The 121,896-nt window shown below is 45.3% G+C and overlaps 3 protein-coding genes across 3 annotated transcripts in view; 1 reads left to right on the forward strand and 2 right to left on the reverse strand.

The window, feature by feature from the left end:
* Positions 1–876, reverse strand: part of KCNJ5 (potassium inwardly rectifying channel subfamily J member 5) — a gene marked incomplete at its 3' end in the record, with an annotated part of 10,484 nt that extends 9,608 nt beyond the window's left edge. Inside the window, exon 1 of the mRNA XM_079545844.1 lies at positions 1–876. This exon is cut by the window's left edge and continues 67 nt beyond it. Within this exon, the coding sequence (XP_079401970.1) occupies positions 1–873 (873 nt within the window). The 5' untranslated portion in view covers positions 874–876.
* A 32,433-nt stretch (positions 877–33,309) lies between these two features.
* Positions 33,310–34,425, forward strand: KCNJ1 (potassium inwardly rectifying channel subfamily J member 1; the record flags this gene model as incomplete). Its single annotated transcript, XM_079545760.1, has 1 exon — positions 33,310–34,425. One exon carries the CDS (start codon positions 33,310–33,312, stop codon positions 34,423–34,425), a length of 1,116 nt encoding a protein of 371 aa, XP_079401886.1.
* Positions 34,426–44,055: 9,630 nt separating this feature from the next.
* On the reverse strand, positions 44,056–121,573 carry FLI1 (Fli-1 proto-oncogene, ETS transcription factor; the record flags this gene model as incomplete). Its single annotated transcript, XM_079545726.1, has 9 exons — positions 44,056–44,585; positions 45,342–45,389; positions 46,646–46,708; positions 47,822–47,887; positions 59,750–59,818; positions 65,741–65,944; positions 68,630–68,784; positions 76,634–76,845; positions 121,508–121,573. The coding sequence occupies 9 exons, from the start codon at positions 121,571–121,573 to the stop codon at positions 44,056–44,058; spliced, it is 1,413 nt and encodes a 470-aa protein (XP_079401852.1).
* Between the last annotated feature and the right edge of the window lie 323 nt (positions 121,574–121,896).

Consider the following 121,896-nt stretch of genomic DNA (forward strand, 5'->3'; position numbering starts at 1 on the left):
GGACATCTCCCAGAAGGGGCTTTTCTCATTGATTTCATGTGAGATGATAAGAGGTGACACCAGGAACAATCTGTCATCTCCAGTGTCAAATCCCACATTGATATCTGTTTGGTTCAAGGGGATGAACTCTCCCTCTTTGGTCTGTTTGGACTTAATCAGTTTGGCTCTGATGGAAGCCTCGACAATGTGGGAATTGCGGAGGTCTCCAACACGGAACATGAGACAGAGCTTCTCATCCCTCATGGAAATCACTGCATTGTTAGAAAACATGAGGGTTTCAGCTCTCTTCTTTGGTTGGCTGATCTTGACAAACATGCATCCCACCATGAACGCGTTGACTATGGAACCCAGAATAGCCTGGATCAGGAGCAGCACAATGCCCTCCGGGCACTTCTCCGTTATAACCCTGTAGCCATACCCAATTGTTGTCTCAGTTTCAATAGAAAAGAGAAACGCAGAAACAAATCCACTGAGATTTTCAACGCAAGGGATCCAGTTTTCATCTTCAAGATGGTCCAGGTCTCCCCGGATATAGGCAATGAGCCACCATATGAACCCAAAAAACAACCAAGTGATGGTATAGACCATAGTGAAGACAAGAAGATTAAAACGCCATTTGAGGTCCACCAGAGTAGTGAAGAGGTCGCTCAGGTATCGGTAGGTTTCTTGGACGTTCCCATGGTGCACATTGCACTTGCCACTTTTCTCCATGTATCGCTGCCGTGGCTTCTTACCTTCTGCTGTTATGAGCCGGGTTCTGTCAGTGGCGATGGGGACGTCATCCCGAGCCTGCTTGGGAATCTTCTTAGGCTCTCTGGATGCAACTCCGATGTCCATGTCCTGGTTCATGAAGATCCTAGAATCTCTGGCCATGGCTGGGCTGGGGGAGAATAAAGAAATGAAGTTTAAGATCAGAGGGAGAGAATCGAGACAACCACCAAATCATCAGACTGTGTGAACCACTACAGACAGAGCAGGACCACAGGGAGTGCAAACATTAAGACTGCCTTGACAAAGCATGCTGACACAGGGCTGGATACAGGCTAACTTTGCACTGGGAAAGATTTTTGCTCGAGCCACACCTTTCCTCCTAGTACTGCTCTGCACAGCACTCTGAAGGGCTTCTCTGCCAACACCCCCTTGCTAAATACAGCACTGTGCTGAACGGGGTGTTAAAAACTGATCCATAGCACACAGTCCCTATGAGGCTGCCTGCCACCTCGCTTATTGCATCACTGGACCTCTGAAACATGCAAACGAGAATGGACTGGGTGATGTTTTCCTTGATGAAACTTTTTGGTTTTCCTTTACTTTTCTTACATGGTGCTCACTTGTTTCTTTGTTTTAGATCCAAAATTTCCCAGAGATCACAACCAGAAGCAAAGTACAGCTGTAAGGATGTAAGCTCTCAAAAGGGATTGGATTTTCCTGGTGCCTCAGGTCTGGGGTACCAAGAGAAGCCTTAGAAATGCACAGAAATTCTCTGCACTACTGCCTACCTAAATCTCACACAAGTCTAAATTATTCATCAAGGTTTCCCTTACAGTCAGCAGAGTAAAGAACCTCCAGGGATAATGCAGGTTTCAGATGTACTGATTCACCTTCTGGGTATATTCACTGCTTTCCACAAATTATTCTGGGATCCTGAATTCCAGAGGTGAAATAGGCTTTTATTTCAGCATCTTCAACTGTGTGTCCATGGGTCTGATGGATCCATGCCTACTGGTAACCAAATAGATGAGAACTCTTCTACCTCATTTGATGCCAGACAAACAGCAGACACTTTCAGAAATGTAACAGCTATTAAAAACCCACGGTCTACATGCAAAACTGTGCTTGATCAGATACAAACAAGACAAAATGATGTCTGAAATGATTTTTTGCTGGTTATCATGTAGCATCCTGTTTACTCAGATGATTCAATATACCTCTAAAAAAACCCCCACACATGCTCCACAGAAAAATGAGAATCTCCACTCTAAATGCAGGGCACAGATAAAATCTCTGTGAAAGACTACCTGAGAAGCCTTAGGAATATCAAAGATAGGGTAGCAATATTCTCTATGATGTTCATTCTCTGCATTGCCCTCAGCAAATCCTATTAAAATCCAACTAAATCTATTACTGCTCCCTCTATCTTTAATCTTCTTATGAGCCTGTGAATAAGAAGAGGTGTAGAGATACAATTAAGAGTATCTTGGGAAAGGTAATTTTAAGGACGAGGAATGTAGCTTCATCTTTTCAGAATTAAAAAGCGCGAAGGGTGGGCAGGAAGGAAGCAGAGGCAGGATGAATACACGAAGTAACAAATCTCCACTTCTGTGCTGCTGTAGCCAAGTCTGGTTAACAGCAAAGAACTGCTCTACTCCCTTGTTACAAGTCACCATCAATCATTACCCCACTGAAACAGCCAGAGCCTGTTGTTGGAACCATCCCTGCTGGCTCCATCCACCAGGGAGCCCGGCCATCTGTCCGCAGCGCAGCCCCAGCGCTTCCTTCTGCTGGCAAAGCTGCCTGCTTGGAAGGGTCTGAGCCAGGGCTGGGGCAGTGCAGTCACAGGAAGGGGAAGCAGAAGGGATTCGTGTATCTGGGATGGGAAGCTCAGGGAATCGGTTTGCTGTGCCCACTGCCTGACATCATAGACACGGTTAGGTAACCCCAGCACTGTGCTGCTCCCTTTCTCTAACAGCATCACCAAGAATTTGGGCAGGATATTAATCCCTACCTCTGCCCTCACATTCCTTCTCTGCAGAGGACTCGCAGGGCTGGCTAGCAGCAGATTTAGACATTTCCTCGAGTCATTTTCTAGCAGTTTTTACAAATTCAAATCCCCACAGACATTGGTGTGGCTCTTTGCTGCCTTTTGGTGTACATCTGTTTACATGCTGTGTGAGAGGCTGCTTGAGCTGTGAGAACATAAGGGTGCACACCGACACCTCACAGCGTGCAGTGCCCTATGCCAAGTGCAGCTCAGAACAACCAGAAACTTTCATTTTGCTTTTTAATAGGAGAGAAAGCATCCCATCACTGATCTCAAAAGAATTTGATACAGAGAGCCTCTTTGCTTCCTCTTCAGCAATATCACTTTTGCTCCCTGTATTGTTTGATCGATCCATTACTCCGTTTGGACTCAAGATTTGGATCCATCTATATATGTGTAGAAGTGTGAAAGCAGGCAAATGTTGCAAGTTTTCAATCTCAAAAAGAATTTCGTTATTTTAAAAAATTTTATAGAAGTTAAAATTAAAACTGAATTTCACTTACACTAAAACTACAAAGGAGAGAACAACTGATTTCAAGACATTCATCTATAGTGTAAGGTTCCATATTTCAGATTCATACTCAAGAGACCAAAAGGATCTGGAAACATATTAAAAAGATCAGAGTAGAATAAAAATAATCATAAGGACTAAATCCCTAGAAATATCACTGTGGTGAAACCAGCTACAAGGACTGCCCATTAATGAAAATACAGGGAAACTTGCTTACACTAAAACACTCCGGGGACCGGCAACGCCACTTTTCTAATGCTACTGATCTTTAGCAATAGGTCAAGAGAAATCTGCCTGGAAATCTTTAGGAGCACCTCACAAGTGCTCCATTAAAGCAACGAAATTCCTGTTGTAAATGAACTTTACTGACAGCTGCAGCAGCCTTACAACTTCTGCTAATATTTGATTTAATGCTCTCCCGTCGCAGTGGGAACTCAGTATGTGGTTACTGAAAATAATTAAGCACATGAATCTCTGAGCACAGGTTTGGGGGCCTGAAGACTATCCAGCTTTCTGTTACAAATGCCTGCAGTATTTATTCTCTAATTCTGAGCAAATCACTGCCTCTCCCTCTTCCTTAATTTCCCAACTGCAAAATCTGTGATACAAATACAGTCTGCGAGACCTGAGGCAGAAAAATCTAATAGGAAATTCACTATTATTCCCTTGTTAGTTCAACTGCACTGGGGAGTTTTATGATGGATGGCAAGACACCAAAGAGGACCACTGTCCCTATGTAAGGAGTTGGTTTACTTCTCTACTGCATGATATACTGCCATCAAGCATACACATCTTTTCCAGGAGCTGGTAATTACATGTAAGCATCTTACAGAGATTTAGACTTCAGTTTGTAAACCATTCCTCCATCCAGCAAAGAGATCTGTGACACAGAATTGCCTCTTACCATCACGCACGCCATCGTGCTTCACTGGCATTTACCATCTTTGGTTAAATGGGGCTAGGATAATAAAAATGTCACATTCGTACAAAGCTGCTTTCCTTTTGGACAGATAGCTGCAAAAGATGTGAGTCACTGCATTATCAACCTTGCAAAGAGGCTTTTTATCAGACTGGCTGTTGCTCAGCTTTAGCCAGACAGACTTGGGGGCAGGCAGCGACATTTGGGATCTTGGCTCTGCAGAAGCAGGGTCACACTGGAGTTAGTCCATATCTTCCCAAGGCATTGTTGTGCAGAGCTCTCTACAAGCCCATCCTACAGTGCTGATGTACCTCCTGATAGTCCCAAGAGCTCGTGATTAAAATTTGCTGAAGACGTTGCAGGAGGCAAACCTAACAAAGCCTGCAAGAGGTTTTTCCCCTGCTGGCCGTGGTGACTTTTTCCATTTAGATAATTGCTGATCTCACTTGGGTAAGCGCAGGTCTCAGCATGGATAGGATTTGCCTTTGGAGAGGTCTAACCTTGCAGGCAATAGGAGTTTGGATATAGGAATTTGTCACTAAGTCTGGGTAGAAAATCACTTCCTACTCTGCTTCAAACCCATTGCCTGTGTCACCTTATGTCATGGGAATAAATGAGCAGCTGTTCTTTAGCAACCCTCCCATTTCCCCAAGCCAGCATTTTACTTCACTCTATCACCTGCTTCCCAAGATGAAGAGCCCTGCACTGCTAAAGAAGCAACCAATACAGCAGTACACACGGAACAGATCACCAATAGCATCTTGTGCAATTCATACCATCTTCCTTAGATATAGACAAATAAATAGAGGATATAAAGACTCTTTACAAAGTGCTTGGGGATCTAGAGGTGAAGGAATGCTACCCAAAACCAAGGTAGGACACTTTAGGAAACTGCACAAGAGAGATCTGTGACACTTCACTAATAAGAGCGTGGTCCCAATGCTCCTCAGCCCAATAACTGCTTTTTGGGGTGCGTTCTCACTCAGCTCCAATGCTGACCTGTCTGCCTGGGGTTCATTAGGCTCAGAAATACGGCTGCAGAAGGTGTTCGTTCTTTCAAAACAAAATCTCTTGCAAGGAAATCTCTCTGGGTTGGAAGTTACTATGGCACAAAGACTGAGCTTATGGGCATTTGTGCCTCATCTTCATCTGCTCATTACCTCCCAGCCTATTTTTCTCCCCTGCAATAATCACAGTTCTAATATCCCTCAGCCCTTTTGTTGTCATTTGTGAGGCAGTGATGTGCCCTCAGAGCATCCAAATGTTTCAGTGCTCAATACAAGTAACATGCTTAATTTTTATTGTTGTTATTAGGATTATTATTTAATATCTGTGCAATAAGGAAGTGCTCTGGTTGTCATTTATCAGGATGGGGAAGCAAAACAGAGATGCTTGCTTCTTGCAATGGGAGATCTGTGGCAGGAATGGCAGCTACAGATCCCCAAATCCCCAACATGTGCCTGAAGTCACCTCACCTCCCAGCAGAGCAGCAGCAGTTCCTGCATTTTGGTGCAGCCAGTGATTACTTGGAAAAGCCTACAGAGCCTTATCTACCAGCATGGATAACCTGGCCTGGTTATTCCTAATGGCAAAAAAAAATAATAATGCTGCTGTCTTTACTCTGAACTTTTTCAAAACTGGAAAAGTGAGTTCCAGAAAAAGAAAACACCTTTTCTTTCTCCGGATTTGCTACAGTTTTCAGATATTTCCTCTCAATAGGTATAAACAAATCCCACACAGTATATCAGCTTCAGACCAATGCAGAAAAGGATGGAAAAACTGAAACTGTAATGAAAATGAAGGCTGTGTTGTTTTTGAGGCTTCCAGGACAGGTCGTAATGACAGCAGTGTGGAGGCTGCAGCAATTTGTTACAGAACAGGGAGTTCCCACAGCACCAGGGCTGCCCACTCCCCAATGTAACACAGAGGGAGGAGGGGAGGTCAGCAGTCAATTATACCTCTTGGAGTTATACAAGTTGAGCACGAAAAGTCTGCGTGCAAAAGATGGATTCATAATATTATACTGTTGGGTGTTCTGAACCCATTTTGAATAGCCAAACGGTACATTCTTTATCAACAAATAAATGCAGAAAACAAACCAATTTGATCTCTGCATCTCCAAGGGAGCTGCTGTGCCTGAGGCACTCTGCAGCCTCTCTGTCCTTTCACCCCAGACTATTTTTAGGGAGACCTTAAGGTGTCATTGCAAAAGTGATTGTTACCTTTCAACAAACACAAGTGAACACAGACAGACAGTCCTGTTCTGATGAGACACTGCTGTTCCTGGCTGTCTACCCATGGCACACTGTGTGTGTACTGGGGTATGTAGAGCCTCAATTCTCTGAGAAAATACTGCTCCAAAAGCACCAACATTCCTGTTCTCCATTGTTCATATATTGCACCGTTATTACAACTGACATTTACTGTGCAATCCTGCAGCTGGCTTAAAAAGGAAACAAAACTGAAGGATGCTAACACCACCTCACACCCCTACAGCAACCTGCAGCCAAACAGCTACAAGATGAACTGGCCAAATATCAGCTCCTTCCACCCAAAGAGGTCTAACAGTGCCGCTGAACTGCAGACAAGAGAAAATGAGTCACTGAGGGACAAAGTGATCTACCTCAGACCGAACGGCTGGTTAAGTGCCAGCATCATCCCAAGCACCAAGTGTTTCTCCCAACCTCCATGTGAATAGGAAGTGGGTGACTCATAAAGGTCCTCAGATATGTCTCAGAACATGAATCTGAAAGTCTGTTTGCCTGTTTCAGAGCCTGTAACTAACAAGGCTGGAACTTTCCAGAGGTGGACAACTTTCTCTGATGGAAACCAAAAATGATCCGGATTCCTTATCTCCACCTGATGAGGAACAATAGGAGAAAGAATTGGACCCCAAAAACGAAGCAACTCCCCCAACACAGTTCCCACAGATGATGTTTGCTTGGACTGCTCAGAGAACTGCTGAGAGGAGCCAGCTTTGTTTCCCTCCAAACCACTCATCTGTAACTATAAGGCAGTTTCTTTCTCTAAAGGAAAGGGGTGCACTGATGACCTGCTTGATTACCAAACCTCAGAAAGCCACGTAGCTTCAAGCTTCTGGAAACAGGGACAACTTCTGGCAATTCTTGATTGGTTTCTGAAACTCTCAGGTCAAAAACAAATGGGAGAGATGTTGTATAAAAGTTAGCGTGTTACTCCCAGCAGCATGAATTAACGCAACAGCACGGGCTCCGGGCACTATTTGCTCAGTGTCAGTACATAACGAGTCGGGGTTTTAGTTCACGGGGCAATTAACACCTCTCGAGATTCCCGATGCATTAAATGGTCTGCCTCCCTTTAGGGCTGATCATGCCAATTCATTGCCTGAGTATTACACTGTAAGGGTTCTTTGAACTCAATCTGGCTACTGAGAGTCCTAAATCTAAAAGAATTTAATCCTTAACTCCAGGTTAGGATTACTGTCACTCCACGCCTCTCAGGGTTGTTCAACGACAGGTCTGCTCCAACCTGCTGTATTCCAGCGACTTCCACTAATCTGGTTTCGGGGCACTCCATCATTTATGATGCCTTTTCCTACATAACACCTCTGCTACATCTGACAGTGCCTTTGCACAAAATCCACATCTAATCCCCGGCTTCCCACGGTCTCCCAGCAGCCAACAAGTAAGACAGCAGCACGTCTCCAGCTGTGACCCGGCAGGGCTGGGCACAGAGACTTCACACTCAGCTCCTTCTCCTCCTGCCTCCTGGACTACTGATTGTCAGCAGCCAGAGAGGAAAGCAAGGAAGCCGACGAAGCAAACACAATGAGGCAACTTACTTGCTGAGAGCAGCTCTGCATCAGTCTCGTGCCGCGGCACTTCGGGGATGCCGGGCGGTGACCGCACCGAGAGGCGTGGAGCGCAGCTGCCGGAGGAGCGGCCGATCCATGCCATCACCAGCAAGCTGCGGGGCTCTTCCGATCTCGGAGCCGTCTCCTCCTTCCCTCCCTCGGCCCGGCATCGCAAAACATTTATGTGGCACCGTACGGCTACAATCACACACCCCCGTCGCTGGGCGCCGGGCTCTCTCGCTGTCGGGCTGACACGGGGAGCTCCTCGCCCGCCCGCCCCGCTCCTCCTCCCGGCCGGAATGACGTCCTGGCGGCACGCAGCTCCCCCGGGGCAGGGAGAGGAGCAGCATCCCTCGCAACGAGCAGGAAAGGGGAAGGGAGAGGCGGCGGGAGGGGACGCGGAGGGAGGGGTTTAGTGCTGCCTTGAAACGGGGGGAAGGGGCGGATTCGGTGCCTGAGAAAAGGCGAGGCGCTGCGCTGCCCATCACCGCGTGCTCGTCGCCCTCCTCGCCAATTCCCCGAGCGCTGGGCTTACTTTTCCACCCAGCCGCCTGCTTCTCCGCTCTCTCAATGCCTGGCTTCTTTTTTCCTGCATTACTGAGCGAGTTTTCTTTTCTTTCCCCTTTTCCAGTGGGTAGGGAAAAGAAGAAAACCCGTTGTTTGAAATCACACAGACAGAAGGTGGTCCCGTGCAAGCTGCTGCAGGGAACCTGCTTTAGCAGCGGCTGGGCTGCATGATCCCCAGAGTCCTGAGATTCAGTGATTGCTGTAAAACAGAACGGGAAGGATGCAGAAGCCGCACATTTAGCAGGGAGCACACGTGCTTTTTTCTTTCTTTTTTATCATTGATAATACCACACTGTCTCCCTAGCTTCACAAATATTTCCCCTTCTGAAAAGCAAATGTCAGGCCAGCAGCGTATGTAAGATCCGCCTCGCGAGTGCAGGTTGCCTTCAGGCTTTGTTGCTCTGTTCCTTACTTCTCATCCTCCACTCCTCCCTAATTCCCTCTCTCAGGAGCCACTTGCATTACAGCCCATCAGAAATGCTTCTTCAGAAGATTTTCTGGGCCAGAAAGGAGCTCGTCAAAATCACATCATGACACAGGGATGTGTCAGTAGCACTGGAAACTGACAGCATTTGTTTCCATTTTCTGCTGTGACACAATACTCAGTGTCTTCAAAGTTACATATCATCTATGAAATAAATTTCTGTTTTGATCCTACTGTACGGGGATGAAGTCTCCCTGCGTTAGATCTTCTGCCTGCTCACAATCATTAGGAACACTTTGTTCTCCCATTGGTTTGTATTTTACCTTTCAGGACTATGCCTATGATACATGAAGGATCCTCATTAAACTTTGGCTTGAGGTGAACAGTTGTGGCTGTTGGTGATCATTTGTTTTAAATAAACAGCTAAACCAACCAAACATTAACTCACAGAGCATGGGAGTCAGTCCCCATGAGAATTACAACGTTCCCTTTCAGGAGTTGCTTCATACTGCTTCCCTACAGCAATAAAGACATGCTTCACAGGAGCACTAACTGCCTATTTCACCTCTTTTAATAAGATATAGAATGAATCTTGGTGCTGCAAAGGACAGTTCTGCCAGCAGCCATAGAGGAACAGAGCTGATATGATGTGGGCAACATCAGGAGAAGCCTTTCTTGTCACATCCCCCCATACTTATCCAATGCAGCTTACCTACCCACCCAGAGGAAGGGTCTTCCAGAGTGGTCATTATATGGTGATAATTTTCCCACCTTGAGCTGCACCACTGCCTCACCCACACGTTGGAATTAGCACAGTTCCAGGCAATGCAAATAAAAACTTTTGCGTTTTGAGTAAAATCCTGCTTCTCTTGCCACGAGTGAAACTGCTAACAGGCACTGCCATCTGCTGGCACCGTGTCCTGTCACTGATTTCTCTACAAATAGAGGAAGGGTTTAAAGTGGATTCTCTCAGCTCCCGCTGGTGTGTGAGCTTGCAGAAAGCTGTATTTCCCAACACTCCACCTGCATTATTCAGCTGGAAATGAGACCTCTCCTCTCTTGAGGCATCAGCTCATGAGCAGCTGCACCATCCTGGTGCTTCTCTTTGCAATCACACCGTGCTGTGCTCAGATGGCAGAGCAGGGCGTGCTGTGAGGCTGCTGCTGTTCCAGGTTGTGATGCACCAGGGGCATTAATAAGCACAGCAAAGACAGAGCAGCAGTGCTTGATGTACTTCAGAGGTCCACCAGGAGCCTCCTAGCAAGCACTGTTTACCTTCTGCATGGTCCTTGTGTGTGCATCTTGGTGGAGTTCTGTCACTTGATTTTTCTTTCCTTATTCTTACACTCTAAATCTCTGCACTGTTTGCCCTATTTCAACATCTTCCAGTTTGCACTGACTGAAGATCAGGCAGATCTGAAAACTACACTTTGTGACTCACTGGCATCAACGTGCCCTTGCTAATGTGGTTTAAAAGCTGCTAAGAGCCTCACGAGCTTGGAACATAATGAATTATTCTGGGTATCAGATTGCTGCAGGACAGCTTTCACATGTGATGGTAGTACAGTTTGGGATTATTCTCAGAATAATGTTTTCAGCATGGAAACAGGGAAATGCAGAGGGAATGCTTCTGAGTCAAGGAGGCAAACTTCTTTGCCCACTGTTTGGGATGAAATTCACCTCAGAAAGCATCGCTTAGGATACAGTGGTCCAAGTCTAAATAGCCATGCTCTCTCTTCTCTAACTGCAAAAGACAGCAGTACCAGATCGCATCTAAATCAGAGCCTTGCAATAGAATGGGATGGATTACCTGGAGTGCGTGGACACAGATTTCACTTTGGTGCAACATTCTGGTTTTGCTGGGGGTGATCTCCAGCTCCAGCAGCTGTGCTTCACTGCTCCGAGGGCCCATAGGGCCACTGACAGAGATGAAATCATGGCAGAGCAGAATGCTCAGTTCCTGGAATTGAAAACAGAACAGGATTGAAAGAGCAAACTTTACTCTCGTTTAGGTGTAACAAAATAGCTCCCTGAGGCCACTATGTATATAGAAAGCTGTCATAAAGCAAACCTTAGTTTGGATTTGTGTTGGATTAAGCTCCACTTCCTTAAGGTTTCATTGCACATAAATGAGCCATCCACCACAGTGGGCACAGACCAGCCCACAGCATTTACTACCCAAAGGGGCAGATTTAAGTCTGAGCAGCAGTGACAGAATCTGTATTTTGCCCTGAAATGAGTGGTGGCTCTCAATGGCTTCACGTGTGCTGAAAGGAGAGGGCTCAGCAACTCCAGAGAACGTTTCAATTTGCTGTGCAGTTTGATCTCTGGAACAAGGCAGTCTCCTCCTGTTTGTCAACCATCAGCCCACCATCCCACCAGGAGGAAACAGAGTCGTAAGAGCCAATGCTGGAAGATCATCTCTAAAATCATCTCATCCACCTCCACTCTTCCCCGATGCTCTCAGCTGAACGGGAGCAGCTTTCAAGGAGATCCAAATTCAGTGACCATCACCCCTCTGCCTCGAGGTCTGTTGTGCTCCGGGGCTCGTTCAAACCCCAAACTCAAAGTGAAATTTGGGAAGTAGGAAAGAACGGGAAGAAAAAGCCAGCAATAAACCCGAATTCCTGCACCTCAGTTAAGCGTGTGCGGAGGAGTCTGCTTGCCTTTTCCTTTGATATGATAATGAGAGCTAATGCTAACCTGGGGAAGGAGACAGCGCTTCCTACAGCTGTCTGGGGCTCCTGCAGAACGCGATCCACACCAGCCAACACACACTTGATGTCTTTTAACTTCTGGATTACCCGCAAGTGTGTTAGTCCAGTTCCATTACAATTAACAGTAATTAAGCCCTTGTTATGCAGGTGCAGCAGAACCTAAGGCTGAAGGGCACCCAGAGACAAGACTTCTCACTCGGGCCGTGAAGCTGCAGGGCCAGAAAGCTCCGGTGAGGGGCTCTGCTTGGGGGTGTGTGTGTGCTGACACACTCATGGCACATCCCTGCTGTGAACAAATCACCACCCCAGGGCTCCTGGCTGCACGCTGCCTGCGAGCTCAGAAACAAATGAGAAACTGCAGCAGTTGCAATGCACTGCTGGCAGCTCTTCCATTTAACTGCAAGGAATCTACCAGGGATTGCAGGGAAGTCCACAAATGTTTTTGCATGGGACTGTAATAGGCTAAATTTTGCTTTATGGCACAGCTAGGAGCCCCAACAAGAGGCGTGCACCTGTCATCCAGGAATGCAACTTTATGAAACAATGATGGCCTGAGCATCTCAGATCAGTGCAGCACTGTTTCCTTATTCTTGCACTCTAAATCTCTGCACCTTTTTCGTTATTTCAACAGACACCTTCCAGTTTGCACTGACTGAAGATCAGGCAGATCTCCAGATAAAACACTGCCAGCATATCTCATGGTTACTCAGAAGACAAAATCTCAGGTGCAAAGATAATATTCTGAAGATAAATTCTAGGCAGTGAATATCATTGCAGTTTATTTAGCTGGCATACTTTAATGCCATTTGTAAGGCACTCTTAGGAGTTAAAAGCAACTCAGCATTTCTTACAGCAGGTTCCAGATGTCGTCACCTGAGTTCACTTCTGGATTCTTTTCATCCCCACTCTGGCTGCAGGAATGGTGACCCTCACTGACTCCAGTGAAGTCACTTTATTACTGTTTAATCTCACGTGTGCACACCTGGCACCACAAAAAACCAGCAGCCCAGCAGCCCTGGGGACAAAAGGCCTCTATTTAGCCACCAAATGGGTGTGCAGACAGCATCTCCCAGTGCTGCCCTCTCCTTGCACCCCAGGTGCATTCAGGTGATGAGGCAGAGCAGTGCTGGAGCTGCTGGGCTGTGAGCTCCTCCCAGTTTGTTCCCTTACAACACAAGCTCAAGGCGATTTCTTTGCCTTGCTACAACGACTACAAGAGAGCCTTTAAGAACAAAACCATTTGTTCAATCCTAACGTGTCCATATCCAGGAAGCAGTCTGCAAGGATCTATTACACTCAAAAGCTGTGAGTGTTTATTAGAAAATCCCATTAGTATCAGCTAACTCCTGATCTCCTGGATTTACACCTCATTTGCAAACATCAGGAAGATTTTTCAGCAGTTTTTCAGCCATTTTGGAGCTTAAGAGAAACATTTCCAGAACTTTTTTTTTCCCCAGACCTTGCAGCAGCATTCATTATTTATAAGGAATTCCCTGCCTTGGTAGCAACAACTGACAGTTATAAAAAATAACTACTCTATAAAATGCATTAATATTTGAAATCTGCCAAAGACTGCTCGACAAAGATATTTCCAGCTTTTGCCTGACTGGTTGTTATGTAGTTCAAGCAAATAACTGACAAAAGGAAACATATATGGGAGGAAAATGAGAGCATGTATGGGAACTTGCAATAGCTACAATGAAAGGTCTTTATCTACACAATAAATCAGCAGCACAATGGAGAAAAGAACCAATATTCTGATTTCTGCTCCAGTCAGTTATTCAGGGAACCACGATGTCAATTACGTGCTCAGATACTGCTGTAGGGTTCTGTAGTACACGAATGAAACCCTTCTGTTTTGCAAATGAAATGAAGACACTGTGCAGAATGCAGGCTTTTCCACACGCACACACAAATAACAAATAACATTGTAACATTTAATGTTACAATGGAGAGAAAAGATAAATCTTGATATCGCTGCAGTGAAGTGCCTTTCTTTACCAACACTCCTGTGTGCCCATGGCCTGATGATGCTGGACACGCTCCAGCTCTGTCTGCAGAGCCATTCTGTGTCCCTGACTCCTGGCACATTGGCACATTTTGTTCTTGGCATATTTGTATCTATGGAGCCAGCTGACCTTGAAACTCACAACATGCACACACACACACACACAAAAAAAAAGAATAAAAAAGTATTGGCAGGCAGAAAACCGACTGCCCCCCCTCCCTATGGTTGTGATCAGAGTGCTTTTCCTCTCTTTGGTTTGCACAGAGATGCTGCTCAGTAACTCTGAAAATGTTCCTACTGCCCCCAGAGAGGCCTGTTCAGAGCAAAAAACAAAGGAAATTAAAGACCTATCAACAATCCCTTGGTACAGGTTCATAAATATAAAAGTGCATGCAGCGGCTGGCTAAAACACTGAGGACAAAGTGTGCTGAAGTGCTTTGACATGAGCCCCTCTGTTCCTGTCTCTCCCATGTTCCCTGCTCTGTGGGGAGACGGGGAAAGATGTTCCCTCCTGCTCATTATCACTGCATATTCATATGAAACAGAGGATGATGCATTTGCTGTTTGGATTAACTTGCCAGCGAGCACTGCTGCTCTGACAGCAAGGCGTTGCAGCAGTCTCTAAAAATACACTCCTCTTCCTCTACCACTATGAGTGCAGCTCATTTCAAGACAGCTCCTTTCCTCCCTGGCGCCTGATGGGATGCACTGAGGCGCAGCTCATCCCAATGATGCTACAGACCTACAGACCGTGGCATCTGAAGTCCCAAACAGCTCCAGACCTGCCCCTCACACAGGCTGTGAGCAGCCTGCTGCTCCTGGGACACAAACTGCACAGCTTCTGAGCAATCCTTTATGTGGGGATCCTCCTTCCTTAAAGCCTTTCCCATCCTCCTGAAGAACCAGCAGGTGAGTTTTGCTGTGCCCTGCTTTACACCTCTGTGATGCACATCAGTGACAAGGGTTTTTTCTGGCAGCCCTGAAAAAGAGACTCAGGGGGTGCTCAGAAGCAAACCAGGTCCTCCACGGTTTTCAGAGCCAAACTGCTCTGCACATATGCTGACTTCAGTTGCCATGCTCACTGGAGCACTCCCTTATTCACTGTAATTCGTGCAATAGCAGCTCGCTAAAGTTGTGGCAAATCTGTTGGATTTACCCCGCAGTTACTCAGCCAAGCTTTCCCTTCCGGATTGGATTTGCCTGAGGCTTATTCCTTTTCCATGCAATGCACCAACTCTGCGTTTCAGATCTGACTAGTTCTAAAATTGTACAAGAGGCTTCATGCAAATGGATGAAGTCTCCTTTTCTGTTCGTGGTGAAATTCATCCGCTGTTAGATACATCTGAGTCTGAAATTCAGGGATTGGTGACATCTCAGGTCATTATAAAGCCATCTCAGAGTGCAGAACAACCACAGAAATAACTGATGACTCCACAAGTCATGCTGTGCTCTGCTCTCAGAGCAGACATAAGGAATTATTGACTAGATTTCCCAGAATGTACCAGTGCAAATGAGGCATAACGACAGAACTGTAGACACGTCAAAAGAAATAGAAAGAAGTTTTTCCCAGGAAAAGACGATGCCATATGGACACGGCAAATCCTAAAGCTTTGGTCTGCTGAAGTTTCTTTCAGCTCCCCAGGCTTTTCAATGTCACAACGTTCTCTAGGAAGACAGTCATCTCAGCACTCACATTGCCTTGGGCTGTAGTGTTTCCATGCTGGCGATACCTCTGGAGCTCACAGGCTCAGTAGTATCCCGTTTGCACAGAATTGATTCATTTGTGCTGACAGCTTGCATACACCTCGTCATACAACAACCTCATTGAAGCTGAATTGCCAGAAAGGCTACAGTCATTGCTTCGGGTAATTTATCAGGGACTTACACTGCATTGAGCCCACGCCAAGAAAATTCCCTCATGAACCAAGACCAGATGTCGTTCTCATCTAACTACATTAAATCTGAGACAAAACCACTAAAGCCAACAGACCTGTAGTACTTCTATCACTCTTACATCCACGTAGAACTGCTCTCCCCTCTGTGCCCCCACACACAGCCCACCCCAACTCGACAAAACTGCTGTTGCACAGAATGATCCCACTCGTTTGTTGTGCGAAACGATTCTGCCATATAACAGAAGGCTTCTTCCACTTTCTTAAGAGATTTTCCCATCATCACCGGAGCGGTCACCCCGCAGTCCCCGCACAGGCCAGCAGAGGGTGACGGGCAGCCGCGTTGTTTCTGTACTATCCTGACTAATTCTCGGGGTAAAGCCTCACGTCCATCTGAAGCAGTATTTAAGCAGGCATCCTACCCGCGTGAAGGTACAGAATTTTCAGTGCAAAGCAGAAGATTTGCTGAAATAAGGCCTTTCCCCATAGCTTTATCATGGAAATGATCCACGCCAATTTTAACCACGTTGTCCATATAGAGGAGGTCTGTGCATGGCTGTACCACCTTAGAAAGTTCTGACAGTACTTATGAGCTACACTGCAGGACAAGAATATTTTAGCACATCTTGCACAGATGATCTATGCATCCCCGAGGTTTATCTCAGGGTGGATGATATAATAGAGACCTACAGAAAGCCTTGCTGCAAGGGGTGAAGGTGCCTGGGCATGAGCCAGGCTCCTCTCCAGGAAGCACCTCCCAGTTCTGCAGAACTACACGTGGAAAAGAAAAACCACACTGCAAAGGGAAGACTTCAGCATGGGGAATTTCAGCTCCCTAACCCAGGCCAGCTCCAAGGCAGAGACTCTGAAGTTCAGCTGCCTCTTGAAGCAAGCTGTGTATCACCCAGAACAATTGCACAAAACCTAACTGGACGCAGTCCAAGCAGAGCTGTGCTGACTGCACATTGCTGCCACTCAGACAGCATGCTTTTCCAGCCTGAATTTGAAGCCTTGCATAGATGAGGACACATCACTGAGCACTTTCCATCACTTGTGGAAAACGAGCAGGCTACAGCTGATACCTCAGCCTGCTGTCTATTACCAGAAGTGGTAACTGCTCTCTGCTATCAAGCCTGTTCTTACTGCCCTCCCAAGCAGCCCATTCTGATGGGTTCACTCATCTATAAAGCAGTCATGCTTCACATGGCTATTTCTCACATCCTGACCTTCAACAGCCAGGCCCAGGGTTTTTGTGTGATCATCCAGTAAATGTACTTCTGAAAAGAGAGCGTGCAGGAGAGGCACCTGCTGTTGTTGGTGGGGAACTTTCATGGGTACAATGCAAGACTACCAGCCTATTCCACTGCTTTTGAAAATTAAGACAAAATTAGCACGCAGTTCTGTCATTGCTATCAGTAATGCAGATTTACCAAAGGAGAGCAGGAGCTGTAGGGGCTGTGAGTTCCATAGCACTGCCTACTGTCTATCTGCTCATGCACACCCCAGTCATGCCTGTAAGAAGGGTGTGCTGATCTCTTTACCACCGGTCCTATGCCTATGGTGCCTCTGGGGCTGTACTCTTGCTCTTGGGGAATAACTGAAAAAAATCACTCTGCACAACTTGTTCATTTTCTGACACTGCCTGTCACTGCAGGCTCCATCCAACCCATTAGCTGCAAAGGGAATTCAGCAGAGGCCTTTCTTTGAAGTGATATGCTCTCAGCTTTCCTCGCGGCTCCCATGGGAGATCAATGCCTGACTTCAGCAGGTCAGAATATCACACCATGCTTTCTGCCGTTGTTTTGCCTTTCTGCCTTGGTTATTATCAGAGAAAAATAGAGCGATGACTGCTTCCTTTATTCCTCTCTTTCCCCTGCATTCCAAAAGAGGGCAAATTTCATTTATTAATGCTGATAGGGTCCATGGAGACTTACAGATAAAAGACACCATTTGAAGCAGAATGTAATGTTCTGTCTTGCAGGAAGCTTGTGCTTTACTGTTTATTTTCAGAGCACCTGCTGACATTGCTAGGCAACTGCGACAATGTCCAAAATAAAAACACTAATAGCAATGAAACAAAGAGGTTCTGAGCCTGACAGTCACAGCTGAGGTCTGTCAGAAGAGCAGAAAATGGATGGAATCGATTCCTAAATTGGAAAGAAAGTGAAGGCCAAGATGATCAGTTGTAGGTTGACCTCAAAAAGGTAAACTCTGACCCCAAGAGGGACACAACCCTGGATGCCCTGCCCAAAAGGACACCCGGAGGGGTGGCAAAGTTTGGGAACTTCTGAGCAGCAGGATCAGCTCATTGGACATTCAAGTGCCCTTAAAGAATGGCAGCACAAAGGATGGTCACTGCTGCACAATATTGCAGCATTATCTTTCTTTCTTTGTTCACAAAGAGCAATGGGTAGAAAACACAGACAATAGGCTTACCTAAATTTCACATTCTGTTCTTCAAAACATGAGTTTTGCTGGTGATGCTTAACGCAGCACAGAAAGGCAACTGCAGATAATAATAATAACATACCTTTATCTGCTTATTCCTATTCATATAGTTGCCTTCCAGCAGATGCCCATGCAGGTACGCCTGATTGTGCACTGTGTGCCACCTCACTCCTTATCAAGCTATTAGGTTTGCTCAAGCAAGCAGGGCATCACATGTTTCAGAGCCTATCTAGCCTTTGGCTAAACACATCTGTGCTCCCATCAAAGCAGGGCCTGGGCTCCCAGAGGCTGACGTAGGGACTAGCTCCTTGGAACCAGCACTACAGAAACACCTCATGCCCTCAAATCAGACTTCTACAAATGGCTTTTTGGAGATCTTCCTTCAGAACCTTATCTGTTTGGAAAACAGAAAAAAGACAGAAGGCGAACCAAAGCATGCTCTCATTTTAATGCTTCATAGCATCTGATCAAGCAGGAAGGAAAGAAGTGCCTTTGTTGCAGTCCAGCCATGCCCTACATTTTCAGAGGAAGTAAGGACTTCTCTGGCATTAATGAACTCTGCCAAGTAGCTGAATTACACGTAAATGCAAGTAATGAGCTTTATTACTTCCAGTGAGAAGCCAGCACAATTTTCTCAATGAATACGGTTGCATAAAGCAGACTTCCCCCATGTGGCACTCAGTAAAGCTGTTCTACCTCGCAGACTTGCCTGACACAAATGAGGCCCTTGCTGCTGTGCAACCCTTAGGACATCAAGGAGTTAAATAATACAGGGCTCTGCCTTTTTGGATTCCCACATGCATTCCCACAGCCAGCTTCGTTCCTGAAATAAAGGAGCCTTTAATTATGCCTATGCATTTAAATTTTGCCATTACAGTTAGCAGAGGAGACGAAGGGCTTCAACTCCCTGCTGTCTAAGAATGAGGAAAGGAGAAGGGATTCTAAACCTTGCTTTCATTAGAAACAATGTCAGAATCACAGCTGTGTGTACAAATACAGAACAGGCTCCTGTTACTTCTCTCTTCTTTGCTACACTATCAGCTCAGTATTTAACAGATAGAAAATGAGATGTAATGGGAAGGATGGAATCACCTCTCTTGGGACTCGGCATGAAACTGCAATGGATTTTAAATCCCTCCCCATGGTAAACACCAAGTAAATCAGTACTGGAAGGCTGCCAGCCTAGCTGCACTGAGGTTAATGAACAAACAACTGCTTGCAGTACTGACTTCTCTACCATGCTTATAAAGTATGCATCTTTGGTTACATCTAGAGAGACTGCATCTTCTATAAATAATCGTTCCTAAAGATAAGGGCATGACATCTTTCTTTTCATTTGGCAAAGCAGATAGAGATGATCAATATTTATGTAGAGAAACTGCTGCAGGCAAGCAGACTTCACAGAACGCTCTTAATCAAAAGCGTTGACTTAATGTGAAAAACACTGGAAAAAAAAATATTTACAAATACAGCAGGGGATGTTCTGCCATCAGCTCAGTTACACCTCATTTCCCATTTCTTCTTTACAGGACAGGTTCCCAGAGAATACATTTCTGATAAAACAGTGAAGCCAAACTGATGAGAATGGAGGAGGGCTGTTGGCAAACCCACACCACTGCTGAAAGTGCTGTGCTGCTCCTTGGATATGGATGCAACTTTGGAAATGTTGCCTTAGGAAAACAACACAACCAGTTGAACACAATACCCTACATTTCCAAGAATGTCTTCGGTGATGCTTCTGTCCAACATGAGAAACAAACTACAGAATGACTCCTCTTTATGTTATGAGAATCGCCATCACCTAAGTGGTCTCAGAGCACCTAGAAGTCATTTGTCACTCATTAAAACCCAAATGCTTTATTATTCTCCTCCTGCCCTGCCTTCCTTGTATCAAACACAGAAAGAGTGTTCTGGTCTCAGACCGAATGAAGAAGTTAATTACAATCTGTCCTAAAAACCTGCAATTGAAATTCACTCTGGGAGCTTCTGAAAGCCAGGAGAACCTATTCATTTTTCTAACGTTCTTTTGACATGTCATAGTGAAAGAATGAAGAAAACCCATTCACTTTTCATTTCCTGGTGTTGAGGATAATATTTAACAGAAGTAAAACCCTTTAAGGGCTCAACACATTCTTTGAAACTAATGGGAAAAAAATCCCATTGCAGGAGTTTCATCGCAGGAGAGCAGCTTTTTTCTTTGAAAAATTATGTTAAGCAATGTGCAATATGCTAATTGGTGAAATTTAATTTGTAACATCACAAACTGCCAACAGGTGAGCAGTGCAGGGCTCCTGTGTGCATTGAGTACAGCATAACGATAAGCAGACTGATTATTTCTGAGTACATCACATCAGTGACTCCTGGTTGTTACCTGCAGCCATTCCAACATCGCATTTCTGTGCTGTGTTGGCACTGCTAACAGCAGACCTGCATCCCAGCAGCGTGAGGAGATACAACAGATGGATTAATGTGCTTGGAGGTGAAAAGCACTACTTAAATTATCGCACTGATCATCAATGACTGAGCTATTTGAACAATGGAATGGCTAATACCTGAGCTCGATTCCTTGTATCAGTGCTTTCTGTCTTCACAATGCTGCAGGGCAAGCAGCTCGGATGCTGAATCATTGATCTCCTGTTGCTTTCAACTGTGTGAGCAGATCTGGCTTTGCCCAAATGTCAAATAAGGTTTTGATTAACAAATTGTATCCCCCACCTCTTCCAAGACTCTGGGAGACAAAGAAGGTCCTGCCTGCACCATGGCCTCCAGCTGCCTGTAGTCAGTGGAGGAAACGCGGGGCTCCTGTTGCTGCATAACCCAGGGAAGATCAATCTCCCATCTGGGGATTTTAATGTTGAGGGTAGAACTCATTTATTTACAGTAGGCATTGAAAAGGTAAGGATATAAACTGCTTCAGCCTCTCATGTCCTCTGTCTGTAAAGGCAGATGGATGAGCATCTCTGGAAGGCAGTGCATTCTTAGACACTTGTCTTAGAGTGAGAAGAAATGCCTTCCTAATTTGATCAAACCAGAAGTATTAACTTAATGACGTGCATATAGGTAAATTAATTTCAGGTTTAAATCACGCAATCCCTTACCATTGAGATGCAAAGACACTGCTGAAGGATTGAGAAGTACAAGAGACGTTCACTTCTTCAGACTCCAAGATCACAGCTGTGAATTGACTCCTGCAGTCCCTCTGCAAAGGTTTTGGATGGAATTAGGCTTTCAGCTCAGATCTAGGAAGGAAATCCTACGGAAGAGTACATGCTTCTAATACACCATAAGTCAAATAAATCAAACTGCAAAGGTTCTGCAGAATATAGGAGGTATTAAAAGATACACTTCATGGGGTTTTTTTTCTCCCCAAAACCATGCTGCCATGCAAAACAAAGGCAGGATCCTCCCAGGTAGTCAGGACACTGCTGCTGGATTTACACCGGTGGGATACAGTAACAGATACAGTCATAGCAGCACCAGCTTTCCCAGGTAATACTGCACTAATTTCCCTACCCTCAACAGCTCAACACTTGTGCCTTATTTTTAAATCCAGCAGCCACTTCTCTGCCTTTCACATAGGGTATATAAACTGAGCCATTACGTTAATGAGCCACTGCATATAGATGAGCTGGCAACCAGTCTGAGCTGACACAGGCACACATAAAAGCCAAGGAGGGCCCTGGCCATGCTCCCTTTGGTGGAGAAGCTGTTGGGAATTACATGCTCTAGGGCTACAGGAAGCTTTCCCTCCCACCTCCCTGCTGCAGTCACCTTCACTGCTTAACATCCAAGGTAAGAGGCTCACTGGCATTTTATTTGCTTAAAAGGTAGCAATGACACAGGGCTGGAAGGATATTGAAGTGTTGCAATGCAACAAACTACAGTGGGATAAAGCAGTGCAGATTTGTATCAAGCTAGCTATGGTAACTGCCATGATTGCTGTTCTAACCCTGTATGAGTATTGGGCAGCCTGTTGTTCCCTCACAGTTACTAGAAGGCTGAGCCTGTGCACCCAGGCTGGGAGCAGGAAATAATGGTTTTTACTGCTAGGCTTTGATTTCACTGTGCTTGTTTGGAACAGGGATGCATACACACCACAAGTTGTCCCCATCCAGATGCGCTGGGAGATGCTCAGGTCCTGCAGTAAGGAGTTTCTCAAAATTACTGTTTAAAACAGTACCCACCCTTAAATTCTCTCCTGTTTTGGGCCTGACAACATGTAGTACATGGCTCACCTCCCCAATCTTGTAGTCAATTACTTCATTCAACTCCTATAAACATCTACAGGAAAAAGAAGAAAATCTACATATTTTTTAGCAATAAATAGGAAAATCAAGACACACCACTTATGGGTTGACTTGTCAGAAAATGGTAATTAACGTGTTCCAGCTGACAGTGCCCCTTTAATGAATTATTAGTAATGTTCTCTGAGAACATTTGATGAAAGACACCATAAGAATTTGTACTTAAACCAATTTTCTGCATGATGCAACTTCACTGCACAACAGGAGAAAAATATCCACTACAGAATCAAGCTAAGATAATAAGAAAGTAATGGTCTGAACGATCAGTAACAGCTGCCCTCCTGTACTGGTTACCTCTACTTCCCTACCACAACCTTCTTGCACAAATGCTTGTCTAATAATTGCCATCACTTCCTTAAATTCTGTTAAAAACAGCCAGTAAGATGTAACAGTGTTGGTCCTCAGCTATTGTTAATAAATATCATACATAGGTACAGTAGGGACTGAGCAGCATAATTTCACTACAGATACAGCAGCACGTAGGGACTGAGCCCTTCTGATACCAGCCACACCAGGGGCTTCTGAACAGCACTCCGTGAATTACAGCAATACCAACACAGCCTGCTCATGCTGGGCAGGGACAGCAAGCTCACCCTACAGGTGCTTTTGCCTAAGAGCCACTCCTGCCTTCAGAACCTTCCAAGGCATCTTGATGTGCACAGAACCAGCAGTGATGCCTCCTACCCCCACCCCAACCCTCATCACCCTTTGGTGGGGGAAGGACACACGAGCCTTCCATGACTCATTTCCTTTCATCAAGCTTCTTGCTGGTTTCCAGCTCCATCCAGATCTGTCTGCCTTTCACTGCTCCTTTAGAAACGTAACAAACAGCTCCGAGAATTCACTTCTCTTGGTGGCAGCTCTGTGGACCCACCAGGAGCTGGTAGGTAAGCAGTGATATTCTGGGGTGTGAAAGTGGAAAGCTCTTCCCAGCCATGCAGTTCTAAGCATCCTGTACCTGAAGGCCACTAATGGCTTCTGCATTTCAGCTGTACTCAGCAGCTCACCTGAACACTAAGGAGCATCTGCATAAGAGCCTGAACTACAGTGGGAAGGAGGGGAGTTTGGCACAGGAACGTGGCTTTACCTTCCTTTACATATAACTATGAGAAAATGCAGAGTTGCTACAGCACAGCAAGGTGTCTCTTCCTTCAGCAGCACAGCTCAAAGGATGTACTAGCATGATATAGCCCAAGGCTCTACTTCTAGTCTGCTGTACATCAGCCTGCATACTGGAGAAGGAGCTTTATAGCTAAGATTCAGAGCCTTGTTATCTCACCCTGCATATCTTCATAAACCTCTGCTACACAGCAGGTAACAGACTGCAGTCAGGCTGTGGGTGGCTGATAAGTTTGCACCCTCCATACACAGTGCTCACAGAGATAAGATGGTTTTATTTGTTTCTTGGTTTCACATCACAGGGTTTTGATATGCAAATGTGCCTCCTCTGCAGCAGCAGCAGCCCACAATAAATGCAAGGTAATTTAAGTTGGTTTATACCTTAATAAACTCCCTCAGATGCTCTCTGTGCTGTCAAGAGAAGTGTGCACACAGAGTAATCACACAGATAACAAACAACAAAACAATGCCTGTTTGAAGCCCTGGGGCTTTCTGTCCCAATGAGGAAAACAAAATTATACAAGAGACCTTCACAACATAGAGCTACTGCAATCTGAACAGCTACCTTGTGTGCGAATGTTCAGTAATAGCAAGAGATAAAAATAATGGAGTTGGTCTCTCCTCCTTTACTCACTTAAAAGGAGATCTAACCTGGGGGTGGGCAGCAGCTCACCCAGTCCTCATTGCATGCTGGCTCTGGTATCTCAAGCAGCTGCCTGGGCCTTTCTCACGTTTTGAGGGTACACTGAAGCAAAATGAATCTTTCATTAGGTTTCCATCACTTCACAGGGACTATGAAAATCTCAAATCACAACCAAGGGCTGCTCTGAATTCTGCACAGATTAGAACAACTGAGCCAAGACTTCTGAGAGCTTATTAGTAACTGAAATAAGAGCTTGTTTACAGGAGTAATGCTCAAAATAGGAGCACTGGTTCCTACAGCGGAAGGAACCACTGAGTATTTTGGTGATAACATGGCTTTGAATACAAAGAATGGCACAGTGCTCACACTCTAATGAACCTAAATTAAAGATTTTCATTTGCTTCGTACCTGTAGATCAGCTCTTAGCATTTTTCCATCTCAAAAAAAAAAAAAAAACACCCATTGTACATTCCCCTCTTTTCTCCCCTCACTGTGCTCTTTGCACATAAGTGCTTTTCTTCTCCTCAGATAATGACAAATAAGTTCCTACCAGGACAGCAAGAGGGCATCTCTTAGCTTTATAGTCCCCTGAATCCTGAGCTCCTTTACAATTCTGACTACAATGAGCTGATGCCACTCTGTCAGTGCATAGCAGTACACAAAACAGTTCTACACATAACAGTTCTCAAAGCACTTGGCAGTCTTTGAATTAATCCACACAACACCCTCATTTTGATTCCATGTTATGAGCAGATGGGGAAACAGACACAAAGGGGAAAGCAGCGGCCCCACAGCACAACAAAAAGAAGTGGAAAGCCAGAACTAGCCTCAGGTAATTGCACTCTCCAGAAAAGGTTTGACCACTTGCTTCCCAGGTGCTGCAGACCAAAACCTTCTTATTAGGACAGATTAGCCTTGTTTATACGTTAAGACACAACATTCTCCTCAAGTTTGCTCCTCATTGTGAAGTAACAACAGATGTGCTGAATATCACTCTCTGGCCTTGGTAAGAAGTTGATTTAATTGGATTTGATTTTTCAAATGTAGCATCTCAAGTCAGCCATAAACTCTGGAATTAGCATTTCACATCTCAATGCAGGAGAGGTTTTAAAGCAGCACGAGGAGATGAAGTCCATGCCCAGTGAGTTTCAAATTACTCTGAGGATGAACTCAGCCATATGCACGTTAAACTAAAATCGTGCAGGCTCTGAGTGAGCCAGGCAAAGTTATTAATGGCGTACATTTGCTATTAAGAATGCAGAGCAGCTTTTTGTACCCAGTTTGTTCGTATGTCTCTTCACATCAGTGACCCATGTGATGGGTCAATAATTCACTCAGTGTGCACTGAAAGCCAGGAATGTCTTGCAAGTCAATTACACTTATATAAATAATTAGGAGCACAAAAGTAAATGAAGGATTGGAGCAGGAAAAGCTCTGCTGGTGAAACACTGCACACCCCAGGGACAGCAGACTGCTCACATTTTAGATTTGCAGCTGGTGGTCCCCAATGCTTCTACAAGGCACTTTGTGTGACCCCAAAATTACCCTTAAAAGGAGCAGTCCTGAGATGTAATATTTCAGGGAACAATCAGGTTTCTCCTGTAAGTGAAAGCTATTTGCTTTCTGCAAGATGTGGCAAACAGCTGCCAACTCAGATTTGATTCTCAAAATTTGGTCCTGAAATGCTTCACTTCTGTGGCATTTATTTGTAATCAATCACTGGAACATCCTAACCAATCTAACAGGCACAGGTGGACCCTGGCTCTCCAATTCACATGGATGAGACTCGCTTCAGCAAACCTTGTATGAAAGAGCACAGAGTGTCCTTAATACCTCTACCTTCACCTGAAACACAGCTGAAAAGTCAGATTTTTTTTTCCCCCCAGTCCAGAACACGTGACTAAAAACTCACATCAAATGCCAGGACAGGAGCTGTAGGCTGTCACACACCCCTTCAAAAGGCACTGGAACAACTGCTGTCACCCAACTCACGATGCAGCAGCCAAGCAGAGATGAGGGAAAGAAACTATTGAGATAAGACTGAAATGGGACAAGATGTTTCTAGACAGCTTGGCTGAACATAGCAGAAATCAGATATTGGGAACCAGGGGTAGAACAAAATCTGTCAATCAAAGTCTGCAGTGCTGCCAGCATTTGTGATCAGAGCACTGAATGATGAAAGGAAATCTTCTGAACTACTGATGTCTGATACTTTTACTGGTGAACCTCAACTGATTCAACATGCAGCATCAGCCAGCACGTGCCAATCCAGCTTGCAAGCTGCTATGTGACAGAATTGCAGGCATAGTGAGCAGAACAGAGGAGCGTGGCAGATCAGCAGGTAGCAATGATGTGTTACAAGCATCAAAGCTGTTCCTTATACTTGTGGAATAAAAAACTCTGGGTAAGGACTGCAGCAGGATAGTGCTCTGAGTTCTGCATAAAAGTGCTCCCAAAATGCTGTTTAGGACAACCAGGGTTTATCCCAGAGATGTATGCAGGTGAGTGACTGCAGCAGAACAGTGACAGTGCAGCATGCAGCACTCGAATCACAAACATTTAATTGAAACACTTAAGCAGCGTGCAGCCCTCATAAAAATACAGTAGAAAAAAATCAAAGAAACTCTTCCTACTGCCATTTAATCCAGGTTAGGTGCTTATTTGCCCTTCCCTCGTTTTCCTCAGGTTTGCACAGAAGGAACTGTTGCAGAACTGAGAAGCAGTAAATCAAATCCTGGCTCTGTGGCTGACTAAGCCACAGTGTGTGACCACCCAGCAGGGTGTGCAAGGCTGAGCAAGCAGCCTCTGAGTATTCTCTTACTGCATCTCTATTCTGGAGCTGGCATTAGCTATACCCTGTGATGTAAGCTACTGTGAGAAGACTTTATACCATGGCAGCATTCACTTAATTGCTTTTCTTTAGTGATGTGCAGAGTGCAAAGAGAGCAACATCATGCTCTTCTTGTGCACTGAGTAAGCAAGGGCTTCTGGAAGCTGCTGTAACAATAAGTACTTTCTGTCAGTGCTGGGTCCTTCTGTCAGTGTTTTCTATCATACCCAGTGCTGAGTTCTGTTTGGGGTGGCACGGAGCCACTACGCACTTAAATACTCCAACAGTTTGGAAATTCAAATGACAGGAGAATGGTGAGTGTTGAGATACCTTGAGATGAGATGCCCAAATGGGGTCAGAACCATTGTGGTGTCCCCAGGTGCTCTTGGCCTTGGATAATGGCTGTCAGCTGCCTCTCAGCCCTCAGGGCTTTTGCACAAAGCCTTTCCAGGGCACCGTACTGATGACTGAGACTTGACATTGCCAATCTGTAGAAACAAATTGCGAGTTAATGATTCAATGCCTTTAATAATTCAGCAAAGAATAACAAAATGAGAATGTACAGAAGTGGCTCACATGACTCTGCCTGTTCTCCCCATGACCTTTCTGGATGGTGTTTGTGCTGCACTGCCTTCCCAGCACACATCCTGTGCAGCACAGTGCTTTGCTTACAGACTGCTTTCAGGCAAACAGGTGGAACTCTGCAGTCCACCATCACCTCACCTTCACAATTCAATGCCTTTTCTGGCAGCAGAGAAATAGCTAGCAAAAACTCTCCTTTCTCCTTCAGAAAAACTCAACAGAAAGAAACACACATCATTTCCAGACTCCTCAGTGAGCAGAATACACAGCCAACATAACACTTCTACTGTGTTCAAGCCCTATTTTGTTCCTTTTGAAACCACAAGGACAGAAAACACTGCAAGGAGAATCGTTCTCTTTTGGCCGAAGTCCCCAAAGATGCCGTTTGCTCAAGAATAACTTCTCCCAGAGAACCATTTCTTCTAAAAAAATAAACTTGGTATTTTCAGCAAAAATCAATTCTCTGAAAGCAGAAACAGTTCTGCTGGGGAATTCCCTCGCCGTGGCACAGACAGCCCCACTCCCAGCTCTCACAAAGGTGAATCCCAGCACGATGCAGCATCCCATGACAGACCCTGGAGGTGAGGTGGATCATTGGCTGCACAGGAATTCTGTCACAGCAGAAGGTGCTTTGGGAGATGCAGTGTAGCTGTGAAATTGGTCAGGCGCTGCAAAAGTAGCACAAATAACAAAGTTTCCTTTGGTCCCAGTGAAGCCATCACTGCTGGAGAGCACTGGCAAATATTTTTGTCTGACAGATGTTTGCCAATCTCCATGTGATAGAGAGGGAACATCTGCAAGCCAGGGCTGCCCTCCCTGGGCAGGAGGAAATCCCACTGCTGTATATTCCCCAAAGCCTTAATGGGGTTTGTACACGAGAGCCACACTGTGTGCTCTCACCTAAGCTGAGCACTTCAGGCTCTTTCCCTCAGTAACTGCAGTAATGAATTAATTTTGCATGCAGTGCTAACTGCTATAATATTAATGGCTAACAATAACAGTAATGGCTTTACTGCTGTAAATCTTTACTTGCAACCCTTGAGGACCCCAAACACTCCCAGTCTCCAAGAATACACAGTTTGCTCAAGCCTCCATTGCTGCAGCACACATTATTTTACTTATCTGCCTGTGTTCTCATGAATGAATGATGCCTTCGAGACAGCTTTGTGAGGGGAAACTGCAGCCTGTCTTTTCAAGTAATGTACAGCAGGCACAGTGCAAGTAATGCTCTTCAATACAGGCAGCTGCTGCTTGTTATCATGGAAACCCTATTTGAAGCATGACCCCATGGCACACTGCAGTGGGGAGCACCAGGGGTGCTCAGCAGGACGGATCAGGGAGCAAACCCCACCAAGCACACACAGAGCCCAGCATGAAGACCCACTTTTAAGGCAGAGGGTCCCAAGTCCTCCGGTATAACAGGCTGACAAAGCATTACAGCAGCCTTCCTGGAGTGGCTCAGCCCCTTCCATGACCAATAGCTCCCACAGTCTGCACACCCCACACAGTTCATACACGTTTTCAGGCTGTGGGAGCAGCAGGGAGGGCTTGGCACAGCCTTGTGCTCTTTACCAAGGATAGCTGGAACGCTCCTGATTCACCCAGTTTAAATAGAAGTGATGGGTGCTCCTCCTCTGTGACAGGAGACAAATGAGGCACATAAGTAGACTTAGGCAGGGTTACACTCTTGCTGTACTTCAAATTGATTCACTGCAAGGTCAGCTCTGTTTGGCAGTCCTTGATTCTGCTACAATTCTGATATCACAACAGATTTGGGATACTGCAACAGGCAGATTCCTGCTCTAGCCATGGCAGTGAATGAAAAGCAAATGAGCTGTATTCTCCAAAGGTCTCAGTAGAAAAGAAGCCAGCAAATAACACACAATAAGACTAAGTGCTGCTGTTTGCTTTTCTAATAAAAAAGGATTTCAGAAGGTATCAAGAGTGGGATATTTCACATACTTTGTTCAGAGGAAGTTCAACAACAACAAAAAAACCCAGAAAGGACTGAAAGAACTGATTTTTGAAAAGAGCTGAACAGGACTGAAAAAATAATCCTTTAACTCTGTATCCCCCTTTTTTCTACCTAAGCTCCTTAGAGCTTCATCTGAATCCCTAACAAAGATGCATTTCTATCAAAAGCTGTGAGTTCTGGGCTGCTTTGCGTTCATGCTTTCCCCCTGTAATGATGAGGCTCTGCCAGCTCTGTTTGTACCTCCTTTGCCGTGAGGGAAGAAATACATTTGAAGCCACGAGTATCAAAACAACAGTTAAATGTGTTAAAAGATGTTGGTCTTGCCTGACCCCCATCAAACCTCAACCACCTTCCCCTTCCTACACCCACTGCTCCCCAGCACCGCACGTGACTGAGATTAAAGCCATTTCCATGGATTAATGTGCTCCACAGAGGACTTACCCAGAGCACCATTAATGCGTCTGGGCATTACCCCACATTCAGAAGTGCTCACAGCAAACCAACTGAGAGCAAGTAGGAGCAAAGAGGACCATTCAGTTGCATCCCTGGTGAGCAGAGGAGCCCCAGCTGGTACGTAGCACGCGGGACCTCTAACCACTGCTGTTACACACTTGCAGAAGTGCATCTCTCCAGAACTACCTACCTGTGCTTTTGTAAGTTATGCTGGGTATGGGGGGTGATGGAGGTTAGTTAGGAAAGATCAGGAAGTGAACAACAGAAATATAAAGGTTTCTGCTTATTGCAGTGATCTCTGAAATATGAGTGGAACAGCCCAGTGGAAGCTGCATGTTTCTGCAGCCAACCTCGACATGCCATCACTACTCAGGGCAGTGCTGCTGTCCCATCACTCAACACAGGCAGAGCAGCACTCCTGTGCTGAATGCTGCTGGGGACAGCAGAGCTCTGCCAGCTCCTCCTAAAGGCATTTCTCACGCAGCACAGCCTGCAGTGCTGTGTGTGTTTGGGCTGACAGGAAACACCCTGCTAAATATTAGCTACAATGCAGCCAGTCAGTTACCTTCAGTGATTTAAATGGAAAGGACTAATGGCTGTATTACATAAATTGCTTTCTGTAACCTCCCCTGGAGCACGCTCAGTGTTGGTACGGAAGGGAATGCTTCTCTTGCTGAAGAGAATCAACACATTCCAGCTGTAAGTGGGAGCAAGAAAGATTTGTTGAGGGTAGGATTGCTTTGCCAACCTGGCTCAAGAAGGGCGTTTTCTTCAGACTTTGATCTATCTGGGGTAGCTTAAACAGGGCTTGTAAAGCAGTCTGAAGACAGCAGGGAAGATTTAAAGAGGAAGGAAAGGAGCAGCAAAGTTGGGAATGTTTCCAAGGTTGCAGCCCAGATTGTGCTGATTGGCTTCCTCTCATCTCTGTGATAATTATCTGTTGATTTGTATGTCTGGATTAATCCAAAGATTTCAAGTGAAGGCTGAATCAGGTCTACCAGAATCGTGGTAACATCTGTGACAGCCCCAGCAGGAAAAGCCAGCTGGATCAGAGAACCTCTTCCATTTCTCCCCTTCACACCATTCCACAGGGCTCTGAGCACCTCTGCCCAAGGCACACGTGCAGCTCAGGATGTGCATGCAGTGGCACGGAGGCATTCTGCTCTGCTCCAGCACTGACACTCAGAGCTCACACTGCTGCAGAAAAAAAACACAACACAACAAATACCAACAGCAGCTGGAGCCACACATTCCTGCACACAGGGAAATTAAGGTTAAATACTGCAGAGCTTCTGAGTGCAGCAATGTTTTCTTTTTGCTCAAACTATGCATTAACATGAGCACATGGAAAGGGAGTCAAGAAAAGCAGACTTGAGGATTGTTTGGAGGGTGACCCCATTCCCTTCCTCAGGTTCTCGCTTAAAGTTTAACTATGCAGCTACATTCACCACCAATACGTTCAGCAGCAAAGGTGCAGAACAGTGAAAAGCTATGGCACAATGACCTTCATTTCTTCATCCTCTTTTATGAGCAGAGGTTTCAGTGTAAGCACAGGCTGTGACACAAAGCAACAAATTTGTATTTTACTTCTGGCTTTATGAAATGTAATTCATGCTTATCAATAACATTATCCCTTTGCTACTGGTTGCTGCATCAAAAGGTAAATCTGTGGTCTCTGTAACTACTCTATCTAATGGAGAGATTTATTTTAGCTACCTAAAACATTAAGCAGCTTCTGCTTCAGAGTAAATAGAAGAAAATCTTTGCTAAAGAGCAGCTCACTCCTGCATGGTGCAGAGACAAGACACGTATCCACTCAGAAGGAGCACAGTCTTCCTTTACCAGCAATTAGGAACCAGCTTTACTACTGGCACAAGCAGAGCATCTACCATTTAAAAGCTAAATTGAAGCAAGGCAAATTTTGCACTAACTCATGTCAGTAGATGCAATCCAATACAGTGGCACAGAATGAACAGCAATCAGCTGCACAGCCCCCAGCACCTTCTGGTCTGAGATGCACTGCTGAAGCGCCACACATCCCACAGCAAACATCCCAGCCTGTCAATGGCTGAGGATGCTTTGTCCTCAGAGATGCAATAAACTCAGAATATTCTCTGCGTGAGTCACCAGTGAGGATATTTTCCCACCACGTTTCTGAGTTGTTTTAAGCTGAAGCATTTTGCCCCCAAGAAATGTAATTACAGCACACAGCGAAGTTCAGCTGCACAAGAAGAATTTTGTTTAATAAAGGCTAAAGAGGCACACAGGGTACATTCCCAGGCTGGGTCAGCTCATCTAACACATCTTCTGTTAGAAAGGAAGACATTTTTTGCTTGAGGGGTCATCAGTTCTAAAGTGGATTATCTCTAAGAATATCCCTATGTTTGGGGTCAAAATCTGCCCACGAACAGAGCAGGCCATCTGCAGCTCTGCAGTGCACGAACCTCACCCCACACCTACATCAATGACTGACTGCAGAACTGGGACACTTCTGCACGTTTGCTGATCCCACACTGATCACATCTGTGCTATTTCCCCCATCAGTGACTCCTTCTTCCTGGGTCTCTTGCTAACATGGACAGCCAGAAAGGACAAGATTAAGAGGCACAGAGCTGCACTTTCCCTTAAGAATGGATTTCAAAATCCACCCCTTTTCTCTTGCATTACCTTCGGGATGAGTGAACACCCAACTATATTCCAGCAGCTGCATAACCCTTTATTTTATTCTCTCCTAGAAGTCCTGCTTCTGTGTTTCCAGAGCTTGAAATTCACACCTCAAACCCAACCTATAACCATGCTAAAAGTCACTGCATCAATCTGGATTCATTAGACATTCTGCACCCTCTCCCATTTCCTCCTAAATGCACACTCCACATCACACCTGATGAACACACACACACTTCTTTAAGCCCAGCTTCATCTTCTAGAAGACAGAAAACACTCAAAGCTGAGCTTCTCCCTGTTTGTTTTCCCACTGCATGCCCACAATGAACTTTGCTGCTTCTCTATTCCTCTGCTTGTTCCACTGAGCAGGGGACAACATTAACAGCTGACCGATTCTTAACTTCACAAGTTTACTAAGCAAGCCAAAATGATTTTTTTGTTGTTGTTTGCTGGAATGCTCCTTAGGCAAAAATCTGCTCATTTTCTCATATACTTACTGGAAATTTTCTCCAGTAGTGGAGGGAAAATATGCAAATGGTACAACTTTTTCCTAAGCAGGAATCTTGAGACCTTGGCAGTCTTTACTCCTTGCCTGCAGGTACAAATGAGACCCATGATGTTCATTATTTCTTACTCTGCAGAACATCAGCAGCACAGGGAATGTTCAACTACCTCCGGAAACGCTTTGCCAGCCACATCACAGAACGAAGCCGGAGAAAAGCAAGGCTTGTTTCTAAAGATGGAAGGTGCAACATTGAGTTTGGTAACGTACAGCAGTCAAGGTTTGTCTTTTTGATTGATATATGGACAACTGTCCTGGATTTGAGATGGAGATACAAAATGACTATCTTCATTTCAGCATTCTTAGGCAGCTGGTTTCTGTTTGGTCTCCTCTGGTACGTTGTGGCCTACATACACAAAGACCTTCCAGAATTCAATCCTTCCATAAATCACACCCCTTGTGTTGAGAATATCAACGGTCTGACTTCAGCTTTCCTGTTCTCCTTGGAGACACAGGTCACTATTGGCTATGGCTTCAGATGTGTCACAGAACAATGTGTCACTGCCATTTTCCTGCTCATCTTCCAGTCTATCTTGGGGGTCATCATCAATTCTTTCATGTGCGGTGCCATCTTGGCCAAGATTTCAAGGTCCAAGAACAGGGCCAAGACCATCACCTTCAGCAGGAATGCTGTCATCAGCAAACGTGGTGGGAAGCTCTGCCTCCTCATCAGGGTGGCAAACCTCAGGAAGAGCCTTCTCATCGGGAGTCACATCTATGGCAAACTCTTGAAGACCACCATCACCCCAGAAGGAGAGACAATCATTCTGGACCAGGTCAACATAGAGTTTATCGTTGATGCTGGCAACGAAAATCTCTTCTTCATTTCCCCACTGACTATTTACCACATCATAGACAAGAACAGCCCTTTCTTCCACATGGCAGCAGAAACAATTCTGCAGCAAGATTTTGAACTGGTGGTGTTTTTAGATGGCACCGTTGAAGCCACCAGTGCTACCTGCCAAGTGAGGACATCTTACATCCCAGAAGAGGTGCTCTGGGGTTATCGCTTCGCTCCCATTGTGTCCAAGACCAAAGAAGGGAAATACAGAGTAGACTTCCAGAACTTCAGCAAGACAGTGGCAGTGGAGATGCCCCACTGTGCCTTCTGCCTCTACAATGAGAAAGAAGCTAAAGCCAAAGAGAAGAAAGGCTTTGACAACCCTGGTTTTGTCTTGGCAGAAGTTAGTGAAGCCAGTGACACAAAAATGTAGCTCCAAATCTTTATCAGACTGCACCTTTCTGCATAGTTAAATCAATCTTGAGAGGATTAATAACTTAGTAAAACCAATATCAGGTTTGTTTTAACTCTACAGCAGCATCTTATCTTCTCAAAAGCCTCAAATCAGAGAGGACCAGCATACCAGTGATCACAGAACACTATTTAACAACGCTATGTATTTCATAGAATTTATATTTTTATATCTGTGGGACATTTTATGAGGCTGCTAAGTTGGAGCATCCAACTCACTTGAGCTCCCAGAGGCACATCAGTCTTACAAAGCCTGGAAAGAGAAACTTTAGAGAAACTTCACTCTTAAGGAGCAAAGCTATGAGAACATGAGCATGAGAAGGACAGACAGAAGGCCAAAATTCTCCATGAGGACCAAAGGGACTTAAAAGTCAAAACCTCACCAGAAATGCATGTCTCTCATTGCCAAAGCCCCCTGTGGATGCAGACCCTTCGGCTCCAAACCTCTTGAACACTTTTGAACATTTTGAAACAATTCCTTCTTATTTTGAGCTGCCATATGAATAGAAATGGAGCACTAAGGGATGGTACACGTCTAGGAAGGGATTTTGAAGGCAGAGCCTATGCCATCCTGCTGCAACTTCAACATCATAAAGGGCTCTCTTCTGTGAAAGCTTTTGATTCCTTGAGGGAAAATACCAAATGGAAGTGGAAAGCAAAAACAAGCACAAGCAGACACCTGTCATGAGAGACAAGGAGCATTGCAGCTTGTTCTTAGTTGTCTCACCCTCCTGACACCCTTCTGTCCACTTCTGCCAGGAGGCAGCAGCTGTGATACTGAGAAATCTCAGAAGGCAACAGGCCAGTGGAACAGCAAGCACTGTGGGGAGGTGAGGAACACACAGACTGCAGCACATCTGGTGGGAGAGCAATTCTCTGGGAGAAGAGAGGAACTTCCCAGCACGAGATGCATCTTTGGAACAGCCCACAGCACAAACACCAACAGGCCTTTCTTTGAAGCTATGACAAAAGCACGGTGAAATGCTGTAATACAATGGATCCTGTAGTAATGACAGCATAGTAGCAAAGCCTTGGGCTGCAGCAAGTGAGGATGTGCTCAGAACAGCAGCTGTGGGCACAGAAATAAAGGAAAGAAACTGCTCACCCTTGGAAGGCCTCAGGTAGGCAGGGATCTCCAGCAGAAACCCCTCACCTCCAGTGCCAACTCTTAAATGATGGCTGGGAAGGGGTGGATCCTGGCTCCATCCCTTCCATCACTCAGTGCATTGCATGCACCTGAGCTGCCCTGTGTTGGCCCTGCCTTCCCACCAGGTGCTCCATCCCTGCTTCAGGCTGTGCCTCAGCATTGCCATTACACACAGCAGTGATGCTCAGGAGCCCCCAGAAATGATCTTCACATCCAGTTTCATATGGTTCACCTCACCAAAACAAAACATGCATTTCTACAGCAGACAAGTTCTGCTCATTGGTAGCTAGGAGTACGTTTTCCTGCTTTAATTTTTGGCATTTAGGTTTCAAATGCAGCAAAAGCCTTCAATTGCTTTTTGGTGACTTCCATCCATATCCTCACAATCTGATATTTTTGGTCTCCTGATGCCCCCCAAAAGTTCTTTTAGTGAGAGTTCAGGTGATCGGACCAGAGCGAGAGATTTTCTGGGAACTCTTCTCAGTGATGCAAATCAGACCATCTATTTTAAACACTGGTAAAACAGACGTGTCTTTTTAAATGCAGGATCAAGGGGTTGTAAAAGAAAGGCACAACCAAGAGGTCAAATAACCACAACAGCATTGTGAGTGGACTGAGTGTAGCAATAGAGATCTGGGAGCCAAGGGAGTTCAGCCCCAGTGGAGCATCGGCCCCTCTGGTGGTTCAGAACAAATCACTCTGGCATGGATTTCCAATTTGCCATCTGTAAGATGGGACGTGAGGTTCTCACTCTGTACAAAGAATAATGTTAAGAACAGTGATGTCACTAAAGCACTTTAAAAGCCACTTCTCAGCCGTCTCAGTCTTTCTTCTGCACATCGTTGTTAAATCCCTTTTCACTTTGGATGAGCAGCACAGAAAGTTCTGTCCTCGTCACCTATCAGAACTACTGCACGTGGCTGCATGGCAAGGAGGAACTGCCAGCATAAATCCTCAGAGTCACTAACAGACACTGCCCAAATCCTTAAGAGTGGGGATTCTGCAGTCCTGCAAACACTGCCAGCAGTAAAAACGTTTTACAGTCACAATCAATGCAGCACCTGTGGCTCTCAACACAAAGGCAGCTGCTGCCCTCTGCCCTGCCTGGCACACAACAGTGCCCAAGTGAAGTAAGAATGCAGTCTTTATTAAGGTCCAATCCACCTCTGCAAGGAAATGATAGGAAAGAATCCTGTTTTCATTCATGAAAGTTAGCTTGGACGTAAATGAGGAGAAAAGTCACCAAACACTCAAATGCTGACCCAAGAGGCAGCGTGCATCCTCCACACTGCAAGGGGTCTCCAAACAATGCACCTCCAGGCACTGCCCTTGGGAAGCCATCTCAAAACTCTGAGCCTCAAGTTTGTCAGGATGCTGCTCTCTGTGCTTTTGTTCACTGTCCGAGTTGCTACTCAGTGTTGTAACACTGTAATGCAATGGAAAGTGCAACAGTGACAATGTAGTAGCAAAGCCTCAGGATACTGCAAGCCAGGACTTGCTTAAATACAACAGCTATAGGCACGCAGGCACAAAAAGAAGCTGCAAAGCTTTTTACCTTTGGAAGGCCTGAGGTACACAGGAACACCCAATAAAACTCCCTCACTTCCAGTGCCAACCCTTAAATGAGGGCTGGGAAGGGGTGGATCCTGGCTGCAGCCCTTCCATCACTCAGTGCATTGCATGCACCTGAGCTGCCCTGTGCTGGCCCTGCCTTCCCACTAGGTGCTCCATCCCTGCTTCAGGCTGTGCCTCAGCATTGCTACTACAGATGTCTACAAAGCATTAAGTGCTACCACAACTCAAACAGAAGACAGCTGATCTCACTTGAAAGATAATAATCTGTTGTTTAGTCTATTCTGACAGTCACACCTTCCTCAATTTCTAGCCTTTCTGCCTGCACTAACAGAGGGGAGATGGTTGCACTCTTTCTTTTTAACACGACAGAGGGGAACTGGCCATAGCATGAACTGGGCAGACCCCAGGCTGGCAGGGCCGTGGCTGAGCGAAGCTCTCATGGATTGGGATTGTAGGCAACCAAAATGAGGACCCAGGAAAGGAGCCGTCCTCCCTCTGGCTGCCACCCAGGGAGCGCAGAGCCTGGAGCAGTGGGGGATTTCCTCTTCATGTCTAGAAAGAGCTGCGTGTCACTTGAGAGATAAAGGCCCAGGGCAGGGAAAAAAGGTTATCGGAGACACTCTGCATGCAGTGCCGTTCAGGACAGACTCCATAGGAAATCTATTTTGGGAGCTGTCACCTCTACTTCCATTAAAAGAAAGTTCAGTTAAGAGGATGAAAATAAATTTAATCTTGCTGAGCAGAAGTGGCTCTGGAGGGAACTGCTGCCCCGATACTGGAAAAAAGCCAGGTTTCTTTGCCTGTGACAACGCTTCGTTGTCACATCTCCACAGCACTCTTTTCTAAACCCTCATGGTTCTCTTCTCCCTCCATTTGTCCACCCAGCCTGCAGTCTGTCCATCCGGTGGCAGAAACAACTGCAGAATACAATGCAGAGGCCATCAGCCTCATTGGTACAGAGCAAAGCCATCTCTTCAGGGGAGGAAATCAGACCATGTACTTACTGCTGAATGAAAGCCAAGAGGGCTTAGCTGTGAAAGCATTAGCCAAGCAACAAAGCTTGGGAATAATGTGTCTGCACTAAACTTAATTTATCTTCTCATTTCACAAACAACATGTTTCTTCTACTGTATTTATTTTAAACATTCGTTCAAGCTGTGCATAATATTTCAATCATTTTGAAATAGATTCACCCTCCTGCTGGCAAATGAATAAGGCGTCCTGCTGGCTGCTGGAGAAAGGGCCGTGAATTAAAATAACTGCTTTCAGTAAACATGTGCTATGAGCTGTCTGCACACAGCCCTTGGTAGCGATGGGTGAGAAGAAACTCCTAAATAACAACAATAAAACAAACCTTGGCAAACCATTTGGATACACAGACCGATTCTCACTGCGGTGATGTGGCGCAGCACGGCTGACAAACTCACAGCATCAGCCCTGTGTGTGCGTGCTGCCTTGTAAACCCAGCTACTCCCCCATAAACAAGTCAGCAGCGCGCACAGCCCCAGCGCAAATGAGAGTGGCTGAGGTGTCGCAGCCTCCTTCCTCTCCCCAGGCAGCAAGCTGATGTGGTTACACACATGTGGATTCTGCTGGAAAGAGCTTTTATTTCCCTCTCTCATTCTTTGCCCCCTTTGATCCTGCAGTGCCTGGAACCGTCACAGTGCTGGTGCAGTTCTTGCTCCCCACACAAACAGAGGGAAACCACAGCCCATGAGCCCTGCCAGCACAGGGATGGGGGAAACGGGGTGAGTTCCCAACCCTCCATTGAATCTGCGCCCACAGCTTGATGCTGTGGAGCTGCTGTGACAGCACTGACATCTACCCTGAATCAAATACAGCCTGCAATACACTGCAACTGCAGAGAGGAAGCCGAAAGCATTCTCTGCACAGCTGTGAGAGCACACAATGTGTTTTCCGAGGCCAAGCTGACATTCCTGTGGTGGAAGCATCTGCCTGGCAAAGCTCACAACTTGCACAAACTGCTGCACGAGCAAGACATAAACCCTCCCTGCTCCAGGGAGCCGGGTGAGCGAGGGGAGGCTGGAAACGGGAAAATCTCATTGCATCTCCACCCGCGGGCTGCTAGAAAACATTGAATCCCTCGCGCTCTGCGTAACGCACCCCGCTCCAGGCCCGCAGTTCCCAGCGCCGCACAGCTGCGGGACCGCCGCTGCATTCTGCGTCGCGGCCGCTTGGGGGCGCCACTGCTCCGCGACGGACGGCGGCCGCAGCGCCGCTCCTCCCCGCGCTGCCGCGGCGGATCTTAAGAGCGCGAAGCAAGAATTCATTGGAAGCGTTCCTCTTTTTGCTACACAGAGCGTAGCGCATGCAGTGACTTATTTGGGCACGAGCTCTGAGAGCGGGACATATTCAGCCGCTTCGCAGGAGAGTCGGTAGACCTCATTCCCTGCCGTGAGCGCAGAGGTGGTGCCGAAGGGAAGACGGGGCGGGGATCTGGGGGCTGCTCCCCGCTAAGAACGACTAGCAGCCAGGCAGGTCGGCCCCGGGGCTGCACTTCGGAGCTGCGGCTGTGCCTCTCCGCGCGGCCTCTCCGCTTCGGGAGCGCTCCCGGTTTCACTGCGGAGCCGCCGCAAGGCGCGGATGATGCGCTGTGCCGCGTGAGGGCGCCCAGGGCAGCGCCGCTTCTCCGCTGCGCAGACACCGCCGAAGCCGCCCGCCCGCCCTCCGCTCCCACGCGCGGAGCTCACTCGGCCCGACGTGGCTCCCGCGGGGCTCAGCCCCAGCTCACCCCACTCGGCAGCTGCTCGGGGCACCCGAGGGCAGCGGGCGCTCGGCGGGCTCTCACCGGACGGCAGCCGGCCGTGCGCGGCCGCTCCCACGGCGGAGCCGACCGTTAACGGTTCCTCCCCACAGCGGCGGCCTCGAGCCGCTCTCGCGCGGCCCCTCCGCCTCGTGCTGCGCTGCTGCGCGCTCCCGAGGCGCGAGACCTGAGCGCGGCTCCGCACCGCTGCAGCTCCGCAGCTTCGAGCGCCGAAGATGAGCTCCGATTTCCCTGGGAGCGGTGCTTCCTGCCTGGCTCTGGGTTTTGAAGTTCCGTGCAGAGTTTCTGCCGTCTCGGTTGCCTTATGGTCGTGCGATTCCAACCCTCCGTTTTGTAAACTTTCTGATCGAAGCCCGAAATACTTGAATTCCATCGGCCGTGTCCTCCCGGGAAAAGCAGAAAGTGCTTTCGGTACCATCGCATCCCTGGTTTATTCTGCCCCTGTTGGTGCTGGAGGGGAGATTCCCTGCTATCGTCCCTCGAGCTTCCAGCACGGCGCTCAGCCTGCTGGCCGGGGATGCGCACGGATCACCGCGCTCCCTTTCTTATCCTTTGTTCTCCACCTGAGCATTGCAAACTATTCAGATCTTATGAAAATGCTGACAGGCAGAATCCCACCACTGTCAGCCTGGCACTGGTGTGAGATCTTTGAGCTCCCAGATCTCTTCGTAAGATCTCTCTCTTTTATGAGAATGCAGCCTGCAGTGGGCAGCGAACTCTGCCTAATTCTAAATAGGAGCAAATACCAGCAAAGATTGGTATCAGTCACAGGGGATGAGAAGAGACCAAAAGGAGCCGAGCTGTGGGCACCACAGATTGCCTTCCATCCCAAGCTGAGCTCCTTTAAGGTCCTGCAAGCTGAGCAGTCAGAAAGATGCTGCTCCAATGGTCGTTTGCAGAAGCCTGTTTCTTTTTTTCTAAGGATGCTGCTGGCCAAATGCTGCCGGCAAAGACACTGTTACACTCTGATAGCCTCCACATTCTGCCCTTAGGTATTTTTGGTGCAAACTCAGTCTTCAGTTTTCCCATTGCTTTCAGCTGGGCAGGTACATTGTGTTAGAAGAAAGCACTTGATATTTCTACTGATGAATGCTGATTGAGCTGAAGTGAAAAACAATAGAGATAAGCAACAAAACATTCACTCTTATGACTCAGTTGAGCAAGTATGGCTGAATACACAAAGGAACAGCTCTGTGGTGGCTGAACAACCGCTTAACATGGCTCTTTTTCAGAGCTGCTGCTAATCAAGCTGGTGAAAGCCATTGTAGCAGAAACTTAGCAACAAAGGGCTGTGTGTGGAGGAAGGAAATGGTGTGCTTGTGCAGTTATGTATTTCCAAGGATTTATCAAATCTGCAGAAAGATCAAGCTATCTCTGAGGACCACCGTGGGTCTGAAAAAATACAGGAAGTGCCTTTGCCTGACCTTTAGACACAGTCAGATGATTCCTTGGCAGTGCTTGTTTTTGCAGCCTCCCGCTCCACCTCAGCAACGCTTCAGAGCACTGCATTTCCCTGGGCCTGGGGACAGGTGAGAAACGCGAGCAGCCTGGCAGGCTGGTAGCACACACTGCACTGTATGTGGCTGCTGGGCACCCTGAGGAGCAAAGAGCTGAGATGCTGTCAGCTGGCTCTGGCTGCGTGTCCCGGCGCTCGGCACAGGGCTGTGATGCAGCTGCTGTGGCACAGCGTGGATCTGCTCCCAATCTGCACTGCCCTCGTGCCACACACTGCAACTCGCGCCTCGCCTGTTCTGTCATTTCTCTCTCTCCCCCTCTCCACACGGACAAAAGATGGAGCCTGTGTTTCTGATTGCTTCAGTCTCTAGATTAGATCCAATGAATGCTGGCTCCAGACACGCCAGTTTTCTGGAGCAAGAGGTCAATATTACTTTATAGAGCCAAGGATGGTGATCGCTGCTACTATGGAGATTTCTTGGTTTTCTTTTAGCTGGATGTAATTTAGATGCACGTTGATGCTCTGTCAGCAGCTGTGAGAGAGGAGGGAGAGAGTGGGACAAGATGATGCCTTTGAGAAGAAAACCACCATTTATTTTGCCACATTTTTTACATCATCTTCTTCATACAGCTATTTCATCGTAACACTTCATACATTTTTTAAAAAACACCAAGATTACTTGCAAAATTATATATATTTTAATATCCAAAAAGTACATTGCATATATATAGTAGCAAAAGCCCCGTTCCCACGGGTAATTTCTTCGTCGTTAAGATCTGCGATTATTGCGGTAACGTTGCTTATAAACATCCCAAAAGCACTCAGACCCGAACGGATCAGCTCCTTATTCCTCCTTTCTGTTAAATAACGGCATCAGTGCTTCTGGTTAAAGTTATGAGCAGACTATAATGTTCTGGATTCAGGCTCTCATCCTGCAATCGGACGCACATGGACCAAATCTTGCACCCACAGAGTCCCGGAGGTTTTGTCTAGACGAGATATTTCTGATCCTGTTAATTGTTTGCCAATTAATACAAGTTAGCTAACAGGCTGTACATGTAGGCCTGATCCCCCTATAGACATCTGTTCTGAAACAGAACTGTTTGTGGTTTACCCTTCTGTTTATGGCACCAAACCACCGTTTGCGGATCATCAAATCAGCACATGCAAAATTAGAGGTGGTAGAAAAGCGACCGGTGTTTGAAATGGAAACGGAACGCCGTGCCAAAAGATGTGCTGGGAAGCATTTGATAATTTTCTCTGCCAAGTGGATGAAAAGTTTTCCAAAGTTCAAGATTTTGGTGAAAAATAATCACAAAAAACTGAAGCAGTCGCTTTAAAGTTGCAATGAATGTTTTCAATCAGCTTCAAGAGAAACATGTTAGCTAAATGGAGTTAATTTGCAAACAACTACGACAAGCCAATGAAAGAAAAACATCTACCCTAGACAGACTCAGGAAATCTGGGAGGTTTCTGGCCAGTTTGGGGACCATTCTGAATCCCATTGCAGGACCTAGGCTATCTCCAACAGATACATTACTCACGTCTTATTTCTTTATTCTTTTTTTAGCGAAAAGTACAAAGCTACAGCCCAAATGTACAGATTGGAAAGATGTACAAATTACATTAAAAAAAAAACAAAACAACCCACAAACAACTGAGCTGACAGTAAAAAAACAAAACAAAAAACAAACCTGCATTTGTGACCGAGGTCAACTCGTTTTAGTTCATCTTCCTTTTAAAACTGTGAGATATAGGGAAAAATAACTCTGCATAATTTATACAGTAATTTGCCTTCTGATTGGTTGAGCCTTTGGTGGCGGTCTGACAAACGCACAGCGTTCGCGAATCGGTAGCGGTTGGCGACCCCAGGCTCTGGCAGAGCTCAAGGACCTGCTGTCATCTGTCCCACTTCACTTTTGCTTTCAGAGAACGTATGTGCATGACGTCAAGTTACTTTTTTGCTCTGGTTTCTGGTGTTTCTGGAGTTAATACACAGTCTACTGAAGTTGCACAGCCTAGAAATTTCCTTCAATGCCCTTTACTTCTTAAAATATGCATGAACATATATATATATATATATATGAATACATATATTTTATTTCCAGTTGGGTGAACATCCTCATCTGCCTTAAAGCTAAGATTCCAGTTGTAGTCCCCTGCAGCCCAAGGTCCTCCTGACTTTGTAGTCAAATTCTTACCCTCTCCAAAGCGAGAAAATAATTGTAGTCATGTTTTCCTAAGACCCACAGTTGGATCTATGTCTTGTCAACCAGCTTTGAATTCTTAAAAAAATTCATCAAAAAGCTAATAGTCATTCCAGGTGACGATGAACAATCTTCATAGTCAATTCCTATGGAGGATTTAAGCGTTAAAAACCAAAGAAAAATGCAGAGTACTGGCCCAAAGAAGCATCCATCTCTCAGTTCAGGACACAAGAGGCAGAATTACAAAAGTAGAAGGTTTGATCCAGGAATAGCCAATATCCAGTTTTACTTCTGTCCCAGAAAGGCCACAATTATCCGTCAAGGGTCCGCAGAAAAACAAAACGAAACAAAAAAAATCCCAGATGTAAAAAAAAAGGGAATGTCCAACAAGACTGATTAAGGCCACTCGAAGAGAAACGCATCTAGTAATAGCTGCCCAAGTGCGGTGACACGTGGGCATTGGGATGGCGAGGAACGTTGGGGTTTGGATAAATGCTTCCAGCAGGGGAGGTCCAATAAGGTGAGGCTGCTCCAAAGAAACTGGATGATGTGACAGGCATGGAAGAAGGGTGTGGGGGTACAAAGTTCACCTTCTGCTGGTGGGCATGGTAAGAAGGCATGTAGGAGAGATCTGATGGATACTTGTACATTGGCGATTCAGTGGGATGAGGCTGGAGGGCCTGGGCAATGCCGTGAAAGTCAAATTTGTAGGCATACCTTTTGCCATGCACTTTGGTCATAATGTTCTTATCATAGTAGTATCGAAGGGCTCGGCTCAGCTTGTCATAATTCATGTTGGGCTTGCTTTTGCGTTCTCCCCAGCGCCGTGCCACTTCATCTGGGTCTGTCATCTTGAATTCCCCGTTGGTCCCTTCCCACGTGATGCAGCTGGCGTTGGAACTGTCCGACAGCAACTCGAGGAGGAACTGCCACAGTTGTATCTGCCCACTCCCTGCAAGAAGCAAGCCAAAGAGGAAGGGAAATGACATTGTGCTTCCTGCTTAAACGCAAAGACAAAGGCAGGAAACAGAAGGACTATCTCGATCTTTACTGGGAACTGCTCCTTCAAGCCTTAGAAAGTCTTATGTAGGAATGGATAAACGATTCCCAGCAAACAAATTAATCAACCCTTTGTTCTGTTTATGAGTTTGAGGTCAGACTAAATTTCATAATGGTCGCCTTTGGCCTTAAAATCTTTGAGCTATTCATAAACAGGTCTCTTTCTGAGCACACTGTTCTGCAAAACTTTTCACTGGATGGTTGACATAGCGTGTTTCAACTTTTAATTGCCTGCTCTTTACCATGGGTATTGTTCTGGATACCTACAGTTTCCTCTCTGATTACGGAAAGACGTCTTCAGAGTTATGTCAGATTATTTCTTTCTCGGATGAGATGACTCCTGGTTTTATTATGTGTAGTTACTCTAACAGTAAAGGTAAAAAACCTTATAAGGATGTTTCCTTTGCTATTTCCTTCAGGCGTTCCTTCAGTAAACAAACAGTATCAATCCAAAGTGCCCATAGTTATCACTCCCCACTAATTCTGTCCAACTTCATGAACATCCAGACTTGTGAGACATCAACTGCTATGATTCGTTGCCCTCATAACCAACTCCAGAAGCTGACAACACCTACTCATCCAGCACACACAGCAGCAGAACATCACAAGGAAATGACAGCAGAGGTGCAGAATTCAAAGAGGAACTCACCAGGATTGGCAAGACGGCTACTGGTGGGCCCCAGGATTTGATAGGGATCTAAAAAAAGCCGACAACAAAAGCTAACTTAATAAAAGTTTCATCTAAAAGAAACAATTCATTGCTTTCCATTCTAGAAACCGGTTCACATTTTGATTTTCTTCACTTGTGCCGCCTTTTCTCCTTGGCTGTGGGACAGACCTGACCTTAATCCTTTCTTAACAATCAACCATCATTTATTCATGGAATCCAGAATGGCACCTTGGTTCTAACTTGGTTCAGACTTGCCAGCTTTCAAAGTTCATAATCTTTTGGCCATACCCTACGCTTATGTGTCAACTACAACATTCAGCTGCATGAGCAAAACAAGTGTGGGAGAGCAGAGAAGAAATAGATCAGAAGCAGATAAATTGCTTCTAATAGGAATAACTGGTCGGAAGATAAGATTTTCAAATTCACTTGTTCACAGACCAGCTTGCTTCTCTCTGAGATCAATGAAATGCTCACCCAGCTCTCCTTACTGAGGCAAACAAGAATGTTAGACAAATGAGAGTAATAGGAGTTTTATCACTGGCTCCAATGAGGCTGAGTGTTTCTTGAAAACTCCACAATGCATTTATTAGGAATGAATTCCTTCCCTTTCTGTGGGGCCTCCTCAGCCCTAATGTCTACACTTCTCCTTTGCTTCTCTCTGGTTTTGGTGATTTCGATCTACAGCATTTGCTCGTGGATTGAACTGATGCCAAAAGAACCAACCCCCTAAAAAAAAGGATAGAAAGCAGCTGTGCAAAGCAGAGAAGGTGGTATTTAGCTTTTCAAAGGCCCCCTGGGAAACAAGCAGGAAACACTACTGCTTGCTGTCCAGCAGGGTTTGCTTTTCTTATTTGGTTTCCTTTGACTCTTGGGAAGCCCTGTTGATTCTATTCAGAGATGCTTCCATTGGACATCACTGCAACAGAGGTGAGGAGGCAGTGAGCAAACACTCCACGGCTGCAGCAGGCACAGCTGCACGCTTCTAACTGCACTGCATACATGGTGCTTCAAAGCAGATGCAATTGCTGGGCACTGCATGTGACTCGGATGAAACAAGGATGTTTCTTTTGAATGGGGAAGGACAACGCAGTAAAACAGAAACAGTTTGGGACGGTTGCTGTCAATGCTGGGTCACAGTTGACTCATTGTTCTGAGACTTCCCTGTAGGGCTTTGCAAGTTGGTCCTGTGTCCATGGTTGTTGCTGCTTGGCACGTTTATTTCCCCAGTCCAGTACAAAATACAGTTACTCAGCAAATGCAGTGATGGCACAGTCAACAATTACCTGGCTGGGGCCGTTGCTGTTCTGTTGTCTTGTTCACATTTTGTGTCCCTGCAACAGGAGGACCTGTAAACCCAGGGAAAGATCTGACATTATTTACCAGAACAGAGAAGGAAAAATGAACAGGGAACAAGGCAAGAGCAAAATACAGAGGAAATAACAGTGATTGAGACAGGAAACATTTTCTAAGCTTATAAAAAATGTGAGGTTTCACTGGAAATTACAAATGTCACTGTAAAATGAAAATATGCAGAGCAGGCAAGGAAAACACGATGTAGATGCCTCATCCATTTTCTGCCTTTTATTATCGCTTAACTTCCATTCTCGTTCACGTGCATGAAAGAAAAAACCTGAATTTTTAAAAATGTATTAATTTTCACTTTTTTTATGTGGGAACCTTTTTTGGTAATTTTGGAAAAGCAATCTCCTTTTTAATTAACCTTTTAAGGCAAAAATTGTTGGTTTTACCAAATCAAATATTTTGCCGAAAATATCACAGCCATTTCTATACATTAATTTGACATTAAATCTGCTCCTCCTCTTCATATCATTTCTCTTAACAGAAAACTGTAACTCCAAGAGTACTCTCCACGTTCAGAAGGCACACGGTTGACAAAGCTGCAAAGCAAAGAAGTGAGAACTGACTGCTGGGTTCTGCCACTTTGATCTGCACCCTGTAGGATCTCGTTGAGTCAGATGTGTCCGGCTTGCACTGCTGTGTGGGGTTATGTCCCAGCAGTGGGAGCAGGGAAATGTGTGGCTTGGTATCATCTGCTATGTTAACCTGAATGCAGTCTACAGGAACAGGGAACTGATATTTCCCATGAGTTATCAGCCCATGGCCCAAGGAGTTTTGTGAACTCAGGGATGTAGCAAACTCAGTAAGAGGCAAAAGCAGTGGTTTGAGTTGCAGCTCATGCAGAAGGGGCCCTGGCTGCATGCTTGACTGCTTTCTGCAAAGTACCAAGGATCTCTGAGAGCCTGCCCAAGCTGCCTGCACCAGTCCCTGAAAGAATGACACCAGAATTTTGTCATAACAGAATTCTGGCTCTTGTCTTACTGTTCCCAGGTTTTCCACTGTTCTGATGCTCATAACACAAGCTCACTGTGACCATCTTCCCCACAGTCTCATTTTGATCTTCCATTGCAGAACTTGCGATTCATATTGGGACAACTTACTTTTAGTGAGGCCAGAATTCATATTACTGCCCCATCCTGTTCTGACTGCATCATAGGAGGAGGGATCTAATGACAAAAGACAACAGGCACAGATGGGTTGAAATCAACTCCTCCCAGAAAACTTGCAAGAATCTAGCTTTGTACCTTGGTCTCAACACTCAGTATTATGCACACACTACTGGCTTTCCTCTCCTGTGCGCCTCCTGTGCTCCTGTGGCCTTCACACAAAGACAGCAAGCTGTAAATACAATATTTGGGACTGGCTGTTTGGGCAGTGCTCGAATGTGGCACCTTCTGAACATGAAGTACAGTAATGGAGTTCAGAGTGCATCTTACGTCCTCCTAAAAAAAGGCCTCCTTTCTCAGGACAGAAACAAGCAGAACAGGAGGATGAGATGAACCACAAAACAGATGGCAGCTCGAAAACCCGGGGAGGCCATGGACTTGACACACAGCAAAGAAGCTATTTTAAGAAGGAAAAAGATAAATGGCACACTCTGGGTGAAATTCAGAACGTCTTCTGAGCTCACAGCTGGCACTGCCCCATGCCCCGCCATGCCACGCTGCACAGCTCCCTGCAGGCACAGCGCAGGCACTCACACATTCCTCACGGCGCTGGGAAAACTGCTGCAGCTTTGAAATTACAGACTTCTAGTTATTGGCATGAAAAGGAAAACAGAGAGGGGACGGGAGAGAGGAGGGGGAGAGAGGGAGAGAAATGGGAGGAGGGAAGAGAGGGAAGCAGGGGGAAGAGAACTCATTTCATGCGCCTGTTTTTCTTTTCTTTTTTTTTTGTTTGCTTTTTTCTCCCTCTTTTTACTAGAAACCGCAAACCCTACTGCAAATAGATCAGACTGAAAAACAAACTGCTACGGTTACAGCCTGGTGCAAAGAGTGAGACAGGACATCTCTGCAAGAGGGAGGCAGCACCCCAGCCCTGTCCCAGCTCCCAAAGCTGGAAGCTGGCACCCAGCTGGGCACTGCCAGGGACCTTCAGCCCCAGCTCAACCCTCAGCAGCTGTTGCTGTTGTAAAAAAGCTGCTGTTGATATGATTTTCCTTGCTGGAAAGTCATGAGTGCTCCCGGAGCTCTATCAGTGCTGAAAGCAGGAGAGCAGAGATGAGGTCTGAAGCAATCACTGGCTTTTCCCATGTCCTCTTTGCAGCCAGTCTCTGACTTTCATTTCTCCCCTGGGATGTTTTTCATAAGTATTACAACTAGAGCTATTAGAGACACGTTTTGGGAAATATTTTGAAAGAAACATAGAGGTTCTGAGTTGAAAGAGAAAGGCAAAACCTCAGAAATTTCCAGATTGAGATGCTAATGTACTTCTTTGTTTGCTCAATCAAAAGGCTTTGCTATTATGTAACTGTAATGGAAACATCACATAACATGAGCCTGTTTAAAAGAAAGATAGCAATTTTTCAACAGAAAAATAATGTACAAGTTGGGAAAACTATCCTTTCTGAGAAGTAACAGAATTTGTTTGGAAAATTCTCAATTTTCTCTGATTCTTTTGGGTCAGAAAAGGGAGAAGGGAACCAGGGGCCATGGATGGGTCGGTCGATTCACTTGCGTCAGCATGTTTCCAGTAAACAAATAGGCCATCATCTGGATAGATGATCATCCTCCTCCTCCTCCAGATGGAGAAACTCTGTCACTGAGGAGGAGGATGCTTTGCTTAAAGTGTTGTGGAAAGAATGTGGAATGCATCTCCTGAGGATTTGTCAATGTTAAGTGACAGTGTCTCAATCAGACACGCTGACCAGGTGTGCATTGTTATGGCTGTTTGTGTTGCAAAGGATCAAGGCTTGGTCCTCCAGGTAAGGTTGGCTAAGCCCGTCCAAATTATCACTCAAATCCCTCTGAATGGGTTTCCTTGAGTGCACATTTTAGTCCTTAAATGTTGGCTTGGAAGAGCAGCACGCATTTGGCTGAGCCGAGGTTTAATCCAGATTTAGTGTCCCTTGGCTGAGTCCCTTTGCCTCAGTTTCCCACATGCAGGTTGGATCATGGAGTCATGTGTGGGCAGAGGCAGCCACTCTTGGGATGCGAGGCCAGAGCTGAGTTATGGCTGCAACTTCCCAAAAGTGAGGAGGGTTAAACGTAACAGCAACTGTAAGGCATTGCTATTGAAACAACGTGTTCACTCAGCTCCTGCAGCTTTCCAACTCTTCCTCTCAAAAAAAAAAAAAGAAAAATAAAGATTCCAAATCCACTCAGCTATTTTTGTTTTGTTTTCACAAAAATCCGTGCAACGTGAAAGAACCACATCAGCCCTCCCTGCTTCCAGGCCCAGACTCTAAAGCAGAACGTGTTTAAAGCAAAATGGAAAAGGCAGAGCCAGGGAACCTATCCAGAGACTCGAGTTTCTGCAAAAACAATCTCGTTCCCAGGACCTGACGCCCAGTGGCTTGAAGAGCTTCTACAGAACTCCAGCCAGACAGTTAGTTACAGGCAGAGCCTTATCTATCATCAAAATCACTTGGATTTTACACCAAATCTTGCCGAGCTATGGAAATTCAATTAAAAGATTTGGACTGAGGTTTTTTTCTGGTGTAAATCAGCAAATAGGTACAGGGAAGCTAGGGGGAAATTTATCCCAGCAAGGGATCGGGTCCCTCTGTCTGTTTTAGACTCAAATGACCCAGTGGAGCAACAGCCCTATGACAAATGTGTGTTCAATACAAAATGGAATTAAAGAGCACAAAATAAATCATAGATGCTTTCAAGAAATGTCATTCTGCAGCTGTCTGGTTTATGTCCAGAAATTCCCTAGAATGAATGCATACTCTATTATGAGCAAGGTAAAGGATATTAATAATGCTTTGCACTTTCACAGCACCTTTCAACTAAGGATCTCACAGCTTTGCAAACATTCACACTCGCAGTGTGCCTGCGAAGGAGGTTAAATATCATTTTATTTATTTACATTCATTAATGCACTTTCCTTGGCTTCAGCTGCCTGTTACCAGATGAAATTTCTTTCCCAGAAATCACGCTGTATGAAACATACCACATAGCATTGGTCCTTTCCTAACTCCATCTGTTTACTTCTCACCCCAGATCTCTCCTCACCACCCTCCACGCCATTTGGAAGTTCTCATCCTCATCTATGAAGTCCCCTTTCAAAGTCTATTGGTTCCACTGGAATTAGATGCCATTGAGAAATGATGCGGTGGTGAAGCAGTCTGCTGGGAAAGGGCTTAGCACATGTCAAAATTAGGGAGGTCAAGCCTGGCCATTAGGCAGGCTGTCAAGCAAAATTCAAGAGATGAGCTAAATTATCCTAATCTCTGCAGCTTCTTCTAGCCAGACTATCTGGAGGGACTTGGCTTGGGGAAGAAGATGAGGAGTGTGTCCCAGGCATCCCCTGAGTGAGTCTGAGGGGCAGGGAGGGGGAGAGCAGCTGCACATTGTGCAGTGTGGATGCAGGAGGCATGGCATTGCAGTAGGAAAGATGAGGCAGGCTCCACTGCACCACCAGCCCACCTTCACACATCTCCTGTGTGTAGGCTGTGCTGCTCCTGTTCCCCACACCTCTGGATGATATTTAGCCTAAATGGCATAATAGGCTCATATATAGCTCTGGGCTAGAAGGGATGGGCAGCCATAGGCTCTCTTCCTTAGGAAACAAGGCTTAAAAGCAGGTTTCCACACCATAAGGATGACCGTCCCAGAGGCTGAGCAGACCTTCAAGTTTGAATGCAATCTAGGAGCAAGCCACTAGGGATAAGATATGATGTATTAAAAAGCAAACCCTCAAACAAGGGCAATGTATTTCCAGACAGAATTTGGCCTTACAAATTCAGTGAAGTAAACAGGGGAAAGAAGGCTGCAAATCTGAAGTGGGCTATGGGATCCATGGGATTCTCTGTAAAGAACACATTCTGTTCTCTGCAATGAGTCCTTATGCTTCACTAAGAAGAAAGATCCTGGCTTAGTGGCTGGAATTTAAATTAGCATCTCTAAATGGGAAAAGCAGACCCAGGTGTCCTTGGGGATCCAGACTTGTGATTAACCAAAGTGGCCACTTGGGGTCTTGTGGCAACTCGTAGAGAGAGAGAGAAAGGAAGGCATAGGACAGCACTGCTTTTCCTGCCCAGGTGAGGTGGTGCATGGTGGCTGGGACCATAGGCACAAGGGAACAAACCCACTGCTGCTGCAAAGCAAACATGTAAGCAAGTCCTGCCGAGCTGCTGAGCGCCCAGCCCTCACACTGCCATCATTTAACCTCCTGGAGATTGCACTGAAAAGGTGGAGCTGTGTTTAAAGCCAGTTGGAGAGAAGAAACATAGACAGTGTGTTTCTAGAGGGGCAAAGAAGCCAGAAACACCTTCAGCTCCTCCTAGGAACATTAGATGGATTGTTTTAAATCGTGGCAGCAAACATAAAGGTTGGAGAGTCAGCAAAGGTCTTCCCAGGCCCACTCAGGCTCAAAGTATGAGTGCTAAATGCTCAGCACACACGGTGCCAAACCTTACAATGCCAGCAGCAATCTTACACCAAGCTTTTCTCAGGACAAATGTGTAAGGCTCCATCTGCAGGAGGTTTAGCACTGTGTGGCAGAGATGGTAGAACTGAAGTAGAAAGCAGAGCAGTGTGAGGAGTCCTGTGGCCTATTCAAACAGTTTGTGCACATCAGTGCTTGCCTTCCTGCAACGTTTAGCCCTGTAGCACCCACTCAGGCATGAGCTATGAGGGAGACCTTGGAACCTCACCCACAGTATGAATTGCATTGAATTATTTTCAATTTCTGCTAATTTAAATAATTAGTTAGCATGTATGCCACATGTCACACTGTGTCACTCGCAGCCAACATTACTATGACTGTTCTCATGATTATGTAAGACATCGCAGTGCCTTTGAGCACAAAGCTCGTTTGTTTCTACTTCAAGAGCAGAATACTTTGCTCCTTCTGCTAAAGATTCACCAGCACAGAGATCGTATGTGGAATTAAGTAATTCCAAGTCTCTCCAGTAAGGGGAAGCAACTAGCTGAGTGCAAAAGTATTTCAAAATAACTTCTGTACAGTTCCGTTATCAGACTGATTATTTCACAATTTGAAAACCAAATAAACACATTTTTTATTATCAAACAACTCTGCATCGCTATTAATCTGTTGCAAAACAGAGAAACTGACACAGAGAGCAAAGCCAAGACTTGCAACAACATTGTCTTTTTGACAAGAAGTCACCTCAAACGAAGTGAGAAGGGACTAAGGGACAGCTGGATTTACATCGGAGATCTGCTGCAGAGCATGCATGTGAAGAGCAGGATTCACAAATGGAATCACTGGAAGCAGCTAAAAGCTCTGTTATGCACTGCTATCTTTAATGACATACAGATCAAAGAGATCAGCTTTTCTCAGTGTAACTCCCATTCTGGGTTTAGCTTTGGACCCAAGCACCTTGCCCAAAGCCGGCTGCTTCCCAGCGTCAGCCAGGAACTGGAGCTTGGCAGAATGCACGTACAAAATGAGGGGCAAAGGGTGACCAAAGGAGCTCCTGCACAGCCTGCAGCTCTACTCCCCCACTCTGGAGGGCTCTGGCCTCCAAACTTTGGAGTCGTTCCCTGTTTGCTTTGAGTCACAGGCGACAGCCCCCAGTTGTGCGAGCATGGCTAGGAAAACATCCTTGAGCTGTGCAGCAGTGCAACTTCCTGATTCATGTCTGAGTTACCCGCACAATGCTTACGAAGACAAGTTAGAAAGAAAAGGAGGAAGAAGTGAGAATTTTTCTGTTGTTGTTGCCTTTTTTTTTTAATAACGGCAGCAGAAGTCCCAGTGTGCAGCCCATGATGAGGGCTGCATCCTAAGAATCCCTCCCCGAGCCAGCACTGAAAAGCAGACACTTTGCAGCCAACGTTCAGTCACACACACACACCATGGAACCATGTGGGGCTGCAGATGAAGATCCACATGCAGACAGGCATGGTGCAGAGCAGTAACGCAGACACACCATTGCATGGCAGCGGATGTCCTTTGCACGTCTACTCACACGTTCATGCAAAACACACAGACTAATGTGCATCACCATGCAAACTGCTCTGCACAGGCATAGAACTAATCTGATGGGTGGGGGGGGAGGGAATTGTTGATGTGTTTGAAGTATTGAAAATGCACAAACACAAATGGAGAAGTAAAGAAGAAACATGCATTCACAGGGAAAAAAGCTCGACACAGCAATACACACATAGGAGAAAAGGGAAGGGAAGGGAAGGGAAGGGAAGGGAAGGGAAGGGAAGGGAAGGGAAGGGAAGGGAAGGGAAGGGAAGGGAAGGGAAGGGAAGGGAAGGGAAGGGAAGGGAAGGGAAGGGAAGGGAAGGGAAGGGAAGGGAAGGGAAGGGAAGGGAAGGGAAGGGAAGGGAAGGGAAGGGAAGGGAAGGGAAGGGAAGGGAAGGGAAGGGAAGGGAAGGGAAGGGAAGGGAAGGGAAGGGAAGGGAAGGGAAGGGAAGGGAAGGGAAGGGAAGGGAAGCAGACATGCACAAGCTTTGTAGCAAGCGTTTCTACAGTAAATGCACATTTACAGCATTTAATCCAGTACCAGGAAATACATTTACTCTTGTCTTAGGAAACAACCCAAGTGCTTCCAAGAGCTTTCGGTGGGAGGGACTGCACCCCAGCAAACATGTAACCCCCACACACATGTGCAAAAACAGTGCTTGCAGTGCACCCTAGGCAAAAAAATAATAGCTCTTTTGCTGGGAGAAAAGGAAGGATAATGGTTACTTAGAAAGTGCTCCAGACAAGCTGTCAGGTTGAATTCAGAGAACTGGAGTCTACTCTGGGACAGCGCTGGCTCAGGGCGATCCCTTGTGAGTTGGGTTTCCTGCCTGCTACAGCTTAAAGACAACGATTCTTTGTTTCCAGTTTTTCTGGTGAAAAAACACACGCCTGCCTCCGAAGAGGGTCAGGGAGAAAGCAGACAAAACACTAACTCTGGAATTTCAAAGGAAAACAATTAAAAAAAAAGTAAGAAAAAAGAAAAAGTCCAAGAGCGCTAGCTACTGTCTCTCCTGAAATCATAAATCCCTGCTTCGGCCACACAGTCACATTAAAAGAAGCACCAGAAAGCCTCCCCTTCTTCTGCCATGAGCTAGAAATGGGTGAGGTGCTGCTGTCACCAACAAATGCACACACAGACAGCTGAGAGGGCACGGAGCTGCAACTGCTTTCTCTGACACAAATGACTCCACAGGGTTTGTAACCTTTGCTGTGACCAGGGGGCCTTGCTGACACACTTGGAGAAGAGTTTACTAAAAGTGGTCAGGATTTTTCACATGGCAAACTTTTAGACCTGAAAAATGGCCTTTCTGAGAGAAGAATTTCATGCGGGAGTTTCAGGCTCTTTTCCTGAGGGACCCGTGCTTGTGCAAGCAGGCTAATTGTGCTGCTTGCCCCTCTCAATCCTGTCCCCAAAACTGCTGAACCTGTTACCCAAAATTTGGAAGGGGAGTGGTGAAGTTTTAATGTTTCTACCAGTATAAAGGAAACTGCTGGGAAAGAGAGGACTGGGAAAGAGAAGGCTGCTGTGAAGCTGCAGCTTGGACTCACTTTTGAAGTACTGAGGAATTTGCACAAGGGAGATGTTACAAACGCTCCAAAATCAGGAGACTTTTCCTTAGGAGCTCATAGTGAACGTGGGCCCAAACTCACGCTGTGTGTTCAGAGCTCACTGGTTTGATTATCTTTTATAATCTGCCAACAGCTAAACAAAACATGTACGCAAGTACAACTTATGTCCAAACAGAAATGTCCAGTGGTCCCACAAGCACTTTCATAACGCAAACACAAGCATGTAACAGCCACAGACTAACTCCTTAACATTTGTCTCCTACATTCATCTATTCATGTACAAATCTGCCTCTGAAATTCAAAGTAGTGCATCAGCTTTTCCTGTACCCTTCTGCACAGGCAGACAATTGCCTGAGTCGAGATTGGAGTTATGAGGCTTTGTGCTCGTCCTGATCTTCCAGCTGACTGCACTGCCATAGGCTGAGCAGGGGTGAGGACCTGTGCTGAGCCCAGCCTTCAATGAGACCCTTCCTAACCTGTAAGCTGGAAGCAAACACCCACACGGAACTGCCCCTATAACTTGTCATGAATGTAATTTTGACATTGACACATAATGGTTCTAGCTCTCTGGAATCCGCCAGCGCTCCTGCTAAGAGATTGGCACCTGGTTCAAACCTTCCACAGCACTTTGGCCTGAGTATTAAGCATGTCAGTTCTGCAGACCCCAACATGCTTAGAAGTAAGTAGAGGCTTTAAAGATGTCCTGGCCTGAGACCAGAACAGTCACAACTATACAAGACGCAACTCTTTGGCCTCCTAAATGTTGTTGTATGTAAATGCACCTCCCATTTCCCTATGGAAACCTGGTTAAATGACAGCATTCTGAAGGTGAGCAATTTAAAATCTCCATGGACCGAGGCAGATAATGCAGTCTCAGATTCTTCTCCAGTGTCTCCAGTACCTACAGTAGGTCAGTCACTACTCCAAACAGTAATGGAAAATGAAGCAGGCCATCTCTCTAGCAGAGTGCTTGGAGAGGGACACAAATCTTTCCATTCAGCAATGAGAGCAACCTCGTTTCATTTTCCAAAAAATTGTTCTCTCGCCAAAAAATACTGGTGATTTTCATTAGAGCAATTTCTTGCTCAAAGGCAGCTGAAGACAATTTGTACCAATGACGCTAAATACCATTCTCTGAGTGTTTATGAGACTGAGGAGCTCGGGCAACAACAAGACTTCTTTGAACACAACCACGGTTCTACCTACGTGATCTGAGAACAAAAGGAACATGCTTTGCACAAAAGCTGTCCAAATTTACAGCGTCTGTTTCTGCCATGAAAGCAGTTTAACCCTTAGAAAGCAGTGCCACGGGTCCTGCTGACACATATACAGAACTGGCATTGCAGAAGAGAGGTGGGCAGAAGGCTGAAAGCAAAAAGGGAGCAAAGCCTGCAGCTGCAATGTGTCAGAGCAGTGGTGTCTGCAGAGCTGCAGCATGGAACCCAGAGCTGTGAGAGCAGTGCTGCCTGGCGGGTCCCAGCTCAAGTGGTGTCCTGTGCTCCTCTATGACACAGGGATGCTCTGCCTTGTCCACAGCAGGCTGGGGAAGAGCAGAGCCATATGCAGCTTCCACCCCAGCAGATGGAACATCTGCACCTGTCTGTGCTGCAGCCCTACTTTTTTGCCATGCAGGTTGGTTTTCTCACTGTGTGGATGGCACATGTTGCATAGAGCATACAGGCAGGTGCAAAGAGCATGCATTTCTCCCTGGAATTTGCACAAGCAGGTTACATGCTTTAACTGTGTGCTCTTAGTGCAAGAAAAATTACAAGAGGGGTGAAGAAAACAGTATTTTCTTCCTGTCCCTGACAGGCATTTTACAATTCCATCACCTCCTCCTGCTCCGCATTTGAATCCTCAGGGGAGAGTGGTTAGAAAAATTTGTTTGTCTGTTTTCATGCATAGGTGTAGAGAGAAGAAAAATTGGCAGAGTTAGTAGATTCATTAACGTAAAATTAAAAACAAATAAAACAAGGTAAAGCAAGAACAAAGCACTTATGAAAAAACTGTCATTTTGAACTTGAAGTTCCTTTCCACCACCATCTTCAACACAACCCATTAAAAAGCCTTAAAAGGAAGCAAAGAAAGTCTTCTTGTCTGATGGACTCAACAGAGGCTGAGGAATTCCTTGTCCAGTTTTATGTCCATCATAAGTTTCCTCTGGGAGATTGGACAAGACACTTGGCTCTGCTCTCCCAATTCCTTATCTGTCAGCCTGTCATGTTCACATCTCTTATCCTGTCATCTTATCTCACTGATTATATTTGGAGCACGAATCAGTTACACTGATTGGTTAAATTGAAATGAGTTGGTTTCTCCTAGAACAGTATTCAAATATCAAACAAATGTGAAGGAAATGTATGTGCTCTAGGAAGAAATGGAAAAAAAAAGATGGGATTTCAGCATTTCTAGGCTAGTTCCTGATTTTTATTTGAGTATCCCATGGGTGTGTTTAGTCCTTTATTGACATATGATGAAAGTACCATGTAAAGTACAAATGCCTGGCTGACAGAAATCAAATGCAAAGTTCTGTCAGCTGCACTAAAGAAACACACTTGAGGGCTGTAAAAACGGAGGGAGGGGAAGGAGCGTTTTTCCCCTCTAATTTCTTTCTGCCCAAGCTATTCTAGACCCAGCTTAGAAAGATAAAGGGTACAAAACATTCAGAGGAGGATAATTTTACATGGAGCACTGCTCTTTAATAAGAAAATCACTGCTTTCTTCCCTTTGTGTTTATCAATCACCTGGCCTGAGACAGAAAGAACAGCCTTGGATGTGCATGTATGTTTCATGGGGGAAGCTGTGGGGAGTACATGCACGTGTGTCTGCTTTATTCAGATAGGAGCTAGACAGGCTTGTATTATTTTTCAATGGATGACTGTTAGGGTCAGAGCACAGAAGGGCCTGAATGCCTTTACCTTCGTGCTGTACCACCTTTTATCAACTGATGCCTGTCTCATAAAGAGAGAGCAGCATGCCAGGGAGCAGAAAGCTCAGAGGATGGTTATGTGCTGGACAAAAGAGGCTGCTGCAAAAAGCAGCACTGATATTGTGCTTGGGGTTCAAGACAAATGTTGGAATGGAATGCAGCGTGGTACGAGACAGAAGTGCTGGCTGTGAGAGCAGTGCTAGCTGGTGGAGCAGCCAGACACACCGTGCAGAAGCTTGTTAAAAGTATGATGTCAGTTTGCTGTAGCCTCGCAGTGAAATGGGGTTTTTGTCTCTCTCTCCAGCTGCTTACATAAAAGGCTCTCTGCCTTTTCCCTCTGCTCTGAGATACAAACTTGTGGTTTGTCAACGAAACCATGTTCTCCTGAAAAGCACAGAGATGTTCATACTCTGGGTGAGGAAATCTCTGTCTCAGAATGAGAGCACACGGCTTCTGGGTGGGTTTCTCATATGGCAGATGTGAAATTTCACACTTTCCACTGAAGTTTTTTTCAAATGGACGCACTGATCACTGGTAAGTGAACAAAGACAACATTCCTGCACTTAATGTTACATGGAAGCAAGACCAGACTTGAGGCAAGCAGCCCAACACGGCCTGTTACTGAGCACAGAACCAGACTTTGGGGCTCTGATGCCCTACTTGGCCTTCAGCAAGTCAGCTGTCTGACTGTGACTGACCGCCTCATCTAGATAAGGGTGTGTGTTGTACTCATCACACCAACAGACATAATGGCATTGTCCCTGAGAAACCAGGCTTTCCTTAAAAGTGAGAAAAAGGAATAGGGCTGTACCTGCAAAAGGAAACCCAGGAAAACTGCCTGAAGGATATTTCAGTGGCTCAGAAGCTGCACAGGGCCCAAAGTATGTCATTACCTTTTAATCTGCATGGTTTTCACAAGTGGCTTTGGAGCACCTGAGTTGCCTTTATTCAGTAATGGAATTTATTGTGAGATTTCCCTGCACATAGCAGGGAACTAGATGGTCATTATGGTCCTTTCCAATCCAGGCCATTCTATGACTACGATTCTAAGATCTGATGCCTTCAACTACAAACTTACTCAGAGAGAAATACTGCATTAATCTTTGCTGTGTATCTGAGATTTTAAACTGTTTCACGTCAAGAGCAGAAAACACACCATCAGCTCATCAACTCAGTAATACCCAAGTGTGAAAATGACAGATAGGAATCTTACGCCACTTTGTCGGCCAGAGAAGCAGAGATGAGACTTTCAGCATGGGTGGAGCTTCCAAACTGTGAATTATTCCAATTTAAACAGATAGTGTAGGCACAGATGACCATGTTTTCACGCCAAGTACATTGTGAAAAAAAGGCCTACTTTTAATCCAATCAAAACCATTCCATGAGCACAGGAAGCCAGGGAATTTATATGCAAAAGACTGACCTTCTTTGGTGGCAAGACGTGAGGAAGCTTCTGCGTGGGATGGAGTATTGTAGACCAGCAGTGAGCTACCTGTAGTGAAAAGAGAAGGAGTTATTGCAGTTGGAATGTGCTCTGGCAGTGGGAGAGCCGTTCAGGCTGGTAGAAAACACTGTCACTGGGCTTTAAAGGCCAATGTTTTCAGGCAATTAGACACAATTTCTGTGAGAGATACAAAGTTCTTTCAAAATAAGGCTCTGTGTGTCACAAGTGCTACTGTTTCTCCACTCCGGAATCAGGGCAAAGCAGTTTGCCTCCTACACAAAGCACTTCGAGGTCCTCTGCTGAAAACTGATACAACAGGAGGTTGTGCAGTGCATTTATGCAGGTGCTACATGTAGCACAGCAGAGATTCTAGAAAGGACTGCGGCACAGATTGTATTACAGGGTAAGGAAGAAGCTTTCCTCTTTTCTAGCTGTGATAGGGAAAATTCCTGTTTGAGGAACATGCAGAAGAAGTGAGATGAATTGCACTGTCAGGATCTGAACATTTTTAGAGTGTCACATGCTTGGTTTTGGGCTGACAGCTGCACAATCTGATTGGTATTCCAGCGTTTGCCATGATTTCTGTAGGGGAGCTTTCTTGGTTCAAAGTGACCTTTCCATCGAGTCCAATCCAAAACAAAAATATCCAAGAGCAGCACAGAGATGAACTCATTGGAAGGTTTTACGTTTTGCTCTGTCTGTGGTGCAAATATTCCTTTCTAAACGTTACATTTTGATTCTCCTGCAAACTCCTCTGGAAGTGGAGGAAGAGGCCCTGCGAGTTCTTGGAAGCCAGCGTGTAATGGGCATTTCATGGTTGTCTCATTATATGTGTTTACTCTGCAGAATCTTCTAGGCTCACTTTTCCTACAGCTCTTTGAGAATGTTTCCACTGCATCAGGCAGTGACACTCTTAGCAAGAGCCCTGCATGGCACGGAGCGATGCTGGCGCAGGGCAGCAGTCCTGCAGTGGGTGTGAGGGTGAGAAGCACTCCTAGAAACGTGCTCTGCTCTTCTCATCCACACAACCTGTGTAAGTCCCAGCTGGGGTTCTTCATGCTCCTGCTCCTAGGCAGTGCACAGGAAACTATAGATTTCTGCATATGTTATGCTGCCCCAGATTCTTTTGCAGGACTGAGAATACCTCTTTTGCAGGTACACCAATACTACGTGATTGGGATCTCGCGACTAAGCCACGCAGCCCCCAATTCCTCTAATCCACATGATCCCAAATAACATTGACCTCACTTGCCCCTCAACAGCATTCACAGTGTGTCTCACTTTCCTTGGAGAGAGGGGGATTAGGCAGATCGCTGCCAGAAGTAACAGCCATTGCAGGTGTTGGACCTTATTAGTCCTGTGTTCCTATGGATTCCTTCTCTTGCCCAAAAGCAAACATATCCAAAGACAAGCACAGGAGAGCAAGTACTCAGGGGGAGAAGGCATTGGGAAGCAGGGCTGTACTAACTGGGAGAACAAAGCCTACTCATTAAGAGTGGTGGAAGGATGCTACCAAATGCTTCAAGTCAGGGGATGTTTTGAAAGGCTGGGATGTATAACAGGGTAAACCAACAGGAAAAGAGTTCAGAAGGATCCCTAGGGTACCTTGAATGTGAAGGTTACAGATAGCTAAAGTGGTTGATGTAAATATTTAGAGGTTAACTGCTGTTTGGCAACTGCTGGAGGAATTGCAGCAGCTCTGTCCGCAGCTTTGTCACGTTTTCATCAGATGCTCTTTCTGTGGGGAGGCTCCTGTCCACCACTCTCTTCTTTTTAGGTTATTTGAAAGAGATCTTAAATGCAACACCCAGCCTGGCTTGCCCCAGCCAGACAGGGAAGTGCTGGGGAATTCAGAAACAGCTTTCTATGACTAAATAGGCTGCAAATGCCTGCTTGTACTGAGGTGGGGGTGGGGTGATGAATAGCGCTGAACAAGCTTGTAGGATCAACCTACAGCTACTTTATGCTAAAAAATGCAGCCCAGGCCACTGGAAAGGGACGGCACCTCCCCCAGTTTAATTGCTAAAAGTTCTCACCTTTGCCCGACAGTCTGAGGTTTCTGGTGGGAACACCACAGAAAAGGAAATGTGTTTCCTATTAAGGGGTTTCAATGAAGGAGGAAAAGGGAGAAAGCCAGAGACACAGATCAAGGCAGAGAGAAGCAGACAGACAGACAGAGGCCAGGCTGCTCCCTCCCTTACTCATTTTTGGGCAAAACTTTGGCTGAGATGAGTTTTCATTTTGCTATTACTCCCTCTACCCCTCAGTGGGTCAGTGACAGCGTGGATAAAACCCGTCCTTTCTGCAAACTCTGCTTTAAATGCAGTGCTATTCTCCTGTAATTAGTATCAGATGTTATCATATAGTTATCCTTTCTTTTATTTCTCCTGTATTAATTAAATAGTGAGATGGAAAAGGAGTGAGAAGCAGGGAAGCGGCGTTCTTTCTCCATAAAGCCTTTTCAGAAGGCAGCTCGTCTTCTAAGATTCAGGAATATCTTGGTTTCACATTCCTGAAATCTACTTAAATGGGAAGTGTTTTTTTATCCTGACCTTCTGAAGGCCGTGTGGGCTTCCCTCCTCATCTCCTGGTAGAATCAGGGGTCTGCTGCATTTAGCTGTATAGTTTTGTTTGGCATTGAGACATGAATCAAAACCACAAAGCAGTTTTCTGCTTCTGCTCCCAGCTGCAGTCTCATTCTTTCCCCTTCACGCTCTTTTTGTTTGTACACACCACACAAAGTGACCCCCCCATAAGTAGAGAGGAAAAGGACAGGAGGTGACAGTTCCGGTTTCTTTTGATGTTCATCCCAAGCATAGCATGCAAACTTTCTAATCTCCCTTCCCACTGCCCGCTGCGTGGCTGGAGAAGCTTCAGCAGGCTGGCTTTGTTTTAAAATGATACCAACACAGCAGTCAGTCAGTCTGCAGTCTGAAGGTACAGAGAGAAGAGCAAGAAGAAAAGGCCAAAACATGGCTTCACAACCCAGAGAGGAAACCTGAAGAAACACTTAGAGCAATAGGATTGCTCTGGGGGCAAGACAGTATTTCTGGGAAAAATAGGAAGGGCTGTTTTGAACATGGTGAAGGATAGAGGGTTGCAGAACCTGGTTCTGTGGGTCTGAAATTTCTGAAGGGTCAGAAATGTCTGAATTTCTGCTTTAATAGGCTATGGAAACAGGAAACAACTGTAGAGCTCTGGTTCAGACTGAAATTTTGTCTGAAAGCTGAAGGTGCTGTGATGTGAGCTTAGTTCTCATCTCTATGAAACAGCTCACCTGAACCTTCCATCTCCAGAACTGAGATGAAGCTTTTGTTGAGGTCTCGCAGATGTTACCAGTGAATTTTCTCAATCCAAGATGACTCACTTCATCACGCTTTTACCCTGACCTACAGAGTAAAACGCTGAAAATGAGGAGGCTCATTTTCAGTGGGTCTCTGAGAAGTGAACAGGCTCAGAAAATTTGGATCAGTTTTGTTTTTGGAAAACAAACACCAAAGCTGGGGGTTCTCCAGTCATCACAAATACAGCTTAAGTTCCTGACAGGTACAAATGCCTTTCAAAAAGAGACTGTGCTGCAGTGCAGCCCATAGACCCCCAGTTTCCCCAAGTTCTCCTGCGTTTTGTTGCCATCACACCTTCTCCACCCTCCGCAGTCACTTAGCTGGACGTCTCTGGAACAAACAGCCTTACAAGAGGAGAAAATACAAGAAAAAAGCCCATCTCCCCATGGCACTGAGCTCAGAGGCTCGGCGCTAAACATCCGCTGGAAATCAGTCTGGAAAAACAATAAGCTCCTTTCGGAGGCGTTACTCCGTGAGGGAGTTAACCAGCAATCCAGAAACCAGACTGTCATTAGGCAGCACTAGCAACAGCTGCATGGAAAGGAATGCTCTGCAGAGACTGCCTGACTTCCACTCAGACAGGAGCTTGCTTTAATAAGGACAGCTTTTGTGTGACGTCTTAGAACAGCCCAAGGGGCTGAACAGCAAGAAATCTATAATCATAAAAGCTAGGGATGGACTGGGATTGAATTCTGCTCTTGTATGCATCCTGGTAAAAATGAAGTAACTAATTTGTCTGAATCCAGCAAAGTTCCTTGGGTTTTACACTAGCTTAATAGCATGGAAGTCATTATAGACATTCCCTTAGCAGAACATTATGCTTTTATGATTATTATTCAGATGTATTACAGCAGCAGTTACATGCTCTGTGATAGGACTCCATCGTGCTGGGTCTTGAGAAATAAGAAACACAGTCCCCATTCTGCAGATTTGCCATATCAATAGACAGGACATGAAGAAGGCTGAGGAGGAAGTTAGCTCTGCTCTAGGAAAAACAGAATGGAAGTGCAGAGAAACTCAGGCAGAGGTTCAGCTTCAGGCCTTAAATGTGATGCGTGAATTAGGGCTCTGCCAGCCTGGATTTCAGAGTGCACTGCTGTTTTGGAGACCAACGTGACCAGGCTTCTAATTTAGGTACTTCAGGTATCTAAAGTTAGGTTCAGTCAGGAATTTGCTCTGAAACAGAGGGAAGGCAGCAAATGGTGAAGGCAGCAATTCAATCCAGGTCTTCAGACTTATGCCATGAGAACAAGGACGCTATTCCTCTAATACCAATGTCACCAACAGCCCAGGTGATGGCTGTTGCTGAAGATGCTCTCTGGAGCAAAAGCAACCAAATAATTCAATTATTTTGCCAGCCTTTTCAAATTCCACATCTCTCTTTGCTTCAAAAACCGTACAAACCTTACTTTATCTCTTTCTATGAATTCTCAAGTCTTATCAAACAGACAGTTCAAAAGCAAGGGTCTCACTTGAGTATTTATCTTGTGGGAATTTACAATCATTTCCGGTTCCGCAGTGTCTGCTTTGCCCAGCCAAAGTCAGCAGGTTTGTTCAGAGCAACACTGGCTTCACAAAGCAGCCTTAAGATTTCCCATTAGAACGTGTAATTTTGAAGGCAAACCTTAGTTAGAAAGCTATTTGCCTCTGCAGTAATCTTGAAGCGTTCCATGAACTAGCAGCTCTTTGCTGATGAAATGGGATGAAATCTGGATGGGAAATTTTTTTATTGTTAAGTCACAAGGGACAAAAACGTCTCAGATCCAACAATTTGCTTATTTGTAGTGAATCATTTTGTTGGCTCAGCTTCTCAAACAAAATAAAGGTGGGGCTTACAGAGGCACCCGTCTGTGATCTGACTCCTGTCCCACTGTAATCTGTAAAACTCCCACTGATTTTAGCAGAGGCAGGGAGAGACCAGTGATGAATAGCTTGAAGAAAACACCCTAAATAAATGTTGTCTTGGAGCTTTATTTAAATGGCCAGATGGAGAGATCTTCAGCTGCCTTTACATCACAATTTGATTTCCCAGTGGAAAAAACCCGACTTTTATTTTCTCTGCCTGCCCTCCCACCGTGCTTTATGTCACTTTCCTCTGATTTTTTAGTCCTCAAATAGCTATACACTATGAAAACTGCATGAGCTCCTGTTCTCTGGTCTCATCATAACACAGTTATCTTCAGCACACCTTTGTGAAGAAAGGGAATGTTTCCACTCTGTAGGTGAAGAGGAGACTTTCAGAAACCATGCAAGTTACAGAACAGTTTGCTGGTGATACATCAGTTCATGTTTGCTTTAATCTCCTCAGAAAATTGCTGTGTTTTTATCATATAGTCACAGATGTTTTTGTTATCTGTAAGATTATCTAATCTTCAGAGTTCTGCTCAGTTCTTCACCTCCCTGATATCCTTTATCTGCACTAACTCCATCTGGGTTATCATTAGCTTTCCAACCCAACTTTTATTCCTCTCTTCCTTGTTTGCTTTTGCTGCTCGACTTTCTCTACTCTTTTTTCCCTTATCCTTGCAGCTATTTGTCTGCAAGAAGAGCATTAGAACTTCAATACTCATGTGTAGCTTTATCAGCATGTCACAGCAGGGCTAAGATGAGTCAGGGCAGTACTTACTTTCCCTGAGGTAACTGAGGTGAGACAACAGAACTTCTGTGTTGTAGAGGGAGGTGGTTCGGAGGAAGTCGTCCTTGTTCATTTTGCAGAGCTCTTTGCCATCCATATTCTGGAAGAAGGTGGTGTCAATCTCCATTAATCCATACTCTTTTATGGCCCACTCCAGCCACTGGCGCACGTGGTCCTGGGTCCATAGAGTGGGATCTGCCAGAAAAGCACAAAGGAGGTTGATATTAAATGGGAGCCTCAGGCCTCTAGCATTTAGTGTAAGCCAGTCAAAGCATTAACCATTGTTTCCACAACCAAGTGGATTTAATTTATTGATGTCAATGCGTTTTGCCTGGATGAGCAAGCATGGTGCTGTAAAAGGGGCACAAGCCCCACACATTGATTGCACTGGCTCCGTGGCAGGGTAAGCTCACTTGATGGTTTTCCACCTGCCTTAATCTTATACATAAACTGCTTGGGAACAATCTTAGTGGAATTCGACTGTGGTCTTTCTCTCTCTGCAAAAAAGGGTTCCAAAAGCAAGCCTGTCCCTTTGAAAGTGCATACTTTTCACAGCTTCAGTTCTGCAGTATTATTTAGTTACATCAGTGCCTTTTAAGTCACACCATCCTCTGCAAGTGCATTGCAAAGTCTCAACAGATGGCATTTTAAAGTCTGAAGGTAGTGGCATTTTCTGGTCAGCAAAGACACAAAAATTATTGCTTCAACAAAACAGCTTTCCAAGCATCTCTGAGTCATATTTGTTCACCCCGCTGACAAGAGCACAGTTCTACCTCCGCTAGCTCTGTAAAACCAACACAGCTATTGGATGGCAATGTGGATTTCATAGTGCCTCATGCATCATTATCAACTGTCAGCAAAGCTCCAGCTGTGGAATCTTTATTGCTGGTGATGACGTAAGAGAGAGATTGAACCCGGCTGGAGTTTCAGACCCCATGGTGATGGTTTGCTGCATCAGTAGTTAAAAAAAGAAATTGTCCTTTGAATTTCGAAGGGAGCAGTAGATCAGAAAGTCCTACCACGAGTTTGGGCCATGATACCATTTTTACAGAGTCACTTTCAGAGCATATCTACCATTTCAGATGTTTCCTGTGCTATTTCTCCCCATGTATGTCATTTGGAAACCTAAGCCGCAAATTCATGTTCCATTGCAGCTAGGGAGGATTGTGCAATCAAGCCCAAATTTTGGAGAAGTTTGATCTGGCTGTCAAAGCTGGTACCTTCCTGTACAGTAAAGCCCAAATGCCTCAGGTCCCAGGGTAGTAGAGAAAAATGGGTCAGAAATATGTAGGCATTACACAGGTGACAACTCAAGCTTCACAGAGAGGCAAGAGTCTGCCACACTTCAGTGGTAAAATAATGCCTTGGTCCCAAACTGTGAGCTACGTGTGCTTGGGCTGGTGAGGGGTGATGGTCATTATTGTCTTCCAGAGTCTGGTTAATCACTGCTACTTCACAGGTACCTCAAGATTTCAATTTGTGGATGCTCACAAGGGGAAAAAAATCTTTCTACACTTTCCTTCAATGAAGAGATTTTTTTCCCCTTCCACCGAGGTCACTAACAGCCATTTCCCACATTTCAACAGCACTAAACTTTGGGCCACATTGGATCATTTTTCAATAGGAATGGATAGCATGGTAGAGAGCAGGCTAAACGTTCCATCTTGAACAGCTTTATCATCCCTCATAATGCCTTAGATGGTATCAGCTGAAGCCCCTCCGGGCAATGCTGGTGCTGAAAGCATCTGATCCTGACACCAGTTACTTTTACCAGCCTGCCTAAGCAGATCTTTACCAGGACTTAAGCAGTACTTTGAGACTTGCTGTCAATCTTTTATTGGCTTCCCTTCACTACATTCAGTTCAAGCTTTTTCTTTTCATCCCAAATGGCAAACAAATGCTTGGGAATTGTCATCTGTTTGTGGTGAAGCCACGATCAGAAAACAGAGCTAAATTCCACGAGTACATTTCTTTCTGCCAGCAATTGAACTGCTTGAATCAGACACAATGATTCCGTGATTCTACAACCCTTGACACGCCGTGTGAAAAGCCAGACCCTGCTCATGAAATCCGTGGAAGTTTTGGTATGTAAATCAGGCCATGGCTTGACTTATAATATTTCCCTTGCTGTAAAGTTCCCCAGCTAACTTGTTTATATCTACGCTGTTTGTAAACTTTCCAGAGGAAGGACTCCCTGTTCTTTCAGGTTCAGTCTTCCCAGGTTGCCTGCCACACCAGCTTTCATCCTCGACTACCCAAATGCATTTAATGCATGCTGCCAATTTCAGACAGCAGACATGGATGTCAAATACAAACAGAGCTCGACAGGAATGTTTTCCTGTACTATTTTTTGGAAGGTTAATGTAGTTTCTGAGAATAGTTTTTCTAGTTTTCTACTAACAACAAAAGAATGAAAACATAATAGCTCATTTTCAATCAACACGACATGACAGCGCATCTGGATGCTGCAGAGCATCACAGGAGTTTTAGTTTTGGTGCACTCTGTGCCTACTCTTGCTTGTAAACTGCACTTCTTGACTGCACCATGCATATCCCTTGAAGCACTGCAGGTTCTGCTCGAGCGCACTGCAAGGTTTGGTTCAGTGCATCACAACAACACTTCATTCCCAGGAGGAAAGTAAATGAATAAACAAACAAATAAATAAGAGGAAAAATTAGCACTAATAGCCCACTTCCTATTCTGATTCAAGGTGGAACGTACACTGGAAACTTTCACTAGCTGTAAACCCTGATTTTTTTCCTTATTTTTCACATAGTTTGTGAGCAAGAGAACTCCTCATAGACAAACAAGCCGTATCTGTTCAGATGGATATTTAAAACAGTCCAAATATCACCCGAGGAGTTTGATGGTGGTGGTACCTGCTGGGACAATGACTCTCCTCTCATTGGTGGTCATGTTGGGAGGAGGCCCGTTCTTCTCATCCATGTAGGTGCTGTAACTCATTGGGTTGGACTCTGTGCCTGCTCCGACGAGCTTGCTGCATTTGTTCACACTACAGTCTACAGGGGACTCCCTGAAACGTGAAAGGAAACAGATGACTTGTCATTATTATGCACCTTTCATCCCTGCTGTAGCAGAAGGAGATTTGAATTACAGAAATGGCAAATATACTGGAAGGAAAAAGTGAGGGGCATTTCTGTAGATGTGGGAGAGGCCATTGCTGGCTGGCCGCGTAAATGTCAGAAGGTGCTCTGTGAATCACAAGCCTCACAGAAGGGATCTTTGATAAGGAAATGAGTGCAAGAAAGAGTGACTACCAGACAAAGGCAATGGCAGCTGTAAGATCACGTGTGAAATCTCTGAAATACCAAAGTTCATGTATGGGATAAAAATGAGTATGTGTAAGTGACTCCAGGTCCTAGTTCCAGCCATTCCTTGCACTCTTCCTGCATCCTTAGCTGCATTTTAGCAGTCCTCCAGCTTTATGCCCCTAGGAGCCCTTGTTGGACTTTTTGCTCCAGTCCTGTGTTACAAACAGCTCTGCACACTGTGCTCTGCTAGAGGTGAGCCCATGAATCAACGGAAAGGCGGCGAGCTTCACCTCGTGACCTAGAGCTTTTCTGCAGAGTAAATCCAAAATACAGAAACATGCCCCTCCATTTTGTTAAGAAAGGACACAAAATACCCATCCTAAAATGACAGGGTAGTCGCAGGAGAATACTACAATGTGGTATCTAAAGAGACGTGTTTATGTGCAGCTGAATGTAACTGATCTTGTCTGCTCTCAGCACCTAAACAGTCCCAGGCTTGTCTCCTGCTTGGATAGGAAATCTAGAAATCTTAGGTGCCTTAGGCATGAGTCAAGGCTTTCAGACCACAGAAACCGTGTGTGAAAAAGGCTCTGGCCTCAGTTTTACTTCTGAGGTGATGGAGCGTCGAGAAGGGAACGTTTAGCAACTCAGGTGGCACTGTATAAAGGCCAGGACTACACGGAGAGCCTTGGGAAGCAGCAGGCTTTCTCTGTCCTGCTTTGGGAGAATTATGGCCTACAAACCACAGATAGGGAGCACAGACTTTGTTTTCCTCCAGCTGCAGTTGTAACTCATGCTTTTAGCTCTAGAGGTCACTTAAAATACCAGTCTGCAGCCAGCCACATGCACGCAGAACATCCCAGCCCTAAAGAATGTACCAGGGAAGGGCAGGACTATCGCCCTCATCTTTACAAGAGTGTCTTAGTGTGCAGGCTCTACAAAGCAAGCACAGAGCCTGTATCCAGTGCAGCTCAGCCCGCTGCTTTCACTGCACAGCCGTCCTTCCTCCCTGCCAGGAGGAAAGAGGCTTGGGAGGAAACCATTTGCTGAAGGGTAAGAACTATGACAGTGCACCAAATCCCACACTCTGAGTTCAGTTGGCAAGACTTCCAAGTTTGGACACTAAACAAATTTGTTTCTTAATCTGAATGACGGGGGGGCTGGGGGAAGAAATTACTGAAATTCAGTTATCACGGCTGGGAGATAAATGCTCCACCGAGATATTCCAAGGCAGATGGTAATTTTTTCCTCATGTCTTGCTGAGGGAATGTTGCTTCAAAATGGAAATAAGATGTATAACTTACACATGTTCGAATTTAAGGCTTTACTATTTCGCCTACTGTTTTTCCAGGCAGGGAACCAAAATCCGCCTTCGGAGAGGCAAACTGCTGAAGGTTTAATGTCCCCGTGGCAGTCAGAGGAGAGTCTGAGCAACTGCAGGGACACCGGGGTTTTCACAGGGAATGCAATCGTTCCTAACTTTCTGTTGAAATTCCCTGTGTCAGGTGTTAAACGCTGCCTGTACTGGCAGAGAAAAAGCCCTGAAGCAGCACAAAGACTCTTATTCTTTCCTGAGGTACAGGCTGTCCTGAGAAGACTCGGCGAAGCAGCGAGCATCGCTGCCATGTGCTAGCAGTGCTGGCACAGCTCCCTGCTGCCCGCCATCCTTCCAGGGGGCTCCTGCTCCCCCCACCACCTCTAGTTGAATTTCCCCAGACATAACCCCTTTGGTTTTACACGTGCAATATTTATACTGGGATGGTTACAAATCCCATATCCATACAAAGCGATAGGATACATCCAGTCTGTCAGATAAGTCTATCTTCCAGAAGGCTGATCTATGTAGGAGTGCACAGGTTTTCTGGTGGCATCAAATGACACACATGAACAGACTGCAGGGACCTGGGCTGTCTTCACTCTCTCTGCTGTGTACTGTGCACATTCACATGGCTGACAGCAAAGGAGCAAAAATAACCCCAGCACTGTAAGATTTCCTCAGCAATTCTGTGATCATTTTTCACTTTGTAGACGCAGCCATCTCTCTTGGCTTGGCAGCCAGGGCCCTGCGGATCCTTTGCTTGCTCTGTATGTCTCAGCAGCCAAAACCAGACAAACCAAGTATCCAGGGCAGAGAGCTCAAAAAAAGTTGTAGGGACTAAGGGACCAACAACTGGCTTACCCCAGCAGCACAGTGCAGGAAAAGACCACTCCACTCATCCTGTGAGAAATGTTAAATGCACCCGTGCACCTTCAGGGCTGTGTCCATGTGGATGTACAGATGCCTCCCTTCCTTTTGAACAAATTTTGATGGCTGGGTCCACAACTAACCCCAGATAGAAGAAAGCAAACTTAACTGGGGATGGCATTACCAAAACTTTATTAGGCAGATCAAACTGCCCTTCTCTTAAGAAAAGCACTTTAACAGCAGCAAGCAGGAACATCCTTACTTTTGTGTCCTTTGCAGTGCAGCATTTCCTACTAAATCCAAATGAGACCAAATGAATGCTATTAGTCTGACCAGTGCCCACAGCTTCTGGAGGTGCCTCACTGCACAGCCCAGCCTGCCCTAACAGGAGGCACTCAGCAGCGTCCCAGCAGAGGGTACGTGTAAGTGTGGGCAGTACAAAGAAGAATTCAGTATGGGAATAACTACAGTATCAAATGAGAACAGGCAGCCGTGAGCCATGAATGGGGTATTCATTGGAATACACTCCTTTCTTACTTCATGCATTACTCACAAGCAGACTTAGATTTATAGAAAAATTTCCTCATTATTTGAAATGGTTTGTGAGATTTCAGATGCCTGATTAATCCTCAAGTATTCACAGATTATCCCTACTCCAGGCTTTCAAGTGGCTACACATGCTGCAGTTGCTCAGGTTTGGAGCAGAAAATGTTGTAATCTCCCAGTGTAAAGGGATACAGGCCGCTTTCACAAAATCTCCTGAGTGTATTCACTATGGCAGTGACTGAGTCCAAGGAATACGAAGCAGTGCTCATTCCCACTGTCAGCCCAAAGACTCTTCATTCCAGCAGCTCCAGTAGCAGTCTCTGGGGATGCCAAGAGCTTGGTGTTTTGGGAAAGTGTGTGCTAGACTGGCCAAAACGGACAAGCAGCCAGCCTGGCATTGACTAATAACTGCTCTGTACTGCTTCAGTTTGTGTTCCAGATACTTGGAAATAAAGCAATTACTGTCCCAGGGCCTCTGTCTAGGAATCACCTTTGGCTTTCATTTGAAGGAGCAAAATAAGGGGTTTTAACGATTTCTGAAACTGACTCAGCTGTGATCAGTGGGACATTTCCTTCTTCTCTTTATCCTTTTATTCCTATCCTTCCATTCCTCTCCTCTTCAAATCTTTTTTTTTCCCTCTTAATTAAGCATGCCACTTACATGTGTAAGTCCTCATTTGATCATCTCAACTTTAAACGTGAAATTAAATTTTATTTTTGTTCAGTGAAGGAAGTAGGAACAAATACATCATGATTCTGCTTCTGATTCCTTTCACAGGCAAGGAACAGAGCTCTCAGGGCAGAAGCAAAGTTCCTTGAACCTCAGCTTCAACAGTGCCTCACATTTACACGCCCAAAGCAAGGAATGCCTGAAGAGGAGGCTCACATTGGAAAAGAGGCTCTAGAAGCCTGCAGAAAGAAGAGATGGCTGTAGAAAGGATGGAAAGAAATGTACGATTGATAAAACTCAAATTGTGTGGGGAAAACACAGAGGCTCATGCAGCTCTAACGTGTCTGTATTTACAACTCACAGGTACAAGACAAGCAGAAGGTATTTGCATGGGCTGCTGCTCTGGCTGGGGACTGGAACAGCACCATGAATCCCACTAGAGGGCTCACATGCTATTTACAGGCATTTTTATTCCTAAAGACATCACTGATGGCCTCTTTGTTTTGCTTTGAGAAAATTATAGTGGCATAAAAATGTTCTGAGATCCCTGAACCTTAACACCATTTTAGTATTCTGAAGCAGGAGAAGGCTTTCAAAGCGGTTTCAAAGCACTGACAGCAGCATTTTAGCTAGGCAAAATTCATAACATCAGTTGGAATTACATAGGAGAGTTCATCCGCATCTACGCAGGCATCCAGAACATGTGAATATTATTTTTTATGGGCAGATCATACAAATTTTGTAGCATCAAATGCAGATATGCAGTGGCTGAATTTGTAGCATCTGTTGTTTGGTTCACTCTTTGCTTTTGGAATTGCTGTAAATGATATGGAAAAATCTGTTATTAACACTGACTGTAAATTAGATTAAACTTTACCCAGCCTTTTCCTTTATTCTTCAGATTTTAAAATGCAAAAGATTCTCATCCTTTTAAAAAATGTATATAAAAATGCCTTTATATTGAAAAGGCAACCAAAGGCCCTAATGGCAACCCAGGTGTGGTATATTTGGAGCTGTAAATGCACGTCGTAGAAGACAGAGCTTTCCTCTGGTGGGCTATAAACTGAATAAACAGAAGACACAAATCCAGCAGAGAGTAAAGAACACAAGCCAAATTCCCAGTCCCTGAAAAAATGCAAAGAGAAAAGAAAGGTTTACACAACACCTTTTTGTAAACTGAAGGAAAGGCTGGATCTCTATTTCTGCTGTGTAACAGGTCAGAGCAAGGGCTGAGCAAGGAGCTGTGCAAGAAGGCAAGGACAGACTGATGGTGTGAGCTGCATCCAGCTCTGCTCATACTCAAACTCACCATATTTCTACCTCTGAATCTTGCAATAATGCACAAGTCCCATCATCTCATCTAAGGCACAGATTCCTGCAACCACCTGAACGTCCCACATACACAATGGGATGCAGCTATCTGGGAAATCCTTCCTACACGTGATGTGGAGTAGACACCTGGGCAGAGCTGCCACTTTGTTTAGCACTGGAAGGAATGGCTCTGCACAATGGACTGGGAGAGGTTCTTCAAAGAGCCCTTCTCCCACCAAAGCAGCCCATCACATCATATCTCAGCCATCAGACCTGCTTCTGAGCACTAAGGTAAAGGAGAAAAGCTGCACGCTGCCCCTTACGGTCACCCAGCTCTCTCCACTGTCAGGTTTCCTACGGCTCTATCACTCCCTAGAGTACACAAACCATTCTCTCAACGAGGAGAAAATGCTTGTGCTTCAAGTCCAGGTGAAACACAAAAAAGCTACTCTCTCTAACGAGGCAGCTGGAACTCGGTAAGAGACTGTATTTGAAAAACAAGGGAGAGAAAGACAGGGAGAGAGAGAGGGAGGAAGGGGGAAGAGGCTTTGTTATTCAGTCTGTTCGAGTTAATCGGTAGTGAGATCAGTTTGTGCTGCTCAGATGGTGTCAGTTTTGCCAGGCAGCTGATGGGGCAGAGGAAGAAGCGACAGGCGCAGCCTGACCTGAAAAAATGAACTGTGATGGACATGAGAGGGAAGGACAAATCTTTAGCCATGGATGGTGAGAGAGGATGGATACATCAGATGAATGTTCTCGTGTCTTGGATTGGTTGGAGCTCCTGTGCTAACAAGTTATGAAAAGGCAAGGATGGAAGTTATTTCAGTGCTGACTTCTGACATGCAAAACAGTCCTTTCTTTTTTTCCAACAGGTTGGAAGTCGTTACCCCCTTCTTAGAGTGACTGAGGACACTGAGTTTCTGCCTAAAAATCTTGTAGGTTCAAGTAAACCCATAAAAAAGGATTTCCTTTTTGCCCAGAATAAACACACTTCTGGAGAGCCTTTCTCTAGGGGTATCGGAGCACTTACAGTTGCTAATGGATCAGCCTGTCAAAGCACTATTATTTCCTTTTTTTTCTGAACAGAAGAGGAAATTGCAGCACAAAGACCACTATGGAAGCTCAGCCCAATACTTTTGACTGATTCTGTGATTCTCTAACTGCTAAGTACATGCAATACACATACAAGGAAAATGTTACATAGACTTCTGGACATATATAAATACACCTACATGCAAATCTATGCAGAGCAGGCTTTTGCAAGATGTAAAAAGCAGAAATATTCACTGCCTCTGGTAGCTCAGCAAATTTGACAGGACTTCTTCCTTGTTAGGCCCTCCAAAATCTGCTAGAGTGAGACAGCAGCAGAATAAAGGGAGGAAACCCTCTGTGAGAGTTGGTCTGCTACTGTTGGCATGAGCAACTGATGCAGTCCTACAAAGGGTTTCCTCACATGACTGTGGGAGTGTGCTGCCTGTGCCACATGTGAGACTGATTCTGCCACCTCTGTTCTCATGACTGGTTTAACTCTGCGCAGGATGGAGAGGTCAAATCCATCCCAATTCCTGTGCACCCTAGGGATGGATTTTTTCAGGAAAAAGGAAAAAAAAAGCCCATTTTCCTATGTTTCAGCTTGTAATCTGAGCAAAAATCCCAGTAGTTCTTCCAAGGTCCGGATGTGACACCAAGGTACAACTGGGGCAGCATCAAATTCGATCTACAAATGATTGAACAGACAAACAGACCTTTATCTCATAGTAAAATCAGCATCTGTATACTGATGAGGAAAAGCAACACACTGCTGTTTGAAGTTTGTAACACCATCATCTCACTATAGAAGTCTGAAACTGTGAGGCTGCTTTCTGTTTCAAGCTTTACCTCGCTAGGTTCTCAGAAACCAGGAAAGTAGGCTGTTAAAGAAAAGCCCTCAGATGTTCAACTATATTAACATCATATAAATGTTACAGATCCTTGTGACTTTGAAATTAAAATTAATAAGAAATGAACGTGTGCTAAAATCTAATTCTAAAAATGAACTAGTTTTAAATTGTATATATTTAAAACTGAAATAACTTAGAAGTTTTAGTCTTCATGACTTTCTCCAAGATGGTGCCGTTTTTTTCCTAGTGTTTTTACTTCTATAAATGTTCTTTAAAGAAACAGTCTGAGCTGATAAGAAAATATTTCCTTTGCTGAATGGGGAAATGATCCACCTTCCCCAGCTCTAACTACCAGTGGGATGGGGCAGGCTTCCCATTTCTATGGCTAAATATATTATAATCCATTTATTACTGATGGCTAACTTCTCTGTTCAGACCTAATCCTAAGCTCTCATTTTCACAAGTGGTCACTTATACACATGCAGAATATACGCACGTATTTTGTTTTGTTACACCTATTAGACTGCCATGAAATACATCAGTCTCTTCTTCTTGTCTTCATCAAATAGTTTTCCAATTTCCTACTGTTCCTTCTGCCCTGGCAAAGCACAAATCTAGTTGCAGATGCAATGAGAACTCCCTCCAGTGAAGCTCATGCAGCCCATTAGTTCAGCTTTCACTAGCTTCACTACTAGTATAAACTCTGTCTTTGGAAGCCCATTGAACCATGGCATATTTGTGAGATGCTGAACTAAGTGATGAAATGCGTAAATCAAAGCAGTGTTTGTAGGATGAACTCTGTCCTGGCAGTCTCACATCCCAGTCTGTACAACGTTCAGAGAGACTGGTAGAGTTGTGTGCTAAGGATCTGCAAGCCACGAGTGACAAGAAACTGCTTCCAGGGGTAATGGGGTACGACTACATGGACACTGGGTTTGTTGAACTGCAGAGCACAAACGGACAACACGTGCTTTACTTTTATTTAAGATTCAGCAGAAGAGGAAAGGGTCTTTCCTTACCTTGATCCATTCATGTGGTCATATTCTCTTTTAACATTGACCCGGACTGGCTGGTTAATCCACTCCTGCTGAGGAGGTAAAGGGTTGATTTTGTGTGGCTGGCCATAGTCAGGGTTCCCTGAGGCTGTCATGTCTGCCTTGGGGAGGTGAGTGGCAGCGCCGTATGTGGAGTCAAAGAGGGACTGGTCGTCGCTCACCACCGACAGGGCCTCCTGAGGAGAGAAAAAACAAGTGCTCAGGGTTGTGACTAAACCAGTAACCCCACTCTCATTCTCTCTTTGAGCTGGTGAGCACCTGTGAGGGCCCCCCAGCTGCCCAGCTCTGTCTGAAATTGCCACCTGTCAGGATTGCAGATTGAATCAGATACTTTGGGGTCCATCAACCCGTATGCAAAACCAGTGGGTTCCTTTGCTAGCTGCTGGGTGGGGCAAGAATTAAGGTTATCTGACTTCTGCAAACAGCAAAGGTGGCAGCTGGCTGCTACACCGTGCCCAGGGGTCACTGGAAACAGACTCTGAGAAGCAGCTTTACCTGTGTTTTATGTAGTTTCTTGCCCTCCTGTCTGCACTTGCTGGTCCAAAACCATAAAAATAGATATGTACATAAAATATCTGGAGTGTCATTGGAGGTGCACGTTATTTCTGAGCATCTTCTTCCAAAGGGTTTTGTGTGGGGTCTATATTTTGAGGCTACCCATGAAGCAGAAGCAGTCAGTGCAGGTCAGAGTTACGGGTGTTAGTGGTGGGATAAAAAATGCAGTATTTACCCTTTTTGTTTATTTTGTGGGAAATGTAGGACTGGTGAGTTACCAAATGTGCATTTCTAGAAATGCTTAAAAACAGGAAATTGTTATCCTTTTTTTTTTCCCCTGCTGAAACTCAAAATGTTGACAAAAAGTTTTGCCTATCAATTTCCTTGCGTTGATGCACTTGGGTTTTCTAAATGAAGCATGCCAGGCTCATACAGGCTTTGGCACAGTCCTTCCTTATTCCAAGTGCATCTGACAGGGTCTGCATGTTCTTGAATGGAGCTCAGCTAACCACACAGAGCACAGCTGCCATTATGGCTGGCAAGCCAGAAACTGAAGGAGGAACCTCCCAGCCTAAAAGTACACATTACTTTAATGTGAGTTAATGGAGCAGCCCTCCAAAACAAAGGCAGCAATGGAGTCGCCTCCTCTGTGGACTGAGCACTGAGAAGACCTGTAATACACATGAAGCAGTGGGTTACTGTGGGGGTGCAGATGCTGCCTTTGCTTTCAAAGCTGATCTGTTGCTAAACCTCTGGTGTTCCAAATTCACAGGACGCGATCCAAATTATGAGCTTTTAGAAATAATAAATTGTTGTTCTCTGCCTTCTTCCCCACAACAGTCATTTCTGAGGTTAGTTTTGCAAACTTTTTCCACAACTGAGGAGGGAAACAGAAATTCTGAAAACTTAGAAACATACAGCTGCTGAAATCCTCTGATCACACGAGAATCAAAGCGAAAATCAGATATTAAGGGGCTTGTGATATCATCACAAAAAATGTCAATAGTTGTAGTTCAACTGGCTAAATATTAGAATCCCTCTCAGCTTGAAATTCACCCATTTAGCACGAGTCATGTCAGTGCTCTGCGTCTACAGATATCAGCACTTTTCTATCGCAGACCTCAGATCACGTAACAAAACCAAACACTCCTGAGCAGCCTTGAGTTTCACTGAGCCTGACTAAGCCTGAATTCAGGACAGCCCTCATATGTGTGTAAGTCCTGCTGAAGTCTCAGTTTTTGCTACAAGCATTTTGCAAGCAACCTCTCACCCTGAGCAGCTGCAATGGCGACAGCCCTTAAACAGCACTGAGAGCTTTTGCCCACGCTGCCTAATGCTGCACGTTGCATGTTCCTGCATGACCCCAGCCTTCTGTCCTTACAGAGATGGAGAATTTCTTCAGGATACAAGCTTTGCCTGTGTAGAACGGTGTAAGGACACATTGCTGTCTGGTAATAGCTCTTAAATCAGATCAGGCCTTCCTTCCAGAGGTAGGGCTCCAGAAGCTTGCAGCTTCTCTGGTTTACTGTCAAGCTATCAGACAACAGTTCCAAAATGACCCATCTCCAATAGGCCTCTGTTTAGAAAATGTGGAGCTCCCAGCATTATGAGGTGGTAGGCGGGCAACAGATATGTGGGGTGCTGGATTGATTTCTGCCTTCCTAGTCTGTGCTGTGCATCCTGGATGAGGGCTGAGCCTCGTAGCAAGCAGTCAGGAAACCATCTGTACCACTGTGAATGCACGGGGTGCTTTTAAGCTGTTCTCTTTTGGAGATTTCCAGTTTAAAACCACGCACAAATCTACCTTTGAGGGAGGAAATATCTGGGAAAACGTTATTTCTACCTAAAGCCATTTTTCTTCTGAAGAGAGATTCTGCTGAAAAAAAATAAAATAAAATCAGAAAAGAAAAGAAAACATCAAGAAGCAAAGAACAGCCCCAGACTAGGATCAGCTATTAAGCCAGTATCTTTACAATACACAGAGCCAACAAAAGACAAGTACACAGTTGTCTGGTATCAGATGGAAAGTCTGCCTCCTCAGATAAGGACCTTCCCTGACAGACAAGTGGCCGGGCCCTGCCTGCACAGCAGTGACAGCCAGCAGGCAGGCAGCAGCTGCATGGAGCAGCTCTGCATTTTGCTGCTCGAGTGTATGCAGTCTGCAAAATGCACAGGCTTCATCGCACAGAGGAAAAGAAATTCAAATGTGATGACTGCCGTTGTGGCAGTGAACCAGGGACCATTTGAGCTAAAGCCTTGAGTTAGTTACAGCAACAAACACTACAGACTCATGGCTCAGAGGGAACTGATGACACACAGAGCTTCGGCAGATGAGAGATAGTGGCTTGTAACACCTGCTCACAGTCAGGACGTGCAAGCAAATAGCAAACAAGTATTGCTGATTGCATGCGAGGAAGTCGAGTGGCGTGCTGCCAGCCCTGCTGCAAACAGCTTTTCTGTGATCTGGACATTACAACCTGGGAGAAAAGCAAGGGGGTGGTAGGTAGCAGGTAGCCTTTAACTTGTGGGATCAGAGCACAGGCCACTCAGCTGACACCCTAAAAGGAGGACTAAGTGGGACTCATTTTCCTGGAAGAGAACAAGGCTCAGCTGACCCTGCCAGGATGGGGAAGGCACACAACCTGCCTTTAGTCACTATCAGAGGCTCTCCTTGGCTAGATTCCGTTTTGAAGGACCTAATCTGATCAGGAAGTGTTTGACTTCAGCTCTTGCTGAGGAAGGGATCAAGAGTTAAACTGCATACCAGAGGGCAAATGTCTGTCCCACTGGAATCTAGAATTACTTAGTGTATGGTGACGGGCAACTGGGAGAGCAAGGCGAGGTGTGAAAGGTGCTAACATAACCTAACCAGACAGGGCACTGCTCACAGAGCTCCCCCCACGCTGTCGCCTCCTGGGCTGTGTCCTTGAGCTGGCCAGACTGTGTCTGAGACAGGGGTCTTGTGTGTATTACTCTGGCATATACGTTACATTATATTGCCTCTGGGAATAGGCCGGCTTCAGTTTTTCCAGTTTTTAATCACATTCCTGGCATAAATGTGGCAAGCCCCGTCTAGGCTGCTTGCAGCACGGCCATAGGCAAGTTCAGTCCCTGCAGAGCACAGCCTCAGCCTCCACAAGGCAGCCCACCACGATGGGCTCCATTGCTGTGAGCACTGAGACAACTTTGTGCAGAGCTAGCACGCACTCGTGGATCTCCTAGACATGAAAATGTGAAATGGCTATTAGTAATAACAGCTTTTAGTTGTGCAAGGATAAATCTGCAGGTTTTTGTTTTCTTAGACCAGCCACCCAGAGCCAGGTCCCAAGTATAAGTGCCTCAGTGTGGTGATTTGTGCTGTGATTTTGTTCCTGTGCTGCAGGAAAGGCAGCCTGCTCTGCTGGTCACACCAGCAGCACTGCGGCGGGGCAGAGGCAATGCTTCAAGCAAGTTATCCCGAGGCTTTACTGCCGTGTGCAAATGGCATTTATGTGTCAGCAAAAGGTTTTACTTTGGTTAATGAGGGGGACTGCTGGGGCATTTATTCTGCACGGAAGGGATGCATTCTGTATGAACAGCCCTCAGGCAAAAGTCAGGGGCATGCACACAGTGAGGATGTGCAATGTGAATTGTCACCACTCACCTCCTCGTTCTGCTCACTGTCCCCAACACAGGCTTGATAGAGCTGATGAGTGCACTAACAGCAGATCTAGCCCCAGGATGTCCTCACATTCTCTAACCCCCCAAGGTTTGCCTTGGACAAGGCCCTTAAAAGTTCAGGTTTTTACCCTTATCTGAAGTTTACTGCCAAGGATAGCTCATTAGAGGGTCCTGGTTCCCCACTCTGTGAGAAAGGTCAGGAGAACAAGAGCTGGTGAGGTGACGCTTGTCAGTGTTTTCACCCCAGATACAATGTAGTGTCTACAGTAACAACTTTTTCCAGGTGTATTCAATGAACTTACACTGAATGTTGACTTTGAGCTCTTTACATTCACTTTTCTGGCCATAACCACATTTAAAAAGCATTGCTGAAGATCAAAGATTCATCCTCCTCCACAAAGTCTGGCTTAGAAGCGAATGCTGAGTGCCTGACCCATCATGCTGTGCATGGAAAGAACTTCTACATCTAGAGAGGTGACTTTGTTACCTTTTTTTTCCAATAATATATTTCCACCACCTTTAGTCCTGCAGGAAAATCACTCCTGAAATACTTTTGTAAAGTGAATGCTACCAACTCAGACCCACCATCTGCTGGAGCCCAGAGGTGCAATGCAGAGCACTGCAATATTAGGTACCAACAGCAAAAAGTCTTACATATGGCTTGAGGTTAGCACAGAGGTTCTGCTCCTTGAACAGAAATGACTTTGGCACTGCACTTTTACAAGTCAGCACTTCTTTTGCCAACATCTCATACAAGCAGAAAGGAGATAACATCGGACTTACAAGAAAATGAGTCAAATATAAAATGTACAGAGGAACAGAGTCTGGGTTGATCTTGGGGCAGCACATTTGAATGGATTGAGCACGGAATTAGCAGACAGGAAGGCAGAGTATTATTCTCATCTCTGCCCATGATCTTAGACATAAGCTTTAGCAAGGTATTCCCTCATCTGTCCCTTTTCCTCCCTGCATCCTCTGTTGCTGTTCTACACATGCAGTAAAGCCCTGGTGGCTCTGAGCCTCATCCAGGGCTGTTAGTTTTTGAATTCCACATCTTTGCAGTGTGCTTTTTTGAGGTTTGCTCTTGCCATTCCACCTTCTTTGCAGCATATTATGTGACTGGTGCAGGGACTCCTGTAACTCCCCCTGGAAAATTATGAGCATAGGCATTTTATTGCTAACAACCACAATCCAATCTTGTGCCCTTCACAATCAATTTAAAGCCTGCCTCTATAGCAGAGGATTTGCAGACTGCAGCTATCACCAGAGACCCAACATAATGCTGTAGTGCAAATAGAAGGCTGAGAGTTGCCACTGCCTAACTTCCTTGCTCTAGATTTCTTCTATCCACTTGCAGAACTGCACAGTGACTGCCTGCCCATCCTGCTCACAGTATTTTCCAGCTGAGCTGATAGTATTTGTGTTGTGGCAACCCAAATGCTGTCATCCATGCCTCAGAGCTGTCCCTGCCCTGAGGAAGGATGGGAGGAGATGCAGTTTTGCTTTCCCCCCCTGCAGCTCAGGACTGAGGATTAAGGGGAAGGCAGCACGCCTTTCAGCCTGTGTCAAAGTTTCTGTACCTTTGAGGCTTTCTTTGTGTGGAAAGAAGGGTCACAACATTGCATGCTGGCTTTCATTTATTTTGATGATATCTCACACTCCTCTAATTTTGTACTTACTCTGCACTGAAGAATTACTCAAAACTACAAAGCAAGTCAGTTACCCAGACAAACTGTGATGCAAGCTCTCCTCTGCAGCTCTGCCTGCCTTTCTTTCACTTTCCATCAGGAGCACTACAATGGAGCTCAGCTTGGCAGCCTTAGAGAGCATCAGCATTTCTTCATAATTCAGATAAATTAAGAACCACAACTTAGTAACTTGTGCTAGGAGGAAACAAAGCCAGATAGGCATTCAGACTGAAATTAGAGATCACACAAAACCAGCTAAAAATTAGGGTAAGATAATTTTGCAAAACTTTTTATAAGGATATAAGTCATTTTTTTTTTTTTGGTCTTAATTTTTACACCCACTATCTCCATGAAATCACACATGAAGTGGATCAAATAAAGTTGCTAAAATGAATGTTTTGTTATTTTGATCTCAAGATCACCAAAACCTGACTCAAAAAGGAAAAAATAAGCCATGCTCTATACTTTGCTTTTCAGAAGATCACTGGAAGCATTTGACTTCATGTGCATATTTTAGGATCTGAACCAAAGGCATTTTTCTCAGTCAAAGCTTTGCATCAATCAGCTTAGAGCCCGTACTGATTTGTTTTCAGCAGGCTGAATATCAGGTGGGAATGAGTGGGTCCCAAGCACTCGTCCCCAACAAGTTCCTGCGTTAGGGCTGATGATAGGAAGGCTTAGGAGCAGCCTTAGACATGTGGGAATCTCCAGGAGATGGTTTGGTGTGTGCTGAGCACAGGACCAGGAAAGGAAGTGAAAAAAAGAACCTGCTCAAATTGCTGCTGTGTCCCCTTGACCTGAGAAGAGTAATATGGTGAAATAAGAAGCGAGAAGGCTGGACATGTCTGAGAGATTATCACATCTCCAGCCTACCATCCTGCAGTGCTTCGCACCCTGCCTGTACGATACACACTGGGAGCAGTGGAGGAGTGGATGAGGTGTCTGCCCATTAACAGACAAGGGACAAATCACAGCCTCTGGCTTCTGGTACCAGAAAGTCTGGGAGAATTCCTGCTCGGGTCTGCCAACCAAAACACACGAGGTGATTTAGGGTGAGTACTAAACCTTGGGGGTAAAGCTTGAAGCCTGTTAAAAGCGCTGGAAGCTTTGCCATTGGCATTGGTGAGACAGGTTTCATTTCTGGCAGTGAATTTTACTACAAAAGGATTTGCCTCCATGAACAAATCAGCATAACTCTGGAGTTAGCACTGTCTGCTGAGGTGGGAGGACTAAATCATCTCTGTGGATCTTTTCCAAGCCACATCATGTTCCCAGAAAACCAATCAGCCTTTCCCATGTATTAGCACTGCCCTTGGCCAGCTTACTATGCTTAGATCACCACAGTTCTCTGCCCACATCTTCTCCACTCCAGAGCTGCCCATGCTCATACGAATGACTCGAATGATCTGACACTGCATGGGTGACTGCTTTCCAGAGCTCAGTAGTCAAATCCACCTAGCTGTAGTTCATGTTACTTTGAATTTTTTCCCTTCCCTTGCAAAATAATTGACTTGCTCTGAGCAGATGCGTTTGTAAACAGAGACACATGGATATAACTGTGAACATACACACTTCAGTAAATATTATTGTAGCATTTTTATGGTCCTTTCTGCTGAAGACACATGGAGGGAAAATTGCAAGATGGTTTCAGAATCTGGCTTCCTGACAAGCCAAAACTGTATCTGGAAGAATTAGAGCAGTCCTCTGCTATGCAGAATTCTGTGCTGACCTCAGCTTTGTCCCAGGGCACCCACTGCCCTGCTGCTCTCCTTGATGCTGTGCCAGAGAATGGCTTTTAGTGGGCATTCTGTGATCAGGATTACCACCATCAGTGGTACTTTTACTCCCACCAGAAACTGAGGCAATGTAATAACTCTGGTTTTTTTTTGTTTTCCACATGGAAAATCTTCTTGATATAAAGAAATCGTCATAGAAAGGGAAACAGCAAAGTGCAAAATCTCTGAATATTAGGGGGACTTTGTCATGAGTGAGGGTCACATCTAAGTGCCTCCCCTTTAACAGGCTGCCTTGGAAAAGGACACCTGGTGGACCCTAACATGAAGGAATAGGTGCAGACTGCACCTCCTTAACATTGCAGGATGGTTCTCACTGCTCAGGCACTGGAAACTGAAAGAAGGCTGTTCTCCCAGGAATGCAAGACCTGGGAGGTGGCAGTTTGGAGAGGCACAAGTATTTTGGGTTCCTCTGAGCGCTGACTCACTGCTGCACCAAGGTCCATTCATTATTTTTTATTTCACTTTGATACCATTGTCCTGGCTACATTCACAAACACCGCAACCGTATCCTGTTTTGTTCTCTGACACCATTCCCTTCACAATTGCAGGAAGCCCATCAGGAAACATTCATCGGGTGCTGTTATGTTTCCATCCACAGAGAACAAAACATGCACTTTCAGCCTGAGATGACTTTATTCCAGACTAAGGAAAAACAACAGCATGAAAGAATCACAGTAGAGTCTCCAGGAGAGGACGCAGTATGTACCTCTCCCCTGAAATAGAGGTAGGGATCTTGAGCAGAGCTGAATGCCTTTTACCCAGGAAATGGTTGGTGATGGAAAGGTTCAGCCAAAAGGAAATAAAAAGCCTAATCCATCACTGACATCTATAGTGCATATTGCAATGTCTGGACACTGTATCAGAGAAGCAAATATAAGTACAACACAGTCCTGAAGTCCTGAATCCTAAACCAGATGTAACTTGACATCACAAGCATAATGCTTGAGCATTCCAGATCTGAGCTGTGTTTGGATTAAATCTGTGCTCAGGATCTCAGTGCTCTTGATACTCAGAGTGTAAATTCAGTGTTTCAGCTCAGAGCTGGTTACTTAGATTTGCTGTCAAGTGTGCATCACATGAAGTATGCAGAGAAGAGCAAATGGCCATTCAGGACTCACAGGAGCTGATTTACTCCCCACACCCAACCCACACCCTGCAAATGTCACTCAAAACACAGCATATGCATACACTTGATAGAGCGTTCTGAAACTTCTTTGCCTCTTTCTCTGCAGACTGGCATTTACTGGGGTGAACAAGCACCAAGGTTGAGGTTTTCAAAAGAGCTGTACAAACTGCACTCGTATTTGGGAGGACTTGGGAGCTGCTCAAAACTTTCTAGAACATTAGGCTTAAACGTCACAGGACAAAACAACCGAAGGAGAAGCAGTTAGCAACAATACTAGATTTTCCATTTCCTTCACCCATTGCCCCTGGCTGCAAACACAGGTACCACCACCGCCCTGCTTAATAAAGCTGTGCATTGATGCCTTGTGCAGAATACCCAGCCTCTGCTGGCTTCTCATCCAGTCCCCAACTGGTCTCCTCCACTTGGCTGTGGAACTGAAGGCTGCCACCCTGCTGGGATGCATGGATCTCTGTTTTTCTTGTGCACTGAGCCCAGCCCCTGTGGCTCCAGTGACGAGATTGTTTCTGCATACGCCTATAGGAAAAGCAGAGATTTTGTGAACAAGCCTACTTGTGGCATTCCAAGGAAAACAGCTCAGCAGGATTACACTGAGATATTTTCTTTGTCAATCTCAATCAAGATATTTGAACAGAAAAACTCAGTTTACTCCATTGGAAGTTCCCAGCGGCTTTTCATTTATTTACAAAGAAACATTGAAGTTCTAATCTTGGTGCAGGAGAAAGGTCCTGGCATCTCACCTCTTGGACAACAATTCCATCCTAAGCACCTGGGTCGAAACACAAAGCTGACATTACATTACAAAAAGGAATTGACAAGGTGATATTTTTCCTAGCAATACCAGCAGCCACTGAGAGCAGACTGCTCTACCAGCACTCATGCTCCAAACAACTGCAATAGTGAAACAGCTTCTGATGCCTAATAGGTCAGTAAGATTGCTGCTAAGGACAAACAACCTATTTCAGGAATGCATGGATTAAATATATCCATCAAACCCCATCTCTGTGTCCACCTACAAGAATCAGCTGGCAAATGCTGCCTCTTTCCTAAATGAACAGCAGAAGATGTGAGAGCAAAAATTAAAAAAGGGCTTTGTTTACAACTGTATTGATGTCCACATGTCTCAGTTTCTGTATCTGTACAATGCACAACCATAGATGTTCTCAGATTTTGCAGTGTCACAATGTCAAGGGAAGAAACAGGTCAGAGAAGTGACAAGTGTTATCCTAAGGCTAGAACTGCTAGACAAAAGCAAAATCTATCCATAGGAGGCCGAGCAGAGAAGTTACAAAAATCTCTTACCAGTAACCATTAACAGAAAGTCTGTTGATTTTATCAGCATGGCACTGAGAAGGGTTCTGAGCCTTGCTTAGATAAATGACGTCGTTTGCTCCTGCCATCTCCAGAAGTCTGCCCTCATGGCTAGTTTTCCACCCCTGTGAGAACAGATGGCTGCTTCTTCCCACCTGTCCTCAGCCCCAGCAAAGCAGGCCAGAGATGAGTTCATGGCAGGGAGTTTCAAATGTTTTGCTGCAGTGAAAGCAGGCAAGAAGTGGAGTCCAGGCTCACAGTATGTTGGGGAGGAAAGGGGCTGGCAGCCAAGGCTGGCAGCAGTCAAATCCCAGCACTGAGACCAGTTCAGTCTCCAGCTTTAGGTAGGGTCACTTGGCATCTCAGTGTTCTCCTCTGCAGGGGGTGCTGCTTGAAATAAGAATAGGTATATATACAGAAGCAGCTTTGGGGTTGGTTCTGATCAGGTTTCTGTCATCTCTAGGACCATCATGCAGATTTCCACATGGTCCATGCAGCGTCAGCCCTGCTTTCCTGCAACTCATCTGCAAAACTCCACTTGTAACAATTAATTTCACATTTGGATGGCTGGTTTGGTTTCTAACGACAATCATTAGCACTGGCTTGATAACTCTGCATTACTGAGCTGCCAGTAACCTCCTCCCATAGCAATGTGAGTAACAGACAAAGGCAGCATCTCAGTGGTGCCATGCAAACAGACTTGAGGATGTTACTTGAACTTTATGGCATAGGAACCTGCATAAAGCAACCAAATACTCTGCTCAAAGTCATTTGATGGAGTGTAACTGAACTAAGAACAAAACCCAGGCCATCAAAACCAAATCTAGCCTTCATACAGAGGAGAGGGTGGCCTTTATATGCAACCCTGCAATGTTTTCTGAGATGACTGCAGTTTGTTCTCCTCTTGCTGAAGTGTTTCTTACATGCTAACACAAATAAGAAGCAGGCCTCTCGGCACATCTCCATGTTCTCAGCAGAGCTGATATGGCTCGTCTTATCTCTACCAGGGCAAGTCCCCTGAGCTGCGTTGAAAAGCCTTTTATCAGATGCAATTTAAAGCAAACTCTTTCTGAGATGTAGCTCTGCAGCTCTGGCAGGAAAGTGGGGCTTCTGACTAAATCTCCTCTGGTTTTGTTTAGCATTGGGGTGAGAGAGTAGGACAAGGTCCTGTTTGTGGGGCCGGCAAGACAGGGCTGCTCCCTGCACCTTCCCTGAAACAACGCTCTGCTCCCTCCATAAGAGGAAAACCCTGTCAAAATTGGCTTAACGATCTTCTAATATTTCCATGCAATTAAAGGCCACATCTGTCTCACAGACCCCGTCCTCCTTTGCTAATGTACAGACATGAACTAAACAGTCTGTCTTGTCGATTCGCAGGGTAACAAAGGGGCCTATTCATAACACAGGCACTTTGGCTATTTTGTGTGTGTGAAATGAAATAGAGTTTGCATTTGGAGAATAACCTGTGCTGGAGCTAGCAAGAGATTTCTGCTCTAATAAATCAATCAGCTTTACCGGCTAATAAAATAACCCCCCTCCTAATTCTGACTGTGCTAACCAGACAGCCACCCTACAGAGAGGCAACTGGGGTTTCTGCACGTTTGTGAAAGTGAGAAGCTATGCTAGCTTGCTATTCAAACTCCTACAGGGATAGAAAAAAGAAGGTATCCACTGGGCTGGAATGCTTAAAGCAGCTGAAGAAAGCAGTTCTCCTTGGCCTAAGAAATGTGGGTGCCTTCTCTGCGGGCTCAGCTACGTCAGGCTGTGGGTGCTCATTTCCCTGCTGTCGCTTGCTGGCTCAGGGCCAGGCACAGTCCTGCTCTGGTATTTTGTTCAGTTTTTTTTTCTTCCTCAGAAGTAAATGGAAGCATTGCAGAAAAAAAAGAAAAGAAAAGAAAAAACTTCAAAGACTCGCTTCTGATTTGTTGCTGAAATTGAGGGTTTAAAAAAGAAAACAAACCGAGGCACTCATTGGCAGAGTCCCAAATCAATATCAACATTTTGTTTTGCCCTAAGAGTTTCAGGCAATACCTGCATGCGTATCCAGATGGAGAAGGGCAGTGCAAGGAATATCGCTGCTGGATTAGTGCTCTGATCATAAATGCATTGGGGGAATGGGAGCACATTGGCACACTGGTCCATATTTGGTAAAGCTTTGCATCTCTGTTGTCTTGGAGCACTCACAATACCAACAAGAATGCTAACAGCGTTCACACCTCAGCATACCTTCTTTCCTCAGCTCTCAACTGAGCAGGAAATGTACACGAAGCACAAAAAAAGATGTTCTTGTGGTTTCAATAGTAGAGCGACACTTGGGAGGTGTGCGCTCCTCTACTCTTTAGGTAGCATATGGTCCTGTTTGTTCTGAGGCTTTGTGGATCCTTGGTGCTAATCTGTAACACAGTGATTGCATTTTGGTACCTCAGCAGGATTTTGGGAAGGTAAGCATGGAAAGCTCTACTCTCTTAGATGTGAAAATAAGAATAAAGAGAAGGATATGTTCAGTGTTGAAAGTGCAAGCAGTTTAACATCCACAAAAAAGCTGCCCTTACTCTTTTTCCATAATGAAGCCTCATGAAGCTCTCTGATGCTAAGGACAGCAGCAAGCTCTCAGTGTCTCTGACCAAATCAGACCTAAGTTTCCTTATTTGACAAAAATAAAATCAAGAAATTAAAAGCAAATTCCAAACAAATCCATGCAAATACACTAATGCAATGCACTAATACACTCTGCAGTCAGTGCACAGATACACCCTAAGGCTGCATCTCTCTGATAAGACACTTGGGCAATTTATTTATTCAACTGAAGTGAAAGTTCTCTGTGCAAAATGAGGGCAAAAGTGGCTGTTAAGGCCACAAGGTGAGAGGGAGGCAAACCTAGGATGTGGTAAAGGACTGTTTCATATCCTGAGAACCTCATTCAAGGTTTTGAGAAGTTTTCCAACTCTGATTATGGACGAAAAGCTGAAATAATTATCCAGAGAATTCCATTAGCTTAACGAAATATCGGATTTCAGATATTCTGTCTCATTGCAGTTTGAGCCTATTCAGTTTTCTTAAAATATTGGGTTGGTGTACATTTCTAAATGAAGAGTCGTTTCAAAGCAAAGCCTGGAAAAATTGAGAAAGCATCAAGTAGGACTTCTAGCAACTCAAATCTTTTCTTTTTTCAAAATGAGGAAACTGCCAAAAAGCAGCCTTTCCAGTGAATAGGTAAGGCTCTGATACATTTGCATTTTTCTGATGAAAAGATATCAGCTGAAGAAAAAGATCAGAGCATATCTAGCATGATCCTTCCATACTTCCCTGATAAAAACACAGGGGTTTTCTATTACAGTTTTTGCCTTCCTAGGCTTGATATCGTGCTAGCAAAGCCAACAGGAGGTTTGTCTTTGGGCCGATGTATGTTTGAATCTTCCATGTAGGTGTTTGCATATTTGTGCACTTAAACATGAATGCATGAATGACTCCCACACAAATGCACAAAGTGGGTACTGTCTTTCCTGGCAAAATGTCAGTATCTAAAATGTGATAACCTAATGAATTGATGAGTTTTCTAAGATGTTAGACAGACACATAAAGAAGCAATTAGATGCTTAGAAGCATTTTAAGACCATCCACGTAGGTCTGAACTCTAGCTGGTCTTGTTTGCTTGTATGGGTATGTCAGTAGTGTTAAGATTTGGCATTTTGATATTGTGGCACCTAAAACAATTCCAAATTCCTGCCCTAGAGAGAAGTGGGGTGTCCAAGAAACATGTAGAAGCATGAACAAAAAGCTGCAGCCTGTTTTTGGAATGCCTGCCACAGACCAGGCTGCCTCCTCCAGGAGTCCTCTCCTCCCATTCCTTAGCTTCACACAATGGTGCTCCTCTATAAAGGACAGGTTTTACTTATTTGCAAGGCACCACATCCAAGGGGAGAGGCATGTCTTCATCATGGCAAGCCTAACAGTCCCTTTCCTCACCAGCATCCTCTTTAGGGCAAGATTTTTGGTGGTCAGTAAGCAGAAATTCCACAGCGCTGCTTTGTCAGCGGCTTTGTCCCAGTTGGTTTCTGAGGATGGTGAAGCCAATTTCTCTCAGTGGGGACAAAAGAGATTCAAAACACTGTTTTAGTTAATGCTGATAGGATGAACAATAGGAAAGAAAAACAGCTCTGTGCACACTGAACAGCATGCAGTCACCAGCACGTAAAAAACTGTGGTTATTATTGAGACATTGTTATTGTTGAGCCATACCTGGGCTGCACCAAGAGACAAAATATCGCGCCTTACAGAGCTGCTACAATATAGAGGAAACAGTGAAAGTGAGCCTTTTGGGTGAAGCATTTAATTAATTAGTGGATGCACAGTTCTGAATGAGAGCTAGGTGTGAACAGTACAGAGAACACAGGAAGAAAGAGCCACACACTCGTGCAGTGACTGCAGTTCTCAGAAGAAATCTATAAAGTGGAGATGGGATTGCAATAGCACTTGAAGTGATCCTGAGGGATATTAGGGCTTCTCTTATGCCTTGGAGCTGTGCACATACAATTCATCCCTCAGCTCACTCCATTTGGTTGGGAATGAGCAGGTAGCAGAGAGAAAATGTGGAGGCTGGCTTGCAGCATTCACTGGCTGAAGCCATGGGCACCGACTGCTTGGCTACACCATAAATGCTGACAGAAAAGCATTTGCTTCTCAGATACCTCTTAATAATCCATAGAAGACAACCCAATGGGAAGCCTGGCAATTGCCTATCAATGCAGCTTATGAGGGATCAAAATAAGTATAAATGCTGCCTGACCCTTACCAGCGGGTGTGAGAATAGATTGGCCTACCTGGAAATATCAGTCATCTGCCAGCAACAGCTAGAATGGCAAAAGCTTGTATGAGGTAACGTGCCAATGATACAGGTAAATGTGTGGGAAGCAGAGAGGGTGGAACACCCTCTGTTCTGCTTTCACAGAAGAGCTGGGTGGTAGTAGTTAGATTCTGAGGGCTGCAGATCGGGTGAGACCACATCTCTGAATCTAGGAAGATAATGAACTGCAGGGGAAGCAGCCAAAGAACATCATATGCAGGTGGTTTTGTCTCCTTCACTAACTGCCCTATCCCCAGCATGTGGTGCACGCCCAAATGGTCCATTGCACTTCCCTACAAGACTGGAGCAAGCCCCATGCAGCCCATGTACTTACTAGCTGAGTGGTTTGTTAGCATGGCAAACCAGATATGCTCTCTGTAGGCTTAGTAAGGCCAGGCTTACAGCAGTCTGGGCTTTAGCTCACCTCAGGAGGAACGCGTTCAAGGCTTCAGCAGTGCAGTGTCTCCTTCGGAGGTGCTCCAGTCAGTTTTTGTATGTAAGTTTTTTGGCTTAATTTAGATGGAAAATCTAAGCTATTCAGCAAGTATTCACAATCCCAGCTTTTAGTTTGTGCTGTGTTGTAAAAAGCACGCTGCCAACACTATTTAAAAGATCACCAGTTTAAATGAAGTTGCTCAGTTGAAAATGATTTAGTTACAGGAACTTTCGGTCTGGTCCTCTGAAGACTTAATTCATACTTTACACTTCTGAGCCCTCCCTCTTTCCTTTACTCCTCCCTCCTCCACTTTCTTCTCATTGCACTTATACAATTAACAAGCAGATGCAAATGTAAATTTTACTTCTGTTTTTACTAAAATAACCAATCAACTCGAACAAAATATAAAATCCTGTAAATATCAAGCATAAAACGTTCAGGAAACAGTTTGAGTTTCTGATCATCTCAATTCACATTTTAAGGTGTGTTTAATCTCCCTGAAGTATGATGGTCAAAATTAAGAGTATGGATGAACTGAAATAACTTAGGGTGAGAAATATGCATTACATTCTGCTCAACTGTTCTCCTCTAGTGCAGGAGTTTATCATTTTGCTGCCCTGAATCCTCTGTGCAAAGAAAAGAATGCTGCTCAGCTCCTTAGTGATGAATGCTATTCTCAGTGGGACAAACTGCAGGTTAACTGACAACTGATGCATTTGTTTAGAAAGAAATGCACATTTTTATTCATGCCCATGATACAATTGATGGCAGAAGCTGAGAAGAAAGTTAATGTATATGTTACTATGTGGATTATAGGCACACCCTCACCCAGACGCAAAGCCTGTGCAAGCTGCAGTAAGAACAACAGGAAATGGCCGGGGGTATTTATAGCATTATTATGTTTATCCTGAAGTGATGTTCTGCACAAATTATTATGAAGTTTTTCATGGGAGAAGATATACAGCTTGTGTCAGCTGGAGATTTGCATGCACTTCATCCAGCACGCTCTGTGTTAAACTCACACACGGTCCCCCCCACCTTTCTCTGCAGAGGTTTGCTGTATATGAGGGCTTCTGTGCAGCGGACTCAACGAGGCCCCCCTGCAGTGCAAACAGGAACCCTGGTAACCAGCACGTTTGGCCTAAACCTCTGTGCTTCACCAGATTTACAAATCCACAATGAGATGTCATGAAAACAACTCACATGTCAGTGGTATTGAATTTCTGAAAAATGCAGTCCATGCTACACCCAGTCTGTGCGGTTGGGGATCTGTTAACAAAGAAACCGATGACACGAAAACCCTGAAGTCAGAACCCAGAGCTCTTTCCTTGGACAGATCAGTTTGCTCCCGAGCACTGTGAAGAGATTTTTGGTTCTAATTCATTCTTATCTTCTAAATTTGGAATTCATAGAAACAAATAAATAAACAAACATGAGGTGAAATAGGTAACAACTCTGAATGGTAAAAATACTCCCACCTACTCACAAACCTATGCAAACATACAGTCATCTATGAAGACCATTATCTTAGTAAGAGATACAGAATAAGAGTAAAATCCATCAAATGACATTTAGGCCATTTACAGCCAGTGACAGTTATTAGCAAATGCTAACCTATCCTTTGAGAAAACTGAAGGAAATTCTGCTTTAATTTAAGCTTTCAACCATCATCACCTCTCTATCTCTAGACTACATCAGAACTTCTTCACGATCCATTGTTTGCAAATATAATAAGTCCTGGCACGGGCTGTTTGAAAAACAAGCAGCAACAGAAAAGCATCAGGAAGTCCCTGTGAATGGGAGCAATGCTGCATTTCTGTATGTACCGTATTAATTAATGCAATTGAGACAATATCCGAGCAAAGCTTGTTCCTATGAATACTATTCAAATCATTATCAGTTCTATTAGTGCTTCATTATGGCTGTGCTGATGAAGACTAGATTTGCTGGGCTAATTTGCATCATATTCTGACAGGTGCTGGTCCAGGTGTCCTATTGTCATTCTGAAGCATGAATTAATAAACAAAACTCAGCCCCCACTTCCTTTCTCATTTGTGTGATAGAAGGAATAATAGAAATGAAATGGGGCTGCAGGGCACACCAACTTATCTGATTTCATCTCCCAGCAAGGCCTTTCCCAAAACTGGATCCCTGACACCAAGGCACACTGCATTTCTTTTTCTCTTTTAGAGACGACGATCATTAGGAGCCTGCATACAGCAAGCAGCAACGAGCTTTGGTTTGCAGCCACATTATCCGCAGTTATGCCACCCCAACTTTCCAGCTCCAGCCTGCAAGCTGCACAGTCCCTGTTTATGCAGTTATCCTGCTTCTGAACAGCCCTAGCACCATTGTCTCTGCATCCGCTGTATGTTTTTCTGGTTCAGAACCAACTCGGAGTTGGTCTGCCCATGCAGTATGTGCCCAGGATCTTTTAGCTGAATGTAATCTTCATCAGAAGCCTGCTCACATTTATAACTTGGTTTATTAATCTTTGCAGGACTTAATTTCTAGTTCTTTCCCTCAGTCTTAAGAAATTCAGTTCTAATAAACAAATGCAGAAATTCTAATAGAATTACAATGCAATTTGGGCTTTCCAAATGAGCACCAAATACCACAAGAGCTGGCAATAGCATGGCCATGTCATCTAGCACTTCTTTCAGTCCTCCTACAGAAGTCAATGCACCCCACACTGCCCTGCTTCTCGCTTCTCTTGCATGCTATTATTTCTCAAAGCTCCTCTGGCCATATGGTATCCAGAACTGAATGTCTTCTGAGTCGTGCACTTGTATCACACAGGGCGTTTATTAGGAGCCCAGCTTGGTGACACGAGGTCTGAACGCGGAGGCGGCGCACAGCTGCGCCGTCCCTTTGTGCTATTCTCACCTGCCTGATCTCAGCTGAATTCACCTCACATTGCTCAGGTCTTTTTTGACAAAGAGGAAACACATTTAAGCAAAATGCCAGCGCTGACCTTTTAGCCATTGCGTGAGCGCTAAAGCTTCCCCCTCTCACTTTCTGCAGGGATATCTCACTTGTTCCTCTGTGTCACTCAAGGCACGTAACTCTACCCCTGCATGTAGTTTACCTTGGAGCTCTGCTCTCTGTTGCTTAACTTATCTGCAATGTAGCGTGCCCATCTAGAAGTACAGGAGGCAAAAAGCTGCCTTTCTTCATTACCTTCAGTAAGATGCATTTAAAACAGTTGAAGATCCAGCTGTCTATATTCAGAAATATATCTGAATTTCTCACATGTTCAACCACATTTGTGAGTTCCATGAAATGAGAGTAGGCTGCTCAAAAGACAAAACTCATTTTAAGTGCACGCTTTCTCCTCTTTGTTGTTTGAGAATCAGCTTGCAACAAATGGCACTTGCTAAATGACTGTCTAACAAGACAAAATGGTGCAAAGCTCCCGCTTTCCCCCTGCCAACTGGAAAGCACTTGTCCTTAGCAGCCCAGGCGCTGCGCCTCGCACACAGGCACGGTCAGGTGCACATAGAAGAGGCTCCCAGTTCTATAGAGCATTGAGAGACAAGAGCCGTTTCTTGTTGTCGCAGCCTCTAATGAAAATTTGCCTGCCACGTATCCAAGTGTGATCTGGAAGCAGATTTGCACCTGTCTCAGCAGGCCAAAATGAAACAATAACAGCACTGAGAGCTGCTGGTTAGCGAGCAGCAGGGGCTGGGCGTGCGGCTGAGCCCCCTGTGTGCACTTCTGTGCTGCTCATCAGGTTCTTTTCATCAGATCATCAGAGCAAGGATCTTCTGTGCTTGATGGGCACACACTACGTACCTTTCTGCTCAAGAAAAGCAACCCGCACTCAGTGTGACCTTTCCATCTTTGATTATCAGGGCTAGAATGAAAAAAGCATCCCTGAGAGCGTGTAGTACTGAGCACACGATGGCTGTTGCTCTCCTTCAGGAACGCAGGGCTGGGTGCAGCTACCACCCCTGGTGCTGAGGGCGTGCAGCCATACCAGCTCCCAGCTCACTGCAGCACGTGCTGCACAGGATTTCTGCTAGTGCTGCTCTAAGATGAGACTGTTTCTGTGTTTCATAAGCGACTAGAGCTTTTTAGGTCCTATAAATAGTGTCTTTCCTTTCCTAGCTGCAAGCAAGCTATCTCGCACACCCAGATACTTTGAACTTTGTTTCAGAGTGGTTTTTCTGTTGACATGCTGGGCAGCTTTAGCATTCTTTATCCTGGGCTTACAAAGCTCTTTGTGGTGATTTGTCAGTTTTCTTCTCTCTGAAGAGCATAAGCTATTATTATTTTACAGTTAGGAAAATTAAGGAACAGAAAGCTCTGACAATTTGCTCAGGGTTAAGAAAGAGGAATAAATCCCAGGAAACTTCACTTGCAGGCTTCTGTAATTACTGAACAGCATTCTTCATGAAGTCTGTCTTTTTGGAAAGAAGGGGCATGTGAGTTTTTATCTGCTGAGCAGAGTAGATACCCAATGAGAGATCAATCTTCCTTATCTTTTTACTAAATAATAGATGACTGATAAACAGCTGAGATGCTGGTTACAAATAGCTACAACAGCTGAGAAAACTTGGTTACAAATAATTTCAGGTTTCTGAACATGTTTCTCTTTAGAAGTATCCCTACTTACATAACCCATTAAGTTAGTCATAACAAAGAGCAAATAGCTAAATGCACATCTTGGACACAGTTTCTGGTGAAATTTCCCACTGCCTGACTCAGAATGAATAAACCTCAAGCTGCCACTGTGAAGCACTGGGCAAACACAGCCCAGAGGATGGCTCGTGCTCCAGAGGGTGCATGGTCTGGCTGGTAGGAGAGTGACAGCTCAGTGCCTTGCTGTGCTTGTACAGAAAGAGCCTGGCAGAGTCAGCAATTTCAGTGTCCTTAAGAAGAATCTCCTGTTGGAAGCAAACAGGAGCTTTTTTCTAACACAGTTGTTACTCTTATAGCAAAACCACCTTTAAGAGCTCCTCTGTGGGATTCCCCCAGGGTGTGGGAGCTGGCTGTCCTGCCCCCTTCAGTGCTTCACCAGCTCCAGACAGAGGAACCTGTGCATCCTGTACACAAGCAGGTGGGTAGCTGCATGAATCCATACTATAGTACTGGGTTTAGAGGGATTCAGATGAAAGATTAGAATCAAGGACTTCTGCAAAATGACTTTCAAAGCATTTCATCTAGGCAGTGCTACGGAAATCAACAGTGATAGTCATCTAGACCTGCTTGTCCCACTGACCCTAGTTTGAATCCGGGTCAGTTTTGATGAGGTCAATGGAATAGCAAGGGTGTAAAAGATATATATATATACATTGCATACATATAAATACAGTGTTGTTTAATCCATCTTTCAGCCATTTGCTCTGCCAGTTTAACCTGCAACTTAATTGGAGAAAAGCAGAACTACAATCCTTTTATGCACTGCAGCTGATAATACCCAAAAGAAATTTGTTTACTTTATATGTTATAAATTCACTGAGCCTTGTATGTATCAATAAGCACCATAATAAAGTCCTGAGTAAACAAAAATGTGGGCAGCATTAAAGATAGCAAGTCAGAAGTCAGAGGGATTCCTTTTTGCAGCCTTCTCCCTGCTGCACAGAGCTCAGCCATGCACATCTCATGGCTCTGCTGCCACACAAAGCTGCCACGTTACCCATTTCCAAACATGTTTGGATGGCATGTCAGCTACCTCCTGCCCCTCCTCGTTTCTCAGGTTGGCACAGAACAGTGTTTGGTGAGAAAAGTGCTACTCGCAAAATAAGGTTTCTGTGGTTTAGAGCTATTTTGATTAATTATTATTTTTTTTTTTTTTGTAAGTCTGCAGCTGCTAGTTTTGAAACGGCCAATCCTAAAGTTGCCAAAGTATGAAGGAGAGGGGAAGAAATCAATGGAAGAAATAGACAATTAGAGCAGGGTCCTGACCATGGAGCCATAAAAGTATTTTGAAAGCCATAAAAGTTTGGCTTATGCAAGAAACCATCTGGTATTTAGGCCTAGTTGAAATTTTGGCTGTGTGTGCACTGTGTGAGTACCAGTGGAGCAGCTTCACAGCTGTGTGCACGTACTCTGCTGGACTCCTTCACCAGGCAGGGCAGGGCATTGCTGAAAAAATCTGGAAAACCTATTGGGCTTCACACCCTCCTTACTCCTGGACAGCTCGTGATGGCCTTTGATCTGAGGGAAAACATGCCTGCTTGCCACTGCTGTAATGCTACAAACCCTCATACAAATCGGTGCATGACCCAAAAAGAAGTTAGCGATGCATATCTCAGGAACATTGCAAGAACCGTGCGGTTTCTTCCTGCTCACTACATTGCTGCACGTGAACAGAACTGAAGTCAGTCCCACCTTCTAAGAGCGTCTACCCCAAATAAACCAGGCAAGGTAGAGAGGGAAGGGAGCATTCGCTTACTTCAGCAGATGAAAAACTGAGGTACAGGAGATGAAGTGAAAGCTTCAACTTGTACAGGAAACCTGTGGCAGAGCAACTGACTGAAGCAGGTTGGGCGCTGCTGAGGACAAAGACTGGAGTGAATTAACAGCTCTCAGACCTTTCTGACTCACCAGGAGGAAAAAAAATAAAAGTATTACAAAAAGCCAGTATTGCATCAGGGAGGGTTCTTCCAGAGTGTGCTAATGCCAGGCACAAGGAACAGTGTGTGCTGCTCCTGTGAGTAATGCTGAAAAAAAGACAAGTTCAAATGGGAACAGGTGCAGCTGAGGGCACCCACAACCAGGACAAAGGGGGCTGGTGAAAAAGATTAGAAGATTTTTTGTTTATCTCAAGAGAGCTATGTGAGTGAGCAATAGTCACACCGGGGGCAGAATATCAGCAAAGGGAGCGTGCTGGTTAAGCTAGCAGGCAGTGCTGCCTTAGGAGAAAGCAGGTACAAGTCACTCATGAGCAAATACTGGTTCAAAACCAGAAGAAAGTTTTTAAGCATCAGAATGTGGAAGGTACAGAAGTCCTTTCCAGAGGGGGAGTGGTGGCAGTGGAAAGAATATATACCCAGAAACCTGCAGAGCACTGGCAGAGTGGACTCAGCTCAAGAATTGCTTCCACTATGGAGTTCAAACTAAGTGCCTCAACTTTCCTTCACTTTTAAGGAATTTAGAAGAATAATCTCTTGTTACATACAGTGCTTAGCACAGTTCTGGTTTCCAGGCCCTATGGTAGCACAAATAATTCATAACGCTAATGATCAACCATAATTACATCCTTCCTGGAGCAGGGATGACACATGAGAACACCAAAAATGAAAAGCAGAGAACTAGCTGCAAGCTTATTTCAGTCACTCATGACCTCCCCATGTTCTGTGAGAATGAGAAAATGTCTCCTCTCGGATACTGCAGTGTAAATCCAGAGGAATTCAAAACACATCATCGCAAGGAAGCTTGAACTTCAGTGGCACGCTTTCTTTTTCTAAAGGGGATGAACCCAATCCGTTTGTTAAAAACTTTGCCCACATCTCTGGAAGTGCTGTAAAGGCAAAGGATTCCTATAAACACAAGTCTGGGTTTGGGAAGCCCTGCGAAAGCCAACAAAGTGGGCAGACACCAACCTCATCTTCAACAGCAACACGCAGAAATCGCGTGTCCTGGGCAGGAATTCATCGGTGCTTGGAGTGAAAGTGGACACAACCTTTTCCCACCAACATGTGTCACGTTGTGATGCATCTTGGATACATTTTTACACAGTCTTCCCCACAGCAGTACTCAAAATCCAGAGTGCCTGATATCACTGCCCAGAGCAGGACAGGAGGATAGAGCTGCTTTCTGGAAGAGCAAGACTGGAAGGGAGCCCGGCAGAGCCCTGCTCCACACCTTCCCATGTGAAAATTCTGGGTAGGTAAAAAGTAACACTTTTCAGTCTGGATCTGGCTGTGCTCCTTCTTCCATTTCATGCAATGCAGAGGGAAATTTGCAGCAGAGAAAAAGAGCACTGTGAGATTCTGCACTGACGCTGTGAGTGCAGCAGGACTGCGAGGAGCTGCAGCCTGGGCTGTGTGCCATTGGAGTGGTAGCAGTTTCCCTTCGGCTTACTAAAGACATCTCAGATTTCAAGTACAATCTTAGTGCCACCAGGGGATTCACCATCACTCAGATAAAATGTAGCACACCAAATCTGCATGCACACTGGTCTGGAAGGTTCCTAAGAAATAGGGTCAATTAAAACCGCCTCAGATCCTGAGAAACACACTGTTGTGTTTTTTTTCTTTGTGTCTGTTGCATACTTAAAGTAAGATTATTCTTTCTCTTGTCAGAGTGGAGTCTTTACAGACAGCACTGGTAGTATTTGCAGTGTGGTGCTGAGAATTCCTGCCTTCAGCTAGCAAATCTCTTCAGCACATGTTTATTTTAAAGCCTGGTTAGTTCTAATGAAGTCAAGTTTACGCCTTTCAGAAATATCACTTACATGTTATATTTGTGCTGTTGGAGGATAGATGTGTCCACAGGAGATCTAATGAAGGACACTGCCATACATGTCAGAGGAATTTTACCAGCAACTTCGTACTGACAGTGTCATGATTAGCAAAATCTATCCTTGCTGCAGCACCCATCTCTGAAGGACCAGGAGTCACACAGCCTGTAGTCCATGTTCTCAGCATGCCTCAAAAAAACCCACAGCAACAATAGCAGCTACTTGAAGTAACTTTTGCTCTTTCAGGATCAGTTGATAAGCGATGATCTGTCTGGCTTTTGAGCCTATACCAATAAGTTCTGGCTCTAGCAGTTTTTCTGGGTATCAGAGGTAAGACTGACTGCTCTTTCAAAGCCTGTGTGAGAACATTCAAGATCCACTCTCTTCCACGAATCACACAGCAATTCTAAAGCCTGGGATGTGAATGCCATCCCTGATGCTGACTTGCTGAGTAACAGTTTTTTTCCTCCATTTAATCTTCTAGGTTTTTTTTGCTTTGCCTGTTTAGGCTATGGGCTCTTATTCCATCTATGTGCCGTGCTTCATCTTGGAGGGATCCTCTGGGGACAGCTTCCATAATACCAGGAATTAATCATACGAGTCACGACTTCTGGTTCTAATCAGGAGTCTGTCCTAGAGGCTGATCTGCAACACGACACTCATGGACAAATCCTCGGAATTTAATAGGGATTAAATCAGTGGAGTTCTTATAGAAATCGAATTAGACTGTATAGAAACTGTTCCATAAACAGAATGCAGCAGAAAAGGCTAAACTTCCTTGGTTTTCCACTGGATTTTACAGAAGGGATGTAATTTTCAGTCACCTTTCCCCATATATATTCCAAAACCGTTTGATGTGAAATGACATTTTGCAATGTAAATGCATAGGATTTTGTTATCACATAAGAAAACCTCCAGTCTATGCTCTGAAAGCTGCAGAAAGGCAATTCTGCAGGAAGGCAATGATGTTTATTCTTTTCCTTGCTTAAAGAAATGCAGGCCCCTCTCCTCTGTTCAGCTTGGGCTCCCTGACAGCTCTGCCTTCTTAGCTGAAGAGCTGCTGGAATTCTCTGCTGTGTTGGCCTGTCCTAACCACAGCCTATCTCCGACCGTTGCTTTCAAGTATATACACCTTACACATGGAGACACACACAAATAGCAGGCCAGGCTCAGCATTTTTGTCTTGCTGCTCCTGAATTTTGATGATTTGGATAAATGAACCCTGAGTCTACGCACTTTGGATATAAGTTACCTATTCTGCAGGGGCTGAATTGGCAAATTCACTTTGCCCCCCATGCAGATGGGCAGTGAGCAGTGCAGCTTGCAGTTTTCCCCCCTCTCTCTAAGCCCACTGAACTCTGGTGTTTTAGATAAATGGATAAACTGTGAACATGAACTAATTGCACCGATTTCAGGGGGAATTTGAAGTATTTTGTATTTCTCAGAATTGGGCCAATATTTGCACTTAGCTCTCTGCTAATGTACAACTCCATACTTTTCTAGCTGCCCTTAGTTGCATTAGAAAGCTTTTTTATAGGCATCTGCTCAGCCCTGATCTGAGATAACATTACTCTTGAGCAAGACAAGTTACTGTACAACAGGCACGAGATCGGGTGTCTCTACTAACGCCTAAGATTTCAATCACCATGAACTTGTGATTCTTATAACAAATGAGCATCTGCTCTGACATGAGAAGATCATGAAGGCACGGTGCACCTCAGCAGGGCAGCACACTTGTCATCTGGGTGGGGTGCAGTAGTGGAAAAGTAGTGCTTTCCCAAGGCACAGACTCTTCATTGCATGAAATAATTTGGATTTTGCACTGAATCCTCCATATCAACAGAATATTCCCAATATTAGCAGGATTGAAAGACAAGCGCAGCCCTGTAACAGTGAAGGGGAGAAGCATTGTGCAGAGAGAGCAACTATTTACTGCTGTAGTTGTTTAAAATAATAATTCCTGTTAAAATACATAAGGCTGCCTGTTCCAGTATGTACCAGGAATATACTATGTGTACTGTACATGTGTATCCCTTTTGGGAAGCATTTCTGCCAGTGGTTCATGTACTTCAGGACACAGAATTCCAATCCCAAATTCAAATACCAAATACATTCACACATACAAGCCTGTGTAGCTCAGTGAGATCTCAACACCTGATTATTTGCTGTATGAGAACGTTACAAACCCTGTATGTCTGCTACAATGCAAGATTTTTGGCCAAGCTTTTCCTTCTTTTTGGTTTTGTTCGACTGAGGCATGGCTGCTGCCCACTGCTCTGGATGTGGCTTAATTTTGGCAACAATACAGCTCTTGCCCCTCTGCATTTGGCAATGCAAAACTGAGTTAGATATGAAGAGGGCACTATCACTCTAGGCAGCCTGACTCAGAGACTGGGCAGAAAAAAGAGCAGGCAAATGTTTGGTACTAACACTCTATGAAGTCCCAAGGAGATTTGGAACAGGAGCAGTGGAGGAGTTACAGTTTCCTTTGTTCTGTTAAAAGGAAAAAGGAAACACATCAGGAAACCAGACTGTGGAGCACAGGAAGTCTCACTTTGGCTGATAAAAAGGAACTGATGTGAGGTTGGTTCAGATGCAGTTATAAGTCAATCAAGCTTGGAACAACAAGAAGAGCTATTCAGAAGAAACCAGAGAGCCAAACTCCACATTTAGCTGTAGAAATGGTCTTTTAACCTCTTCTAATCTCTTCCTTATCTTCTTCTTTAAAAGAGAGCTGCTATAAAAATGTTGAAATAAGAATTTTCTCATCATACAGAACTCGGTTTCCTGAACTCACCACACCCTCCAGTGACCCCAGCATACCTTACTCCAGTTTCTTTTTTTCACTCATCAACCAACTAAAAAACTGTAGTCTTGCTGATTTATCTCCTTCCCTCAGATCTAAACCTGCATTAGTGAAGAAGGGCAGTTTTTTTGCTGAGTGAGAAATCAGCAAATGACTAATTAAATGCTTTCTTTCTTGTTATTTTCAGTCCCTCTGCAAGATTGACAAGCTCGAGCCAAGACGCTAACGTTCAGTTCCTGGATGTGCAGCTTCGTCAGCTTGCAGAGGGAGGTGTTACCTTCTTTTCTTCTAATTGTCTCTTGCTCCTTTGCAGCACTACTGTTAATCCAGGTTACTCTGAGTTAATCTATGCTTGAAGAACACATGGGAATACATCAGTAAACTTTTCTATACCCATGGCGTTCACTACAGGAGCCTCTACCGAGCGACTGAAGATCCAAGGTCATTTTTTACAGCATCTGACCAACACTGAGAAGCAAAGGCAAGAAGCTTGTGGGATTTAGCCTTACTTCTCCCATCTATTTCCAATGAGAGCTGTGAGTTCAATGCTCCTTATCCAGCTCTGTGAATTTGAATCAACAACGTATTTACATGTAGAATCAAAATACTTCATTAACCACTGAGGAGGCAGCATGGTTTTCAGGGGCAGAGTTACCTTCAGAAGCTAATGACAATTGGGCTGTCAATACATTTACGAATCAAACTAGATGCTCAGTTAAACAAACATGCTCTCACATGCCTCTTTTTAGGGCTCTGGCTTCAAAGCATAGAAGCAAAACAGAATTAGCTGCATTACAGTTTTTCTGGTACTGATGGTCACTTTCACGTCATTATTTTCAAGCTTTACCTCTGGCACCGTTGTGCATCGATAAAAAGAAAGTTTATTGGGACATACATGCATGTCTTCAGCAGTAGCATACAGTAACGTGGATCCTTTTGTTTAGGTCTTACAGCTAAAGGAAAATCTTTTGGTAGCGGAGGTGGGGGAGGAGGGAGGTAACGTTTGCGGCTTTACTACAAGAGACGGGTTTCTAGATCAATATTACTAGCTGTGTAGATATGCATCAGTAATAATATGGCCTGGGTAATGAGAGAAAGAGAGGAAATAAGCAGTAGATACACTCACAGTTTGAAGAGTTTGATATTTGGAACTCAGTAGAATAGATTGTCCTGTGCATACATTGCTGTTTCTACCAGCACAGTTCAGGTTGGTGCTGCTACCCGAGCTGCAGCCTGGTGTCTGAGATGGTGCAGCAGGTTAGCAATGATGGGTCCACCACCAAACAAAAAGAGGCTGAAAACCCCATTTGTATGAGGATGCTTTAGTTCTTATTTTCATAAATAGCTATAAATATGCACTTATAGTCCTAAAAAATAGTAATAGTTAAATTGTTCATTCAGCAGTTGTTCTTAGGCACCACTCCTGGAACCGATAGGACTCCATAAGCCATGAAGTGCATCCAGCCCTGTTTACACACTGGTGCACAAGCCAGTGCTCTCATGTTCACGCATGCATGAAAGCAGGAGAGGCACAGACACTGGGAAGGGATCCCATTCAGAACAAAAGGTCTGAAAGAGAATTTTGCATTTGAGATAAAAAGCTGGTTTCAACCTAAGTTGTAGAGCTAAGCTTAACATGTTCGAGCCATCTCTTCTAGGCAAGCCATGCACACATCCATGTTTGCTCGAGTATCAATACCATGCTCCTGTGTCCAGCAAACCCACAAATGCCTGCAAATCTGAAGTTAATGCTCCCTTGGCTCCTTTTATTTTCCTGCTGGTGCACGTTTGCTCTGAGATGAGATACAGGTTCTTTCAATAAGCATTTGAGTAAACTCAAGCAGAATGAGAAGGTTGCATTTTTCGAGGGCAAAAGATGGGGTGCTGTGGAAGAATTTCATGTTCTGATGTTTTATAATGAGAAAAAGTATGGAAGATGCTCCATGTCACGAGGTTGTATGTTTATCATAAATTCTAGGCCTGATCTTTCTGAGATGTGAACTGAAATTAAGAGAAAAGCATTCTGGAAAGGCAGAAGAGACCCAAAGAGAACAGCCTCTGCAAGAATTGCTATAAACGTCCTTCCCCCAGTGTGCCTCACTTTATCAGCATGTCATCTCAGGTCTTACTTTAGTGAGGTGTGAAGTGTGACCTTAGTCACTGCTCCTTTTAATTTCTGTCCTTTGCTCATAGCATTCTAATGAAGACTTGTACTCTTACACACTGACTGCAGTAAAATTCTGCCCAGAAGAATGCTGCAAGGAGTCATAAAAGCTGGGCCTCCCTCCATCTTACAGCAGGATTGTCATAAAATTAAAACAAATAAGTAAAATAAAAGCATGAAATCCTCAAGACACGCATGCTACTACTCAAAGTGGCCACATCCTGTTAGGGTAAAATCCACAGTGGTGCAGAGAAACTATACAATGCTCTCAGCACCTCTTTAAAGCCTCAGAGTGAAACCCCAAGTGCCTAAAATCTAAGCAGAGCAGTTGTGCTGTTTTGGTGTGTGTTTGGTTTGTTTTGGGCTAATCTTCCTTCCCAAAGCAGGAGCAGTTCTAATACATCTCAGCTGCTCCATTTACAGTCTGGAAAGGCATCCCCCGTGTTTTACTGGTGTGGTGAACAGGAGGCACCTCGTGCTGGCAGCACCCAGCTGAGCCACAAAGATAAGTGCACAGAGAGGCTGAAGGCGTGCACCAGCACAGAGGTCAGTCGATGAGAGAAAGTGAAGCACCACCACCAAGTAACAATATAAAAATATGTAAATATTAAATATATATATTTATAAATATAAATATAAAAAAAATACGGCAATTACAAAACATTTCCAACAGGTTTTTGCTGCTGTATATTAGAAAGCCATTCTGCAATACGCCATCCAAACAGCTACTGGGGTATCAGCAAACAAAGAATGTAAGCCTTGGAAATTTCAGAAGGCTTTGTTCAAAACTGCTTTTGTGGGGCTCGTGAAAATGTGAGCAAACATCTGTGCAGGGTGTTTTTGTACTGGAGAGTAAGATTCTTGTCCTACGAGTCAATGCCTTCTTGCCAGGAAAGGCCATCTCTAAAAGGCCAAAGCAAGGGCAATTTAAAAATGGCAAAACAGACATTTAAAAATGGTTCAAAAAGGAAACATGTTCTTAGTTTGAGATCTTGATGGCCAAGTTTCAGGATGAGAGCGAATGAGCGAACGCCTACAGTTCACAAATGACAAGAAACAGTGATTGCAGTAAGAAATCCTACCCCGCCCTTTGCTATAGCAACACCAGCATACAAGTTGTCTTCTCGTGGAAGGAAAAAGAGACAAGTATGGTTGTCATCTACTTGGTAATGCAATGTTTTCATTGAATGTCCCTCACATGGTCTCTCTTTTATGTCCAGAGCGTGAGCATGAAGATATTTTCACAGAATGAAAGCAGCAGTTACATAAACTGTGCTTTTTTTAATTAACAGTCAGGCCTTGGCAAGTGTAGTTATTTTAATTAATTATAGCCCACATGTAAATTCGAACTGAAATGATTAAACCAGTTTGAAACCACACTATTTGTTATTGTGAAGAAGTCCACGCATGGGCATCTTGTTGACATTAGATGTACCATTTTGGGTTTAATTTGAGGCAATAAAAGCCAAAATTCCCAAAACACGATGTAAATTAAGCCAAAGCAAGATGTTAACCCAAAGAAGATGTGGGCTGTAATATCTGCAGGCATTCAATACAAATATTATAGATTATTTAAAATTAATCCAAACACAGACTGTCATCGGTTTCTTTGGCTCCTAATCATCTTCTGCAAGTGTTGTTCACAGAACACGGAGCAATGTCATTATGAAGATGCATTAATAATGATTCAGATATGCTGTACTTCTTTCTGCATAGAAAGCCCCAAAGCATCACTGCAGATGTCACTTTTCAAACCAGCCACTCCAACTCACATGTCAGATATTGAACAGATTACTCAAAGAATGCAGAAAAAAATTGCCTCTCACCACCAAGGCCCGTGATCTGTAATTCCCCTCTCAGTAAATCATGATTTTTGATGAAATAAAGGTGCACTCCACACCTGGTGCAGATATCAGTGATATCACATTTGACAGCTGACAAGGAAAGATGACCTACAGTCCTGAGCTCATCCCAAGTATCTCTGTGTCTGTGTGGCATTCCCTAAGCTTTGGGTTAAAGAATACCAACAGCTTCAATTCACACTTCCACACACATCCACAGAGGACATAAATACAGACCAGGATGGTCCAGACCACATTTACTCTTTGACTTGTGTTTCCCCAGGAGCATGCAGTTCTGAACACGCAAGACAACACGACAGCAGAGCTATCCATGTATTACAAAGTCAGCCTGCAGCTGGGTGGGTTTATGGTTAAATTATTCTGTGTATGAAGAACCAGCTACCAGAAGGTCTGTTTTCAAGGCTTTTCCTAAATGGCATGAAAAGATTAAGAGCAAAGTACAGGCCCAGCACTGGGGTTGCAGGGTGAAGGGGAAGGTTTTATAGTACTAGGCTCAGACTCCTACCCGGTCAACCATGCAGTTAAAAGTCTTTGACTCAATTAAAGCAATTAGTCCACGGAATAGTTTGACTTGATGCTGAAAAAGCTTTTTCACATGTCTTGTTTACAGTGTTCAAGAATACACCTGGAACGTGCACCCCTCTAACATTTCTGATCTGAGCTGCCTGCTACAGTCAGATATCATTCAGTGTTTATGGAGCAAAGTGCTTCTTAACCACGCTTCTTAACCACACATTTCATCCAGTCCCTCACTGTGCTCTAAATAATGAACAAACTTTTTCTTCTCTTTTTCTCGCCAGTCATCTACCTGCTTCTTTTCTGACATATTATTTCCCAACCCAAATGCATGGATTTGGGAGAAAGCAGTGCATGCATCCTTCAGGACAGCAAACCTAAGGGTCTGATTGCTTTTAAAGTGCTTTGTCCTGGTTGCAGCACAGGTTTGCTTTACTATGTCCTAGAATTTAGAAGATCTACCCCAAAGCGCAGGTTATATATAGAGCTCAGCATATTAAAAACATTTAAGTATCTCAAGCCACATCCTCTCTCATTGCCCTTCACCTGAGACAAGTCATGCAGGGTGGCCTAACCCCTTCCTTTCACAGCAAATCTGCCAGTGCATGGCTCCGATTCTCCTTGGGAGCCCACTCAATTCTCTACAGCAAGCAAATTTGCAAGAAATCTCCAATAGCCCTGAGGACACTACAGGAGCTTTCAATCACTTGTGTAAGTGCCTGATACAAAGAAGGGATCAGTTACAGGAAGAGGTCAGCAGGAGACATGGATCTGCAGCAAGTTGCTGATGATCTTAGAATTGCTCAGTAAGAGGAACCCAGCTGAGATTCTGCTGTACCTGTATCCTGTGCCTCTCAGCTCAGCCAAGTTCTTTCTGGACTACAAGTGAAGCAGGAAAATAGAACACAGGGCTGCAAAGCAGATGCAGGAGCTGGGGCAGTGACCCAGGACATGGCTGAGTTCCTCCTTTTGCCACAGCGTGACCGTGGGCCAAGCTGCTAAGAGTCACAGTTCCTCATCCCCAAAGCTGGGACAAGGGGTGACAGCAACAAGGTTGCAGCATAGACGGACGGGGAGAAGAGGAGATCCTAGGAGGCACCACGGGCTGTGTGGGCCAGGGGAATCCTTCAGCGCCTTTCAGAGGATGGTGCTGAGGGTCACGGTCTGTGGAGAAAAGCAAGTCCATGTGTGCACTGGAGCAAAGGTACAGATGGGAAATTTCTGCACTTTCGCTGTACAATATTTAGGGCTCCACAAATCAAAGGTTGTGGTGCACTAAATGTATCCTGAATGAGGCCCAGGTTACTTTTGCTACAGACCTGAAGAGGTGGTAGGGGAGACGTGTCTTATTCCTGCCATAACTCCCAAATTTTGTGCTTTCAGCGCTCCTGCTTTCTCTCTTCATTTCTGACATCTCCCCTTCTGTTCCCTCTGTCTTTCCTCTTTCCATTTTCTCTTCCTGCCCATCTCCTTCCCTCCTCACTTGTCTCGAGACCCTTCCAAACAGTGCACTTGTCACAAGCTGCAATGCGAGGGAGAAAGTTTCAGTTCCTGCCAGTATGCAGCTTCTTTCTCCCCAGGTCAGCAGAAAAAAAAAAAAAAAAAAAGAAAAAAAAAAAAAAAAAAAGAGAGAAAAAAAAAAAGAAAGAAAAAAAAAAAGGCTTTTAAGAAGAGATCAACACCCCACCCAGGCGATAGGCATCTTTCGAAATCCTCCAACTCAAACACACCCACAGCGTCTCTCGCTTCAAGGTTGCTGTTTGAGCTACTTGTGTGCTGCAGTGCTCCCTCAAGAAGAGCCCGTAAGCATTGCACAAAGGTCCCCCAAAGCATGAAAGCAAATCTGCTGCTGTCTGGCCCTGGAGAAACAGCATAAGGCACTTGAAGGGACTCAGAAGGCTTGGTTTATCTTTGCAGAAGCTGAAGTTTTGATGAGGGTAAAGGAGGGGGAACCATTCTCTAAGCCCCAGCAGTGTTCTCTCTTGCTCAAGGCCACCAGAGGTTGGTTATGTTCGCGGTTTTTTTGCCACACTCTTTGCTTCCCCTTCCCCTTGCCTCTCCCCAAACTAGGGTGATGTTTCTCCTCCAAACCACCCAGTTCCTTGCTCCCTCCAGAATTACTAGAGGAAACGCCCGGACGACCAGCAGAACCAGCAACGCATTTCAGACAGGACCAGGCGAGGAAATCAGAGCCGGCTGACACTTAGATGCCAGCGGCACACATCTGGGGCCAGCCCGGAGCCCCGCTGTCCCCAACCAGCCCCCTTCCCGGCGGCCCCGAGCGGTGCGGAGCGACGGGCCGGGAGCTGTCACTGCCTTTCCGCCGCGGCCCCGAGCCGGCACGTCCCCGGGGCTCACCTCGGCCCCTCCGCCCCGCCGCGGGGGCAGGAAGGCGGCCGGCCCCGCACCGCCCCCGCCTGCGGAGCCCCGAGTCCCGGGAGGCGGCGGGAGAAGCGGGGCAGCCCGGCCACGGAGCCCTCCGTGCCGCGCCGCTCTGCCGGGGGTCCCCGTCCCCTCCCGTCCCTTACCTTAATAGTGCCGTCCATCTAGAATAACTTCCAGCCGGTACCAGCAATATTCCACACATTGACCCGGTTTAGCCTGCAGCTGAAGCCTCCCGAAGTTTTTATCCTTCTCTCTTTCACTTTTCTTTCTGTCTTTCCAGGGATTTGGCTTTCCTCCGCTTATCCCCTCGCCTTCTCTCTCCCTCTCCCTCCCTCGCTCTCTCTGCCGCTCTTTTTTTAACTTTGGTTGTTGCAGCAGAGCGAAAAAGAGACAGTTAACCGGATGAAACGTTTTTTTCTGCTAATTTTGGGAAGTGAAGTCACTCGAGGAGGAAACTTTCGTCTCTCCACTGGTCCTGCCTTCTTGATCAAAATATATATTTTTTACATACAGGATATTTGCTCCATTTAGATAAGAAGGGGCAGAACAATAGCTACCTCTGTCAGCTCTGTTTGTCGTGGTGCAGCGAGTCCAACGAAGACCTTGCCTTGCACCCCACACCGTATTAGCGAGCACTGTGTGTCATCCCACAGTTTAGTTTAACATGTTTTTTGCCTTTCTTTTTTTTTTCTTTTGGCTGGAGCAGCTTCTGCCTGACTCACTGAATTTCCGTCTCTTCCCACAGATTTTTTTATTAATGCGTTTTCCAGTCATAGGCAAAACAGTTAGGGGAGAAAACCGTAAATACAACGCAGTTGGAGTGTGCAGGGAGAGAGAGGGAAAAAGAAAAAAGCATGAGAGAAAGAGGGAAAGGGAGAAAGGGAGAAAAAAGAGAGAGAAAGAGAGAGAGAGAAGGAAAGAAAGAAGGAAGGAAAGAAGGAAAGAAGGAAAGAGAGAAAGAGAGAAAGAGAAAGAGAGAAAGAAAGAGAGAAAGGGAGGAAGGAAGGGAGGGAAGGAGGGAAGGAAGGAGGGAAGGAAGGAGGGAAGGAGGGAAGGAAGGAGGGAAGGAGGGAAGGAGGGAAGGAGGGAAGGAGGGAAGGAGGGAAGGAGGGAAGGAGGGAAGGAAGGAAGGAAGGAAGGAAGGAAGGAAGGAAGGAAGGAAGGAAGGAAGGAAGGAAGGAAGGAAGGAAGGAAGGAAGGAAGGAAGGAAGGAAGGAAGGAAGGAAGGAAGGAAGGAAGGAAGGAAGGAAGGAAGGAAGGAAGGAAGGAAGGAAGGAAGGAAGGAAGGAAGGAAGGAAGGAAGGAAGGAAGGAAGGAAGGAAGGAAGGAAGGAAGGAAGGAAGGAAGGAAGGAAGGAAGGAAGGAAGGAAGGAAGGAAGGAAGGAAGGAAGGAAGGAAGGAAGGAAGGAAGGAAGGAAGGAAGGAAGGAAGGAAGGAAGGAAGGAAGGAAGGAAGGAAGGAAGGAAGGAAGGAAGGAAGGAAGGAAGGAAGGAAGGAAGGAAGGAAGGAAGGAAGGAAGGAAGGAAGGAAGGAAGGAAGGAAGGAAGGAAGGAAGGAAGGAAGGAAGGAAGGAAGGAAGAGCAAAGCCTGATGATCAGAACGTATTTAAAACATTCTGTGGCCCCGTTCCATGCCTGTCCCAGGAAGGGTTCCCAGCAAGGAGTGTGAGATGGGGTCCGGTCCTTGCCAGAAGGGAGCACTGAGTGAAATAATGCAGGGCAGACAAACGGCTCCAGTAATTAAACGCTCTGGAAATGGGGCTGCGGGAAAGTGGAAACTCTTTTTCCTCTTTCACCCCTATCTCCTTCACTCCCAGTCGTTTCGAGGGCTGAGACGTTGGGCTCCCAAGTACAGGTCCTAAGATCAATGGCAACCCATCCATTACACTCCGGGGGCTGGGAGCACCTTTCCCAGCCTCCTTTCCCTGCACAACCTTCTTGCTAAGCTGTTAAAATCCCACTCAGATGGAAAAAAAATATACATACAGACTAAAAAGAAAAGACAGAAAAAAAGACAAAAATTTACAGTAATTGACAGATCAGCTGAAGTTTCGTGTCAGTACAAGCACTGCAGTGAGACCAAATCAGAACACCAGCCTTTAAATCCCGCTTTCGGCTGGTGAGCTCCTGACATGCAGCTCTGCCTTTCATTCAAACGGGAGCGATCGCTCCAAAAGAAACGCGTTTTTCTTTTCCCGGGCAAGGCTGAAAGCCTCCGAAGGAGCCGAGGGAAGGAGACAATACGCGCCTGTCCAGCTCCACTTCCCACCCCTCCCCTTGCAGAAGTAACAGGCAGCCACCAGCGGAACACATCATGCAACGCTTTGGGCGTCCTGTGCTCCCCACTTCTGCAAACTGCTGCAGCCCGAGAAGAGCCAAGAAAGAAAGTGACAAGGCAGGAGGACGCTCCTGAACGTCAGATCTCTCGGTGGAGGGCATTACCTTATCCAGTGCCAGCTGGGTCCAGTCTTTTTGTTTCCCCTGTCCTTAGTCCAACCACGGGGAGCAGGGGGGATCAAAATATATCCAAAGTTATTCTGCACCCGCCCTTTCCAAACGAGAAATGCAATAATGCCACTAGTGTTTCTACTCGGCTGCTGCAGAGATGCCTTATTAATACTTTATTTCTCCGAGCCCGAAGCTGGCAGGAGCGAGCTGTAGATTCCTCTTGCCCCTCCCTCCCCTCCCTCCCCCCTCCTCTGAAATTAGTCTCATCAATTCAGCTACAATTTGGGAGTTCAGATGCAGACACGGAGCTGAACGTGACCAGACCTGAAGCTTTGCTTGCCGCTTGCCGGCGACTGAGGCCGCCTGCAAGCAGGAGGTGAAGGCGGAGGGGCAGAGGGGACAGCCCGGCCGCCCCCCACCCCCGTCCTCCCCTGTCTGCTTTACAATCCAGGGGGCTGCGCTGGGGTCCCCGGAGAGCAGCACATCTGGATGCTGCTAGCGGGGTCAGGTCCCCCCTTGCCTAGGGCCACAAGAACTGGAGTTCAATTAAAAGAAATCGCTGTTAACCCTTTGCTTGCCTCATTACTCTTTTTGTCTTTCCCTTCCTCCATTCTACTCCTTCAGCTACACTTTTCTCTGCTCCCCCTTTAGCCTGACCGCGTGGCTGCTGCAACCAGAAAAACCAGAGGTTAAAAGGAAGAGTGAAACGCATCCTTTCAAAACCCGAATGGTTTCCTCTCTAGACAAACTCTCCACCAGCCCCGAAAAACAGCAGAGTTAGGGGGTGAGAAAAGAAGGGGGGAAATACCGTGGAAGGAGCCTCTCATCCACGGACCTCACGGAGCTCAAGGCTTCACCGAGAAATCACATGAAAACGGGGCCAGAGCGTTGGAGAGGAGTCCTACATGTCCATAACGCCGGGCTGCTGAGGTAAACCAGCCCAGCCCTCGCAGCATCTCCCCGGCGCTCCCAAAGACAGGCAGATGTCAAGCATCTCCGGCCGTCCCACCTAGAGATAATTTAGGAGCACGACTCTGCATTTTATTGCCAGAAGGGCACCGTGACACTCAGGGCTTATTTTGCATGTCTGAGGGCGATTCAAAATGCGGCACGTTCGGGTCACCCAGGTTGGACCCATCAGATAAGATAACGAGCGAAGTTGCTAACCATTATAACGGACAAACTGAACAATCAACTCCTTTCCTCCCAAACAACGTAACGATCTGCTTCATCTCGGGGTTATCTCAGACTTTAGGAACAGGCTGGAATATCCACCGGCTCCGTGCGCCGGGCTTTGCATCGCGCGAGGTGAGCGGTGCGCTGGCTGCGCCGCTCCGCTCTCGGATATACGTACGTATATCCAGTAAAGGAATGATGATCCGTTTAATGTGGTTACCAGCAGACATCTGGAAAATCATTTGATCTTGGCAACCGCGGAAGATTGCAAATGCTTGCACTGGGACAGGCTGGTAGAAATCAGTTGCTCCTCGATTATTATTTTTTAACTGCGCTTATGAATAAAACGAAACTCTCGTCCGATGGTTTTAATTGTTTCAATATTGATCTCGAGTGCTTGGCGTGTCCCCACCTCCTCTGTTCGTCCTCACAGTTGAGCTACAGGCTGAAGCCACACGCGGAGGTACAAATCCGGTTTGGTGTATGAGGACACGCTGGGGACAGACCGAGATTATCTCACAACCAGTACGAAAGGAGTAACCTCACGTGTAGCCCAACGCCAGTCCTTAGCGGGAGAACGTAGCCTCAAAGATACGGCTCCCTAATTCCCGCGAGATTAGTGCTCATCACCGAATAATTAAAACCATCTAGTTATTCCGCAGGCGGAATAAAGAAAATCTTCCCGGGCCTCAGGTTGGAAACGCTCTTTTCGGATGACGAAAGGGGATTGGTTCCTTCCAGCCCCTCGTGTCCAGCAGCATCAGCTGAGCTGTGCCCATCCCGCAGCCCGGTGCTGTGACCAGGCGCGGGGACGCGGCCGCAGCTCGGACCCCGTCACGCAAAGCGGCCCGCGACCACCTCTGGTTCTTAACTAACTTTGTGTGTACACGTGGCTGCCTTCCCTGCGCTGGATATATTGAATACATACCAAACTTTCTAAATATACCGTCCTCTAGAAAAGCATTTAAGATGTTTACCATCCTCCTTTGCCCGGGGCTGCATTCGCAGAAGGCCAGCGCCCCTTCTGCCGCAGTCCTTGCCGGAGGGAAAGGCTCTACCGGCTTCAGCCAATGTTTGAAATTTCCTGCTCTCGGTTCCCTCTGGCTTCATCGCAGAATGAAAACGCAACGTGTTTTGTCTGCTTTCTAAACCCACGTTCTTACAAGCAAAAAGCCCCAACTGCAGCCCTGGGATTTGATCCCCAGAAACGAATCCCGCTTTAAACTAATTGGGCAAACCTCTGCCTTTCAGCAAAAGCAATAAAGAAGGTGCAGTAGGGTTTTCTAGCTGTAGCACATGGATCGGGTCCCTCCCGGTCCACAGGAACAGCCCATGGGATTTGAGAACTTGAACCCAGAAAGTTACTCACTGCTAATCAGCGCTATGTAAAACATAATGTCTTAAAAGTAGCGTGGAGAAGACGCCGTGGCTTTGAAGCTGCATTGCAATTACGCGGAGAGTGGGCAAGCAGCGTCCTGGCTGGTTTTATTTGAGCTCCATGTCCCAATAAAACAGCCCCCGCCCTCCCTTCCTCCCCCATCCCGCAATTATTGAAAAGCTGAGCACAAAAAACAAAAATACCGAAGGCCAAAAAAACAGACGGCAGCGCACCAGCTCCAAAGGTCTGGCCCCTCGCTTGAGGCCATAATTAATTTGAGATTTATTTTTATTGGAGAACCCAGTCTCGTCTGACCTTAGCCAAACAAGACTCCAGCTAGACCCTTGATGCGCTTGAATGGAACAGAATATTTCTCTCTAACTTCTCTTCAGGCATCTGTGCCTGCTTTGAATTTGTTCCTCAGACTTCATATATTTGGAGATTTGCAGGAAAGATTTTAAGCATTTTCCCCCTTCAGCATTCACTTTTTCTTCCCGTTTTGCTCCCCTTTCTCGCCACATAGGGCTGGAAACGCATATGGAAGGCTGGAATACAAAACCCACTGGTTCCAACATATTGGTGGGGGTCGTTTTTCTGCAAATCGTGAATAAAACGGAGCCATTAGAAAGTCGCAGAGCTGAGGAGAGATTCGGCTGCTTAAATGCCGGTATTTGGAGGGGACGGAGTCACCGAGTGTAAAACCTTGTCCCCTGTGCCCGAGTGTGGCTCATTTTAGAAAGTCTCAGCGTGCCACATTTCCAGGAGAAACGACGTTTCTCCTCCAATTTCTACTGAAATCCAAATAATATCTTCAAAGTAAAGAGGGAGAGAAGCAATGCCAGCCTTTCCCCACGCAGCGCTTGCCTTCAGCACGGGTGAAAAACAGGCAGGGTTTGTTGGGCACCAGGAAATGGAAGGGGATTTTGTCTCTTTAAAACAGAGAAGCGGCTGCAAACGAGAGCTAAACCCTTAAGCAGCAGGCTGTCGGGATGCACTGCTGAAGTCTAACAAGGCGTCGCTGCCTCAAAATGAGAACGATTCGGTGCACACACAGATCAACCATCACTCCGCGTGAGAATGACGTAGGAACGGATGGAAGCCGCAACTGCCCACCCTGCCCTGCCGGCAGAGCTGCTGCAGCCTCCCGTTCTCTGGGGTCCTGATGGGGTCCTCCCACCAGATGCCAGGACCAGAAATTCTGCTGGACGCCGTGAATTGCAGAGGAGGAGAGGAAAAAAGAAAAAAAAAGAAAGAAAAAAGAAAGAAGAAAGGCAGAACTGGGCAAGGATAGCCTCGGTAGGAGCAACATTGCTTGAACTACGAGAAAAAAAGTCCATGAAGTCTGATTTTCCCCTTGTCTGCGGGGCGCAGCGTCTCTAGCTGCCCTTCAGTGCGTGCCGCAGGTTTCTGCGCTCTCCGCAGCCGCGTTTCCAGCATCCGTGTGTCCATGAGCGCCTGTGGGATGCAGCCAGGTTAACAATCCCTCGGTTGGTCCCTTAGCTGTCCTTTCTGCCGCAAGATATCTGTTGATAAAAATAATCATCATCATAATAAATACTAGGATATTCTTTCCACACAACCTGTGCCCGGAGCAGCCCCTGGCTGCTGTTGTTTCTGTAGGAGAAAGAGTGTCCGTGCCAGGTTTGTCGGTAGGCTTTGCATTGCCTTCTCCAAAGAAAATCCCACTGTTTTGTCCTTCAAGAGAAAAAAAAAAAAAACTAAAAAAAAACAATCTCTTCGGGGCTTCTGTAAACTTTCCAGGCAGAGGGAAAGCAAGAACAAACCAAATATTGTTTCCAGCCACCCAGACTATTTTGCCTCCATGAATATGCTTCTTTGTACGGTACCACAAACATTATGGCTGCATGAAATCCATTTTTAAAGCGAGAGGTCCTGCGCTTGCACGATGGGTCCTTCTTCCCATCTCAGGGAGCTGAGCTGGTCTGGAGACCTGCACAAGTCAGCCCAGGGGAATCCTGTGTCTTAAGGTTGGGCACCTCAGGGAAAATCATCCGCAACGAGGTTCTCCTTGGAAGGGGAAGGCAGGAATCCTCAGCGCGGCTGGAAAGCAGAACGTCAGCCGGCGAAGCGGTGGTGGTGTGGCTCTCTAGACGAAGGGGTCTTCCGAGGCTGAAAGGGCGAGAAGTGCGATCTCCCCACTGCAGCAACACTTCACAGATACTTAAGATTGGAAGAGACCATTAACGCCCTCTTCTTGCACTTCGCTTTCAAACTCTCGCCTCCGCTGCTGGTACCCGAAGCGGCCTAAGGAGCGCAGCTCGGCTGGATGTAGGGCTGAAGAAAAGAATCACGGAATCGTGGGGGTTGGAAGGAACCCTTGGAGACCATCTAGTCCAAACCCCCGCTAACGCAGCCTGCTACAGTAGATTGCAGCATCGCGACATTAGCTCCTGCGTTGCCTTTACACTCACATCCGAGCACAGAGTGGAGATACAGAGTGGGAGTGAGGATTGCTTCGGCCCATAGCAGCCTGTGGCAGTGGTAATAATTAGAAATTCAGCATGCAAAGGTCATGTTGCTCTGCTTATAGTCCTAATGCTTTCCATATCCTCGCAGTCCGGGTTCCAGTGCTGTCTTTTAACATCTAATTTCCCAATTATATCACATGTTTCGTTCTCAAAGTCGAATACTCATGTTTAGATGAGATTAGCACCCCCTGATACACAGTAAATTGTTAACTATTAACTCCTTGCTGATCAATAAGTATCATAATGGTGTGCAGAATAGAAATATTTTATCAAGAACACAGAAGAAAGGAGTAAGGATCGTAAATATCTTGTAATACTCAGGAATTTCTACTCCACTGTTGCATTAAGGCTCAGACAAGAAAGATGCACAAGAGAGAATGTGTGCTGTCATGAAGTTAAATAGGATCTTATAACTGTGCTCTGGGTGCAGATCCATATGTTGTATGATGTAAATCAAGGTTACAACATTGGCAAGTAAGTGTGACTCAACATAAACCACCTCTGTTAAAACAAACCATTTTAAAATTGAAAACCTCTACTTCCTCCCTCTCCAATCTCCTGCCCCACGCTTTTGCATTTAGGAAGCTGTGTGGCCTGAGGGTGGTCACAGGTTGTTCTGTACCTCAGGGGTATGGCACCAAACTTGTTCCTCCTAAACTTCCCTGCTTGTAAATCCTTTCATTTACAATTATTAGAGATGAGCTGCTCTTCTGAAGAAGGCAAAGAAAAAACGCAGTGCTTCTATACTTATATATACCATGCATTCGTTGAAGAGAACTTTCTGAACTTTGACACTGATCCCAATCTTGCTTTTCTTCTGTGTGATGGAGGCACTGTGCCAGTCATCAGATGGAATTCCATGAAGGTCATAAAAAAAAGCACAACAGAGTTCATCTTTCCCATAATTCAAACAGATGAAACTTGTAAAGAAGGAATGACATGAAGGGGAAAAAAAAGGGAAAAAGAGAAAAGGAAGAAAGAGAAAAGGAAGAAAGAGAAAAGGAAGAAAGAGAAAAGGAAGAAAGAGAAAAGGAAGAAAGAGAAAAGGAAGAAAGAGAAAAGGAAGAAAGAGAAAAGGAAGAAAGAGAAAAGGAAGAAAGAGAAAAGGAAGAAAGATGTGGGTAGAGGTAAAGAATTGGAATTTAACTTCTTGCTTTTTAAATGCCTCACCACAACTTGGTAAGTCCTCAAAGATGAGTGTAGAGAAGCAGCAATGAGAAAGCAAGTGTTATCTAAAGCTGAACAGTGCTTCCTTCTTGCACAGCACTTTCATCCACGCTTTAAAGATGGAGAAACTGAAACAGAGTTGAAGTGCCTTGCTCAGGAAAACCAACGCCAGAAGAGATGGGGTCAGTGTGCAGGTTTCCTGACCCTCTGCCTGGATCCTGAGCCAATGCCAGTTCTACAATAACCCAGACTCAGTCAGCATCACCATGTGGGCCCTGAGTGCATTGAAGTCAGTGGAAACTGTCATCAAACTCAGGAGCCAGAGACTGACTTAACCTGTGTGCTCAAGGCTCAGATTCTTTGGCATTTAAGCATATTCTTACTTCTAAGAGCAACTTTGTTGACCTCAAGGAGATACAAAGGTACTTTTTTGCATCACTGTACTGAACTGCTCAACTGAAAGCTTAACAGCTCCATAGGAGATGTCTCCTTTGCCTTCAAAAGAACTTCAGATCAGTCCTAAGAGCTTCCTTTCAAAACTCTGCGGAGTTTTTAAGCACAGGAACAAATTATTTCCCCAGTGACACTGGCATGAATGAAGCTTTACAGACAAAATACCAAAGACAGAATGATGGCAGCTGATGATGAAGGGCTGTAAGAAGAGGCCGAGTTCAGCATCACGCAGCCCACCCGTCCCAGCACTGCTGAGACACTGAGTGAACGCCCAGCTGTGGGAGTTCTTCCTGGTGGATAAAACACACTTATCTGCAGAGCTTTGCCCAAGCGTGTTGCCTGCAGGGTCATACAAACCAAGAGGGCTATGCTGACACAGTTACGGATTGACTCACTCAACCTGGTTGGAATATGAAGTTATTTAGGCCTGGATCTTGGTTCCACTTAATTCAAAAGGAGTCTTGCTACTAACTGCAGCAGCAGCTGGATCTTGCCTCACAATAAAAGGCAATGATGCCATAATATAGGATGTCAAAGTGCCTTCATCTCTTCGTTGTGAACGGAACACTAAGATCATTTCCAACACATAGGAACACCAAAGAGAAGTCAGTCCTAAAGCTGGGCCCAGACTGCATCATTTATTTCTTTACTTGAATGTTTACTGAATCACCTTTCTTGAGACTTTAATTTCATTTGTAATGCACGGAATTTATATTCTTCCAGAAACTGGTCCAAAGTCATGTGAATCTAATAAGCAAAATTAAATCATCAGCATTCCCTGAAACACTGGGCTGTGACTGTGATCCTAGGGGGATATGAACCCAATCTGGAATCTTCACCATTCCTGGTACAATTCTCTCTAGAAACCTTGTCCAGAAAGATGCACAGGTTCATCCAACCGGGGAATGCAAGTAATTCTATGTGAGCTGGGATCCTTCCCACCATTTCCAATATCAATACCTCCAAAAAAACTGCTGGCAAAATGATCTGTGGCCTAGGGATTCTACACAGAAATCATTCAGTGAGCCAATTGCAATGAAGTGCATGCACATGAAAATCACAACTGACACATAGATCACCGACTAAGGGGGAAAAAAAAGAGACAGAGAAAATTCCTGTAATAAATTATTCATTACAAATCACCCACCCAGCTCTTATTAACACCCTTCTGCAGTTCTTCTGCCTGGGAGAGAAGACATTTGTGTTTTAGATTTTCCCTAAGTGCTGTTGCATGCAGGGTTTGCCTTAAACGTGTAACCCAGATGTCCCAGGCTTGGTTTATTTACATTCTTGGGAACTGTTGTGGTAAAAAAACTATATGATGTCAAATATAATATAGTGCTCAATAGAGTTATAAAGGGACAAGGCTGTGCCAGTTCTTCTTTGGAATTTGTTTTAATCTTATGAAAGAGCCAGAAGTGGCACATTGAAATACATTCTCAGATTCACATTTTAATGAAAAAAAAAAAAAGTACATATATTATCAAGGATTAGAATGCAAGTTCGAGCAGTCTGTGGCAGTATCCATTACCAGTAACACCAATTGAAGTCAATTTTCCTACTGAATTGATTGAGGAAAGCTACAAGTGATGCTGTGAAAGAAATGCCAGTTTTACAAAGCATTGCCTGCTGTGACAATCCATTTCTTCAGCAACTGAAAGAGATGTTTTGCTTTAACCCATGCAACTCTTTTTCCCTCCCGAATCTGTTTAGAAACATACCATTCAAAGCCAGAACTTTTCATTTCATCTTCGTATCGAGTTCAGTGGCGGCAGAGAAGCAGAGTTACACTAAATGAAGTTTAGCCTTAGATCAATACTAAATGGTACCTAGGAAATCAGTCAGTTGGAAGCCATTGAAGAAACTGCTGTGATAGCAGTAGCACACCACCACCATCACACCCACTGCAGAGGAACAAGGTGCGACCATCGTGCGATGAAGGACACCTCACTTAATAGTGGTTACAGCATCACCCACAAAGCCGAGCGCCGGTGCATTGTGCAGGACAAGAGCACCTCGACGTCTTGTTACATCTCTTACGAGTCAGCTTTGGACTCAGCACTGCCTACTCCCAGAACCAGAACTGCAACGCTAACCCCTCTCCCACCGAAGCTTCTTTTTCTTCCCAACTAAGTTCAGTGGGAATGGGAATGAGACTTCAATCAATACAAACAATTGCAAATTTTTGAAGGATTGTAACTTTGGACATTACCTGTTTAAAGATGCTGTCATGTCTTACCTTGACGTAAGACGAAGTGTCTGGTACAGTCTGAAACATCCTTACGTGTTTAACAGAGATTTTCAAAGGTCCTAAAATTGATCTGAAATTAAAATAGAAAAGAAAGTCTTATCTATCTGTATGGGAAAGTAAAGAAACAAAGCACGTTTACAAAGTAAGGCTAATACTACTACTTAAAGAGAAGTCATCGAGCATTTAAGTGCACACAGATGAGCTTCCACCGCAGTAACTAAATGTCAACTATTGGGCTTCAGAACTTCACAAAGCAGGGCTTTGTTTCCATGTTCAACAACAGTTTGTTTGTTTTTGCATTTGGATTTTTCGCCCCCTCAGGAAAAGTGCCTTCTTCACTTCTGGCCAGA

This window comes from Tetrao urogallus, assembly GCF_951394365.1.
Source record: "Tetrao urogallus genome assembly, chromosome: 22".
Lineage (NCBI taxonomy): Eukaryota > Metazoa > Chordata > Aves > Galliformes > Phasianidae > Tetrao > Tetrao urogallus.